Source organism: Trichomycterus rosablanca, chromosome 11 (assembly GCF_030014385.1).
Source record: "Trichomycterus rosablanca isolate fTriRos1 chromosome 11, fTriRos1.hap1, whole genome shotgun sequence".
Classification (NCBI taxonomy): domain Eukaryota; kingdom Metazoa; phylum Chordata; class Actinopteri; order Siluriformes; family Trichomycteridae; genus Trichomycterus; species Trichomycterus rosablanca.
The window spans coordinates 4,500,142-4,622,037 of NC_085998.1; the positions used below are offsets into that span (position 1 = coordinate 4,500,142).

The following is a 121,896-nucleotide window of genomic DNA, read 5'->3' on the forward strand; positions in this document are numbered from 1 at the left end:
GTAATTGGACACCTGGGCACTAGCTTGTTGGACATCCCATTTGGACATCCGTTTATTGTTAAATGACCACCTAATGACCAATCTGAGTTGCTGTGTGTACAGTTTGACTTGAGAGCTTATATTTTACTCAATAACAATACATACAACTGCAGCATCGACTCACGATTTTTACAGCTTGCCGCTGAACTCAAAGTTCAATCTAGCTGAAATCTGACCCGGTTTGGCTCTAATCTTATTAAAGCTCCACCAATGAGACGAATTGTTAATGTGGCATAAACTGATTAATTCAACCTTAAATCCAGCACGTCATTATAGGGAAAAATACAGCATGGCAATTAATGAGCTGTGAAATGGTGAGACCAGGTTTGCATTTTTGATAGTGATCTGACGTTTACTAATCCTGGAGGGCGGCACAGTGGCTCGGTGGGTAGCACTGTCGCCTCACAGCAAGAAGGTCTTGGGTTCGATGCCCAGGTGGGGCAGTCCGGGTCCTTTCTGCGTGGAGTTTGCATGTTCTCCACGTGTCTGCATGGGATTCCTTCCACAGTACAAAGACGTGCAGGTGAGTTTGCACCGTTTCTTAAAATGATGCACTTATTTAATCTGAGATGCTGAAGAGTACCCAAAAGGTTTAAACATTGAATTACGAGCTCTGAAGCTGTTTTGTGATGTTAAATAACTTCTGATTGTGTTTGATGCTATATGCTGCTCGTGTAACGTTTTCTTAACATTATTAGAGATTTTTCACGCCTGTGCTTCAGCACTGTAATCACACTGGTCAGTTAACATGGATGAAAATCCCTGACACATTGTTATTATGTTATTTATGTAATAAGCAAAGCAGTCGGGCTGTATTTAACTCTTGGCTCTTTTTATCACTGGGAAACTGGAAACGTTTGATGTGATGAGTGACTAGATCAGGATTTTATAACACATTTCTAAGCATAACGGCACACTTTTAAAGAGTTAAAGCCAATTAAATCTTAATTACACCGATCAGCCATAACATTAAAACCACCTCCTTGTTTCTACACTCACTGTCCATTTTATCAGCTCCACTTACCATATAGAAGCACTTTGTAGTTCTACAATTACTGACTGTAGTCCATCTGTTTCTCTGCATGCTTTGTTAGCCCCTTTCATGCTAATCTTCAACGGTCAGAACCCCCACAGGACCACCACAGAGCAGGTATTATTTAGGTGGTGGATCATTCTAAGCACTGCAGTGACACTGACATGGTGGTGGTGTGTTAATGTGTGTTGTGCTGGTATGAATGGATCAGACACAGCAGCGCTGCTGGAGGTTTTAAACACCTCACTGTCACTACTGGACTGAGAATAGTCCACCAACCAAAAATATAACAGCGCCCTGTGGGCAGCGTCCTGTGACCACTGATGAAGGTCTAGAAGATGACCAACTCAAACAGCAGCAATAGATGAGCGTCTCTGACTTTACATCTACAAGGTGGACCAACTAGGTAGGAGTGTCTAATAGAGTGGACAGTGAGTGGACATGGTATTTAAAAACGTCAGCAGCGCTGCTGTGTCTGATCCACTCATACCAGCACAACACACACTAACACACCACCACCATGTCAGTGTCACTGCAGTGCAGAGAATGATCCACCACCTAAATAATACCTGCTGTTTAGTGGTCCTGTGGGGGTCCTGACCATTGAAGAACAGGGTGAAAGGGGGCTAACAAAGTATGTAGAGAAATAGATTGTAGAACTACAAAGTGCTTCTATATGGTAAGTGGAGCTGATAAAATGGACAGTGAGTGTAGAAACAAGGAGGTGGTTTTAATGTTATGGCTTATAGCTTGTTTTTGGTTTCTGGTGGTTGCTAGGGTGTTGCTAGGTTGATATTATGGGTTCATTAGTTTTTTAAGTCTTCTATTTATTCTATTATCTTCTTTCTTTTTTCCTCTTTTTACCCAAACCAAGCTTTTCAATGGACGCCCTAAAGGCGCAAAGCAGATTTTAAGTTTTTTTTTTGTAATACGTTTGCAGACGCCTGACTGGACGATAGAACCGTATATATTCTTCACTCATCTACTTCACGACTCCAGTAATTATAAAGATCTTTATTAATGCTCTAAAAATTCACATTTTAAATATAACTATTACATATAGATCTGTGTGTGTGAGAGAGTGTGTGTGTGCAAGTGTGCAAGTTTGAGTGTGAGTGTGCAAGAGTGTTTGTGTGTGAGTGTGTTTGTGTGTGTTTATGTGAGTGTGTGTGTGTGAGTGTGTTTGTGTGTGAGTGTGTTTGTGTGCGAGTGTGTTTGTGTGTGTGTTTATGTGAGTGTGTGTGTGTGAGTGTGTTTGTGTGTGTGTTTGTGTGAGTGTGTGTGTTTGTGAGTGTGTGTGAGTGTGAGTGTGTGTAAGTGTGTTTGTGTGAGTGTGTGTGTTTGTGAGTGTGTGTGAGTGTGTGTGAGTGTGCACGAGTGTGTTTGTGTGTGTGTGAGTATGTGTGTGTGTGTGTTTGTGAGTGTGTGTGTTTGTGAGTGTGTGTGCGAGTGTGTTTGTGTGTGTGTGTGTGTGAGTGTGTTTGTGTGTGTGTCAGCGAATGTGTGTGTGTGTTAGTGTGAGTGTGTGTGTGTGAGTGTGTGTAAGTGTGTGTGTATGTATGTGTGTGTGTGTGTGTGTTTGTGTGTGTTTGTGTGTGAGTGTCAGTAAGTGTGTGTGTGTGAGTGTCAGTGAGTGTGTGTGTGTGTGTGTGTTTGTGTGTGTTTGATTGTGTGTGTGTGTGTGTCAGTGAGTGTGTGTGTGTGTGTGTGTGTTTGAGTGTGTTTGTTTGTGTGTCAGTGAGTGTGTGTGTATTAATGTGAGTGTGTGTGTGTGAGTGTGTGTGTATTAGTGTGAGTGTGTGTGTGTGAGTGTGTGTGTGTGTTTAAGTGTGTGTATGTGTGTGTGTGTGCGTGAGTGTGTGTTGCTATTTAAGGAGGCATCATTAGCTCACTGTGGCAGTATAACATTGAGTCAGAACTGGTGACGTCTTCACACCTGAGTCTCCAAAGCACCGGCGCATCATTACTGACTTAGTAGCAGCAGTGCAGGAATAGAAACGTCAGGCTCATGAGTTAGCAAGAGCGGTTTTATCTGACAGCTTCACTGCACTATCGTGTGTGTGTGTATATACAGTGTATCACAAAAGTGAGTACACCCCTCACATTTCTGCAGATATTTAAGTATATCTTTTCATGGGACAACACTGACAAAATGACACTTTGACACAATGAAAAGTAGTCTGTGTGCAGCTTATATAACAGTGTAAATTTATTCTTCCCTCAAAATAACTCAATATACAGCCATTAATGTCTAAACCACCGGCAACAAAAGTGAGTACACCCCTAAGAGACTACACCCCTAAATGTCCAAATTGAGCACTGCTTGTCATTTTCCCTCCAAAATGTCATGTGATTTGTTAGTGTTACTAGGTCTCAGGTGTGCATAGGGAGCAGGTGTGTTCAATTTAGTAGTACAGCTCTCACACTCTCTCATACTGGTCACTGAAACTTCCAACATGGCACCTCATGGCAAAAAACTCTCTGAGGATCTTAAAAGACGAATTGTTGCGCTACATGAAGATGGCCAAGGCTACAAGAAGATTGCCAACACCCTGAAACTGAGCTGCAGCACAGTGGCCAAGATCATCCAGCGTTTTAAAAGAGCAGGGTCCACTCAGAACAGACCTCGCGTTGGTCGTCCAAAGAAGCTGAGTGCACATGCTCAGCGTCACAACCAGCTGCTGTCTTTGAAAGATAGGCGCAGGAGTGCTGTCAGCATTGCTGCAGAGATTGAAAAGGTGGGGGGTCAGCCTGTCAGTGCTCAGACCATACGCCGCACACTACATCAAATTGGTCTGCATGGCTGTCACCCCAGAAGGAAGCCTCTTCTGAAGTCTCTACACAAGAAAGCCCGCAAACAGTTTGCTGAAGACATGTCAACAAAGGACATGGATTACTGGAACCATGTCCTATGGTCTGATGAGACCAAGATTAATTTGTTTGGTTCAGATGGTCTCAAGCATGTGTGGTGGCAATCAGGTGAGGAGTACAAAGATAAGTGTGTCATGCCTACAGTCAAGCATGGTGGTGGGAATGCCATGGTCTGGGGCTGCATGAGTGCAGCAGGTGTTGGGGAGTTACATTTCATTGAGGGACACATTAACTCCAATATGTACTGTGAAATACTGAAGCAGAGCATGATCCCCTCCCTCCGGAAACTGGGTTGCAGGGCAGTGTTTCAGCATGATAATGACCCCAAACACACCTCTAAGACGACCACTGCTTTATTGAAGAGGCTGAGGGTAAAGGTGATGGACTGGCCAAGCATGTCTCCAGACCTAAACCCAATAGAACATCTTTGGGGCATCCTCAAGCGGAAGGTGGAGGAGCGCAAAGTCTCGAATATCCGCCAGCTCCGTGATGTCATCATGGAGGAGTGGAAAAGCATTCCAGTGGCAACCTGTGAAGCTCTGGTAAACTCCATGCCCAGGAGAGTTAAGGCAGTTCTGGGAAATAATGGTGGCCACACAAAATATTGACACTTCAGGAACTTTCACTAAGGGGTGTACTCACTTTTGTTGCTGGTGGTTTAGACATTAATGGCTGTATATTGAGTTATTTTGAGGGAAGAATAAATTTACACTGTTATATAAGCTGCACACAGACTACTTTTCATTGTGTCAAAGTGTCATTTTGTCAGTGTTGTCCCATGAAAAGATATACTTAAATATCTGCAGAAATGTGAGGGGTGTACTCACTTTTGTGATACACTGTAGTCTGAGTATCCAGCTACATGACTTTACAGTGTATTTTCTACATTATTTATACTTGATACTGATGATACTGAAGCTCCATGTTCTCAACCTCACAGCTCTGCTATCATACCAGTAGATCTTTTTACAGATTCACTGAATATTTTTCATCTTCAGAGTTGGGCTAGTCCATAGGGAGCGTCCAACATATATCACCATACAATATCAACAACCATTTAACATCATTCTAGCATCCAGACGAAATAACATCTCTGCAACATCTTTGCAACATCCTAGCCACCACCTGGAGTATCATAGTAACCACTTGACCACACCCTAACAATGACCTGGGATTGTACAGTGGCCTTGTTACTACATAGGATACCATATAAAATACCCTTTAAATCATATTCACCATAGCATTTATGCAGAATGCCATAGCAAACAGCCAGCAACACCCTAGTGAACACCTGGCATACCAAAATAACTACCCAGCAACACCCTAGTGAACACCTGGAATACCAAAGCAACTACCCAGCTGTGTAATCATACTTCAGTTTCTTTGACACTGTTCTTGCTATTAATGCTCTTCTTGTTTTTCTCTCTTCTAGTCGTCTCACTAAGACGGACATGGAGTTGGAGGTTCTGCGCTACACTAACTAGCGCCCGTTTTCTTTGTGCTGTTTTGGACAATAAAGCCCCTCGCCCTGTAATAAAGGCAACAGGTCTTCATAAGTGCCACCCGGCCAGAGGCTGATTAAAATTAACGCCCCACCGCTGCAGCCTCTTGTTCTCATGAGTATCAGATATTAATTTTCAAAAGGTGCCCAGACTCTGGACATCACAGCTGAGCTGCAGGACTGGGATGGATGAGGTGCAGAATGGAAACAGAGGTGGAATATGAAATCGTTTTTGTTATTCAGGAGTGAAAATTTCATCCACCTTCTGAATTTATGCATAAGAACGCTGAATGAAGAATGTAATATTGCTTGTATAAAATTATGCTGGATATAATGTTTACAACTGAAAAATTATATGTTTTTTTTCTTCCCCTTTTTGTCCCACTTTAGCGCATTCACTTTCTGCCCGTCAATCATCCTCTCACTAATGCTGGTCCCTGCTCCTGATTGGGGATGACGAGGCTGCTCCACGCCCCCTCCGACACGTGCACAGCAATCGAACATCTTATCACCTACACTTGACGAGCGCAGTGCAGTACAGCGCTGTGTACGGAGAGCCACACCCTCTACCGCACTCCTTTCCCATCTCCGTGCAGGCGCCACCAACCAGCCAGCAGAGGTCGTAATCGCACTAGTCTGAGAGAGAGTTCCCATCCGGCTTAATCCCGCCCCTTATCTGAACAACAGGCCAATCGTTGTTCATGTGGCCGCTCAGCCTCAGCCGGCAGGCAGAACTGAGATTCGATACGATGTATTCGAGGTTCTAGTTCTAGCGTGTGTTTTTACCGCTGCGCCACCTGAGCGGCTTATATGTGGTTTAATTCAGTATTGTACAAGAGGATTCATTTTAATACTCCTTACCAGGGTATCTATTGGAAGACTGTTGGGTCAAATCCAGGCTCTGCTATGTAGCCACTGTTGGGTCCTTTAGCAAGGCCCTTAAACCTGTCTGCTCCAGGGGCGCCGTACAATGGCTGACCCTGCGCTCTGACCCCAGTTGAGTTCATACTGGTTTAAACTGCTGGATGGATTCACTTACTGTACTGAGATGAGCTTCAGATTCAGTACCAGCTGATACTCTGGGTCCTGATATCACGATCAGATCAATAATGAATGAACTGGAATCGGTGCTTCCCTAATTTAAAGTGATGATTCGGCCTCATTGTTGAATTTGCTCCGCTGTGACGGTACAATTTACACCAGCGCATCATTTCTAACTGGAGAAGGAAAACATGAATCTCAGCTTCAGTCTCTCAGTAACTACAGGCTTCCTGTCAGCTGCTGATTGCTGCTTTTAAAGCTCGTCCACGTTAACGCTGAGAGAAAACTACAATCATGCACTTACCCTCCTGCTCTCGCGCCTCCTCTCTCGCTCTACAGCGGTTTGTGTGATCAGATCTCCAGTAAAACTAGCTTATTTTCTCCTCACTTCACCAGCACGCCTCTCTCAGCCCACTGGTAAAATAGAGGCGATTTAAATCAATTATTCAGCAACTCACACCAGTTTTGTAGCCGCTGCTGTAAACTGTGCTGGTGACCAGGAGCCGAGTGGCATGAAGGTCATGAAGAGTGACATGGTGGTCGTGAAGAGCAACATGAAGGTCATGAAGAGTGACATGAAGGTCATGAAGAGTGAAATGAATGTCATGAAGAGCTCCATGAAGGTCATGAAGAGTGACATGAATGTCATGAAGAGTGACATGAATGTCATGAAGAGCTGCATGAAGGTCATGAAGAGCGACAAAGGTCATGAAGAGTGACAAAGGTCATGAAGAATTACATGATGGTCATGAAGAGTAACATGGTGGTCGTGAAGAGCGACATGAAGGTCATAAAAAGTGACATGAAGGTCATGAAGAGTGAAATGAATGTCATGAAGAGCTCCATGAAGGTCATGAAGAGTGACATGGAGGTCATGAAGAGCAACATGAAGGTCATAGAGACAGACATGGTGGTTATGAAAAGTGATATGGAGGTCATGAAGAGTGACATGGTGGTCGTGAAGAGCAACATGAAGGTCATGAAGAGTGACATGAAGGTCATGAAGAGTGAAATGAATGTCATGAAGAGCTCCATGAAGGTCATGAAGAGTGACATGAATGTCATGAAGAGCTGCATGGTCATGAAGAGCGACAAAGGTCATGAAGAATTACATGATGGTCATGAAGAGTAACATGGTGGTCGTGAAGAGCGACATGAAGGTCATGAAAAGTGACATGAAGGTCATCAAGAGTGAAATGAATGTCATGAAAAGCTCCAAGAATGTCTTGAAGAGCTGCATGAAGGTCATGAAGAGCGACAAAGGTCATGAAGAGTGACAAAGGTCATGAAGAGTGACATGGTGGTCATGAAGAGTTACATGATGGTCATGAAGAGTAACATGAAGGTCATGAAGAGTGACATGGTGGTCGTGAAGAGCAACATGAAGGTCATGAAGAGTGACATGAAGGTCATGAAGAGTGACATGAATGTCATGAAGAGCTGCATGAAGGTCATGAAGAATGACAAAGGTCATGAAGAGTGACATGATGGTCATCAAGAGCGACATGATGGTCATGAAGAGTGACATGAAGTTCATGAAGAGTGACATGATGGTCATCAAGAGCGACATGATGGTCATGAAGAGTGACATGAAGTTCATAAAGAGCAATGTGGTGGTCATGAAGAGTGACATGATGGTCATGAAGAGTAACATGAAGGTCATGAAGAGCTGCATGAAGGTCATGAAGAGCTACATGATGGTCATGAAGAGTAACATGAAGGTCATGAAGAGCGACAAAGGTCATGAAGAGTAACATGATGGTCATGAAGAGCTACATGATTGTCATAAAGAGAAACATGAAGGTCATGAAGAGTATTGAGCGCTTTTCACTTCAGCTGAGCTCTCGAGATCCTCCATCACATTCAGGATGACGTGTTTATCTGTTTATTCTGTTTATTTTAATAATGAGTCTCTCTCTCTCTCCCTCTCTCTCTCTCTCGCTCTCGCTCTCTGTCTCTCTCTCTCTGTATCTTCTTTCCACAGATAATGAAGCATGTGAGACCTGGTCATAAAGAATATGAAATGGAAAGGTAAGAGAGAGTCTGTAGTCGTCACTCTAACCTCTTTAAATCCACCTACACTGTATGGACAAAAGTATTGGGACACCAAACTGGCTTCTCCTGAATGTAGACCGGTCACCACTAGGAGACACTTTTGTCTGTGGCCCACAAAATGTGGACGTGGTTTAGAAGATGAATGTAAAAATGAGGAATGATGAATGTAATTCTCCTGTATATACAACCCCTGCCAAAATTATGGAATCACCACTCTTGGAAGATGTTCTTTCAATTGTTTAATTTTGTAGAAAAAAAATTAATCACAGACATGCCACAAAACTATCATTTCTCAAACTGTCAACCCTCTGGCATTAAGAAACAATAAAAAAAGAAACAAATATAATAGTTGTGGTCAGTCACAATTGCTTTTTTTTAGATCAAGTAGAGGAAAAAAATATGGAATCACTCAAATCTGAGGAAAAAATTATGGAATCATTAGAAAACACTGCACCATTATTACTTTGTTGCACCACCTCTGGCTTTTATAATGTTTTAAACTCTCTGAGGCATGGAGTTAACTAATGACAAACAGTATTCTTCATCAATCTGCCATCAACTGTCTCTTATTGCTGTTGCCAGATCAGCTTTGCAGGTTGGAACCTTGTCATTGACCATTTTCTTCAATTTCCACCAGAGATTTTCAAATGGATTGAGATCCGGACTATTTGCAGGCCATGCCATTGACATTATATGTTTTCTTGAAGGAAAGTTTTCACGTCCTTTGCCCTATGGCAAGATGCATTATCATCTTGAAAAATGAAGTCATCATCACCAAACATCCTTTCAACTGATGGAATAAGAAAAGCGTCCAAAATTTCAATGTGGACTTTGGCATTTATTGAAGACCATCTCCCCTGTGCCTTTACCCGACATGCAGGCCCATATCATCAACAACTGTGGAAATTAACATGCTTTCTTTAGGCAGTTATCTTCATAAATTTCATTGGACAGACACCAAACAAAAGTTCCAGCATCATCACCTTGCCCAATGCAGATTCGCGATTCATCACTGAAGATCACTTTTATCCAGTCACCCACAGTCCACGATTGCTTTTCTTTAGCCTACTTTAACCTTGTTCTTTTCTTTTTAGGTGTTAATGATGGCTTTTGTTTGGCTTTTCTGTATGTAAATCCCATTTCTTTTAGGTGATTTCTTACAGTTCAGTCACAGACATTGACTCCACTTTCCGGCCACTTGTTTCTCATTTGTTTTGTTGTGCATTTTCTGTTTTCAAGACATATTGCTTTAAGTTTTCTATCTTGATGCTTTGATGTCTTACTTGGTCTACCAGTGCTTCCCTTTTACAACCTTCCCATTTTGTTTGTACTTGGTCCAGATTTTAAACACAGCTTACTGGGAACAACCAACATCTTTTGCGACATTCCACAATGATTTATCTTCTTGAAGGAGTTTTATAATCCTCTCATTTGTTTCAACTGACATATCTTGTGTTGGAACCATGATTCATGACAATCTGCTTTGTGCAACAGCTCTCCGAGGTGTAAGCACTCTTTTTAAACTGAAGAATAATTAGCAAATCTAATCTGCTGCAGATGTTTTGTTTTTAAACTGCAAATTACAGAGTGATTCCATAATTTTTTCCTCAGATTTGAGTGATTCCATATTTTTTTCCTCTACTTGATCTAAAAAAAGCAATTGTGACTGACCACAACTATTATATTTGTTTCTTTTTTTTATTGTTTCTTAATGCCAGAAGGTTGACAATTTGAAAAATGATAGTTTTGTGGCATGTCTGTGATTTTTTTTTTTTCTACAAAATTAAACAATTGACAGAACATCTTCCAAGAGTGGTGATTCCATAATTTTTGCCAGGGGTTGTAATAGAAGATTTATTTACAAATACAACACTGGAGTCTCTCTCTCTGTCTCTCTCTCTGCGTCTCTCTGTCTGTCTCTCTCTCTGTCTCTGTCTCTCTCTCTCTCTCTGTGCCTCTAATGTAATCATGTTGTTCTGACTGAGCGCTGATGGAGAGACTCAGCAGTAATGTTAGAACTGTAATTATTTTATTGGGATGTGATGCATGGTACAGAACAGTGATGAAGCTTCCTGTCTCCTCATAATAATGTGCCTGCATGTGTAAACCAGACTGTGGTTTAAACTGGTGGAGGAATGAACTAAGTTTTTAATGCATTTTTACCCAGTTTTTCTCTTAATCTCAAAAATCTAGTCGTATCCAATCACCTGATCGTGTTTCACCTCCACTGCTACTGACTTCCACTCCTGATCGAGGAGAGCTGTGACTAACACACACACACACACGCACACACACACACACACACACACACACACACACACACACACACTGGTTCATGTCTTTTCACAGGATCTGTATTTCTGTATTACACCTCTCATCATCTCTGTGTATCTGTCATCGATCAGCCAGCAGAGGTCGTAATTGCAGCAGTTATGATGAACCCCTACATCCCTCCCCCCCTCCCCAGGTCCAGACAGGCCAGTTATTGTTGGTATAAGTGTCCAGCTCAGTACCGGTGTTTTACGTTTCAGGATCAGGTTTAGAGATGTGAGTTCTGTCGATGTTTGAAGTGATGCTCAGCAGTGTGAAGTGTTCATGATCGAGCAGTGGCGCCTCCGTGAGGGTCTTTATAGAGGGACGATGAATATAATGTGTGTGATAGAACAAGTGCAGCTGATAAATATAGCACCGTCAGTGAATGTGGCTGCTCTTACATAATGAAACTGGCATTAGAGTAACTCAGATTACAGCTGAAATTAAAGGTTTGGCTGCACATTTATATGTAAAATTAAATATAAAAACAGTACTAATGTACAGTATCTTACAGCCATAAAAATAAAAATGAAAATATATAGTGGACTAGAATATATATATATATATATAAAAAAAATTATCAGCTGAAACATAATTTCTAGCATGCCATAACTGGCACAAATAAGTGCTGAACATGGTGTTAAATCCAAATAAAATAAAGACATAAATATTGTATGTAAAACTTATGTCAGTCTTAGGATTTCATTTATTTCTAGTTTTTCTTTTTCTTGAAAATGTACAGGGTTAAAATACACCTACAAAAACTTATTATTAATTTTGTGATGTAGAAATTTGTATTATGTCCTTGAATTAATTCTCCATTAGTAATTACGGTTGACTGCAGCTGGTTACTTCTCTGCGCCCATATAAATAGGTTTAGTTTGCAAATAATGAGAGGGACATGAAACACTGGTGTCTTACTGAACTCTCAGATTTCAACTGGAAGGTTTTGTTAAAGTTTGTTCTTGTATTTATTTATTTATTTATTTATTTATTTATTTATTTATTTATTTATTTATTTATTTATTTATTTATTTATTTATTTATTTATTCTTCACATTGACTGGAAGCTTTAAAAATAATGATGGACTCTCTAATTTGACACGTGAAGATTATTTTTTTGAATTTTTATTTCTGCTTTTTCTCCCATTTTCTCCCAGTTTAGTGTAGTCAGTTTGTCTTCCGCTGCTGGTGGATCCCTGATTGCTGCTCACGGCTCCTTTGACCCGCGTGCCGCCCTTAGCGGAATCCATTTTCACCCATGCACTCTGCTTAGGTGCCTCTCTATCTGCTAATCAGGGTCCTTACACAGCGTTTGAAGACCCCACCCATATAGTCCGGTCACCCCGCCCTAGCAGAGATGTGTCATTGGCAGGCACTGCCATTTATGCCCGCTAGATGGTGCCCAGCCGACCGGTGGCAATGCCAAGTTTTGAACCGAGCGGAATATCCCGCTGTGGCACCTTGTGAAGATGATTTTTATCCGTATTCATCATGGTTGCTGCTGTTTGTTGCTCCAGGTGCTGAAGATCCCTGAAAGAAATCTTCTCACGTACAGAGATAAAAACACGGAGCGACGAGCTTTCTCTTCTATTAGTATAAAATCCAGCTGTTGTTATGGTTACTTGCTTTAAATATACAGCAGAGGTGATGGGGGGCTGAAAATAAGAAGCAGAAACGTTTCCCACAATTCATTGCGAACGCTCCACACACAGTCGTACCTGAATAAGTTTCTCACATCTGTGCAGGTTTCAAAACAATCGTTATGCTTTACCACCAAGTTATCCTGATCAGGGTCGTGGTGGGTCCGTTTTCCTCAGAATCACTGGGCGTGATGCACTAACACACCCCGGACAGGACGCCAGTTCATCGCTGTGCCTGGGCCACTCCCTCCAGACATAAGCAATCACGACCGAATGTATGAATGTATGTAGACGCTCGGCCGGCCGATAGTCCGCCTGGGATTCGAACCCTGGATCACAGTTCTAGTGAGCTAGCTTCATTTATCCACTGCACCACCCAAGCGCCCAAAACAATCTTACTGTCTCTATTAATTATGATTAATGATCATAATAATCATCCAGCTGCTGCTTCCTCTGTGTTAAATATCAACGTTTACTGAATAAACTTCCAGTGCAAAATAGACACTTTTAAAGGGGTAAAAAGTATTTAGACACCAGCAGTTTGTCTCTGGTGAGAAATGGTTCACCTAATACAGCTTTGTGTCTGAGATTTGAGAACTTGTATTTAGTTTTTAACTTGTATTAAGTTTTCAGGGTCCCTCTGAAGCTTTTATCATTTTAAAATCATAACAGGCTGATGATTCTCCTGCAGTACGTCCTGGTATAGTCGCTCTATTAATGGTCCCTTTCAAGGTGTGTGAACTTAACATGCACTTAACCATGTATAATGATGCTCCTTCCACGGTACTTCACTGTGGGTTTTGGGTTCTTGGGATTATCCATGCAGTTCTTTCTACAAACATACTAAATCATTACTATATATTTTATATTATTCTAGGTTTAATTCCTCCGACCAGAGTACTTTATTTATTCAAATGTGTGTGGTTAGTATGAGTAAAGATGATTGCAGACTGTTCAGTTTATTGCTTTTTGTGTTTAGCTGTTGTTCATGCTGCAGGTCATCTTGCAGTTCTCTTTGTAGAGACGTTTTTTGTAGAGATTCATTCCTACCTTGTTAGTCAAAGAGCACAAGAAGAAATGCTGTGAAATCTTTGTGCTGACATCTGTGGATCCAGGGTTCGAATCTTAGTGGTGCTATTGGCCGGTCAGGCATCTGCATAGACACGATTGACTGATCTCCGCGGGGAGGTGCACTTTTGTCACTTTTGTGCTTGTCCCAAGTTTGAATAGAAATAAGAGTGTTGCGTCAGGAGGGGCATCTTGTGTTAAAACTGTGCCAGGTCTGGAATGTGGACCAGATCCACTGTAGCGAGCCCTAAATACAGGAGCCGTCGGAACAAAAATGTTGAACCTTTTGTTCTGACGGGACTTTTTTTTTAGGCGTTTGCTGAGGCTTTGTAGCTTTTTTTTTTCTATTTAAATGTTTAATCCTTTTGTCTCTGAGAACTTGAGGATATGAGGAAGCTCCTTCACATTCATCAGAACATTTTTCTTGGTCTGCAGCATTAATATCTGGAACTAGATTTATATTTGTGTTTTTATATATTATGTTGGAAGGTGTTATGTTGATTAGTGAGTTCAGGGGGGTTTAAAAGCCCTAACAGAACAGTGGAGGCTTTTAAAGTTGCATATAGGGGCGGGGGGGACTCTGTATTAACAAGCTTATAGTCAGTAGTCCACATACTTTAGGTCTCACTATCAGGTGGTTCATAAAAATGAATGCATTAATAACACATTATATTAAGGGTTTTCTTGTTTTGTCCTGAAGGATCAGCACTTAGAGCTTCTATTTCATGCTCGTTGTTCAGTGATTCATGGTGAGTAGCAGCAACTGGAAGCAGCTCGAGGTTTTGATGAAGAGAAATTGCCGGTAGTTTCAACTTCAAAGCAGCTGATGAAGCTCCACGGTGCAGAACTGATTATGTTCTGTTTTCTTTTCTTATTCATGTGGGCTACTCAGGAAGGACCGTGATGTATGAGGGTCCACGTGGAGAAAAAAACAATCATCATCATCACAGCCACCAAAAAACAGGAGTCGGTTTATAATGTGGTAAAAAATTAGCCTGTATGAAACCCCACCACCATGCTTTAATTTTTATTTCTATTTTATTTGATATCCATATTTCAGTCACAGTATGTTATATCAGCTCGGCTCTCCGCTCACATCTGCAGAGACGAAGGTTTCCAGCAGCGTCTCATTTCAAACACCAGACACGAGTGTCGATCCTCTAATAATAAACACCAGTTTTACGGCGCCAGCGACTCTGAGTGCAATTACATCTTAATAACGGAGGTTTATGGAGGTAACGCTGAGTTCTCTATTACAGTATACACTCACCGAGCACTTTATTAGGTACGCTGATCCAGATACACCTACCATATAGATTAACTCTACGGGTATACAGTTACTGACTGTAGCTCATCTGATACACTGTGTCGCCCCACTGTGCGCTATTTATTCATTCAACGATTGAGGCTCACTGACCGGATAATGTTTAGTGTTGGGTGCTTCTCAGCATGATGATGACATAAGCTGTTCTGCTGTGAGTGTATCAGGTGCATCAGTGTTCAGCATTGTACACTATATGGCCAAAAGTATTTGGACGCCAGGCCATGAGCTTGTTGACCAGTGACCTCTATGTGATCTTTTCAACTAGAAAGCTTCTCACAAGATGTTGTAGTGTGTCTGTGGGAACTATCTTTGACCACCTAGTTCATTTAACAAAGGTCGATTGATGCTCTTTGCTACTAGTAGACTTAGCAGTTTTAGACACAATCACTGCTAACGTGTATATAATCACACATCTTCCTCTGATCCACATATTACTGCCATGAAATGACCATGGATAAATGTTGGCAGTAGTTTGAGTCGTCCTGAAGAGCTCAGTGGCTTTTAATTTTCTTTTTAATTTCCTTTAAGCTCCTTATTAGAGGCTGTGATGTACTAATGAGTCCATGGAATAAAAGAAAAGAAAAAAGAAACATTCAGCCAAAGCTGAGTTAAACCAGCAGGGTGTCGTTGTGATGGTGTAAAGGTGGTAAAGTGTGAAAATGAACCCATCAGAAATCGTCCACCTTTTTTCCTTTTTGCTGTGGTCTCTCAGTCAAAATCCATAAAGTCAGCAGGTTTCTCAGCTTGCAGCCTGACAGAGAAGAACATTTCCAGCAGCATCCCACTGTAAATTCCCAGTACAGCATCGTGTTTCAGTAACGCTATCAGCCTACATGCAGCTTCGTCCCCGAGAAAGGCTTGTAATTTACACAGAGACTCTTTCCTCTCGCGGTCGGGACGCTCTCATATCAGTCACATGAAACGTACCTGCTGGGAGCGGCTACATAATGAGCCATCTTCTGCTCTGAAGGATCCGGGTGTGCAAACGCTGACACGTCTGACAGCACAGAGATTCGATTCAGATCTGAATCTGCGTTTGTTGCTCCGCTCTGCATTTTTTATAAAGCCGCTGTAGCATTTTTCATTATTAGTTGCTCATGCTGTTCAAATATTATTTTATTTATAGACTCTAATCACATCGTCAAATTAATAGTCACATGTGTGATTATAACATCTGACGATGTGTAACACTATAGACCATCAGGGGCATGGATTGCAGTATTATGCCCACCTGCCATGCCGTAGAAGGATGTGTGTGTGAGAGTTTACTGTACAGTGTAAATCTATAGTCCTTCTAATGATGTATCACTGTAACGGCCCATGTGCTGTGCAGAGCCTCAGTATTATGCCCATCTGCCATGCCATTATGACTAGCAGGGGCCATTAAAGCACTCACAGCGTCGTCTTGTTAAGTGTTGATCCTTTAAACTGATCTTTTCATCATGTCTTTATAGAGCTTTGCTTTGTCTACATGTTTAAATGGACCTGGCTTAGAGCTCAGTAATTAACAGGAGTGTCCACATACTTTAGTGTACATGCCTGTAAGTATCACCCGACTGATTGTACTGTGGTTTGATCATTTACTCTGTCATTGAAGCTTCTTTCTTATTTGCTGTATTTTTCCTGTCTTGTAAAATTGCTCTATAAAGTTCATATCTGTGGCTGATTATAATGACGAGCGAGTCCTGGGAGACGGTGATGAACGACCCGGGTTCCCTCTCGGTCCTTCGTTAGGGTCGATCAGTCGTCCTGTTTACTTTTCTCTGAGGACGTGAGGACGGAGGATTGGAAGGATGTCAGAGAGAAAACAGCAGAATGGGAAGGGGGGGGGCAGAGAGAGCTGATTATCTGAGGAGAGGATTTAGTGGGATATATACAGTTATCCAGTAAAGCTTTGTCAATTTAAACTGTTGAATTAAGAGAAATAATTTATGATTAAATTGTAAATAACGTTAAATTTGCTGAACCACGGTGGAGCCACGATATATTTACACATTTTACACTCACAGCTCTCAGCTGAAGCTTTTATCTGAAGCGACATAGTATTGTGACCACATACAATCCAAGTAACTGAAGGTCAAGGACCCAACGGTGGCAGCCTGACAGTAGTGGGGCTTGATCCAGCAACCTTCTGATTACTGCTCCTGCTGCCCATAAGTATCCTGCACCTCCTGCACCCTGTCTAGACTGTGTGTAGTTTTAGCCTCGGCTCATCCCTCAATAAAACAGCACTAATGATGGATAAAACCAGACCGAAGGTGATGGACGGATCAACACTCAATCATCATTCTGACTCTGAAAGAAAATCTCAGCGCTAATAAACAGCGGCGGCGTGTTATTGAGAGATAACGTGGTTTTAACCTGCTGAGAAGTCGCACTGTGATTGGTCGTGTAATTCCACAGATTAGAGGCTCCGTCCTTCCCTTCCTTCACAACATCTGTCAGGTTTCTCATCCGAGTCCCGTTATTAAGCTCACGTCAGTCATGGAGCATAAAGAAGATCAACGTTCAGTGTTGGTGAGAAACAGGCAGGTAAAAAGGGCTTCATCTGTCTGTGGGAACCTGAGAGAGAGAAAGATGCTCGGTGGGTGGAGGTCAGGGGAGGTCAGTAACGGTCAGTGTGAGTCAGTCAGGAAGAAACTGGTGGGTTTAAAACCTCAATAAAGCTTCACAGTGCCGGTGTGAGTTTGGTAAAGGATGACCATTGTAGTACTATAGCGTAAGGCCGAAAGTATGTGGACACCCTGCTTAATTTAAATAACAGAGTTGAGGGTTAAGGGCCTTGCTCAAGGGTCCAAGATTCTGATTACTAGTCCAGAACCTTTACCTGTGATATAACACTGAAAACAATACCTGGTTTAGGCTCAGTCATGCTGGAACCCCACACAGGACCTTCCCTATACTGTTGTATATGTACTGGTGCTGGTCATAAAATTAGAATATCATGAAAAAGTTGATTTATTTCAGTAATTCCATTCAAAAAGTGAAACTTGTATATTATAGTCATTCATTACACACAGACTGATTGTTTCAAATGTTTATTTCTTTTAATGTTGATGATTATAACTGACAACTAATGAAAACCCCAAATTCAGTATCTCAGAAAATTAGAATATTGTGACAAGGTACAATATTGAAGACACCTGGTGCCACACTCTAATCAGCTAATTAACTCAAAACACCTGCAAAGGCCTTTAAATGGTCTCTCAGTCTAGTTCTGTAGGCTACACAATCATGGGGAAGACTGCTGACTTGACAGTTGTCCAAAAGATGACCATTGACACCTTGCACAAGGAGGGCAAGACACAAAAGGTCATTGATAAAGAGGCTGGCTGTTCACAGAGCTCTGTGTCCAAGCACATTAATAGAGAGGCGAAGGGAAGGAAAAGATGTGGTAGAAAAAAGTGTACAAGCAATAGGGATAACCGCACCCTGGAGAGGATTGTGAAACAAAACCCATTCAAAAATGTGGGGGAGATTCACAAAGAGTGGACTGCAGCTGGAGTCAGTGCTTCAAGAACCACCACGCACAGACGTATGCAAGACATGGGTTTCAGCTGTCGCATTCCTTGTGTCAAGCCACTCTTGAACAAGAGACAGCTTTAGAAGCGTCTTGCCTGGGCTAAAGACAAAAAGGACTGCTGAGTGGTCCAAAGTTATGTTCTCTGATGAAAGTAAATTTTGCAGTACCTTTGGAAATCAAGGTCCCAGAGTCTGGAGGAAGAGAGGAGAGGCACAGAATCCACGTTGCTTGAGGTCCAGTGTAAAGTTTCCACAGTCAGTGATGGTTTGGCGTGCCATGTCATCTGCTGGTGTTGGTCCACTGTGTTTTCTGAGGTCCAAGGTCAACGCAGCCGTCTACCAGGAAGTTTTAGAGCACTTCATGCTTCCTGCTGCTGACCAACTTTATGGAAGTGCAGATTTCATTTTCCAACAGGACTTGGCACCTGCACACAGTGCCAAAGCTACCAGTACCTGGTTTAAGGACCATGGTATCCCTGTTCTTAATTGGCCAGCAAACTCGCCTGACCTTAACCCCATAGAAAATCTATGGGGTATTGTGAAGAGGAAGATGCGATACGCCAGACCCAACAATTCAGAAGAGCTGAAGGCCACTATCAGAGCAACCTGGGCTCTCATAACACCTGAGCAGTGCCACAGACTGATGGACTCCATGCCACGCCGCATTGCTGCAGTAATCCAGGCAAACGGAGCCCCAACTAAGTATTGAGTGCTGTACATGCTCATACTTTTCATCTTCATACTTTTTAGTTGGCCAACATTTCTAAAAATCCTTTTTTTGTATTGGTCTTAAGTAATATTCTAATTTTCTGAGATACTGAATTTGGGGTTTTCATTAGTTGTCAGTTATAATCATCAACATTAAAAGAAATAAACATTTGAAATATATCAGTCTGTGTGTAATGAATGAATATAATATACAAGTTTCAGTTTTTGAATGGAATTACTGAAATAAATCAACTTTTTCATGATATTCTAATTTTATGACCAGCACCAGTATATAATTAACTTTAAACAGCTGCTCCCTAATAGAATATAATGACGTATTAACGTATGAAACACGTGAGCTCAGTATTCAGGTCCTACACTTCAGTATCAGTGCTGCTGAGAGACTCTGAAGTCGATGTGAAATCTTGTTCTTTATCAGCACAAACGTTCTCGCACCTCCTCTGTACCGCGGTGTTGATTTTTTTTTACACCTCTCGTACCCTGTAACCTCAGGTGTATACATGCGATTTGTGTTCTGCTGTGAATGCAGAACTGTGTTTCACTGCACGACGCTTGTGCTCTGCCCCATTGCCTGATAGGACGCTATTAATCAGGAAAGAACAAGGTAGTGGGTCGAGGGCGCGCCCACGTGAGACTCTGCGCAGGTTATTGATGCCGCTGTGCGTCCTCCACCTGTGTTCTACTTCCTCTCCCCCTCTTCCTTTTTGGCACGTGGGCGGCTTACAGAGACGTTAATAAGGAGGCTGGGGTTGTTGTTGGTTGTTGGATTGGCGTGTTACACTGATGCCGCTAATGCCAAGAGACCCCAGAAGTGCTGAGTGGGAGGATGAAAGATTTTAGAGGGAAAAGCTGTGTTTTTTTTATTTTATTTTCTATTTTCCCCAATTTTCTCCCCTTAATCTAGTCGTGTCCACTTACCCTAATTGCATCCTACACTGATTCAACCCTCCAGGAGAACAAGGAGCTTCTCAACTGACCAACACGTGCTCAGTACAGACGGCATTTTTCCCCTGCACGAGTCGAGTTCATATATACCGATCAGCACTGTGCACGGAGAGCCACACCCTGATCAGCATTACTCCTCAGCCCTGTGCAGGCGTCATCAATCAGCCAACAGGGGTCGTAATTGCACCAGTTATGAGGACCCATGATCCGACTTGCCCCTAACCGTATGAGCCAATCGTTGTCCGGATGGTAGAGCTGAGTTTTGATACGATGTATTCGAGATCCCAGCTCTGGTGTGCTAGCGTATTTTACCGCTGTGCCACCTGAGCGGCCTGCATCAACCTACATGGAGGAAACTCATCTCTGTGTGCTGGGAGATTCATGTCGGCTCCTCGTATCAGGGTTTCATTAGCTGCTGTTTAGAGGATCATTACTAATAAGAGATTCTCAGTCTGACTGATTAACTGTGCAGAATCTGTCTATCTGTCTCTTATCTATCTATCTATCTATCTATCTATCTATCTATCTATCTATCTATCTATCTATCTATCTATCTATCTATCTATCTATCTATCTATCTATCTGTCTGTCTCTTATCTATCTATCTATCTATCTATCTATCTATCTATCTATCTATCTATCTATCTATCTATCTATCTATCTATCTATCTATCTATCTATCTGTCTGTCTCTTATCTATCTATCTATCTATCTATCTATCTATCTATCTATCTATCTATCTATCTATCTATCTATCTATCTATCTATCTATCTATCTATCTATCTATCTATCTATCTGTCTGTCTCTTATCTATCTATCTATCTATCTATCTATCTATCTATCTATCTATCTATCTATCTATCTATCTATCTATCTATCTATCTATCTATCTATCTGTCTGTCTCTTATCTATCTATCTATCTATCTATCTATCTATCTATCTATCTATCTATCTATCTATCTATCTATCTATCTATCTATCTATCTATCTATCTGTCTTACTGTCTGTCTGTGTATCTATCCATCTGTCTGTCTTTCTATATGTCTGTCTGTCTCTGTTTATCTGTCTCTATTTATCTGTCTGTCTCTGCCTGTCTATCTAGCTGTCTGTCTGTCTGTTTTTGTCTGTCTGTCTATCATCTATCTATCTATTAATCTGTCTGTCTATCTATATGTCTGTATGTCTGTCTGTCTAAATAGTTTGTCTGTCTGTCTGTCCATCTATCCATCGTCTGTCTATCTATCTGTCTGTCTGTCTGTCTGTCTGTCTGTCTGTCATCTGTCTATCTATTTATCTATCTGTCTATCTATTTGTCTGTATGTCTGTCTGTCTATCTATAGTCTGTCTGTCTGTCTGTCTGTCTGTCTGTCTGTCTGTCTGTCTGTCTGTCTGTCTGTCCATCTATCCATCATCTGTCTCTCTATCTGTCTGTCTGTCTGTCTGTCTGTCTGTCTGTCTGTTTGTCTGTCTCTGTCTGTCTATCTCTTTGTCTAGCTGTCTGTCTGTCTGTCTGTCTGTCTGTCTGTCATCTATCTATCTATTTATCTGTCTATCTGTCTGTATGTCTGTCTGTCTGTCTATAGTTTTTCTGTCTGTGTCTGTCTGTCCATTTATCCATCCGTCTGTCTGTCTATCTATCTGTCTATTTCTTTGTCTATCTGTCTGTCTGTCTCTCTGTCTGTCTATGGAAGCAAAGTGAATATTAAACACTAGAGGATTTAAATGGCATTAATGAGAAAGTAATACAGTAAAATAATCAGGTTCAGCTGGCACATTATAGGTTGTGGGTTTGTTTCTGAGTGGTGCCACCCTACTGGATGGGTACTCCACAGATAACATTGGCGGTGCTTCCCTTATTCATGTGTTGGTGTGTGTATCAGTCAGTATCAGCAAATTACGACGTCACTTACACTAGCATTAACGTTCTTGTCCTGTACTGGACTTGTGTTGTGTTGTATTTAATGCAGTTAATAAACGATCGTTCTGAATCAGCCAGAATCAGCAGCTTAAGTTCTGGTACATAAGAAAAAGTCACAGTACAGCAGAGAGTAAAATGTACATGTACTAAATGTGTCTTTTACAGAAGTTTAGGGTTCATCATACCAGTGCCTGGTCCAGGTCTATATTAGTGTTTTTATTCCTTTAAAGGACAGCAGTCTGGATCATCATCCGAGTGTCTCTGTGCCCGCTCTATAATGAGACGAGTCGGTTATAAATCTCATAATATGCAGGAATCACAATCCCAGCATCTGTCAGTTAGGATCCGTCTGACCTTTTCACTTCTGCTTCTCCACACAGTGAACTTTTCTCTCCCAGTTTAAATGAGCTCTCTGCAGAACAGGCTAAAGGTCTCCCAAAATTAATTCACATTTAATCAATAATGGCCTCGTGTTCGGCCCACAAAAGCTCCATCAGAAGCTCAGAACTGACTGTGTTTTAGCAAATAAAAGTCAGAAATTAATGCAAAGAGCTGCAGAGAGTCTAAACGTTATTAATGTTCAGTTAGAACTGTGTTCTTAATCCTGATCAGGGTCACAGAGGTTTAGATTCAGGGTAAAACACTCTTGCACTGGTGTGCACTCACATCCAGGGCTAATTTAGAGCAGCCAATCCACATACTGACATGTTTTAACAGACTTATTACCATACAAGTGAGGATTTAAATCAGGTGGAGCGGCATCAGTACCACCATGATGATGATGATGATGATGATGATGATGATCACTATTAGCAGTAGAATAATAATAACAGCAGCAGGATATTTTATAATCAGTGATTAATCACGCTGATATATTTCTGTGATTTAGTATCAGTAGGTTTTTATTCTTTTGTTGCAAATGAAATAAGTGTGATGTGTTTTATACACTATATGGACAAAAGTATTGGGACACCCTTCCTTATAAGATATTCAGATATTTCCAACCAATTACATTAAATAAATGAAATACCACCAAATAGACAACAATAGGCAATAAAGGACAACTGTAGCACAGCGGGTAGGGTACTGGTCTAGTAATCAGAAGGTTGCTGGTTCTAACCACACCACTGCCAGGTTGCCTCTGCTGGGCTTAGATTTGTTTGTTTGTTTATTAGGATTTTAACGTCATGTTTTTACACTTTGGTTACATTCATGACAGGAACGGTAGTTATTCATTACACAAGATTCATCAGTTCACAAGTTTATATCCAGCACAGTCTTGGACAATTTAGTATCTTCAATTTACCTCACTTGCACGTCTTTGGACTGTGGGAGGAAACCGGAGCACCCGGAGTAAACCCACGCAGACACGGGGAGAACATGCAAACTCCACACATAAAGGACCCGGACCGCCCCACCTGGGGTTTGAACCCAGGACCTTCTTGCTGTGAGGCGACAGTGCTACCCACTTAGCCACCGTGCCGCCCACTGGGCTTAGACTATAATCTGTAAGTTGCTTTGGATAAAAGCATCAACTAAACATGTGGCAACAGTTTGGGAAAGGCCGTTTCCCTTTCCTCTGGTATGTCGGCTCCTCTGTGCACAAAAGTTTTGACACATTTGGTGAGAAGGAACTATATCGACACCCGACCTCAGCCCTGATAAAAACCACTGGGATGGTTTGGAATGTGGAGTGTGAGGTGAGCGAGGCCGTCTTGACCTCACCAGTGTTCCTTTGACTAATTAGGCATACATTCCCACAGGAACACTTCCAAAAGAGTCCAGCGAGTCGCTGCTGTAAAAAAGAGGATGGTGATGCTACCATATCACTGCACATAGTTTTGGAAAGGGGTCTAACAGTCAGAAAGAGTCAGAGTTGCGTTCTGATTGGAAATACTGATGATAATGTTGAGAAGCAACATCTGACAGTGATGTTTATACATTAATCATCGCTAAAAACAATTGAAAGCTTTATTGAGAGGATGAGCAAAAGGTCACTTGGAAGACGCCCCAGTCATTTGTGTGGCTAACAAGGCTAAGGATGGGTAACTCAATCTTCACTGTAAAAAACAATGATGGCAACATGTTATGAGAATGTTTTAGCAGCAGGGACTGACAGTCTGAACAGGTTTAATGAGTGGGGGGGTGCAGATTAAAGTAAATAACTAAGGTTCCTAAGTGTGACTATTTTCTATGTAAACTGATGTTGGGGGGGGGGGGAATACTTTTAGACACTGTGTAGTGTGTATACAGTAGAATGTTCTAACTGCTCTACTCTGTAAACATGGATGAGCTGGTGGTAGGTGAGGCTTTGAAATTGCTCTGAATCTGATCTCGTCTGATGTTCCTCAGCTCTCAGAGACGATACGCAGGCGTTTGATCAGCCTCGCCTGGTCCTGAACACGGGAAGAGAGAAAAAGCACTTTTAAAAGCCTGGAGCTTCCAGAGCGAGTCGGAAATCTTTGAACTGCTGGTAGATTTGATCCGTTTGCTTCTGATCTGTGACGGAGTTTATTTATTTATTTATTTCAACATTTTTCTCAGCGCTGAGCTGCACAAAGTTGAAGATTTAAATGCTTTAATATTAAAGCTCATGTGTTGAGTAAAGTCACTGTCATCAACTTTAATTAGAGAAATTTCAGCTCAGGATTAATTAGCTTACAGTTCATTATGATGAATGATTTATTTAGTTAATATATTAACAGCTCTGACCTGATGAGACCTGGACTCCACAAGACGTGTGAAGGAGTTCTGTGGTATCTGGCACCTCTGTACGTCGTCCTATAGTGCACACTGGTGCCATCTCCAACAGGATTTGTTGGACCAGTAAAGCGCCGCTGTCCAGTTCTGGTGCCTGTATGTCCACTGTAGGATCCTTCGACAGTGGACAGGAGGTATCATGGGCAGTTTGACACCAAAGGGGTTGAAGCACTGTGTGTTGTGACACATTCATCTCATCATCAGGATTAAAATGATCCCCAATTAGAGCCACAGTAGATCTTCTGTTGGTCTGCACCAGACACCATGGTGCTTCATGTCCATCTATGAGTCTTGGCAGCCCAATAATTTGTTGATGGTTCTCATCATTAATGTTTTGGAGAAACTTCAACCCAATCGTCCGGCCATAACGATTTGGCTCTTATTAAACTCAGGTTATAAAGCTGATCAGATCTGCTGCAACACATGAACTATGAGAAATAAATCCCGAACCATCACAGGCACAGTTGTTATGAAGTGCAGCGTAACTCAACGTCCCCTAAACTCAAAATCTTTGAAACTCGGCGCCCTTCGTCGAGAAATTTTTACCCTTAAACTCAACGTTTCCCTTAAACTCAACATGTGTGCGACTGCTGCTTTGCTCAGCACTCGGCTTAAGTGGTGCAGTAAAACATCATGAGAACATAAGACGAATCTGCATTCGTGTAGAATAACCATGAGATCCAGTGTTACAGCTCCACATGTATCTGTGTTTATCTGGATTTTCCTCACTGTTTCACTTTTAAACTTGTGTTACAGCTCGAGCTTCTGAGAAGTCGTGAGAATCAGAATCAGCTTCTCTTGGAGTCTAAAACGCTTATCGTTAAAAAAAATAATGTAACAATGTATTAAAAGAATGACACAAAAAAACCACTAAACTTCTCTTAATTATTACTGCTTATGTGTTTTCCCCAGTAATTAAGAAGCATAGGAAAACAATAAGGAAATAAATTGCAGGTTTTATTGTATTTTTGATTGATTTTGAAGTGTGTTTATATTATATTTGTGTTATTTTCAGTGTATTAGTGTCAAAAACAACCGCATTATTTTACATGAGCCTAAAATATATGCAGTTCCACAGGACCATGGATGCGTTAACAAGTTTCCCAAACATCCTTATGGAAAAAAATACCTAAAACTCAACGTCTTTTAAACTCAATGCCACTCCCAGAACCAATTGACGTTGAGTTTCAAGGTACACGAGTACAGTACAATGCAATTCCACCACATATTCCAGCTGGTTTGGAAGTTGGGGTCAGTCCTACATGGTAATGAATTGTTTTTAAACCACTGATCAGGTCCAGCAGTACAGAACAGAGAGGACTGGGTGTCGCGCCCTGAGCTTCACTGAATTGCAGTGAAACGTTCATCTGTTCAAGCCAGAGGAGGGCGCCAATTCATTACACTGCAATACACACACCCACGAAGGATGGAGGTCCCTGCTGAGTCTGGTTCCTCTCAGGGTGTCTTCATGTAATTTTAAGGGAGTTTTTCCTGCCACTGTCACCCTCGGTTTGCTCAACAGGAGGTTTTGGTCTGTCGGTCCTGGATTTTGTAATGTTGCTTTGAGACGATGTCTCCAATTCACACCCTGAAGCAGATCAATCCACCACCTGCATCTTTTCATGAGGTCAATGCATAACTCCTCATTCACTGACCAGAGCTGAGGATGGAACCCAGGTTCCCAGGACTGTCTCGCTGTGCCACCAAAGTACAAAGTTCAACCATGCAAAATCTCTTCTTATTTTGCTCCCCAAATAAATAAATCACACCCCTCGACCCCCCGGAGATTTAAATGATGAAAGGTTGTGATACAGAACGACGTGCTGCTTGATCTGTTCTGAGCTTAATCAGGGAGTGATGATGATAAAATGATATGAGGGAAGGTCCTGTCATGGTACGGTTGATTTGGTTAGTTTAGGGGAAGATTTAGCCATTTCTTCACTTTTAAACACTAGATGGTTCACACCAGTATGTGGACACCTGATGATGAGTTTGCTGGAGAACGTGCTCCAAAACTGTGGACATTAATAAAGATTTTCCCACATTTAACTATATAAATAACTGTTGGGGTGGGATGCAGTGGTGCACATCAACACAGATCCTTTGCTTTGGTCTCTGGGTTCCTTTGGGTGCTTTGTTTACCTCCCACCCCCCCAAAACACAAGTGTGAAAATATTCTGGTGTGTTTCTGCCTTATACAAACCCACTAGAACTGTGACTGAATATACACCGATCAGGTATAACATTAAAACTACCTCCTTGTTTCTACAGTCACTGTCCATTTTATCAGCTCCACTTACCATATAGAAGCACTTTGTAGTTCTACAATTACTGACTGAAGTCCATCTGTTTCTCTGCATGCTTTGTTACCCCCTTTCACCCTGTTCTTCAATGGTCAGGACCCCCACAGGACCACCACAGAGCAGGTATTATTTAGGTGGTGGATCATTCTCAGCACTGCAGTGACACTGACAAGGTGGTGGTGTGTTAGTGTATGTTGGATGGAGTTTTTAAACACCTCACTGTCACTGCTAGACTGAGAATAGTCCACCAACCAAAAATATCCTGCCAACAGTGCCCCGTGGGCAGTGCCCTGTGACCACTGATGAAGGTCTAGAAGATGACCATCTCAAACAGCAGCAATAGATGAGTGATCGTCTCTGACTTTACATCTACAAGGTGGACCAACTAGGTAGGATTATTTAAGAATTGTTATGCCTGATCAGTGTAGATGTGAAATACAATCTGGTACTTGAATATGACCAGATTGAGAGGAAAATTGGGGGAAATGCGTTTAAAAATACGACATGGAACTTTCTTCACCTCTAAATGAATCATCTGAGCTGCTGTGTGGATCTTTCTGACTCAGCAGAGGAAATCTTGAGATTTGATGATATAATGACTTAAAGACGCTCTCACACAGAAATCAGTGACATCTGTGTGAATTTTAAAGGGTTTTTATTGTAAAATTTTGATCTGAGCACCAGACAAAACTAATCGATAAAACACTGACGTTACTGAACACACTCGACACTTTTACTGCTCAGTCTGATTTGTTGAAACGCTGCAAGTCCTTCCACTGCAGTAAATGCAAAATAAAATAAAATAAAATAAAAGCATTAGTGCATTTCAGGACGAGATCAGGTCTCCATCTACATCTCATCCTCAGTGTATTTCAGTGAACAGAGAAAGTCTGATGCTCTGCACTAACAGGCTCGAACCCTCGACTGCACCTACTGCACCTACACCCCGTCTGATCCAGATCAGATCTGCACTGGGGGCTCGGCCGTGTGTTAAATACTTTTCACGTCTTCTATAAAGATCCTGACGTGTTAGAAGAAGATTTGTGACAGTGGGTTTGTGTTCGAGATGTTATGACTATAAATGATGTCATTTAGTCCAATTTGTATTTAAGTCCAGTGTATGAGGACCAGCGAGGCTTTAGCCATTAGCAGGACTGTCCATAATGTCACTCGTCTATAATTTCATTTTGAAAGCTCAGATTACATAAATGGACGAGATCAGTGATTTGTTTTTGCTGGCTAATAAATATATCTTATAAAACAGTGGATATCTGCTGAATATATCTGGCAACCAGTACAATTTTACATACAGGAATAAACACATTGTCTGGCACTCTGGTGGTCAAAAAGGGTGATTGAATATGATAAAAATTGGGGGTAAATGTATAAATACAATAGAATAAAAGATTAAAGACTCGATTTCAATCAAATAGAATTCTGTGCTGCTTGTTTTTCTTCGTTGTTTAATTTACAAAATAATTTCTGTGTCCGTGTTACATCACGGCTCGTTACATTATTACATAAAAAAGAAATAATGTGGTTGTATTATAATAAATAAACAATAAAATAGAAATATGCATTAGTAAAACACTTTAGCCCACGACTGCTGTGATCATGACCTTCCGAGTTTGAAACTCAGCTCTGTTATCAACCATCCAGGAACCTACACAGATATGATAGGCTACGTCTGAGGAATGGAAGGTTGAAGGGATTCCTTATTGGGCCTTTTTTGCTGTTGGGTTTTTCATAATTTTTTCTGCAACCCAGGCAACACAAACAACACAATTGCATCTTATTCTCTCTGTTTTGCTCTGTACAATCTGGTCCCACTGTGGTTTACAGGATGTAACATAAAGCCTCCACAAGAGGGCGATCACGTACAAGTTCATTTCGTGTTTCTGTGCTGTTAAAATTTGTTTAATTATTATTACTTATCTCTCCGACCCTAACACTGTTCTGTAGGAGACAGTGGGTAGCGCCACCGTGCCGCTTTATGTTGAACATGATCTTACTAATTATTTAATTGGTTTGATAATGAGTACATCACAGGACCCAGATACAGGATTTTATTTAGGATTTGGAGAGTAGTAACCACATGATCATATCTGTGCTGTTTGTGTGTTTGGCTGATTGTTGCTCTGCAGTCGTCCATCATTTACTATGGGCATGTACTGTAGGTGCGCCCACTGATAAAACCATCCAGAATGTATTTTTTGAATACATCATTGAGGCAAAGAAAGATCTAAAGTTGCCACCACTTAAGGCTGCATACCAACTGCCTACTACAGTCTACTAAACAAATCATTTATTTAGTGATGATGAAACAGGGGTTTCTGGGGCACCCAGGTGGCGCAGTGGTAAAGCACATTAGCTCTCAAGTTTGAATCTCAGCTTAGCCTTGATCGGTCAGCAGAGGTCAGAATTGCTCAGTGATGAGAAACCTTTGCCAGCGTCCCTCCCATACAGACACACAGCTCTAGATCTTAGCACTGATGGGCGAGCATGTTGTACCACATGTTTTTTGATACTTCTTCTGATTAAAAAGTAGAACCTGAAAGGCACGTCCAACAAGCTCATGCTCAGGTCACCACACACTGTAATCTTGTTTGTGCCCACACTGATGCTGGACGAGAACCCGGCTACTGAAGTTCTATTATTGAATCAAGTCTTAATGGGGCTCGCTGTGGATACAGGGTCACAGTCTGACCAGAACGAAGTATTCACAGTGCAGAGATCAGTGTTTACACGTTTACCTCACTGAAATATCAGATAAATGTACAATTAGTTTACTTTATCATCTATAGTGGACACATTAAAATGTGTTTCAGTGATTCATTCATTCATTTATAATTTGTACCACTGCTCTGGTCTGGTCTGGTCAGTTGAGATGGGTCAGTTTTTCCTGGACTCACTTGGTGGAATGCAATAGCACCCCGGACAAGACGCCAGTCCATTGTTGTGATGTTTAGTAAAATGGAATAAAAAGAAGAATATGTGATTTGTTAATTCTCTTAAATCTTTATTTAGCTGGCAGACATAGAAAGAAATGATTCACAATGTTTTTACTGATCACATAAATCACATTTAAATTTTGATGCCTGCAACAAACTCCAAAGTATTGTCTCCAAACAAATGATGCATCATGAGGAGAATCAGACGACGACGAGCTCGGACTGTTAAACAGCTGAAATCTGGTATCAGTCAAGAATGGAGAAAAATTCACCTGCAAAGCTGCAACAATTAGTGTCCACAGTTCTCAAGTCTCATTAATAAAAAGATGATGGAACACGGGGGGTAAACACGCCTCCGTCCCAACTATTTTTAGAGTGTGTTGTAGTAACAGTTTGTTTGTTGCTCTGCAGGAGTGAAATGGACCGACATGCACCGTCTGGCTGACCGGGTTCACCTGGAGGAGCTGGTTAAGATCGGGATCCTGCAGGGTAGCGTCGATGACATGTTGAAGGTGCATCTCGGTGCCGTATTCATGCCCCATGGACTGGGCCATCTGCTGGGCATCGACGTTCATGACGTTGGAGGTTATCCAGAGGTCAGCTCCTGTCAGAGAGAAAGAGAGGAAGTTTAAAAGTGCACTAGAGGTTAAATAAAAGACACAGTCACAAGTGCAAACAGGTGTATAATGCACTATAGAGCCAAAAGTGTGTGGACACGTGATCATGAGCCTGTTGAACCTTCAGTCCAAAACTGAGAATCGGTCAAAAGACCAAGAACTGATGTTGGATGAGGAGGTCTGACTCATAAATGATGTTCTCCCATCCCTTTTATTCCAGTGATGCTCATATCATTTTTACTTGATTATAAAAGAACAGCGTCAATATTAAAGCAGGTACTGGACTAGTAATCAGAAAGTTACTGGTTCAAGCCCCACCACTGCCAGGTTGCTGCTGTTGGGTCCTTGAGCAAGGCCCTTAACCCTCAATTGCTCAGATTGTAAGTCGCTCTGGATAAAGGCATCTCCTAAATATCAGAAATGTAAATGTAAAGCACAGTTCTGAAATTGGGAAGTTGGGTGAATGAACAAACTGGTGGCAGCAGAGAAACATAACTGGTGCCAGTGGTGTATAAAGTACCGGAAGGCCATACTTCAGTAAAAGTACAAGCATCTTACCAGAAATTTACTTTGATAGAAGTAAAAGTCACCTTTTAGAATATTACTTGAGTGAAAGTCTAAAAGTATCTGATGTTTAATGTACTTAAGTATCAAAAGTAATTTGATATTAAATGTACTTAAGTATTAAAAGTAGAAGTAAAAGTAAATGCTGTTAGTATAAACTGAAGCGGTCATTTTACATTTAAAGATTGTTCTTTTAAGCCTGCAAACCACCTTAACAATTAACCTGTTTTCTTCCTTTCATCTGAACATGATTTGTGTCAATTCATGATCATAATCAACTGTTGACATCACCTGTTTGAAATCATGACATTATTTAGTTGTTTTTTTTAACTTATTACTAGCCCTAAATGTTCCTGTTCCAACGTTTTTAGAATGTGAGTCGATGTAAATGTAAGAAACACTGCATCTATTTTATTTGCATTTTCTATACTGTCCCATTTTTTTATTTGGGTAGTATATTTCAATACCAAAAAAATTATTTTGGCATAATTAATTTAAAGCAAAACTCAAGAGAGTTTAACAAAACGTGTGGCACTTTTATCCCTTTAATGATCTGTTCAACCATTATTTTAAATCAAAATATTTGAGTAAAATAAGCTGTATTTAAATAATATTCTTTGGTGCCGTATCTACTCACTGAATGGCATGTGTTAACCTAAAAAAATATTGGTATTATTACTTATATTTAAGAAAACACCATTTCTAACTTGAAGCCAACAGCTGAAAAATCATGAATAATAAGTTGGATAAGTTGAGTTCTTGTTGAGATGATTAAAGGGTTAAAGACGTGCTGCATGTTCCTCAGCACCATGAATCTCTCCTCTGGTCTAATACAGAAGTTATCTGAGGAAATATTTGTCCGTAGGTGAGTTTTTAAAAATAATGGACGTGTCTTCATGAGTTTTGCAGTCAATGAATTCCAAACAAATTTAGTGAAACGTTTTATTTGTGGTTCGAATGTAATCGGTAAAAATGGGAGGTAGATATCTGAACAATGTTAATGCTAATAATATTAAAAAACGCTGATGCTGCAGCTTTACTTTGTTCATCATTGTTAACTTACATCAGTGTGTTGGAGCTTCTGAAATCTCCATATTTGCGTGTGTTTGGGTGAACGACGCACTTTTAGAAAACTCCGATAGCGTTTAGAGAACGTTTGCACATGCGCATTAATGTGTTTAACCACCGTCTAACTCACAAGCGCAGATTCACCAAACCAGCGTGCAGTCCGTCACACATCTCACATCATTTACCTTCATTCTGTAGCAACGAGTAACGAATAATTTACATACAGCGAATGTAACGGAGTAAAAGTACACCATTTCTTTAGAAAATGTAGTGGAGTAAAAGTGAAAGTTGCCGAAAATTTTTATACTCCAGTAAAGTACAAGTACTTCAAAAAACTACTTAAGTACTGTAACGAAGTATTATTACTTCGTTACTATACACCACTGACTGGTGCACATGCTGGGTTGTGGATTCTGCTGATGGAACATTGTTATATTATCAGAAGTGTTCTCTTCCAGGATGACAGCGCCCCCTTCTACAGGGCAGAAGTGATCAGTAAATGATTAGAAGAGAATGTGAATGATGTTAATTGTACCCTGTGGCTTTTGCAGACACTCAAAGTTGAAACCAGTCACCACTGGGGTCAACACAGCGGGTAATACTGGTTTGGATACCAGACTTGTTGAATTTTTATGCCAGATGCCCTGCATGAGGCAACCGTCCTTATTTATCCGGGCTTGGGACCAGCACTGAGAGCGCACTGACGAGTGCACCTTCAATGACTAGGCTGTTCATCCACATCAAACAAGTAGCCAATCATCAAATGAATACGGTTATTTGATTATGTAAGACGGAATAACTGTTCTCACTACAGTTTATCTCTTTTAATTAATAGAAAATGACATGAAAATGTTTGTTTCCTGTTTAGGGCGTGGAGCGTGTTAACGAGCCGGGTCTGAATAACCTTTGAGCCTGGCATCTATTTCATCGACCACCTGCTGGACCAAGCGCTGGCATCACCACAGCAATGCACTTTCATCAACAATGACGTCCTCGCTCACTTTCGCAACTTCGGAGGGGTGAGAACAGTAAACGAGACGGTTACCAATCACTGATCAGTCATGTAGTGTGCAAACCAAGACGACTTAAACCTTTAATGGTCTGCTTAAACATTTGGTTGAGCTTACTTTGAGGTTAAATACTTGGGTAAAAAGAATACTCCTTGTGATGACACTGTGGTTTTAGGAAAACAGCCTTTCTAACATATATAGCAGCTAAAATATCATCATTTTTGTAATCATTAATTCATTAATTCATGTAAATCATTATATTTTCTCATCTGGTTATAAATCAGAATATTAAAGATCATGTATTTGAGCAGTTTAAAGAACGTGTGAATGAGCATTTTGTAACGTCATCTACGTTTCTCTGCCCTCTGCAGATTAATGTGATAAACGCTGGTGCCAAGTCCTCTCACCTTCATGTGGTATTTCAGTAGCGCCAACCTGAATCTAAAAACCATGCATTAAATCCCATCTGAAAGCTTTTTATTCACCTTTAACTGGATAAAAGGTAGGAAACACCCTGGACAGGTCGCCAGTTCCTGATTTTTGGTAGCTCCTGTTGAACTGACTGCACGTGTTTGGACTTGTGGGAAGAAACCGGAGCACCCGGAGGAAACCCACACAGATTTTTGTCTAATCGTGTGACATTTCAAATGTTTGGAGCTACAGGAGTGGAGGCTGAAGCATCATCAGATTGACCTTTAATAAGAAGAAGCTTCATCAGCCACTGTAGAAATGGTTTATTAAGCTTGCTAAGGCTTTCTTGTGGTATCGAACCGTAGCAACACCTCCCTGCTCTTATTAGCTGCTTTTGCTTGTTCCCTCATCTCCAAATCTACATGCACACCATGCTGAGCTCTAGTCATAAAATAACTCTGATTGGATGAAGGGTGGGTGAGTAATTATTTTAGAGTTGGGTGGATAGGTGGTTTGTCAGTAGGTGGTTTGTTAAGTGGGTTGCTTTGTGGTTGGTAGGCGTGTGGGTTGTTGGGTAGGTCAGAAGTTGGATTGGTAGGTAGACCACATGGTGTAGTATTTAGAAAAGGTGAGTGTAGTTGTATGGTAGGGAGGAGGGTGGCTGGTTGGGTATGTGAGCTGATTAGTCCATGGGTGGATTGGTAGGTCAGTGGGTCAGTGGGTTGAAGGGAGATGAAATATGTATCTGATTGTTTTACTAACCAAACTGCTTATAGGTAGGTGGGTTGGTATGCGAGTTATGTATGTGGCTGGATAGTTGGGTTGGTGGGTAGGTAGTTAAGTCAGTAGTCTGGTTAATAGGTACTGTAGGTGGCTGGGTAGGTAGTAGGTGCAGTAGATTTTGGTGTTGGGTGTTTATGGGGTGACACGGGTGTAATTATTGTAACTCCTGACAGCTGATTCATTCACATCACACTGAGATACCCCCCCGATACTGACAAGAGCTCCAGAGATAAAACCACAGCTCTTCTCTTTTTACCCTAATAAAGTATAAACATCAGTGGAACGGAACATTAAACGTCATTTCATTAAGTCCGGGCTCAGCCTGAGCTTCCTGCGGTTAAAGAAATCTGTCAGGCCTAAACTTCCTGTTAATTACAGCCTATAGCAGAGAGACGAGCTCATTACTACTTCTGTTAGATTATCTCATTTATTTATCTTTCAATTTTATCTTATATGCTTATATTGATTATTTACTCATTTTAATCACATAGAGAGTTTAATTATAGGCTACAGCGAGTGAAAATGTTTTAATTAACATTAAGAGATAAATAAAGACAGATCACCTTTTCAGGCGTGACCAGAGTAACACGCGTGTGCTGGTAGCCTGTAGGTGAGACAGATTAGAACGTTTCTGCTGCTCAGTAAAACCATTTGCTGGCGTTATAAGTTTAAAGCTACTGAGGTTCAGTTCAGCACTAATGGTACTATAGAAGAACTCACTGGGATAAACTGGATCCTTAAACTTTAAGTGTAATAATGAGGTTCTCAGATACTTCAGATCTAACAGTCCACACCACAATTACTGGAACACTTAATAAAGAGGAGAAAAATGATAACAAGAAAATTCACTTATTGCTTAATGAGCTTCATCTCACACTGAAAATCCAACTTTTAATTGTAGTCAATTTAATCTGAGAAAAAAAAGTGCCACAATTATTGGCACCACCTGCATTTAAAACTTTACAGAACCCAGTAGTGAACCATGACGCTTAAACCTCGACCCTCTAAAGTCCCTCATTAAAGCAGTTTCTGAAGCTCCTCCACATCAAGCTCTTTAAACAAAGCAAGGTCATGCTGGAATCTGAAAGGTCCTTCCCCAAAGTGTTCATATTTCTTTACACCTGTTAGCAACAGATGTGACTAAATTTCCTAAAGTCAGTAATCCACTTACTCTACAAGGTCAGAATTATGTGGACACTTTATAAAACATCATCAGGCTGAATGAAAAACGTCATGGTGAGCCTGAGTGTCTGACTCCATGCTCAAATGCTCTTCTTACTAAATGGGCAGTAATTCCCACAGACACATTCCAAAATCTTTGTAATCTAGAGTTTCAGCAGTAGTGGAGTTACACTGGCCAGATTTACTATTTACAAAGAGTTTGTATGAAGATTTGGGTTTAAAAGTTCAGCTTTCAGCACCCGAATCTCTCATCAATTCTTACTTTTTTATATAAAACAAGCTTTTCTAAGTAAATCTAACACAATCCACAAGTCCCAGCAGACTGAAACGTTCACCCTTGGATTAAAAGGTCTCTGTGGTGCAGAATTGTTGTTTCTGTCTGACTGGCCTCGGAAAGACCCGAGAGGCTCTTTCTCTCTGTGCTGCAGTTTCGGACAATAAAGCCCCTCGCCTTGTAAATTGTAATACAGGACATAGGTCTTCATAAGTGCCACTTCAGCCAGAGGCTGATTAAGATTAACACCCCACCGCTGCAGCCCCTGGTTCTCAGTAGTGTTGGATATTCATTTTAAAAAGGTGCACAGACTCTGGACATCACAGCTGAGCTTAAACCGATGGAGTGTGAACGCAGGAATGAGGACAGATGAAGTGAAAAGAAACAGAAATTGACTTTTTAAAATATATTTTCTTTATGCATTTTCTCCCTTTTTTAATGCGTTTAAATTGCCTGATTGCGTCATGCCTTCTCTCCATTAATGCCGATCCCTGCTCTGATTGAGGAGAACAAAGCTAACCCACGCCCCCTCCGACACATGGGCAGCAGCCGTATGCATCTTATCACCTACACTTTGAGTGCAGTGCAGCTCAGCGTTGTGTACGGAGAGACACACCCTGAGAGCACTCTTTCCTCATCTCTGTGCAGGCGCCATCAATCAGCCAGCAGAGGTCGTAATTGCACCAGTCATGAGAGAGAGAGACCCTATCCGGCTTAGTCCCGCCCATATCTGAACAACAGGCCAATCGTTGTTCATGTGGCCGCTCAGCCTTAGCCGGCAGGCAGAGCCGAGATTCGATACGATGTATTCGAGATCCCAGCTCTGGTTCCAGCGTGTGTTTTTAGCGCTGCGCCACCTGAGCGGCACATACATGGATTTTTGATTTTTGAATTATGTTTGCGTACAAAAAGAATGATGAAAATTAATAAATAAGCACACTGTAAAATATCGCAACATGTTTTTGCTTGTCCCTAATTTAAAGTGATGATTCGGCCTCATTGTTGAATTTGCTCCGCTGTGACGGTACAATTTACACCAGCGCATCATTTCTAACTGGAGAAGGAAAACATGAATCTCAGCTTCAGGCTCTCAGTAACTACAGGCTTCCTGTCAGCTGCTGATTGCTGCTTTTAAAGCTCGTCCACGTTAACGCTGAGAGAAACCTACAATCATGCACTTACCCTCCTGCTCTTGCGCCTCCTCTCTCACTCTACAGCGGTTTGTGTGATCAGATCTCCTGTAAAACCAGCGTATTTTCTCCTCACTCCACCAGCACGCTTCTCTCAGGTGATTTAAATCAATTATTCAGCAACTCACACCAGTTTTGTAGCCGCTGCTGATTGTCTTCAGCGCTAAGGAAGCATCGGATGCTCCTTTGTTATTTAGTCAAACTATTACAGGAGCATTTTAAGGAATCTAAAAATGTAGACATGACTTCTTCTCGGGAGTGAACCACCAGGGATCAGGTGGTGTTTTAAATATTTGGGAGCCTTTATAGGGGATGAGCAGTCTGAACTGAGAAACCAGGAAGGGGTGCTTGACAAAATTAAAGGTCGCCTCAATTGCTACCCTACTTGTTCTACAGATGGGCAAACTTGAGTGAAATCTGTTTCTAATTACATTGAATGGAAAAGCAGATGCAGGGGCTTCCATTTAGCCTAGGACAATATAAAGCATGCTTGACTGTGGAAAGTTTCCACGCATTTTATAAAAGTTGCATTGAAATTAACAAATTATATTTCATATTATGGATGGCACGGTGGCTCGGTGGGTAGCACTGTCTCCTCACAACAAGAAGCTCCTGGGTTTGATCCCCAGGTGGGGCGGTCCGGGTCCTTTCTGTGTGGAGTTTGCATGTTCTCCCCCTGTCTGCGTGGGTTTCCTCCGGGAGCTCCAGTTAACTCCCACAGTCCAAAAACATGCAGTCAGGTTAATTGGAGGCACTGAATTGCCCTATAGGTGAATGTGTGTGTGTGTGTATGTGTGTGTACATACAGGGTGTTACTGTGTGCCTTGCACCCATTGAAAAGCTGGAATAGACTCCAGCACTTGGATAAGCTGTTAAAAAAGTGAGTGAGTGAGTGAATTTGCTGTTAAGTAACAATCAGTCTAACAGAGCTCACCCATGCAGCTGTGTGTTAATGCTATAACATCTGGCTCTCCCTCATGTGGTGTTTCATTATTGGATCATTCTCTGTCATTCTGTAGGATGAAGCATCAGATCTGCTCTCTGCTTTGAAGTCTATTGTGGTTCCTGAAGGCAGATGAAGCGTGAGGGGCAGTGAAGGGCACGTCTGAGGTAAAGTCTGCTTCATCAAGCATGAACAGGTGACCACTGAGTAAATCTACACGACTTTTTATCGATAATATTGAGTAAAATACACAAAATACCCTTCAAGTTTCTGAAAAAACAAAAACACCATGATTCAAATTGTTTGTTTACTCTTAAAAACCTACATGAATTAGTTAATAGATAGTTAATAGATGTGTAATGTACAGTGTATCACAAAAGTGAGTACACCCCTCACATTTCTGCAGATATTTAAGTATATCTTTTCATGGGACAACACTGACAAAATGACACTTTGACACAATGAAAAGTAGTCTGTGTGCAGCTTATATAACAGTGTAAATTTATTCTTCCCTCAAAATAACTCAATATACAGCCATTAATGTCTAAACCACTGGCAACAAAAGTGAGTACACCCCTAAGAGACTACACCCCTAAATGTCCAAATTGAGCACTGCTTGTCATTTTTCCTCCAAAATGTCATGTGATTTGTTAGTGTTACTAGGTCTCAGGTGTGCATAGGGAGCAGGTGTGTTCAATTTAATAGTACAGCTCTCACACTCTCTCATACTGGTCACTGAAAGTTCCAACATGGCACCTCATGGCAAAGAACTCTCTGAGGATCTTAAAAGACGAATTGTTGCGCTACATGAAGATGACCAAGGCTACAAGAAGATTGCCAACACCCTGAAACTGAGCTGCAGCACAGTGGCCAAGATGATGCAGCATTTTAAAAGAGCAGGGTCCACTCAGAACAGACCTCGCGTTGGTCGTCCAAAGAAGCTGAGTGCACGTGCTCAGCGTCACATCCAACTGCTGTCTTTGAAAGATAGGCGCAGGAGTGCTGTCAGCATTGCTGCAGAGATTGAAAAGGTGGGGGGTCAGCCTGTCAGTGCTCAGACCATACGCCGCACACTACATCAAATTGGTCTGCATGGCTGTCACCCCAGAAGGAAGCCTCCTCTGAAGTCTCTACACAAGAAAGCCCGCAAACAGTTTGCTGAAGACTTGTCAACAAAGGACATGGATTACTGGAACCATGTCCTATGGTCTGATGAGACCAAGATTAATTTGTTTGGTTCAGATGGTCTCAAGCATGTGTGGCGGCAATCAGGTGAGGAGTACAAAGATAAGTGTGTCATGCCTACAGTCAAGCATGGTGGTGGGAATGCCATGGTCTGGGGCTGCATGAGTGCAGCAGGTGTTGGGGAGTTACATTTCATTGAGGGACACATGAACTCCAATATGTACTGTGAAATACTGAAGCAGAGCATGATCCCCTCCCTCCGGAAACTGGGTCGCAGGGCAGTGTTCCAGCATGATAATGACCCCAAACACACCTCTAAGACAACCACTGCTTTATTGAAGAGGCTGAGGGTAAAGGTGATGGACTGGCCAAGCATGTCTCCAGACCTAAACCCAATAGAACATCTTTGGGGCATCCTCAAGTGGAAGGTGGAGGAGCGCAAAGTCTCGAATATCCGCCAGCTCCGTGATGTCGTCATGGAGGAGTGGAAAAGCATTCCAGTGGCAACCTGTGAAGCTCTGGTAAACTCCATGCCCAGGAGAGTTAAGGCAGTTCTGGGAAATAATGGTGGCCACACAAAATATTGACACTTCAGGAACTTTCACTAAGGGGTGTACTCACTTTTGTTGCCGGTGGTTTAGACATTAATGGCTGTATATTGAGTTATTTTGAGGGAAGAATAAATTTACACTGTTATATAAGCTGCACACAGACTACTTTTCATTGTGTCAAAGTGTCATTTTGTCAGTGTTGTCCCATGAAAAGATATACTTAAATATCTGCAGAAATGTGAGGGGTGTACTCACTTTTGTGATACACTGTATGTATAAGTACATTTTACATTAATTATTTTGCTTTTAGGCCTTTAAACTCGCCTATTGTTTTAGAACCCAGTCATGAATTCATAAAAACACTATACGACCAAAAGTATTTGAACACCCGACCATGAGCTTGTTGGACGTCCCATTTAAGAAATGTTAGTATGAACAATGGATCATAGGTAGGTAGGTAGGTAGGTAGGTAGGTAGGTAGGTAGGTAGGTAGGTAGGTAGGTAGGTAGGTAGGTAGGTAGGTAGGTAGGTAGGTAGGTAGGTAGGTAGGTAGGTAGGTAGGTAGGTAGGTAGGTAGGTAGGTAGGTAGGTAGGTAGGTAGGTAGGTAGGTAGGTAGGTAGGTAGGTAGGTAGGTAGATATATACTGTAGATAGATGGATAAATAAATAGACAGACAGATAAATAGATAGATAGACAGACAGATAGACAGACAGTTAGCTAGATAGATATATAAATAGACAGACTGACAGACAGATAGACAGAATATAATATAAAAGAATAAAATACACAGATAAACAGACAGACAGACAGTTAGTTAGATAAATAGATAGATAGATAGACAGACAGACAGACAGACTTGGAAGGGCTAAGTTAGGCTAAACTTAAGCTTTTGGACTGTCCATCCACAAAATCTTCTTTAACTTTAAAGATCTAACCAGACTCATGCCACAGCTTGGTTAAGGTGGCGGATCTAGAGTAAGAGAAACTTATAGACATATTAAGATATACACTTTTGGTGTGTATGTATATTTTCTGATCTAACTGATTGCCTTTATTATTATATTATTATATAAAAATGTATTTATTTATTCTTTACATTGACTGGGAGCTTTTAAATACTGATGGACTCTAATATGACACGTGAAGATGATTTTTATCCGTATTCATCATGGTTGCTGCTGTTTGTTGTGCACTAGATGCTGAAGATCCCTGAAAGAAATCTTCTCACCTACAGAAATAAAAACACGGAGCGACGAGCTTTCTCTTCTATTAGTATAAAATCCAGCTGTTGTTATGGTTACTCACTATAAATATACAGCAGAGGTGACGGGGGCTGAAAATAAAGCTGCTGCTTAACCCCACTGTGCTTAATATACGTATTTATTTAATTCAGCACGTCACATTTAATCATAATATATGTAATTATACGCAAATATAAAAATAGTTGATACCATTGAGAAATGGTTCACTTTGTACAACTTTGTGGCTGAAATTTGAAAACTTGTATTTAGTTTTTAACTTGTATTAAGTTTATAAGGGTCCCTCTGATGCTTTTACAATTTCAAAATCTAAATATAGGCTGATGAAATCTGATTCTCCTCCAGTATATCCTGGTACTGCACTTATTCATGATTAATGATGCTCCTTCCACCGTACCTCACTGTGGGTTTGGGGTTTTTGGGATAATCCATGCAGTTCTTTCTACAAACATAAGACACTTAGTTATCGCTATATATTATATATTGTTTTAGTTTTGTTTTCTCTGACCATAGTACTTTATATTTTGAAATGAATTTTGTGTGCAAATCATAAATCTTTGTGTTTGTGTGTGTGTGTATGTGTGTGTGTGGTTTGTATGAGTAAAGATGATTGCAGACTTCCATTTATTGCTTACTATTTAGCTGTTGTTCATGCTGCTTTCAGGTCATCTTGCAGTTCTCTTTGTAGAGACGTTTTTTGTAGAGATTCATTCTTACCCTGTTTGTCAGAGCGCATGAGATGAAATGCTGTGAAATCTTTGTGCTGACATTTGTGGATCCAGGGTTCGAATCTTAGTGGTGCTATTGGCTGATCAGGCGCCTGCATGGACACGATTGGCTAATTTCCTGGGCGAGGTGCAGTTGTGAGGCACTCTCAGTGCTTGTCCCAAGCTCGAATAAAAATAGGTAGGTTGTGTCAGGAAGGGCATCTTGTGTTAAAACTGTGCCAAATTTAGTATGTGGATCAGATCCAGTGTAGCGACCCCTAAATACAGGATCAGTCTGAAAAAAATTGCCAAGTCTGTTTAATGTGTTTGCTGAGGATTTGTAGCTTTTTTATATTCAAGTGTTGTTTAATCATTTTGTCTCTGAGAACTTGATGATATGAGGAAGCTCCTTCACATTCAAAATATTTTAGTCTGCAGCATTAATATCTGGAAGTAGATTAATTTGTGTTGTTTTTTATATGAGGGATCTTCAAAAAGTTTCTGCACTTTTATATTGTGGTTATAAGCGGTGAGGGTGGGAGTAGTAATCGGTCATGTCTGAGAGACTAAGAGACGCTTATAGTCCAGATTTATCTCCATTTGATTTCCCCCTTTTTGGACCCTCAAAGAGGCTTTAAGAGGAAGAAGATTTTCATGTGATGATGTTGTGAAAGCAGCGCTGCATCAGTGGCTACATGACGGCATTAAGAAGTCGGTACGACGCTGGAAAAATGCATCAGAATGTGACTGTGTAGAAAAGTGATGAAATTAGTTTTTTTTAATTCTTAATAAATAGAGTTTAAAAAGTGCGGAAACTTTTTGCAGAACCCTTGTGGATGATGTTGAAAGGTTTATGTTGATTATTGAGTTCAGGGGGGTTTCTGAAAGCCCTTACATTTCACAGTTCACAGGGGAGGCTTTATAGTTGCATATAGGGGCGGGAGGGACTGTATTAATGTCCAACAAGCTTATAGTCAGTAGTCCACGTACTTTAGGTCTCACTATCAGGTGGATAATAAAAATGAATGAATTAATAACACATTATATTGAGGGTTTTCTTGTTTTGTCCTGAAGGACCAGCACTTAGAGCTTCTATTTCATGCTCGTTGTTCAGTGATTCATGGTGAGTAGCAGCGACTGGAAGCAGCTCGAGGTTTTAATGAAGAGAAATTGCCGGTAGTTTCAACTTCAAAGCAGCTGATGAAGCTCCACGGTGCAGAACTGATCATGTTCTGTTTTCTTTTCTTATTTATTTGAGCTACTCAGGAAGGACCGTGATGTATGAGGGTCCACTCGAAGAGGAAAACTGCCACCACCAAGAACAAAAGAGTAGTTTTGTGATAGTGCTCACTGTAAACATTAAGCCCGTATGAAAGGTAAACTTGTTCATTTTATCTCACATCATCAGTCAATGTAATCTGTATCATAATATAAACATTATTAGCCTCTAGCAGCAGACATGATTCTGTTATTAGACAGTATGTTATATTGCTTAACCCTAGTAAATCTTTAGTGAAGAAAGTCTTTAGTGAAGAAATATATATATATATATATATGTTTACTTATTTATATATTTATTAGGATTATCATGTTTTACACACTTTAGTAACATTCGTGATTATCCTCAATGTAAAGAAAATGTGTTTAAAAATACACCGATCAGGCATAACATTATATAACATACTAATATTGTGTTGGTCCCCCTTTTGCTGCCAAAACAAACTGTCATGCTCTGTGTATTCTGACCACTTTCTATCAGTAGCTCATCTGTTGGATCGGACCACACGGACCAGCCTTCGCTCCCCACGTGCATCAGTGAGCCTTGGCCGCCCATGACCCTGTCGCTGGTTTACCACTGTTCCTTCCTTGGACCATTTTTGATAGATACTGACCACTGCAGACCGGGAACACCCCACAGGAGCTGCAGTTTTGGAGATGCTCTGACCCAGTCATCTAGCCATCACAATTTGGCTCTCAAACTCACTCGAATCCTCACGCTTGTCCATTTTTCCTGCTTCTAACATGAACTTTGAGGATAAAATGTTCACTTGCGGCCTAATATATCCCCCCCCACCAACAGGTGCCGTGATGAAGAGATAATCAGTGTTATTCACTTTATCTGACTATTGGTCATAATGGTCGGTATATACAGTATATACTGTATATATATATAAATATTCTCTGATTCTTAATTTTACAGTATATGATCACTTTTTTGTAGTAGCCTGGTCACATGATGCCAGACATAATCTCTGACCATTTAGGGAAGATCATTGCCAAAGCTGCCTCTGATAAGCACTAAAAAATGAGAACAGATTAAATTACAGACTATTTAAAACTCATCCTCTTTAGGGCTGGAGGAGTTTAATTCAAAGTATATGCAATCCAACAGTCTTCACAATGGTTTAGCTAAATTTAATTTGAATTTAAGATATCAAATCTGACTGGCCCCAGTAGTATCCAAACCAATCAGCAGCCTCATACATTATACATATACAATACCTGCCCAAATGTATATAGGAACCTTTTGAAAGCACTAGATTCAGCTATTTTAGCCACATTCATTGCTAATGTGCATTTAATCAATACCACCATGCCATCTCCACAGACAAAACCACGGTGGTAGAAAGAGTTCAGCAGCTTTTAATTTTCTTTTGAATGTAAGCTCCTCAGGGGAGGCTGTAAAAAATGAACATTGCCAAAGTCAAGTTACACCAGAGGAACGTCAGAAAAAGAGGGTGTCAGCTTTCAATGCACTATTGTGATGGTGCTAAGCGTGAAAAATGAGCCCATAAGGAATCGTCCGCTGTAATTTTCATCTTGCCAGGGTTCCTCAGTCAAAATCCATAAAGTCAGCAGGTTTCTCAGCTTGCAGCCTGACAGAGAAGAACATTTCCAGCAGCATTCCACTGTAAATTCCCAGTACAGCATCGTGTTTCAGTAACGCTATCAGCCTACACGCAGCTTCGTCCCCAAGAAAGGCTTGTAATTTACACAGAGACTCTTTCCTCTCGCAGTCGGGACGCTCTCATATCAGTCACATGAAACGTACCTGCTGGGAGCGGCTACATAATGAGCCGTCTTCTGCTCTGAAGGATCCGGGTGTGCAAACGCTGACACGTCTGACAGCACAGAGATTCGATTCAGCTGTAGTTTTATTTATGGACTCTCTTTACATCATCAGATTAATAGTCACAGTGCAGTGGTAGCCTAGTGGTTAAAGTACTGGCCTGGTAAGCATAAGGTTGCTGGTTCAAACCCCACCACTGCCAGGATGCCAATTAATTTTCTGTATTTCTGTTTGTGTTCTAATAAAGAGACTGAGAAATAGTTACATACACCGATCAGCCATAACATTAAAACCACCTCCTTGTTTCTACACTCACTATCCATGTTATCAGCTCCACTTACCATATAGAAGCACTTTGTAGTTCTACAATTACTGACTGTAGTCCATCTGTTTATCTGCATACTTTGTTACCCCCCTTTCACCCTGTTCTTCAATGGTCAGGACCCCCACAGAGCAGGTATTATTTAGGTGGTGGATCATTCTCAGCACTGCAGTGACACTGACATGGTGGTGGTGTGTTAGTGTGTGTTGTGCTGGTATGAGTGGATCAGACACAGCAGCGCTGCTGGAGGTTTTAAATACCGTGTCCACTCACTGTCCAATCTATTACACACTCCTACCTATTTGGTCCACCTTGTAGATGTAAAATCAGAGATGATCACTTATCTATTGATGCTGTTTGAGTCGGTCATCTTCTAGACCTTCATCAGTGGTCACAGAACACTGCCCACGGGGCGCTGTTGGCTGGATAGCCATCAGGGAATCCCGTTTCCATGAAAGGAAATGTACATGTACATGGTCTGCAACAATGCTTAGGTGGGTGGTACGTGTCATGGATGGCAGGACCCAAGCTTTCCCAGCAGAACATCGCCCAAAGCATCACACCACCTTCGCCTTTTCCTGCTTCTAACGTCAACTTTGAGGATAAAATGTTCACTTGCTGCCTAATATATCCCCCCCACTAATCCACCCACCTTGATGAAGAGATAATCAGTGTTATCCACTTCACCTGTCAGTGCTCATAATGTTATTTTATTTATTAATATATTATTTATATATTATATCTATTAATATATTATATAATATATTAATATAATATTTAAGATCAGTGTGGCAGGATGCCCAGCTGATGGCGTTTCTTGACTGAAGCTTGAAATCCAGTCATTTGTGTACGTTTGTTGATTGTGGATGGACGTAGTGCTTAGATGAACTCTCTCAGGCTGTATTATCACACGATGCTGTGGATTACCTGTGTTTGAGCATTCATCAAGATTGAAGTGACAGCAGGAGGAACAAAAACTGTAGAAGAAAAGCAAATTCAGCAACGTGAGAAACAGCATTAAAAGTCAGAGCTATGTGTAGTATTAATTGGATTAAAATAATGATCGATTAATTAGTTATATAATTAATTAATTATATAATTAATAGCCTTTATAACGGAGCACCACCAGCGATTTTGGATTTAAAGGTTGACCGCTGGGAACCTAAGTTTTAAAATATCATACATAAACAAGTCTCTTTCCTCTGATTGTAAGTTCTTTCAAATGGACTATTCCTCGCCTCAAAGCAATTAAAAACACTGTGCCAAGTTGCATAAAATGATAATGTTTATTAAAAGAACAATAAAACTAAGAATACAATGCTTACTACCTAAATACCTAAAGATTCATGCATACATTGTTAGATGGACTACTATATAAAATTAGTTTGAGATTTACGATGGGATGATGGAAGGAAACCCTTCTAAGATCTAATTAAAGAGTATACGAAAATAGTGTAACGAGCAAAACATTTGTAGTGAAACCCAACTTTTTTAACAAGAGCACATAAACCGTGTCACCTGGAGCCGTAAGCCATAGGAGGAAGAAACGGAATACCCCAGTTTAGATCACCTCGCCGCCGGTCGTCTTGGTTGATTCTATTTCGGCCTTGGATCCGTAGAACACTTGCGGTCCTAACGTCTCTCCACCGACGAATCTCGAACACACACACGCGTACAGAAGGTGTCCGTTGGGGCCAAATGATGCTCCTTGCTGAGTCTCTCCACAGGTACGGCTCTTCCGGTCACCACGAGTTGTGTTATTCGCTCAAAAAGGTTGGATTCCTACACGCGGTCAAATAAGGACTTTGTCCAAGCGCGAAACTTTGTTTAACCCAAACTTGCGAATGCTAATGATTAGCAGGCATGCTACCATGCAGTTTTCTCTGAGGCCTGGTTGACCTCTTTCTCCAATTACTCCATCTTCTCCTTGTTCTTGGAAAACTTCCTCTCTTCCTCTTCTTTCTTTTTCCTTTTTTTACAAAGGCCCGCCTTGGGTTTTTAAACCTCTCAAAGAAGGGCGGAGTTACCTAAGGCAGAGCCAATAAGTTTAAATTGCTCTTTGAGGTCATGTGGCGACAGGGCTCCTCCCACCATGTACTTTTAACTACTGACAACCAGCAGGTGGCGCTAAGATACAACAATACATGAGTTGATTAAGTTTACAAATTAAGTTTGTAAAAGTTAGATCTTTGTGGAAGTTTCCTAACTCAACTCTTAATAGTACCTAAAATTATACAAGAAAATCTTAAGTCATTCATGGATTATGCCAGTACCACATACAAAAAAATCACACACGTTGAATCAAAGCATACAGTATGGGTCTTCACATCTTTAACACTGGTATGAGATCCATGAAGAGTAAATAGAACAAACGAAGCCACACGTCACTTGTATCATAACACATACAAATTTGTCAAAGTAATTGTAAGAAGGTCCTTTGGTTAGAATGAACTTATTTTAGTTCATTTTCCATATTGTTCCAGTCTCTGAATTCCAGTGTGTGTGGGTGTGTGTGTGTGTGTGTGGACACACATTGTCTCGGGCCTCTGGACTCGTAAAAGTGGCTTTATGTCTTTAGCATCCTTTAAGTGTAAACAATCAGGGTTTAATGGTGGCATTTGGCCAGACTTGCCGGCACCCGAAAGCTGACCTTAATGCCCCGGTCTGCTTAAGGCCACAGATTACCTTGGCAATTATAGAGCTCTGATCAGTCATAAAAGATCCCTGGGGAGTAACGGTCCAGGTCACAAAGGCCTTTTATGGTTCCCTCTGGGGTTGTAAACTCGGAGACATTCCCAGGGGGAACGTCACAAACAGTCTCTGGAGATAAACCGTCACTGGAGATCTCAATATGCAGAGAAATTGAAGACAATGTCCAGTTTTAATCCAGTAATAAGTCTTTCAATCACGTTTCCGCTACATATGAATAACACCGAATGTCACCTCATTCTCACTTCTCTCACTTTGTGTCTCTCACAGAACTGAGAAGATGAAAGGAAGATGACACAATAAGCTGACATACCCAGGAGGTTCTGCTTTCATCTCTCTCATTAAAAAGATGTCAGGGAACAGTAGCTCCCAATATTCAGTTTAAAACAACCTGCCTAAGATTGTGTAGGTCCCCATTCGTAAAAGGAGTCCTTGTGTATCTGGCATCGAGACATTAGCAGCAGTTGCAAGAACTTAAGTTGGGGTCTCCATAAATTGGACGTGTTTGTATCCTGCACATCCCACAGATGCTCTATCAGACTGAGATCTTTGTCAGGTTCCTCAAACCACTCCTTAACATGTTTGCAGTATGACAGGTCCCATTATCTCATTATTATTCCAATAAATGAAACTCATGCAGCATGTGTATGTAATGCTCAGGCATGGCCTCCTGCACAAAGCTGGTGAAACAGTGGTGAAACACTAAATAAACACCAAATACTCGCCACTTTAGTCTGTAGAAGCTGTTTTTACTGTTATTTTACAGTTTTTTTAATACTGCATACAAATTTACTGAATTTCTGTTTGCGTCTTAATAAAGAGACAAAGAAATAATTATATATGACTATTAAACAACAAATGTAAATTCAGTCTAAGACAGTGGTGCAGCGGGATATTCCACTAGCACACCAGCGCCGAGATTCTGAACTCTTTGGTTAGAAACTCTGCGTTGCTACTGGTCGGCTGGGCTCCATCTGGCGGGCATAATTGGCAGTGCTTGCAGCAGATACTAATTGGCCACCGTATCTGCAGGGTGGGGACGGGATTATGTGTGGGTGGGTGGGATCTTTATACGCTGTGTAAAGACCCTGATTGGCGGAAGAGACGCCTGTGCAGAATGCTCCACTTACCATAGAAGCACTTTGTAGTTCTACAACTCAACTCAAACAGCAGCAATAGATGAGCAATAGATGATCGTCTCTGACTTTACATCTACAAGGTGGAGCAACTAGGTAGGAGTGTCTAATAGAGCGGACAGTGAGTGGACACTGTATTTAAAAATACAGCTGTGTCTGATCCACTCATACCAGCACAACAAGTCAAGTCAACTTTATTTATATAGCGCTTTTTACAATAGACATTGTCTCAAAGCAACTTTACAAAATCCAGGACCAACAGATACAAAAACCCCCTGTTGAGCAAGCCAAGGGCGACTGTGGCAAGGAAAAACTCCCTGAAAATTACAGGAAGAAACCTTGAGAGGAACCAGACTCAGCAGGGCCCATCCTTCTTGGGTGGCCTGGAGGATACTTTAAATAAATACACGATTTACACAAATCATACAAACACAGAATTAAATGATCTAAAAGTCATAACTGGTAATAAATAGATAAATAAACAATGAAATAATAATAGAGTTGTTATCCGCTCTAGTCTTCAATAAAGTCTGTAGTGATTTCTTGTCGTTGCAATTACTCCAGACTCGTCACATCTGACAGGAGCAGCATCGTTGTCCCGGCAGTCTCGACTTTAATCCTTAACCTCGGCGGGTAAACAGGTTTCCATCAGAATGCCCTCGGGGTAAAACAACAGAGAATGTAGTTAATAATGTACAATGCTAGTTGACAAACAGTTTTACAGAGAGTTTTAGACTCCGGCAGCCCTAATTATTACAGCATAACTAAAAGGGAGAGCGAGCAGGTAACAAGGTCATGAAGGCTTTCACAGGACATCAGCGCCCATCTCCCCACCATCACCAAACCTGAGTGATCGGACAAGAGAGGCAGAACGACAGCAACCCAACATCCCTGATCACCACAAGTTTCTATGACCAAGAACCCCCAAGCTCTGCGCCTTTGTCTATACTAATCAAAAGCCTGAGAAAATAAATATGTTTTCAGTCTAGACTTAAACATTGAGACTGTGTCCGAATCCCGAATAGAGGCAGGAAGATTATTCCAGAGTTGTGGAGCTTTGTAAGAAAACGCTCTTCCACCAGCCGTGATCTTTTTAATTTTAGGAACTATAAGTAACCCTGCATCTTGTAAACGAAGTGGACGTGCTGGGCTGTAGTGATTAATAAGTTCACTCAGATACTGTGGAGCCAGACCATGTAGCGCTTTATAGGTTAGTAAAAGTATTTTGTAATCAATGCGGAATTTAACTGGCAGCCAGTGATAGAACAGGAGTAATATGGTCAAATTTTTTAGTTCTAGTTAGCACTCGAGCTGCTGCATTTTGAACTAATTGGAGTTTGTTTAAGGATCTACCAGAGCATCCAGTTAGAAGAGCATTACAATAATCTAACCGAGAAGTTATAAACGCATGGATCAGTTTTTCGGCGTCATTAACAGATAGTATATTTCTTATTTTAGAAATGTTACGCAAATGATAGAAAGCAACTCTAGTAATATTATTAACGTGTGTATCAAATGAGAGATCTGAATCTATTGTGACACCTAAGTTTTTTACATCTGGGCTGGGAGTAACAGAGAACGTGTTTAAGTTTAGCACCAGGTTAGACAACTTGTCTCTTGCAGCTTTAGAGCCAACAAGTAAAACCTCAGTTTTATCTGAATTAAGTAAAAGAAAATTACATGACATCCAGTTTTTTATGTCGTTTACACAATCTTCTATCTTACTGATTGTGTCAGTATCATTTGGTTTGGCTGATATATACAGCTGTGTGTCATCTGCATAGCAGTGAAAGTTTATGCCATGTTTATGAATAATTTCACCTAGTGGAAGCATATAGAGTGTAAATAATAGCGGTCCCAGTACCGACCCCTGTGGAACACCATACTTTACTTTTGTAGTTTCCGAGCATTTATTATTTACATAAACGAATTGAGAGCGGTCAGTCAGATATGATTTAAACCAAGAGAGTGCGAGTCCTTTAACACCTACTGTATTTTCTAGCCTCTCCAGTAAAATGTTATGATCGACCGTATCAAACGCTGCGCTAAGATCTAATAGAACAAGAAAAGAGACACATCCATTATCAGAAGACATTAACAACTCGTTAACTACTCTAATTAATGCGGTTTCGGTACTATGGTTGGGTCTAAATCCTGATTGAAATTTTTCATGAATACAATTTTCATTCACATAAGAACATAATTGTTTGGAAACTACTTTTTCTAATATCTTAGAGACAAAAGGAAGGTTTGAAATTGGCCTATAATTAGCTAGTACATGTGGATCAAGATTAGGTTTTTTAATCAGGGGTTTAATAACAGCACTTTTAAACAATTTAGGTACATATCCAAGGCTAAGGGATGCATTGATTAATGTAAGCAGGGGCTCTACAATAGCTGGGAGTAAATCTTTAAGTAAACGAGTTGGAACAGGATCGAGACACTAACACACACTAACACACCACCACCATGTCAGTGTCACTGCAGTGCTGAGAATGATCCACCACCTAAATAATACCTGCTCTGTGGTGGTCCTGTGGGGGTCCTGACCATTGAAGAACAGCATGAAAGGAGCTAACAAAGCATGCAGAGAAACGGATGAACTACAGTCAGTAATTGTAGAACTACAAAGTGCTTCTATATGGTAAGTGGAGCTGATAAAATGGACAGTGAGTATAGAGAAAAGGAGGTGGTTTTAATGTTATGGCTGATCGGTGTAAGTATTAAAGGAACATTAATCTAACACTAAAATAATCATCCTTCAGTTACTTAGTCATCCAGTTGACCACATTTAAATAGTAATTTAATTTGAATTATTCAATAAAGCCTGGCTTGATCCTGTAGATATTGATCACATCATACCACCCAGATCTACTACTGTGTTACTCTTCTATTAAGATATTTTAGCCCTTTGATATTAAAAGGTTAAGCATTTAGAATCCTTTAACTTAGCTATTTTTAATATATTCACAGTGTGAGAGGTGTGTTTCATTCCTCCAGGAAAGGCTGAGCAGAACTGTAAAAACTGAACTGAGTTTGAGGTGTAATTACATAATTTATAGAGCTTTTTTATTTCCATACACTGAGACTCAGAACAAAGAGATAATTACTGCCTGTCTGTTATTTATTACCGCTGACATGCTGGAGGATTGATGCTGTAATTATCTGTTGCTTTTGTATGTTTAGGCGTCCTGTCGGGATTCTTGTTACGGAGGTTTAGCTATCAGAACTGAAGAGTGTTTCCTGATACCTGAAATGATTTAACTGCACATTAACAGGGTTGATTTAATGGGGCCACTCAGGTGGCACAGCGGTAAAAACACACGTTAGCACACCAGAGCTGGGATCTCGAATACATCGTATCGAATCTCAGCTCTGCCATAGGGGTGGGATTAAGCCGGATAGGGTCTCCTCGTAACTGATGCAACTATGACCTCTGCTGGCTGATTGATGGCGCTGCTGTTCATATAGGGGTGGGGTATTAAGCCGGATAGGGTCTCCTTGTAACTGATGCAACTTTGACCTCTGCTGGCTGATTGATGGCGCCGTTGTTCATATAGGGGTGGGGTATTAAGCCGGATAGGGTCTCCTCGTAACTGATGCAACTACGACCTCTGCTGGCTGATTGATGCGCCAGCACAGAGGTGGGGAAAGAGTGCATTGATCAGGGTGTGTCTCTCCAAACACAAGGCTGATTCGCATATATGCACTCGCCTAGTGTGGGTGACAAAATGCATACGGCTGCTGCCCACGTGTCGGAGGGGGCGTGGGTAAGCTCCGTTCTCCTCAGATCAGAGTTGGGGTCGGCATTAGTGGAGAGGTAGCATGATGTAATCGGCCAGTTGGATGCACTAAAAGGGAGAAAAAGGGGAGAAAATGCATAAACAAACACTAGGGCTGTCGTTAATTGAGATTAAAATGTTTAATCTAACTATTTATATTTGGCTGTTTGTGCCACATACATATGTGTCTCTGTGGTAATTAACTGTATTTCAAATGAATTAGGATGTAAAGCGCATTAACTGTACACGGAACTTTACAAACACTGCTGTTAAATGGATCATAATATACTATATAAAGCAGGCAGGTCCACGATCGGGTTTTATACGGCCCGCATCTTCTGTCTTAAATTGTTCAAACAGAAAAAGTCATCAGTTATTGTCGCTGTCCGATGAAAAACTACTTTTAGCGATTTTCACTTTTTTTACGTGTTGATGAAAAGATGAATGAAATCACGCGATCTCTGTAACGAGTATCTCCATTGGCTGCTAGAGCTGTCCATCAAAACCGCATATCTCCTCCTCCTCCCCCTCCGGTCTCTACAGTTTATTCAGGTTATTCAATCACATGGTTATATACAGTGTATCACAAAAGTGAGTACACCCCTCACATTTCTGCAGATATTTAAGTATATCTTTTCATGGGACAACACTGACAAAATGACACTTTGACACAATGAAAAGTAATCTGTGTGCAGCTTATATAACAGTGTACATTTATTCTTCCCTCAAAATAACTCAATATACAGCCATTAATGTCTAAACCACCGGCAACAAAAGTGAGTACACCCCTAAGAGACTACACCCCTAAATGTCCAAATTGAGCACTGCTTGTCATTTTCCCTCCAAAATGTCATGTGATTTGTTAGTGTTACTAGGTCTCAGGTGTGCATAGGGAGCAGGTGTGTTCAATTTAGTAGTACAGCTCTCACACTCTCTCATACTGGTCACTGAAAGTTCCAACATGGCACCTCATGGCAAAGAACTCTCTGAGGATCTTAAAAGACGAATTGTTGCGCTACATGAAGATGGCCAAGGCTACAAGAAGATTGCCAACACCCTGAAACTGAGCTGCAGCACAGTGGCCAAGATCATCCAGCGTTTTAAAAGAGCAGGGTCCACTCAGAACAGACCTCGTGTTGGTCGTCCAAAGAAGCTGAGTGCACGTGCTCAGCGTCACATCCAACTGCTGTCTTTGAAAGATAGGCGCAGGAGTGCTGTCAGCATTGCTGCAGAGATTGAAAAGGTGGGGGGTCAGCCTGTCAGTGCTCAGACCATACGCCGCACACTACATCAAATTGGTCTGCATGGCTGTCACCCCAGAAGGAAGCCTCTTCTGAAGTCTCTACACAAGAAAGCCCGCAAACAGTTTGCTGAAGACATGTCAACAAAGGACATGGATTACTGGAACCATGTCCTATGGTCTGATGAGACCAAGATTAATTTGTTTGGTTCAGATGGTCTCAAGCATGTGTGGCGGCAATCAGGTGAGGAGTACAAAGATAAGTGTGTCATGCCTACAGTCAAGCATGGTGGTGGGAATGCCATGGTCTGGGGCTGCATGAGTGCAGCAGGTGTTGGGGAGTTACATTTCATTGAGGGACACATGAACTCCAATATGTACTGGGAAATACTGAAGCAGAGCATGATCCCCTCCCTCCGGAAACTCGGTCGCAGGGCAGTGTTCCAGCATGATAATGACCCCAAACACACCTCTAAGACGACCACTGCTTTATTGAAGAGGCTGAGGGTAAAGGTGATGGACTGGCCAAGCATGTCTCCAGACCTAAACCCAGTAGAACATCTTTGGGGCATCCTCAAGCGGAAGGTGGAGGAGCGCAAAGTCTCGAATATCCGCCAGCTCCGTGATGTCGTCATGGAGGAGTGGAAAAGCATTCCAGTGGCAACCTGTGAAGCTCTGGTAAACTCCATGCCCAGGAGAGTTAAGGCAGTTCTTGGAAATAATGGTGGCCACACAAAATATTGACACTTCAGGAACTTTCACTAAGGGGTGTACTCACTTTTGTTGCCGGTGGTTTAGACATTAATGGCTGTATATTGAGTTATTTTGAGGGAAGAATAAATTTACACTGTTATATAAGCTGCACACAGACTACTTTTCATTGTGTCAAAGTGTCATTTTGTCAGTGTTGTCCCATGAAAAGATATACTTAAATATCTGCATAAATGTGAGGGGTGTACTCACTTTTGTGATACACTGTACATGATTTATATTTGTGATGTTTGTAGTTTTTTAAAAACACATTTGTATCTGATATTTATATGGACTAAGCGTTTACATGGACTGTATTAATTAACACTATTTTTTTATAGCTACAGTCAATAATTTATAAATATTGTCTGGTAACTTGATTGTTTCAGGTATTTATAGGTGTTTAAATGGTAATGTAGAACAGTATTTCCCAGTCTTGTTTCTGCACATTACAGTATTAAAAGGTTTTCTTAATAGATCTATGAAATATTCATATCTGTGTTTTGATGCTTTATTGATGCCTAATATTAGATCAAAATATTTTGAAAAGCATGATTTCTGAGTTAGCCAGAAAACTTAAGCAAAATGTATTGTTTATTATGAATTTCTTTTTTTTTTCTCTTTTGTCTTATGGTTCTGTATGCCAGGAATTACTCAAAAAGTAGCCATGCATATTTTATTGTTTAAAATAATGTCATCAGGGACTGCAGGCCCTCAGGCACTTTCACATTATCAAATCTGGCCCTCCTCGGAAAAAGTTTGGACACCACTGGTATAAACGCTTTAACACAGTTAACGATGTGGGCCTACATGACGTTATACGAGATGCACAGGGGCGTAACGGGAAGGGGGGGTGGGGTTGAGGGTATGGTCGGTGCACCTGTTTTCAGTGTCAGGGTTATGAACAGGTAAAGATCCTCACTTTTGTCAGATAATGTGCTTTCTAAAATGAATTTAGATTTAATAATTTTATCATATTTTATGAATGTTTGTATTGGTAAACACGTTCTTGCAATAAAAATGTGCATAACTGTTCAAATTTTGCTTAATTATTAGTTTGCGATTAATTGAGATTAATCGTGATTAATTTTGTTCTTTAATCGCGATTAATCTCGATTAAAATTTTTAATTGCGTGACAGCCCTAATATATATATTGTAGCGTCACCGCTAGGGGGCCGCCACGGGCTTTACCCAGAAGCCCTTGCGGCCATGCTGTCCGTACTTACCGTGGCCGTGTAGCCCAGTGTTGGGGCTGGGGTGGCTACGGTGAGGGCTGGATAGGCAGCCTTTATGTTTGTCTGTTGTATGAATGTCTGTGTGTATGAATGAGTGTCTGTCCTAATCCACTGAGTGAACTGCCAAGGGCAGCTCACTCGCAGCCCCAACGCTCGCCTTCCTACTCGCCGGCGCCACATTGGTGTCAGAAGTGGGATTGTGGCATTGGGGTGGCTCTGGTGGTACAGTGGGCCAATATGTCCGGTCTGTTTGAGTGCGCTAGCCCAGGTGGCTGTAGGGGCAGGGTGCCCGGTCCAGCAGTGGGTGGAAGAGCGGCTCGGCAGTGTAATGGGGTGAGGTCTGGCCGAGGAGCCACCCAGTGGACGCTGGCGAGTTGGTCACCGGGTCGGTTGACCATTAGGGAGGGGGCAATGTAGCGTCACCGCTAGGGGTCCGCCACGGGCTTTACCCAGAAGCCCTTGCGGCCATGCTGTCTGTACTTACCGTGGCCGTGTAGCCCAGTGTTGGGGCTGGGGTGGCTACGGTGAGGGCTGGATAGGCAGCCTTTATGTTTGTCTGTTGTATGACTGTCTGTGTGTATGAATGAGTGTCTGTCCTAATCCACTGAGTGAACTGCCAAAGGCAGCTCACTCGCAGCCCCGACGCTCGCCTTCCTACTCGCCGGCGCCACAATATATATACAGGTATATACGTGTATATATACAGTATATATATATAGAGTTAATTGAATATTCTTTTTTTACAGTACAATGTTCTGTCATACCTAATGACCTATTATTAAATACAGCAAATTAGCTTGAAAAGTTAGATAAAGCTAACTACTAGTGTTATCCAAAGTCTGATAAGAGGCTAACTGAAGAACCACAACCCCAGTCCTAGCCTGACAATGGTCACTTTACAAAGTTGTGACGGGCGTGTAAAGGGCAGCATTATTGATCGTTATCCTCGTGTCTCTGTGTAATGAGAAAAGTCCAATAAAAATCTGGTAATGTGCAGGAATCACAATCCCAGCATCTGTCAGTTAGGAATCGTCTGACCTTTTCACGTCTGCTTCTTCACACAGTGAACTTTTCACTCCAGGTCAGAATGAGCTCTCTGCAGAACAGGAGAAAGGTCTCCCAAAATAAATTCAGATTTAATCAGTAATGGTTTTGTGTTAACACTGATTTAACTTAAACAAAAGCACAGAACTGAGAATACTTCTTAAGATGAATCCTGCAAAGATAAATGATCAGTCAGGGTTTGCAGGATCATTTAGAAGTGTTGTATAAACCAAACATCATTCAGACTTAAAGCTTATAGAAAAATTACTCAAATATAAGTTCACCAAGTGAAAAACTTCCTCACATATTCCACACTCGCATATTACTATTATTATTATTAGTAGTAGTAGTAGTGGTTGATGTCTAGCTGGTATTAATATTATTATTATTATTATTATGCTTGAGGTGGCAATAAGGGTGATTTGTATTTTGCTGACTGATTTTACTGATGGCTAGTGGTACACATATAGGCAAAAGTATGTGGACATCCCTCTGAATTATTATGTATGGATTTTTTTGCCACGATCATCAGTAAAGTGTTTAGGGTTAGGATTGAGGTTAGGGTTAAGGTTAGGGTTCAGAATAAAATTAAGGATAGGGTTAGGGTTAAGAATAGGGTTAAGGATAGGGTTAGAATTAAGAATAGGGTTAGGGTTAAGATTAAGGTTAGGGTTAAGGATAGGGTTAGGGTTAAGGATAGGGTTAGGGTTAAGGATACGGTTAGGGTTAAGAATAGGGTTAGGCGTAAGAATAGGGTTAGGGTTAAGATTAGGGTTAAGAATAGGGTTAGGTTTAGGCTTAAGGATAAGATTAGGGTAAATGATATTGTTAAGGTTAGAGATAGGGTTAGGGTAAAGGTTGGGGTTAAGGATAGAGTTAGGGTTAAGGATAGGGTTAGGTTTAGGGTTAAGGATAAGATTAGGGTAAATTATATTGTTAGGGTTAGAGATAGGGTTGGGGTTAAAGTTAGGCTTAGGGTTAAGGATAAGATTAGGGTAAATTATATTGTTAGGGTTAGAGTTAGGGTTAGGGTTAGGGTTAGGGTTAGGGTTAAAGTTAGGTTTAGGGTTAAGGATAAGATTAGGGTAAATTATATTGTTAGGGTTAGAGATAGGGTTAGGGTTAAAGTTAGGTTTAGGGTTAAGGATAAGATTAGGGTAAATTATATTGTTAGGGTTAAGAATAGAACTAGGTTTAGGGTTAAGGATAGGGTTAGGGTTAGAGATAGGGTTGGAGGCAGTGGCACTGACAGAATAACAGGAGAGGGAGCTGGAGGTGACAGAGATGAAGATGCTGTGATTGTCTTTGGGAGATTAGGAACAGGTTTATTAGAGGAACAGTGCAGGTAGGATGTTTTGGAGATGGTTTGAGCATGTGCAGAGAAGGAATGAGGGTTCTAAGAGGAGAAAGGTGCTGAGGGTGACCAAAAATTTACCAGAAACACAATCTAGATCAGCAAAGTACCGACAACACTGAACACACTCGACACTTTTACTGCTCAGTCTGATTTGTTGATGTTCAGCCTCCAGCAAACGCTGCAAGTCCTTCCACTGCAAAAGTGCAAAATAAAATACAATAAAATAAAAGCATTAGTGCTTTCAGGAGGAGAGCAGGTCTCTATAGGATCTCCTCCATCTTCCTCTCTCTCTCAGGGTATTTCAGCAAACAGAGAAAGTCAGATGATCTGCACTAACAAGCTCAGGCTATTTTTAGGAGTTACTGGCCACTCTGTGTCAAACCCTGACTGCATCTACACCCTGTCTGATCCAGTGAGGGGCTCAGCAGTATGTTAAATACTTTCTAAATATATCAGAGTTCTTTTGGTCTAAATAAAAAAAAGGCAGAATGAGAAATACACTAAATGGGCAAAAGTATTGGGACACCTCTTCAAATTTTAATGTAAATTCAGGTCTTCAGTCACAACAATTGTGTAATAAATCAATCATTTAGAGGAAATCATATGCTTTCAACCTTGCAGCAACAGTTCAGGGAAGGCTCTTTCCTGTTCCAGGATGACTGTGCCCCTGTGCACAAAGCAAACTCTATAAAGACATGAAGAAAAGCTCAATTTGAACAAAGTCCTACACAGTGTCTTGCACAGAGCCCTGACCTCATGGCTCTGGAATGAACTGGAACATCAACTGAAGCTTTCTTGACCAACACCAGCACCCAGCCATATGAAGGCTCTTTTGACTGGGCAGAAATTCCAGACCTTCTTCAATGTTTTGTGAGAAGCTTTCTCAGAAGAGTGGCTGCTGTTCTAGCTGAAAGATCACATAGAGGTCACTGTATCTTAATACTATTTGTTTTTAAAATGGGACGTCCAACAAGCTCATGTTCAGGTGTCCGAATAGTGTATACAGTGGTACCTTGTGACGTGACGCCCCCTTAACTCGAAATATTTGAAACTCGATGCACTTTGTGGAGAAATCTGTACCTTTAAACTCGACATTTTCCTTAAACTCGACAGTTTCCTTAAATTTGAAATGTTATTTATTTAATTTCAAATGAACAATGAACAGTCGCTTTGCTCAGTGCTCGGCTTAAGCGGTGTGGTGTGGTGGGGGTTCTGAAAAATTGTGAGAATCACCTTTTCCAAGATTAAAACGCTTATCATAAAAAATAAATTAACTAAAAGAAAAGAATAAAAAACTAAAAGAACTACACAGGAACATTAAACTTAATTATTACTGCTCATAAGTGTCTCCACTAATGAAATTCCTAGCTCGTTGTTTTAGTACATTAATAAGTCTGTATAAACACACTGAAATACAATTGACAACAATATAAAAATACAATAAAAGCTGCACTTTACCTTTACTTCTTTATTGTTTCCTTACGCTTGCTTCTTAATGTGGAAATGCTCTTGGAATACTGTATTCCGTTTAGTAAAGGCGCATTCACAGGCGGTGCACAAACTGTTAAATAAGCGGAAACGCGCTAAAGCTATTTTGTCATTACTCATGTGAATGCGCCTTTACTGCATGGAATACGGTACGGTGTATGGAAACAAAGTAGTAAAACTAAAGTGCAGGTTTTGTTGTATTTTTATACTGATTTTTAACTGTTTTTAATTATTTTATTTGTGTTATTTTTAGTGTATAAGTGTCCAAAACAACCTCATTATTTTACATGAGCCTAAAATATAAGCAGCTCCACAGGACCATGAAACGCATTAACAGGTTTCCCAAACATCCTTATGGGAAAAAATACCTTGAAACACGTCTTTAAAACTCAACGCCACTCCCAGAACCAGTTAATGTCGAGTTTTAAGGTACCGCTGTATCTCAATCTATACAGAGATCTTATAGAAGATATGGGACAGTGGGTTTGTGTTTGATCCATTATTAGATGTAGTTTAATTCATTGCCATTTCAGCATGTGACATTTGAACTGATATTGAACCACATTCAGCATCAGTAAAACCATGGTGCCCATCTGGTCCTGTAACCTTTCAGAGAACAGGGCAGCCTAGTATTCCAAAAATACATTTTTATGCACAATAAGTATCCAGCACTACAGATGTGACACCACATGGACTGGTTATAAGTAAGATATTTTTTGCAAATGCTGAGAAAGGAGGACATTTTTGAAATGTATTCTACAGTGGTGCCAAAAGTCTATTTTTCTGAATTTGATATTTTTCTTAAATGTGTACGTTACACGTCACCTAAGGTGGATGGAGGTCCCTGCTGAGCCTGGTTCCTCTCAAGGTTTCTTCCTGTAATGTTAAGGGAGTTTGTCCTTGCCCTTGGTTTGCTCAACAGGGTTTTTTGGTCTGTTGGTCCAGGATTCTGTAAGGTTGCTTTAAGAAAATGTCTACTGTAAAAAGCGCTATACAAATACATTTGACTTGACACGTCATATTATCGGTATAATAATGAAAAGCTGAATCAAATAAGATGTGATATTTAAATGTTAAGATAAGATAAGATTTCTTTATTGATCCCCATGGGGGAAATTCGAGTGTTACAGCAGCCCCAGTACAGTGTAAGCACAGTAAATAAAGTAAATAAAATAGAGTAGAATAAAAATCATAATAAAAATATATATACAGTATATACTGTATATAAATTATTAACTATGAAATGCAATAACTATTGTATGACAATTACAAATATATGATAAAACACAATTTACAACAATATATTGTAAATGTAAATATATACATATGTGTGTTGTTAGAGATGTAGAGTCCAGTGCTGGGAAATGGGGTCTTTGAGTGGCTTGTTGAAGGTGCATCTTGGTCCTGTGTTCATGCCCCATGAAGTGGGCCAGCTGGGCATTGACGTTTATGATATCAGAGGGTATGCAGAGGTTAGCTATTATTATAGACAATAACAAGTGCACATAAAGTCAAATAACAGGTAAATCAAGAAGTAAAATAATACATTAATAAACATACTACCTGAATAATCCAGCTAGGAATAAAGGCTAAACAGAAACGTCAGTATTACAGCACATTACTGAAACTAAAAGAGATAAAAGAAAAGACAAAATAAAGACCTTAATAAATGAGTGGGAAAACATATCGAGTGCAGATCGTGCGTGCGGAGCTGTTAATCCTTTAGTTCCATGAATTCTTTATACTGGAGCTTAAAGCCTGACATAAAGCATTAGAGTTTATGTGATCTGTAACACACTGCTCTTATGGGGAATTTAATTATTAATAATCATGGAATCAAATTAATATTATACAACAAATCAGCCTGAGAGCAAAGCGAACAACATGAGTGTCATGCTTAATTTGCTCAAGTTAAACGGTGGTTATATTATATATTATTAACAAATCGTCAGTGAGAAAGAGTAGATGTTAAAGCTTTCTGTTCATAATGTCCCATGGATACAGATGCCCAAAACGGCTTCAAACAAAGCAGCACAACTCAGTTGCTCAGGTTGTATCAAGTAACATCTGTAAGTCTCTTTGGATAACAGCGTCTGCTAAATACCATAAATATTCACACCTATATATATACAGTATATATACAGTGTATCACAAAAGTGAGTACACCCCTCACATTTCTGCAAATATTTCATTATATCTTTTCATGGGACAACACTATAGAAATAAAACTTGGATATAATTTAGAGTAGTCAGTGTACAACTTGTATAGCAGTGTAGATTTACTGTCTTCTGAAAATAACTCAACACACAGCCATTAATGTCTAAATAGCTGGCAACATAAGTGAGTACACCCCACAGTGAACATGTCCAAATTGTGCCCAAAGTGTCAATATTCTGTGTGACCACCATTATTATCCAGCACTGCCTTAACCCTCCTGGGCATGGAATTCACCAGAGCTGCACAGGTTGCTACTGGAATCCTCTTCCACTTCTCCATGATGACATCACGGAGCTGGTGGATGTTAGACACCTTGAACTCCTCCACCTTCCCCTTGAGGAGGCGCCACAGGTGCTCAATTGGGTTTAGTCCATCACCTTTACCTTCAGCCTCCTCAGCAAGGCAGTTGTCATCTTGGAGGTTGTGTTTGGGGTCGTTATCCTGTTGGAAAACTGTTTTCGAAGGGAGGGGATCATGCTCTGTTTCAGAATGTCACAGTACATGTTGGAATTCATGTTTCCCTCAATGAACCGCAGCTCCCCAGTGCCAGCAACACTCATGCAGCCCAAGACCATGATGCTACCACCACCATGCTTGACTGTAGGCAAGATACAGTTGTCTTGGTACTTCTCACCAGGGCGCCGCCACACATGCTGGACACCATCTGAGCCAAACAAGTTTATCTTGGTCTCGTCAGACCACAGGGCATTCCAGTAATCCATGTTCTTGGACTGCTTGTCTTCAGCAAACTGTTTGCGGGCTTTCTTGTGCGTCAGCTTCCTTCTGGGATGACGACCATGCAGACCGAGTTGATGCAGTGTGCGGCGTATGGTCTGAGCACTGACAGGCTGACCTCCCACGTCTTCAACCTCTGCAGCAATGCTGGCAGCACTCATGTGTCTATTTTTTAAAGCCAACCTCTGGATATGACGCCGAACACGTGGACTCAACTTCTTTGGTCGACCCTGGCGAAGCCTGTTCCGAGTGGAACCTGTCCTGGAAAACCGCTGTATGACCTTGGCCACCATGCTGTAGCTCAGTTTCAGGGTGTTAGCAATCTTCTTATAGCCCAGGCCATCTTTGTGGAGAGCAACAATTCTATTTCTCACATCCTCAGAGAGTTCTTTGCCATGAGGTGCCATGTTGAATATCCAGTGGCCAGTATGAGAGAATTGTACCCAAAACACCAAATTTAACAGCCCTGCTCTCCATTTACACCTGGGACCTTGACACATGACACCAGGGAGGGACAACAACACATTTGGGCTCAATTTGGACATGTTCACTGTGGGGTGTACTCACTTATGTTGCCAGCTATTTAGACATTAATGGCTGTGTGTTGAGTTATTTTCAGAAGACAGTAAATCTACACTGCTATACAAGCTGTACACTGACTACTCTAAGTTATATCCAAGTTTCATGTCTATAGTGTTGTCCCATGAAAAGATATAATGAAATATTTGCAGAAATGTGAGGGGTGTACTCACTTTTGTGATACACTGTATATATATATATATATATATATATATATATATATATATATATAGCGATCAACCATAACATTAAAACCACCTCCTTGTTTGTACACTCACTGTCCATTTTATCAGCTCCACTTACCATATAGAAGCACTTTGTAGTTCTACAATTACTGACTGTAGTCCATCTGTTTCTCTATATGCTTTGTTAGCCCCCTTTCATGCTGTTCTTCAATGGTCAGGACCCCCACAGGACCACCACAGAGCAGCTATTATTTAGGTGGTGGATCATTCTCAGCACTGCAGTGACACTGACATGGTGGTGGTGTGTTAGTGTGTGTTGTGCTGGTATGAGTGGATCAGACACAGCAGCGCTGATGGAGTTTTTGTCTGTCACTGCTGGACTGAGAATAGTCCACCAACCAAAAATATCTAGCCAACAGCGCCCCGTGGGCAGCATCCTGTGATCACATCTCAATGTATATTAGACAATGTATATTTTTGGTCATATTGTCTATAAATATACCCATAACTGATAGTTTGTATATATTTATAACTATAACGATATCTTTATTTCTATATTTATACTTTTATATCTGTATATATTGTTTATAAGAATAGATACACTACTGCTACTACTATTATTAATGTACCAGATGCACAATTTGCGTTGTACGTACGCTACACCCTACTTACTTTATTTGTATTAGTTTCTCTTCTTTTGTTTGTTAAACTACTGGAGGCCAGTCATTTCCCTCAGGATAAATAAAGTGTCTATCTGTCTGTCTGTCTGTCTGTCTATATAATTGTAGACAATCATTGGCTAGTTCCAGAGACCTTCTCATTCATGATGTTGACCAATTAAACAGAATGAGGATGGATTTATGGGGATCCTAGAAAATCAACCCATCTAATTAGACTGATTTTGCTTAAGAATATGGATTGATTTGATTAAACAAACGTGGGTTGCAGTTCATCAGCTGTGATGCAAGACTGTTTGTTTTGTATCATGAAAACTGTAGCTCTAATGTAGCACTAAAGCATCATTAAGTTTCATCAACATCAATGTCTGAGCTTCGGCATCGCTGCCTTTCACTCAGACACGTGATTTTTTCTTTTGTATTTGATCAGACGGACTGAGTTTCAATCAGGGGTTTTGACGAAATAATGGGTTCAGATAATGAGACACTTAGAAATGGCATTGAGTTTCTCCCATGATGTCACTCACCTGTATTTTGGGTTTTCCTCTCTACATTTTTCCTCTTCATCTCCCAAACTGTGGCTTGAACACTGTCAGTGGCGGCATCCCTCATGAAGCATCTACTGTAGGAATCAGGTGGTGAGTTTAGGAGGGTGTTCTTGGTGTTCTTCTGAGGCGTTAAGAAAAGATCAAGTGATCAAAACCAACAGTTTGCTGGCAAGGAAATGCAAATAAAAACAAAACGCGGAAATTTGTACATTTGACACAGAAATGCTGATGGAGTTTTTAAACACCTCACTGTCAATGCTAGACTGACCAAGCAAAAATATCCAGCCAACAGCGCCCCATGGGCAGTGTCCTGTGACCACTGATGAAGGTCTAGAAGATGACCGACTCAAACAGCAGCAATAGATGAGCGATCGTCTCTTTACATCTACAAGGTGGACCAACTAGGTAGGAGTGTCTAGTAGAGTGGACAGTGAGTGGACACACTATTTAAAAACTCCAGCAGCACTGCTGTGTCTGATCCACTCATACCAGCACAACACACACTAACACACCACCACCATGTCAATGTCACTGCAGTGCTGAGAATGATCCACCACCTAAATAATACCTGCTCTGTGGTGGTCCTGTGGGGGTCCTGACCATTGAAGAACAGGGTGAAGGCAGGTTAAAAATGTATGTAGAGAAACAGATGGACTACAGTCAGTAATTGTAGAGCTACAAAGTGCTTCTATATGGTAAGTGGAGCTGATAAAATGGACAGTGAGTGTAGAAACAAGGAGGTGGTTTTAATGTTATGGCTGATCGGAGTATATATATACAATTTAATATAGAAATCACATAGATATGTAAATGATATAGATTATGTGCTCTGGATGCACTGAACTCTTTTACTGTACTGCAGATAATGCAGATAAACTGCTATATATTTACAATGCGTAAATGAATATTTATTTTGTAATGTTACTCTTCATTCTTCATGCACTGTGCCACACCGCTGCCAGGCTTGTGCAGGAAATGAGACACTTTGCAAGTCAATACGAGTTCAAATGTCACATCCGTGACGCTGGAATTGCATCTGAATCAAACTAAATGACATAATTTATACTCATAATGGCACAAACCAAAAACCCAGCGTCACAAATCTTCCTCTATAACGTCAGGACTGCTGGGTCTTTATAGAGGGAGAATCATTTCACATTCAGCCTCCTTTAAGCCATCAGACATTCTTTTGAGCAGAAGAAACGCCTCAGTGCTCACCTACAACGAGACCAACAACACAGCACCCAGCGGCAGGTCGGATCTTCATAAGACAGCAGTGTTTTCCATTAATGCAAGCATATTGCTTTTTATTCAATCCTCGCCTTATTTTAGTGATTTATAGGGGTACACAGTGGGGTCATACACTGCATGGTATGTGGACAACACTCCTAGTGTCCTTTCACACAATAAGGTCTATAAAAAATACTTTGCAAGCTGTAGAACTCCTATTATTTTTGTTTATTAATTCGTAGGTAAATGCATTAAACCATTCGTAGCGTTTTTCCACCAAAAGAACCCTAGTTCTTGAACCGGTTCTGTTCAGGTTTCTTCGAACCTTGGTGTTTTGTAGAGAACCGACCAGCGTTTCCACCAGTTCTTGTGAACCAAGCCTGCGTCATCAGCGGTGGGCGTTACACAACAAAAGTAAAGAGTGACATGATGGTGAAGCGTGTAGATTAACTGTGGGGATTTGTGCTGGTAATACAGATGTTTGTTTATAGATGAGTTTATAGATTGTTTATACAAAAAGCATCGATCAGCTGTTGGTGATAAGAAGATGTAGACGTGTTTGTCGCTGTTGTTGTTTTCTTTATCAATTTCATTGATGTGAGAAGCGTTTTGTGCTTCTCTCTCACCGTGACCCTCGACACAAATAACCGATTTGCTCAGTGCTCGACTTGAGCGATAAAACAACACAAAAGTTCCACAACACGAACAAACATCTGTGTGAAATAACCATCAAACTCAGTATAAAAGCTCCACATGTATCTGTGTTTAACTGGATTCTCTTCACGTGTGTTTAGTGGTTTAAATTCTATACATTCTATACATTCTTTACAGATTTGCTGTAGTTTGCTGTCTGGAACCTCTTTTTTCCAGTGGAAACACGCGGAACCAGTTCAAAATCAAATACGCTAACCAGAAGAGAGCCAGATCCATGTCGGTGGAAAAGGGGAAACTGTGACCTATGGAGAGGAACATTGTCATACTGAGAGATGAAATGTTTCATCATATTGATCAGGTGTGTCATCCTGTCCGTTTTGTTAAATGCCAGCGAAAGGTCATTGGGTCCTGCTTCAGATTTATTTCAGATCTTTCAGAAACACTGAACAGGCTGGAGATGCATTCAGAGTTTGCCACTGGTTGGCTGGTAACTCCCTAAAATAGCATCTGACTTTCTCTCTCGACTAAAAATACCCTGAGAGCGAGAGGAGGACGACAGAGATCCTAAAGAGACCTGATCTCTCCCTGAAAGGCACTAACGTTTTTATTTTATTTTTGCACTTATTGCAGTGGAAGCTATTGCAGCATTTTATGGACGCTGAACATCATAATTATCGCTACAAATGCTGAGTAAGTTTAGTAAGTTCACTACTTTGATGATTTGTTCAGTCTCACTGAAGTCACCAAATATGGGATCCAGACCCAGAAATAATAATGTCTGAATTCAGAAACATATCTTGGAGTCATACACTGATCAGCCATAACATTAAAACCACCTCCTTGTTTCTACACACTGTCCATTTTATCAGCTCCACTTACCATACAAAAGCACTTTTTACTTCTACAATTACTGACTGTAGTCCATATGTTTCTCTACATACCTTTTTAGCCCGCTTTTACTCTGTTCTTCAATGGTCAGGACCCCCACAGGACCACCACAGAGCAGGTATTATTTAGGTGGTGGATCATTCTCAGCACTGCAGTGACACTGACATGGTGGTGGTGTGTTAGTGTGTGTTGTGCTGGTATGAGTGGATCAGACACAGCAGCGCTGATGGAGTTTTTAAACACCTCACTGTCACTGCTGGACTGAGAATAGTCCACCAACCAAAAATATCCAGCCAACAGCGCCCCGTGGGCAGCGTCCTGTGACCACTGATGAAGGTCTAGAAGATGACCGACTCAAACAGCAGCAACAGATGAGCGATCGTCTCTGACTTTACATCTACAAGGTGGAGCAACTAGGTAGGAGTGTCTAATAGAGTGGACAGTGAGTGGACACGGTATATAAAAACTCCAGCAGCGCTGCTGTGTCTGATCCACTCATACCAGCACAACACACACTAACACACCACCACCATGTCAGTGTCATTGCAGTGCTGAGAATGATCCACCACCTAAATAATACCTGCTCTGTGGGGGACCTGACCATTGAAGAGCAGCATGAAAGGGGGTAACAAAGCATGCAGAGAGACAGATGGACTACAGTCAGTAATTGTAGAACTACAAAGTGCTTCTATATGGTAAGTGGAGCTGATAAAATGGACAGTAAGTGCAAAAACAAGGAGGTGGTTTTAATGTTATGGCTGATCGATGTAGATTCATTTTCATCATTCTTTTTGTATGCAAACATAATTCACAAATCAAAAGTCCATTTCTGTTTCTTTTCACTTCATCTGTCCTCATTCCTGCGTTCACACTCCATCGGTGTCTGTGCACCTTTTAAAAAGGAATATCCAACACTACTGAGAACCAGGGGCTGCAGCGGTGGGGCGTTAATCTTAATCAGCCTCTGGCTGAAGTGGCACTTATGAAGACCTATGTCCTGTATTACAATTTACAAGGCGAGGGGCTTTATTGTCCGAAACTGCAGCACAGAGAGAACGAGCCCCTCGGGTCTTTCAGAGGCCAGTCAGACAGAAACAACAATTCTGCACCACAGAGACCTTTTAATCCAAGGGTGAACGTTTCAGTCTGCTGGGACTTGTGGATTGTGTTACATTTACCTAGAAAAGCTTGTTTTATATAAAAAAGTAAGAATTGATGAGAGATTCGGGTGCTGAAAGTTTGATTTGTATTTATAGATTAAAGGAAATTGAACTAAACACTCACAGGTTCATACAAACTTCATACTTACTTAACTTGACCTTTAAACTTTACATTACAAAGATTTTGGAGTGTGTCTGTGGGAATTAGTGCCCATTTAGTAAGAAGAGCATTTGAGCATGGAGTCAGACACTCAGGCTCACCATGACGTTTTAATTCAGCCTGACGATGTTTTATAAAGTGTCCACATAATTCTGACCTTGTAGAGTAAGAGAATTACTGACTTCAGGAGTTTTAGCCACATCTGTTACTAACAGGTGTAAATAAATATGAACACTTTGGGGAAGGACCTTTCAGATTCCAGCATGACCTTGCTTTGTTTAAAGAGCTTGATGTGGAGGAGCTTCAGAAACTGCTTTAATGAGGGACTTTAGAGGGTCGAGGTTTAAGCGTCATGGTTCACTACTGGGTTCTGTAAAGTTTTAAATGCAGGTGGTGCCAATAATTGTGGCACTTTTTTTTCTCAGATTAAATTTACTACAATTAAAAGTTGGATTTTCAGTGTGAGATGAAGCTCATTAAGCAATAAGTGAATTTTCTTGTTATCATTTTTCTCCTCTTTATTAAGTGTTCCAGTAATTGTGGTGTGGACTGTTAGATCTGAAGTATCTGAGAACCTCATTATTACACTTAAAGTTTAAGGATCCAGTTTATCCCAGTGAGTTCCTCTATAGTACCATTAGTGCTGAAATGAACCTCAGTAGCTTTAAACTTATAATGGCAGCAAATGGTTTTACTGAGCAGCAGAAACGTTCTAATCTGTCTCACCTACAGGCTACCAGCACACGCGTGTTACTCTGGTCACGCCTGAAAAGGTGATCTGTCTTTATTTATCTCTTAATGTTAATTAAAACATTTTCACTCGCTGTAGCCTATAATTAAACTCTCTATGTGATTAAAATGAGTAAATAATCAATATAAGCATATAAGATAAAATTGAAAGATAAATAAATGAGATAATCTAACAGAAGTAGTAATGAGCTCGTCTCTCTGCTATAGGCTGTAATTAACAGGAAGTTTAGGCCTGACAGATTTCTTTAACCGCAGGAAGCTCAGGCTGAGCCCGGACTTAATGAAATGACGTTTAATGTTCCGTTCCACTGATGTTTATACTTTATTAGGGTAAAAAGAGAAGAGCTGTGGTTTTATCTCTGTGTGATGTGAATGAATCAGCTGTCAGGAGTTACAATAATTACACCCGTGTCACCCCCTAAACACCCAACACCAAAATCTACAACACCTACTACCTACCCAGCCACCTACAGTACCTATTAACCAGACTACTGACTTAACTACTTACCCACCAACCCAACTATCCAGCCACATACATAACTCGCATACCAACCCACCTACCTATAAGCAGTATGGGTAGTAAAACAATCAGATACATATTTCAACTCACTTTAACCAACTGACCCACCGTCCCACAAACCATCTATCCACCCATGGACTAATCAGCTTACATACCCAACCAGCCACCCTCCTCCCTACCATACAACTACACTCACCTTTTCTAACTACTACACCATGTGGTCTACCTACCAATCCAACTTCTGACCTACCCAACAACCTACACACCTACCAATCTAGCACCAGTTTACTTACTTTACTACACAACCAACCTACTTAACAATTCACCTACCCACAAACCACCAATCCACCCATGGATTAATCAGCTCACATACCCAACCAGCCACAGTTTACTTACTTTACTACACAACCACAGACCAACCCACTTAACACCTCTAAAATAATTACTCACCCACCCTTTATCCAACCACTTACCAATCCTCCCACCCATCAGAGTCATTTTCTGAATGGAGCTCAGCATGGTGCATGTACATTTGGAGATGGGGGAACAAGCAGAAGCAGAAATGCTAGTAGGAGCAGGGAGGTGCTGCTTGATGTTGATGATGTTGACCATGTAATTAGTAAGCTTTACTGTAGATGCTAAATCCTTAGCTAGCTTCAGGCTGAGCCCGGACTTAATGAAATGACATTAAATGTTCTGTTCCACTGATGTTTAGAGTTTATTAGGGTAAAGAGAAGAGCTGTGGTTTTATCTCTGGAGTCGCTCCTGTCAGTATCGGGGGAGATGGGGGGGGGGGGGGGGGGGGGGGGGTGTTTTACACTTTGGTTACATTCATATTCATCACACATGATTCATCAGTTCTCAAGGTTTTATTGAACACAGTCATGGACAATTTTGTGTCTTCAATTCACCTCACTTGCACCTCACTTGTGGGAGGACACTGGAGCTCCCAGACACAGAGAGAACATGCAAACTCTGCACAGAAAGGACCCGGACCGCCCCACCTGGGGATCGAACCCAGGACCTTCTTGCTGTGAGGCGACAGTGCTACCCACATTTATTAGGACTGAAATAGAAATGAATGTTGTAGGCACAGACGTGTTGGTTTGTAGGTCTGTTATTATTTGATCAGTGGTCAGTTATCTGGGATCAAGTCACTGCGATTCAACAATTATTTACAAATCAGTGTAAAATATAACAGCAGTAAAAAGCACTAAAAGGTTTCAGAGAGAATCACTTTACTGAACGGTTGATGAATAATTTTACTGACTCGTGATTTTACAAGCATCACTGCACTGAAACAGCACACAAAATAAGTCGGATTAGATCAATGTGCTGAAACTGGTGCTAAATATTTATAAACTGAATCATCAGAATAAAACAGAACTGAATTAATTCAGAATTAATTACTGTTCATTACTGATCACTAAATCATTTTAGATTCATCTTAAAGAATCAGTGCTGAATCGATTCAGATTATATAACAGCGCTCAAAAAGCATTAAATCCTGGGCTGCTCAGGTGGCACAGCGGTAAAAACACATGCTAGAACCAGAGCTGGGATCTCGACTACATCGTATCGAATCTCAGCTCTGCCTGCCGGCTAAGGCTGAGCGGCCACATGAACAATGATTGGCCTGTTGTTCAGATTTGGGCGGGACTAAGCTGGATGGGGTCTCTCTCTCATGACTGGTGCAATTACGACCTCTGCTGGCTGATTGATGGCGCCTGCACAGAGATGAGAAAAGAGTGCTCTCAGGGTGTGTCTCTCCGTACACAAAGTGTAGGTGATAAGATGCATACGGCATTAGTGGAGAGTAAGCGTGACACAATCTGGCAAAAACAAACAAAAAAAATAAATAAAAAGCATTAAATCATGAAGAATGAATCACGGCTTCTTCAAACGACTCTTTTACATTATACAGAAGCTTCTCCAGACCAAAATATCACCACTATCACTAGTTAGTTCAGCTGCTCAGTATAAATACAGCATGTTTTATTTTGCCGGAGCTCAGCTGGTCTCCCTTTATGGTTGCATCAGAGGAAAAACAATATTAGACTCGTTACTGCTGTCAGAGTTCTGAGAGAAGCCACCGACTTCCTGTATCACAAAACATCAAATCATTTCAGCAGCTCATTAACTACTCTGTTAAACACATCAGTTCACTAGATTGCAAACCCAGGGTGGCGTGTCGGGCCAAACTTCAATCATTTCCAACAGTTATTTTGTGTGTCTGTGGTAGCTCACCTCACTGTTTCCTCTTAGAGTATCCATGAGTTTACATGTCTTGTATGAGTTGTACACGTCCTCCGTCCTCGTATCTCAACAATCACAGACGTAGAGCAACACTTCACACTGCTAGTGCTAAATCAAATCTAAAAGCATGATCTAACCATCAGTGCTGAAATAAAACCATCTTATATATATATATATATTTTTGTTATGCATTTTCTCCCAACTTTAGAGCATCCAAATGCCCGATTGCGTCATGCTTCCTCTCCACTAATGCCGATCCCCGCTCTGATTGAGGAGAACGAAGCTAACCCACGCCCCCTCCGACACGTGGGCAGCAGCCGTATGCATCTCGTCACCTACACTTTGACGAGTGCAATGCGGATCAGCCCTGTATACGGAGAGACACACCCTGACAGCACACTTTCCTTGACCCTGTGCAGGCGCCATCAATCAGCCAGCAGAGGTCGTAGTTGCATCAGTTACGAGGAGTCCCTATCCGGCTTAATATCCCACCCCTATATGAACAACAGGCCAATCGTTGTTTGTGTGGCTGCTCAGCCCAGCCGGCAGGCAGAGCTGAGACTCGATACTATGTACAGTGCCTTGCAAAAGTATTCAGCCCCCTTGAACTTTTCAACCTTTTGCCACATTTCAGGCTTTAAACATAAAGATATGAAATTGTAATTTTTTGTGAAGAATCAACAACAAGTGCGACACAATTGTGAAGTGGAACGAAATTTATTGGATATTTTAAACTTTTTTTAGAAATAAAAACCTGAAAAGTCGGGCGTGCAATATTATTCAGCCCCTTTACTTTCAGTGCAGCAAACTCACTCCAGAAGTTCAGTGAAGATCTCTGAATGATCCAGTGTTGACCTAAATGACTGATGGTGATAAATAGAATCCACCTGTGTGTAATCAAGTCTCCGTATAAATGCACCTGCTCTGTGATAGTCTCAGAGTTCTGTTTAAAGCGCAGAGAGCATCATGAAGACCAAGAAACACACCAGGCAGGTCCGAGATACTGTTGTGGAGAAGTTTAAAGCCGGATTTGGATACAAAAAGATTTCCCAAGCTTTAAACATCTCAAGGAGTCAAGTCAAGTCAAGTCAACTTTATTTATATAGCGCTTTTTACAATATACATTGTCTCAAAGCAACTTTACAAAATCCAGGACCAACAGATACAAAAACCCCTGTGATCGCTTGCAAAGGAGCACTGTGCAAGCGATCATATTGAAATGAAGGGAGTATCAGACCACTGCAAATCTACCAAGACCCGGCCATCCCTCTAAACTTTCAGCTCAAACAAGGAGAAGACTGATCAGAGATGCAGCCAAGAGGCCCATGATCACTCTGAATGAACTGCAGAGATCTACAGCTGAGGTGGGAGAATCTGTCCATAGGACAACAATCAGTCGTACACTGCACAAATCTGGCCTTTATGGAAGAGTGGCAAGAAGAAAGCCATTTCTCAAAGATATCTATAAAAAGTCACCTGGGAGACACACCAAGCATGTGGAAGAAGGTGCTCTGGTCAGATGAAACCAAAATCGAACTTTTTGGCCACAACGCAAAACGTTATGTTTGGCATAAAAGCAACACAGCTCATCACCCTGAACACACCATCCCCACTGTCAAACATGGTGGTGGCAGCATCATGGTTTGGGCCTGCTTTTCTTCAGCAGGGACAGGGAAGATGGTTAAAATTGATGGGAAGATGGATGGAGCCAAATACAGGACCATTCTGGAAGAAAACCTGTTGCAGTCTGCAAAAGACCTGAGACTGGGACGGTGATTTATCTTCCAACAAGACAATGATCCAAAACATAAAGCAAAATCTACAATGGAATGGTTCACAAATAAACGTATCCAGGTGTTAAAATGGCCAAGTCAAAGTCCAGACCTGAATCCCATCGAGAATCTGTGGAAAGAGCTGAAAACTGCTGTTCACAAACGCTCTCCATCCAACCTCACTGAGCTCGAGCTGTTTTGCAAGGAAGAATGGGCAAAAATTTCAGTATCTCGATGTGCAAAACTAATAGAGACATACCCCAAGCGACTTGCAGCTGTAATCGTAGCAAAAGGTGGCGCTACAAAGTATTAACGCAAGGGGGCTGAATAATATTGCACGCCCCACTTTTCAGTTTTTTATTTCTAAAAAAAGTTTAAAATATCCAATAAATTTCGTTCCACTTCACGATTGTGTCCCACTTGTTGTTGATTCTTCACAAAAAATTACAATTTCATATCGTTATGTTTGAAGCCTGAAATGTGGCAAAAGGTTGAAAAGTTCAAGGGGGCTGAATACTTTTGCAAGGCACTGTATTCCAGATCCCACCTCTGGTGTTCCAGTGTGTGTTTTTACTGCTGCGCCACCTGACCGGCCGAATAAAACCATCTTTAATCCATTTAGTAGTACCGGCCTTATAGCTAAAGATTAAATTCATGTATATTTATTTTTCAGTTAGGCTGCATATATTTTAAGGGAACAAAAAGGCTATCCATGTTTACATTCCTGCTTGCTGTAAGGATACGAGATAACCTCCTGGCGTGGTGCTGTATCTGTCAGCCGTGTTGGTGGTTTGGTGAGCAGGAAACATAAAAAGTGACATGTTAAAAGTGACTTGTGTACAAATCAGTCACGGTTCACAGTCATTTTTATAATCCAGGTTCACTGTAGCTCAGTAAAGAAGCAAAGCTGTGAAAATAGAGAGAAAATAAGATTTGGACTTTATTGGTCCACAATTCTGTGGAACATAACAGAAATGAAGAAAAAGGAAGAAAGCAAACCCTGGAGAGCCATTACCCCCAACAGGTCATTACTAAACCTACTTTCTGCCCCGGTGAGGACATTAAGAGAGCCGTCCCAGTAACACAGATCAGATCGGGAGAAAATCTGTAGTTTTATTACTTGGATCAGTGTGGTGTGCAGCAGGTTCAGCTGCAGAGTAAACACTTGATGGTTCAACATATCAGAACCACTAAAGAAAGTAATGTGTGAAGTATTTATGAAATCTACCAGATAAAATTGCAAACTCTGTTAATACAGGGTGAAGAAAAACGTCTGATCGGTGTGTAACACTGTTTTGGTACCAGATATCAGAATATCATTACATTTATTAATAAAACTCTATTAAGTGTGAATATTGTAAGCATCGTTTACTGTAAAATACACTATATAGCCATGAATATTTGGACACCTGATAGTAAGCTTGTTGGATGTCCTATTTTAAAACATATGGTATAAAAAAGTGACCAATTCAAAAGGACTTGAAAGCTCGAGGAACCTGACCAAGAATAAGACTGGGACTAACACAGATGAGAGAGTGGGTTTGTTTTGTTTATTAGGATTTTAACGTCATGTTTTACACTTTGGTTACATTTATGACAGGAACGGTAGTTACTGGTTACACAAGATTCACCAGTTCACAAGTTTAATATCAAACACAAAGTGTCTCCAGTTCACTTGCATCTCTTTGGACTGTGGGTGGAAACCGGAACACCCAGAGGAAACCCACGTGGACATGGGGAGAACATGCAAACCACACAGAAAGGACCCGGACCGCCTCACCTGGGGATCGAACCCGGGACCTTCTTGCTGTGAGGCGACAGTGCTACCAACTTAGCCACCGTCCCGCCCCACGAGAGAGAGTGGGATCCACCACATGGGTCCATGGAATACATATAACCACTGGATGAAACAAAGGCTGATTGCACATACAAGCCAGCCATCGAATGGGGTCATGCTCTCATCCACTAAAATGGCATGACTTTGTATGACTGACTGAACTCATACAAGATGTTCCTAACCTTAAAATTGGGTCACCAGTGATCACATCGTCACCCATTACTTGATTTATCAACATTACATCTGAAACGCTTTCACTGTGTACATCACTATCACATGACTTCTTGAGTGGTCCAGGTCCACTGTGTCAGTGTGGCTTTCATGCAAAGGCTTCATGTAAGGTAGCTGAATTAGAGATACATCATTGTCCATGACTGTGTTTAACATGAAATAGACTTGAACTGATGAATCTTGGGTAACCTGTAACTACCTGTCCTGTCATGAATGAAACCAAAGTGGAAAACATGACCATAAACCTTATAATGAACAAACATCTTGGAACAGGGCTTGGGGTGGAACGGTGGGTAGCACTGTCGCCTCACAGCAGGAAGGTCCTGGGTACGATTCACAGGTGGAACGGTCCGGGTCCTTTCTGTGTGGTGTTTGCCAGTGGCGATTTCTCTAAGACTGCAAGGGAAGCTCAGCTTCCCCTAAAATGTCAAAAATTAAATGGTCAAATATGTACAGTTGTGTTAACATTTCATTGACTACAAATGCGTTAGAACACGTTCATCTCGAAGACGAGTTCGTTCAGAATCAGCTACTTATCACAAATCCACTGACTCGATTTTGTTAACTCCCGTAGCGTCAATGCATTTGCCCGTAGAAGCTGAGCATCTATTCAATTCAATGGGACTGCATGGAACGTTTTTTTTCATTGCTTCGAAACTCGCCAGTCATTGGATAAATGCCACCATTTCGTCCCGCCCCCGGACGCTGAGCGTCTCTGGGGGTGAATGGAGCTGTGGGCGGGTCTGGACGCGGAGCTTCTGCAAGATGACTGGAGGATCAGTCGAAAGGCTGAAACCCGTTTTGATTGACAGCTATTTTGAGATCTACACCATCACTTAATCACTGGGAGCTTCAGTCCCATCGCGGATTTTGCGAGTGAAGTCGAAAGACAAACTGCTGCAACCCATTTCTTGGTATTTGCTTGGTGAAATTACTCGACCATTTCCATTGTTCATTGTGTAAATAAAACACACTCATAGTATTTGTTTCAGGACACTGGTCAAGTCCCTGGAAAAGACGCCTACTTGGTACGATAGGATCACAGGCCATTTTCTTGAAAAGGAACGGAGGGCAGAATTTATGTATAAATAAATTGACAAATTTTATGATGTAAGCCGACAATGAGCTTCCCCTCTTTGAAAGACCAGCAGCCGCCACTGGTGTTTGCATGTTCTCCTCATGTCTGTGTGGGCTTCCTTCTAGAGCTCCGGTTTTCTCCCACAGTACAAAGACGTGCAAGTGAGGTGAATTAGAGATACAAAATTGTCCATGACTGTGTTTGAAATTTAATAAACTTGAACTGATGAATCATGGGTAACCTGTAACTACCCGTCCTGTCATGAATGGAACCAAAGTGGAAAACATGACCATAAACCCTTATAATGAACAAACATCAGGGCTGTACTCAGCGGCTCATCTATACTCGGACACAGTTGCTTGTCCTGGGGGTGCATCACAGTTGCCTCACAACAAGAAGGTCCTGGGTTCAATCCACAGGTGGGGCGGTCCGGGTCCTTTCTGTGTGGAGTTTGCATGTTCTCCCCATGTCTGGGAGCTCCGGTTTCCTCCCACAGTTCAAAGACGTGCAAGTGTGGTGAACTGGAGATACAAAATTGGCCATGTCGGTGTTGAACGTAAATTGATGAATCATGGGTAACCTGTAACTACCTGTCCTGTCATGAATGGAACCAAAGTGGAAAACATGACCATAAACCTTATAATGAACGAACATCTTGGAACAGGGCTGTACCCAGATGTGATAAGGATCCCATAGATTGTAAGTGACTCATCTATACTCAGATACAGTTGCTTGTCTATGGTCTGGGTGGAATAGTGGTTGGTCATTTCAATAGTGATCTTTCAGGATTGGTAGGAAAACGTCCATTGGTTGGGTGCAGCCGTGTTTTTGGGATGTATTCTGTTTTGAAATCACAGTGGTATCAGGCCTCTTCGATCATTTGAACACTTATTATTTATTTTTGACCGCCTGCAGCTCTGCCCTCGGCTCTTCTGACTGGACTCTCTGGTGTGTAGAGGCACTTGGCTCCTCAAGATTAACAGTGTTGTGGGGTGGTGGATGGGTTATTGGTGATTGTACATTGTTCCTGTAATGATCTGTTTGCTTAACAGCTCTGGTCATGTGAAAGCTTACACTTAACATTTACTTAAATCGTTTATTATTATTTTATTATTTGGCAAAAATGGCTTGATACATCATTCAGTAAAATGTTTAGAGCCTTTTAACTGAAATGGCCACTATTATGACCAATGGGATTAATGGCCAGGATAAATAAATATATATATATATTAATAAAGTATAAGCTGCACTGACTCAGTGTAGAGACATTTCAACTAAAGTATTCGACCGTCTCTGTGTCTGTGTGGGTTTCCTCTGGGTGCTCCGGTTTCCTCCCACAAGTCCAAAAGTCCAAAAAACATGGTCAGGTCAATTGGAGCTACTAAAAATTAGGAACTGGTGACCTGTCCAGGGTGTTTCCTACCTTTCATCCAGTGAATCAGACTCATCGCGACACAAATAAATCAATGAATGAATGAACACTATTAAAGTTAGAGGTGTATTAAAAGCTTTCAGATGGGATTTAATGCATGGTTTTTAGATTCAGGTTGGCGCTACTGAAATACCACATGAAGGTGAGAGGACTTGGCACCAGCGTTTATCACAATAATCTGTAGAGGGCTGAGAAACTTAGACGACATTACAAAATGCTCATTCACACGTTCTTTAAACTGCTTAGAAAATACGTGATCTTTAATGTTCTGATTTATAACCAGCTGAGAAAATATACGATCAGCTTATGATCATGAATTCAGGTGTTTAACACGAGGTCACGTGTCAGATTTGCTATATAAAGTTAATAATCAGAGACAGAGTCGAGTTCAGTTATTAAATGCTAACATGATTGAGTAAATCGTTTGTACTGAAAGTGTTTCTGCAGGAAGCAATAACGAGGGTTTAAAATTTCTGGCTGAAGGATTTGTCGCTTCTGTCGGCCATGAAGGCTTCGATCTCTTCCACGGTGCGCGGCACGCAGGTGAGCAGCTCCACGCCGTCCGCCGTCACCGCGATATCGTCCTCGATACGCACCTGAAATGACACGAGCAATTCATTCTCATAAATTATACAGGATGAGGTTATTCTAGAGCAGATCAACACGGGTCACTGGGGAGCTTCTGTACGTTTGGATTCAGCATTAAGTCACGGACACACTACAGGACTTTCAAAGTGTTCACATCACTAAACTGTAATCGAGAGTCTTTAACCCTTTAATGATCTGACCAAGAAAATAATGTTTAAAAAATTATTTCTTTGCATTTCTTAGTTTCTTGGGATGATACCAACAAGAAACAATTAATATTTATTACTAATGCTCACAGTATTTATTAATGAGCCTCTAATAAACAGTTGATGATCACAAATTGATGATATTTTAGCTGCTATATACATTAGAAAGGCTGTTTTCCTAAAACCACAGCGTCATCACAAGGACTATTATTTTTAACCTCAAAGTAAGCTCAACCAAATGTTTAAGCAGACCATTAAAGGTTTAAGTCGTCTTGTTTTGCACACTACATGACTGATCAGTGATTGGTAACCGTCCTGTTTACAGTTCTCACCCCTCCGAAGTTGCGGAAGCGAGCGAGGACGTCATTGTTGATGAAAGCGCACTGCTGTGGTGATGCCAGCGCCTGGTCCAGCAGGTGGTCGATGAAATAGATGCCAGGCTCGACGGTCAGCACCATGCGCTCCTGCACCACACGGCCCATACGCAGGCTCTTCAGACCCGGCTCGTCAACACGCTCTATGCCCTAACCAGGAAAACAAAGAAAATGTCATTTTTCACCTGCGCCTTTCATTTAATCAATTATAGTGCTAAGAAAATCTGACTGAGTATAAAACAATTTTTAAACGGCTGTTCTTATAATTAAAAAGAGATAAACTGTAGTGAAAACAGTAGCTGCCCTCTTACTTAATCAAATAACTTTATTAATTCGATGATTAATTCGATGAACAGCCTAGCCACTGTGAGTGCGCTCTCAGTGCTGGTCCAAAGCCTGGATAAATAAGGACAGTTGCCTCACGCAGGGCATCCAAGTCTGGTATCTAGACCAGTATTACCCACTCTGATGACCCCAGTGGTGACTGGTTTTAACATTGAGTGTCTGCAAAAGCCACATTGTAATAACGACATAATCCTGTTGTTATGTTTCTCTGCTGCCACCACTTTGTTTATTCACCAACTTCCCAGTTTCAGGACTGTGCTTTATATTTACATTTCTGACATTTAGGAGACGCCTTTATCCAAAGTGCCTTACAGTATTGTGACAGTATACAATCTGAGCAATTGAGGGTTAAGAGCCTTGCTCAAGGGCCCAACAGCAGCAACCTGGCAGTGGTGGGGCTTGAACCAGCAACATTCTGATTACTAGTCCAGTACCTGCTTTAATATTGACGCTGTTCTTTTATAATCAAGTAAAAATGATATGAGCATCACTGGAATAAAAGGGATGGGAGAACATCATTTATGAGTCAGACCTCCTCATCCAACATCAGTTCTTGGTCTTTTGACCGACTCTCAGTTTTGGACTGAAGGTTCAACAAGCTCATGATCACGTGTCCACACACTTTTGGCTCTATAGTGCATTATACACCTGTTTGCACTTGTGACTGTGTCTTGTATTTAACCTCTAGTGCACTTTTAAACTTCCTCTCTTTCTCTCTGACAGGAGCTGACCTCTGGATAACCTCCAACGTCATGAACGTCGATGCCCAGCAGATGGCCCAGTCCATGGGGCATGAATACGGCACCGAGATGCACCTTCAACATGTCATCGACGCTACCCTGCAGGATCCCGATCTTAACCAGCTCCTCCAGGTGAACCCGGTCAGCCAGACGGTGCATGTCGGTCCATTTCACACCTGCAGAGCAACAAACAAACTGTTACTACAACACACTCTAAAAATAGTTGGGACGGAGGCGTGTTTACCCCCCGTGTTCCATCATCTTTTTATTAATGAGACTTGAGAACTGTGGACACTAATTGTTGCAGCTTTGCAGGTGAATTTTTCTCTATTCTTGATTGATACCAGATTTCAGCTGTTTAACAGTCCGAGCTCGTCGTCGTCTGATTCTCCTCATGATGCATCATATACACCAATAAGGCATAACATTATGACAATACTTGTGAGCCCGTTGCAGGCATCAACTTTTAACTGTGATTATTTATGATTGACTGATTTATGACTGATTTATGTGATCAGTGCAAACATTGTCAATCTTTACTTTTTAGGTCTGTCAGCTAAATAAAGATTCAAGAGAATTAATAAATCACAGATTCTTCTTTTTATTCCATTTGACTAAACCTCACATTTCCAGTAAGTGTGTTTGTATTTATCGTTACACCTTTATGAATTGATCAGAGAAAAACTGAATATTAAGAACCAAGAAAGATCTAAAATAATGAAGTTCTGGTGTCCTCAAAATTAAGGACTGTGTTTGCTTTGTATCCCCGTGTATTCATGTACCTGGTTTGATAGCAGCCAGGACGGCGCGAGAGGACTTGAGCACGGCTTCATAAACGCCCCTCTGGTCTGGAGTGAATTTGCCGTTGGCTGGGAAGGAGCAGGTGATGTCGGAGGAGTAGCAGTAATATTCTCCACCCATATCAAACAAACTAAGAGAAAAACACAAGATCAGACAAGATCAGGTGTTAATAGACGTTCCTTCACATGTTTGAGAAACTGGTGTGTGTATTTAGGAAGAATATTTATTTATTTATTAGGATTTATTAGGATTTATGTCTGTTTATTTGATCTTGTCTATATATTTGTATTTTTATGGCTGTACGGGAGGTTAAGACGGTTCTTGTGTTGTCTTGTGTCTTGTGTTTTATTTTATGGTTCCAGGTGTTTGTACTTGTTGTCTTTCCTTGGTTTAGTATTTAGGAAGAAGGTCTCAGATTCCACCTGGTCATGTCTGCACCTCTATATAAGAAGAAAATAATTGTATCTGTAACATCACTGACTGGGACGCTCGGGTGGTGCAGCAGTAAATGACACTGACCAACACAAGCCAACTACCTCTGGGATCTAGGGTTCAAATCCTAATAGTGCTATTGTGTATTACTAATACACAGACATGATTGGCTATGTCTGAGAGGGGGGTGGCCGAATGATTCCACGGAACACGGACCCATCTCAACCCTGACCAGACCAGAGCAGGGGTACATTAAAATGTCCACTAATAATCATAGACGATAAGTTCTACATTTATCTGATATTTCAGTGAGGTGAACGTGTAAACACTGATCTCTGCACTGTGAATCCTTCACTGTGAAACAACTTCAGTCGCCTGCACATAGAACTGAACCCAACATACTGACGACATTTAAGATGAAACAAAACGCTGATTGGATGTCAGGTCTCTCGTCCAACATCAGTGTGGGAACAAACCAGATTACAGTGTGTGGTGACCCGTCCATAAGCTTGTTGGACGTGCCTTTCAGGTTCTACTTTTTAATCAATGGCAGTATCAAAAAACTAGAGCTGTGTGTCTGTATGGGAGGGACGCTGGAAAAGATTTCTCATCACTGGGCAATTCTGACCTCTGCTGACCGGTCGAGACAGAGCTGAGATTCGAACTCAAGAGCTAATGTGTTTTACCATTGCGCCACCTGAGCGCCCCAGAAACCCCTGTTATCATCACTAAATGAATGTCCTGTTTAGTAGTTTGTGTTTGGAATGCAGTATTAAGTGGTGGCAACTTTAGAAAAATGTAGCACTCACCACATGTCTCCATCCTGGATGGTTTTATCGTTGGGGGAACCGGCATGACCGTAGTGAAGAACGGACGAGTTGTTTCCACTGTGAAACATGCAAAGCAACAATCAGCCAAACACACAAACAGCACAGATATGATCATGTGGTTACTACTCTCCAAATCCTAAACACAATCCTGTATCTGGGTCCTGTGATGTACTCATTATCAAACTAATTCATTAATTAGTAAGATCATGTTCAACATAAAGCGGCACGGTGGCGCTACCCACTGTCTCCTACAGAACAGTGTTAGGGTCGGAGAGATAAGTAATAATAATTAAACGAATTTTAACAACACAAACACGAAATGAACTTGTACGTGATCGCCCCCTTGTGGAGGCTTTATGTTACATCCTGTAAACCACAGTGGGACCAGATTGTACAGAGCAAAACAGAGAAAGTAAGATGCCCTGACTTACAGCAAGAAAGGCCCAATGAGGAATCCCTTCGACCTTCCGTCTTTTAGACGTAGACAATCTTGTCTGTGTAGGCAACTGATAACAGAGCTGAGATTCAAACTCGGGAGGTCGAGATCACAGCAGTCGTGGACTAGTGTGTTTTACTAATGCATATTTCTATTTTATTTTATTATTTATTATATTACAACCACATTATTTCTTTATTCTGTAATGATGTAACGAGCCGTGATGTAACACGTACACAGAAATTATTTTGTGAATTAAACAACAAAGAAACAATAAAAAATACAAGCAGCACATAATTCTGTTTGATTGATAGAGTCTTTAATCTTTTATTCTATTGTATTTATACATTTTACCCCAATTTTCATCATATCCAATCACCCTTTTTGACCACCAGAGTGCCAGACAATGTGTTTATTCCTGTATGTAAAATTGTACTGGTTGCCAGATATATTCAGCAGATATCCACTGTTTTATAAGATATATTTATTAGCCAGCAAAGACAAATCGCTGATCTCGTCCATTTATGTAATCTGAGCTTTCAAAATGAAATTATGGACGAGTGACATCAGACAGTCCTGCTAATGGCTAAAGCCTCGCTGGTCCTCATACGCTGGACTTAAATACAAATTGGACTAAATGACATCATTTATAGTCATAACGTCTCGAACACAAACCCACTGTCACAAATCTTCTTCTAACACGTCAGGATCTTTATAGAGGACGTGAAAAGTATTTAACACACGGCCGAGCCCCCAGTGCAGATCTGATCTGGATCAGACGGGGTGTAGGTGCAGTCGAGGGTTCGAGCCTGTTAGTGCAGAGCATCAGACTTTCTCTGTTCACTGAAATACACTGAGGATGAGAGGAAGATGGAGACCTGATCTCGTCCTGAAATGCTCCACTAATGCTTTTATTTTATTTGCACTTACTGCAGTGGAAGGACTTCCAGCGTTTCAACAAATCAGACAGTAAAAGTGTAAAAGTGTCGAGTGTGTTCAGTTTGTTTGTTTTGTCTGGTGCTCAGTTCAAAATGATACAAAAGTCACACAGATGTCACTGATTTCTGTGTACGAGCGTCTTTAGTTCTTTATATCATCAAATCTCAAGATTTCCTCTGCTGAGTCAGAAAGATCCACACAGCAGCTCAGATGATTCATTTAGAGGTGAAGAAAGTTCCATGTGGTATTTTTTAAATGCCTTTCCCCCAATTTTCTTCTCAATCTAATCATATTCAAGTACCCGATTGTGTTTCTCATCTCATTTCCTAAAAAGTTGGGACATTTTGTGAATTATTTGGACCTTTTGTAACTGACACAAATGCAAAGAAATGATTTTTAATGTTTTGACGGACCAACTTTTTTTTCCCCCCCTGATCTAGTCATGTCCAATTACCCTGATTGCGTCCTCTATACTGATTCGACCCTTCACCGCTGACTGAGGACGCCTCTCAACTGACATGCGGCACGTACGGTCAGTACAGACTGCATTTTCACCTGCACGAGTCGAGTTCATACACCGACGGGCACTGTGTACGGAGGGCCACACCCCCATCAGCATTATTCCTCAGCCCTGTGCAGGCGCCATCAGTCAGCCAGCAGGGGCCGCAGTTGCACCAGTTATGAGGACTTTTTACCCCTATGAACAACAGCCAATCGTTGTTCATGCAGCCGCCCAACCCAGTCAGAAGGCAGAGCTGAGATTCGATACGATGTATTCGAAACCCTAACTCTGGTGAGCTAGCGTACTTTTTACCACTGCGCCACCTGAGCGGCTTGACAGACCAACTTGATTGTATTTTGTACATTTTAACACATTTTAAACTTGAGACCTGCAGAGCGTTCAAAAAAAGTTGGTACAGGAGCAAAATAAGAGTGAAACGTTCCACAATAAGCAGGTAAATTAGTAACCAGTGACAGAATCATGATTGGGTATAACAGTAGGAGCCACCAAAGGATCACCACTTTGTTCCAAACTTCATGAGAAATTTGTCTGAAAGTCTTTTATGCACAAGACAGCTGGTTTTCCAGCCACAATCTGAGATTTGTAATATTTCAATAATAAAATTTAAAAAAAACTTTATTATTCATCATGGTTCTATCAGAGATGGACCGGACATTGTGAAATAAGGTTACGATGGGATTATATGCACCCCACACCCAGGATTATTTGAGAATTAAAATCCCTTTCGCGATTGTCGCCTCAATAGAGACGAAACTGTAACAAAACCGCCCTGATCATTTAGTAGCAAGAGTCAGGGATCAGACTTCACCGGTGCAGGAACTGAAAAAACAGAGAGAATCTGAAGAACCTCAGAACTTCTCACCTTCCACAGATGCAGGTGTAGGAAGTGTGACGCATTCCTCCCCGTGAGTAGCAGTAGTGCTGAAACAGGCTGAAACAAACAAACACACACACACACATAGATATTCAGTCACAGTTGTAATGGGTTCGTATAAGGCAGAAACACACCACACACACCTACACATTCACCCACTCAGAATATTTTCACACTTGTGCTTTGGAGCACGTTCTCCAGCAAACTCATCATCAGGTGTCCACATACTGGTGTGAACCATCTAGTGTTTAAAAGTGAAGAAATGGCAAAAATCTTCCCCTAAACTACCGTACCATGACAGGACCTTCCCTCATATCATTTTATCATCATCACTCCCTGATTAAGCTCAGAACAGATCAAGCGGCACGTCGTTCTGCATCAAAACCTTTCATCATTTAAAACCCCGGGGGGTCTGGGGGTGTGATTTATTTATTTGGGCAGCAAATTAAGAATGATTTTGCATGGTTGAACTTTGTGCGTTGGTGGCACAGAGAGCTACAGTCAGTAATTGTATACCACCTCTATGATACGTGTAGCTTATAAAATAAATAATAAACCTTAATCATACACTAAATGACTAAAAGTATTGGGACATCCCTTCTAATGATCACATGTATGTGTTTCTGCCAAAACAATCGCTAACAGGTGTAATAAATCAATTATATAAAGAAAATGATATGCCTCCAACTTTGTAGGAACAGTTTAGGGAAGGCTCTTTCCTGTTCTAGCAAGACTGTGTCCCTCTATAAAGATATGAAGCTCGGTTTATTTTATTTATTTATTTTTTGGGATTTTAACGTCATGTTTTACACGTTGGTTACATTCATGACAGGAACGGTAGTTACTCATTACACAAGATTCATCAGTTCACAAGGTTATATTGAACACAGTCATGGACAATTTAGTGTCTCCAATTCACCTCACTTGCAAGTCTTTGGACTGTGGGAGGAAACCGGAGCTCCCGGAGGAAACCCACGCGACCACGGGCAGAACATGCAAACTCCACACAGAGAGGACCCGGACCGCCCCACCTGGGGATCGAACCCAGGACCTTCTTGCTGTGAGGCGACAGTGCTACCCACTTAACCACTGTGCCACCCGCCAATACAATTGATAACAGGTGTAATAAATCAATCACATAAAAGAAATTATATGCGTCCATCTTTGCAGCAACAGTTTAGGGAAGGCTCTTTCCCTCTTTCCATCTATAAAGTCATGAAGACGGTTTAAAGAAACTTCAGTGTCCTGTACCTAACAGTTCTGGAATCAACTCAAACACCAACTCAAGTTTTCTTGACTAACATCAGCGCCCAGCCATCCAAATCAGCTATTTTGACTGAATGGGTACAAATTCCCACAGACATACTTCAAATCCTTGTAAAAAGACTTCCTAGAAGAGTGGCTGTTGTTCTAGCTGATAAGGCAACACAAAGGTCAGTCTGTTTTAATAGCATTTGTTTTTAAAATGCGACAACAAACAAGCTCATGGTCGGACGTCCAAATACTTTTGACCAAACAGTATTCGACAGTGAACGTAGTTCATGCTGAAGAGACTAAATGTGAAATCTGCATTCATAAAAAATAATACAAGAACACAAATACGAGAAGTGTTTACAAGCAGACGTGGAATTCTTGTTTTGCTTTTCCCGTTTGAATTAAAGCGTCTACAAAAGTCGGATGAACTTCGTCGTCAGGCACAAGACAGAGAAACGGAAATCATCGAGTGTATACGAGATTCGTAGCCCTGAGCGAGACGAGAGGTGAAGAAGATAAACGAAGCAGCAACGAAACACACAACTGATCTTTCAAAAATAAAGAGACCCAAACATCCTGCACTGAAAAAATACAAATATATTTCTAATTCATGTGTTTTCCCTCCAGGATGACGTGGTAGAAACGTTTCGTAAAACTACACAGTTCTGTTCGTGAAGTTTCTTATAATGTTTATCATTGTGTAACCTCTTCTTTGCAGCGTTCACTATAGGATGCCGTACAGAGCTACCAGATACCACAGAACTCCTTCACATGTCTTGTGGAGTCCATGTCTCGTCAGGTCAGAGCTGTTGTGACAGCATGTTAGATGGGTACTTTTGTCCATATAGTGTATAAAACACATCACACTTATTTTATTAATCGTTTGCAAAAAAAGAATAAAAACCTACTGATTTTAAAACATAGTAAAATATCAGAGTAATTTATCACCGATTATAAAATATCCTGCTGCTGTTATTATTCTTCTACTGCTAATAGTGATCATCATCATCATAATCATCATCATGATGGTGGTACTGATGCTGCACCACCTGATTTAAATCCTCACTTGTATGGTTATAAGTCTGTTAAAACATGTCAGTATGTGGATTGGCTGCTCTAAATTAGCCCTGGATGTGAGTGCACACCAGTGGAAGAGAGTTTTACCCTGAATCTAAACCTCTGTGACCCTGATCCTAATGTTTTGGCTCATCTGTGTTTAATATATTAAATAAATAAATCATTCATCATAACGAGCTGTAAACTAATTAATCCTGAGCTGAAATTTCTTTGTCTTTAATTTCTGAAATTAAAGTTGATGACAGTGACTTTACTCACATGAGCTTTAATATTAAAGCATTTAAATCTTCAGCTTTGTGCAGCTCAGCGCTGAGAAAAATGTTCAAATAAATAAATAAATAAACTCCGTCACAGATCAGAAGCAAACGGATAAAATCTACCAGCAGTTCAAAGATTTCCGACTCGCTCTGGAAGCTCCAGGCTTTTAAAAGTGCTTTTTCTCTCTTCCCGTGTTCAGGACCAGGCGAGGCTGATCAAACGCCTGCGTATCGTCTCTGAGAGCTGAGGAACATCAGACGAGATCAGATTCAGAGCAATTTCAAAGCCTCACCTACCACCAGCTCATCCATGTTTACAGAGCAGAGCAGTTAGAACATTCTACTGTATACACAGTGTCTAAAAGTATTCACCCCCCCAACATCAGTATACAGTGTCTAAAAGTATTCACCCCCCCATCAGTATACACAGTGTCTAAAAGTATTCACCCCCCATCAGTATACACAGTCTCTAAACGTTATTTACTTTAATCTGCACTCCCCACCCGTCAAGCCTGTTCAGACTGTCAGTCCCTGCTGCTAAAAACCTGCTGCCATCATCATTTTTTACACTGAAGATTGAGTTACCTGCCTGATCAGCCTTATTAGCCAAACAAACGACTGGGGCGTCTTCCAAGTGACCTTTTGCACATCCTTTCAATAAAGCTTTTAATTGTTTTTAGTGTTGATTAATGTAAGAACATCACAGTCAGATGTTGCTTCTCAATATTATCATCAGTATTTCCAATCAGAACGCAACTCTGACTCTTTCTGACTGGTGGACTCAGTTTACCGCTGTAATGTAGCTTAGCTTAAGCCAGAGACCTTATTAATGTACAATAAACCTACGCTATGTGGCCAAAAGTATCCGGATACCCCATTCCAATACTATGTGCAGTAATATGGTGGCACCACCACCCTCTTTTTACAGCAACGACACGTTCCTGTGGGAATGTATACTTAATCAGTCAAAGGAACACTGGTGAGGTCAAGACGGCCTCGCTCACCTCACACTCCCAGTGGTTGTTATCAGGGCTGAGGTCGGGTGAGGTCGGGTGTCTGTACAGTTTCTCCTCACCAAACGTGTTGAACCTTTCGTGCACAGGGGAGCCGACATACCAGAGGAAAAGGAAACGGCCTTTCCCAAACTGTTGCCACATGTTTAGTTGATGCTTTTATCCAAAGTGACTTACAGATTATAGTCTAAGCCATTAAGGGCCTTGATCAAGGGACCAGCAAAGGCAACCTGGCAGTGGTGTGGTTAGAACCAGCAACCTTCTGATTACTAGACCAATACCCTACCCGCTATGCTACAACTGTCCTTTGTTGCCTATTGTTGCGTATTTGGGGGTATTACATTTATTTAATGTAATACGTTAGAAATATCTGAATATCTTATAAGGAAGGGCGTCCCAATACTTTTCTTCATATAGTGTATAAAACACATCACACTTATTTTATTAATAATTTGCAAAAAAGCATAAAAACCTACTGATACTAATTCACAGAAATATATCAGCGTGATTAATCACTGATTATAAAATATCCTGCTGCTGTTATTATTCTTCTACTGCTAATAGTGATCATTATCATCATCATCATCATCATCATGTTGGTACTGATGCTGCACCACCTGATTTAAATCCTCACTTGTATGATTATAAGTCTGTTAAAACATGTCAGTATGTGGATTGGCTGTTCTAAATTAGCCCTGGATGTGAGTGCACACCAGTGGAAGAGAGTTTTACCCTGAATCTAAACCTCTGTGACCCTGATCAGGATTAAGAACACAGTTCTAACTGAACATTAATAACGTTTAGACTCTCTGCAGCTCTTTGCATTAATTTCTGACTTTTATTTGCTAAAACACAGTCAGTTCTGAGCTTCTGATGGAGCTTTTGTGGGCCGAACACGAGGCCATTATTGATTAAATGTGAATTAATTTTGGGAGACCTTTAGCCTGTTCTGCAGAGAGCTCATTTAAACTGGGAGAGAAAAGTTCACTGTGTGGAGAAGCAGAAGTGAAAAGGTCAGACGGATCCTAACTGACAGATGCTGGGATTGTGATTCCTGCATATTATGAGATTTATAACCGACTCGTCTCATTATAGAGCGGGCACAGAGACACTCGGATGATGATCCAGACTGCTGCCCTTTAAAGGAATAAAAACACTAATATAGACCTGGACCAGGCACTGGTATGATGAACCCTAAACTTCTGTAAAAGACACATTTAGTACATGTACATTTTACTCTCTGCTGTACTGTGACTTTTTCTTATGTACCAGAACTTAAGCTGCTGATTCTGGCTGATTTAGAACGATCGTTTATTAACTGCATTAACCAACACAAGTCCAGTACAGGACAAGAACGTTAATGCTAGTGTAAGTGACGTCGTAATTTGCTGATACTGACTGATACACACACCAACACATGAATAAGGAAAGCACCGCCAATGTTATCTGTGGAGTACCCATCCAGTAGGGTGGCACCACTCAGAAACAAACCCACAACCTATAATGTGCCAGCTGAACCTGATTATTTTACTGTATTACTTTCTCATTAATGCCATTTAAATCCTCTAGTGTTTAATATTCACTTTGCTTCCATATAGATAGATGGATAGACAGAGAGACAGACAGACTGATGGACAGATAGATAGACAGACAAACGGATGGATAGATAGACAGATAGATAAATAGAAAGACAGACATAGACAATACAGAGAGACAGATAGATAGACAGAGACAGACAGACAGGCAGATAGACAGACAAACAGAGGGAGACAGACACAGACAGAGACACAGATAAAGACAGAGACAAAGACAAAAAGAGACAGATAGGCAGAGACACAGATAAACAGACAGAGACAAAGACAAAAAGAGACAGATAGGCAGACACAGATAAACAGACAGAGACAAAGACAATAAGAGACAGATAGGCAGACACAGATAAACAGACAGAGACACAGATAAACAGACAGACAGAGACAGAGACAAATAGGCAGAGACACAGACAAAGACAGGCAGGGAGAGACAGACAAACAGAGATAGACAGAGACACAGACACAAGGTTAGTGTATGTTGATGTAGGTTGGTGTAGGCTGATGCAAATTGGTGCAGGTTGGTGTTGGTTGGTATAGGTTGGTGTTGGTTGGTGTAGGTTGGTGTTGGTTGGTGTAGGTTGGTGTAGGTTGGTGTAGGTTACTGTAGGTTGGCGTTCTTTAGTGTAGGTTGGTGTTAACCACACAGCAGCAGCTTTTCCTTCTAAAATCTTTCATCCTCCCACTCAGCACTTCTGGGGTCTCTTGGCATTAGCACTGCTATCAGTGTAACACGCCAATCCAACAACCGACAACAACCCCAGCCTCCTTATTAACGTCTCTGTAAGCCGCCCATGTGCCAAACAGGAAGAGGGGGAGAGGAAGTAGAACACAGGTGGAGGAACCTGCGCAGAGTCTCACATGGGCGCGCCCTCGACCCGCTACCTTGTTCTTTCCTGATTAATAGCGTCCCATCAGGCACTGGGGCAGAGCACAAGCGTCGTGCAGTGAAACACAGTTCTGCATTCACAGCAGAACACAAATCGCATGTATACACCCGAGGTTACAGGGTACGAGAGGTGTAAAAAAAATCAACACCGCGGTACAGAGGAGGTGCGAGAACGTTTGTGCTGATAAAGAACAAGATTTCACATCGACTTCAGAGTCTCTCAGCAGCACTGATACTGAAGTGTAGGACCTGAATACTGAGCTCACGTGTTTCATACGTTAATACGTCATTATATTCTATTAGGGAGCAGCTGTTTAAAGTTAATTATATATTTTTATACATAATTATATATGCCATAACATTAAAACCTCCTCCTTCTTTCTACACTCACTGTCCATTTTATCAGCTCCACTTACCATATAGAAGCACACTGACATGGTGGTGGTGTGTTAGTGTGTGTTGTGCTGGTATGAGTGGATCAGACACAGCAGCGCTGCTGGAGTTTTTAAACACCTCACTGTCACTGCTGGACTGAGAATAGTCCACCAACCAAAAATATCCAGCCAACAGCGCCCTGTGGGCAGCGTCCTGTGACCACTGATGAATGTCTAGAAGATGACCGACTCAAAACAGCAGCAATAGATGAGCGATCATCTCTGACTTTACATCTACAAGGTGGACCAACTAGGTTGCCAGCTGTAGCCTAGTGGTTAAGGTACTGGACCAGTGATCAGAGGGTTGCTGGTTCAAGCCCCACCACTGCCAGGTTGCTGCTGTTGGGCCCTTGAGCAAGGCCCTTAACCCTCAATTGCTCAAACTGTACACTGTAACTGTAATGCAAGTCGCTTTGGATAAAGGCGTCTGCTAAATGCTGAAAATGTAAATGTAAAAACTAGGTAGGAGTGTCTAATAGAGTGGACATGATATTTAAAAACTCCAGCAGTGCTGCTGTGTCTGATCCACTCATACCAGCACAACACACACTAACACACCACCACCATGTCAGTGTCACTGCAGTGCTGAGAATGATCCACCACCCAAATAATACCTGCTCTGTGGTGGTCCTGTGGGGGTCCTGACCATTGAAGAACAGAGTGAAAGCAGACTAAAAAAGCATGTAGAGAGACAGATGGACTACAGTCAGTAATTGTAGAACTACAAAGTGCTTCTATATGGTAAGTGGAGCTGATAAAATGGAGTGAGGGTAGAAACAATAGTGTAGGGAAGGTCCTGTCTCGGATTCCAGCCTGATTGGGCCCAAGTTAGGTATCGTTTCCAGTGTTCGATCAGAGGTAAAGGTTCTGGTAATCTAGTAATGGGAAGGTAGCTGGTTAAAGCCCCACGACTCTTGAGCAAGGCCCTTAATGCCTGAAACACCTGAACTTTATTTAAATTAAGCAGGGTGTCCACATACTTTTGGCCTTACGCTAATGTACTACAATCGTCATCCTTGATCAAACCCACACCAGCACTGTGAAGCTTTACTGAAGTTTTATACCAATCACTGACTCACACTGACCGGTACTGACCTCCACCCACCGAGCATCTTTCTCTCTCTCAGGTTCCCACAGACAGATGAAGCCCTTTTTACCTGCCTGTTTCTCACCACCACTGAATGTTGATCTTCTTTATGCTCCATGACTGACGTGAGCTTAATAACGGGACTCGGATGAGAAACCTGACAGATGTTGTGAAGGAAGGGAAGGACGGAGCCTCTAATCTGTGGAATTACACAACCAATCACAGTGCGACTTCTCAGCAGGTTAAAACCACGTTATCTCTCAATAACACGCCGCCGCTGTTTATTAGCGCTGAGATTTTCTTTCAGAGTCAGAATGATGATTGAGTGTTGATCCGTCCATCACCTTCGGTCTGGTTTTATCCATCATTAGCGCTGTTTTATTGAGGGATGAGCCGAGGCTAAAACTACACACAGTCTAGACAGGGTGCAGGAGGTGCAGGATACTTATGGGCAGCAGGAGCAGTAATCAGAAGGTTGCTGGATCAAGCCCCACTACTGTCAGGCTGCCACCGTTGGGTCCTTGACCTTCAGTTACTTGGATTGTATGTGGTCACAATACTATGTCGCTTCAGATAAAAGCTTTAGCTGAGAGCTGCGAGTGTAAAATGTGTAAATATATCGTAGCTCCACCGTGGTTCAGCAAATTTAACGTTATTTACAATTTAATCATAAATTATTTCTCTTAATTCAACAGTTTAAATTGACAAAGCTTGACTGGATAACTGTATATATCCCACTAAATCCTCTCCTCAGATAATCAGCTCTCTCTGCCCCCCCCCCCCCCCCCCACATTTTATCAGCTCCACTTACCATATAGGAGCACGTTGTAGTTCTACAATTACTGACTGTAGTCCATCCGTTTCTCTGCATGCCTTTTTAGCCTGCTTTCACCCTGTTCTTCAATGGTCAGGACCCCCAAAGGACCACCACAGAGCAGGTATTATTTAGGTGGTGGATCATTCTCAGCACTGCAGTGACACTGACATGGTGGTGGTGTGTTAGTGTGTGTTGTGCTGGTATGAGTGGATCAGACACAGCAGCGCTGCTCGAGTTTTTAAATATCGTGTCCACTCACTGTCCACTCTATTAGACACTCCTACCTAGTTGGTCCACCTTGTAGATGTAAAGTCAGAAACGATCGCTCATCTATTGCTGCTGTTTGAGTCGGTCATCCTCTAGACCTTCATCAGTGGTCACAGGACGCTGCCCACGGGGCGCTGTTGGCTGGATATTTTTGGTTGGTGGACTATGCTCAGTCCAGCAGTGACAGTGAGGTGTTTAAAAACTCCAGCAGCGCTGCTGTGTCTGATCCACTCATACAGGCACAACACACACTAACACACCACCACCATGTCAGTGTCACTGCAGTGCTGAGAATGATCCACCACCTAAATAATACTTGCTCTGTGGGGGTAACCAGAGAAGTTGTGAAATGAACTGGATCGTCAAAGATAGTTCCCACAGACACACTACACTACAACATCTTGTGAGAAGCTTTCTAGCTGAAAAGATCACATAGAGGTCACTGGTCAACAAGCTCATGGCCTGGCGTCCAAATACTTTTGGCCATATAGTGTACAATGCTGAACACTGATGCACCTGATACACTCACAGCAGAACAGCTTATGTCATCATCATGCTGAGAAGCACCCAACACTAAACATTATCCGGTCAGTGAGCCTCAATCGTTGAATGAATAAATAGCGCACAGTGGGGCGACACAGTGTATCAGATGAGCTACAGTCAGTAACTGTATACCCGTAGAGTTCATCTATATGGTAGGTGTATCTGGATCAGCGTACCTAATAAAGTGCTCGGTGAGTGTATACTGTAATAGAGAACTCAGCGTTACCTCCATAAACCTCCGTTATTAAGATGTAATTGCACTCAGAGTCTCTGGCGCCGTAAAACTGGTGTTTATTATTAGAGGATCGACACTCGTGTCTGGTGTTTGAAATGAGACGCTGCTGGAAACCTTCGTCTCTGCAGATGTGAGCGGAGAGCCGAGCTGATATAACATACTGTGACTGAAATATGGATATCAAATAAAATAGAAATAAAAATTAAAGCATGGTGGTGGGGTTTCATACAGGCTAATTTTTTACCACATTAAAAACCGACTCCAGTTATTTGGTGGCTGTGATGATGATGATTGTTTTTTTCTCCACGTGGACCCTCATACATCACGGTCCTTCCTGAGTAGCTCAAATAAATAAGAAAAGAAAACAGAACATGATCAGTTCTGCACCGTGGAGCTTCATCAGCTGCTTTGAAGTTGAAACTACCGGCAATTTCTCTTCATTAAAACCTCGAGCTGCTTCCAGTCGCTGCTACTCACCATGAATCACTGAACAACGAGCATGAAATAGAAGCTCTAAGTGCTGGTCCTTCAGGACAAAACAAGAAAACCCTCAATATAATGTGTTATTAATTCATTCATTGTTATGAACCACCTGATAGTGAGACCTAAAGTACGTGGACTACTGACTATAAGCTTGTTAATACAGAGTCCCCCCCGCCCCTATATGCAACTAAAAAGCCTCCACTTTTCTGTTAGGGCTTTTAAACCCCCCTGAACTCAATAATCAACATAACACCTTCCAACATAATATATAAAAAACAACACAAATATAAATCTAGTTCCAGATATTAATGCTGCAGACCAAGAAAAATGTTCTGGTGCAAACTGATGATAAAAGTCGATGTCTTCGGTTTGAAAGATTTCACACAACAAGCAGCAATTCTGATGAATGTGAAGGAGCTTCCTCTTATCTTCCTTATGCCTAGTTCTCACTACACGATTTTTGCTCGCCGTTGCCCGACTGGCAATGAGTGCCATGTCAAACAGCCAATGAGAACGCAAGATACGGTGTGAAGAGAAACACGGGAGAAGTTGTAACAGGTGGGACATGGGCGTAATATAGTTTATATCAGAATACATCAGATTAGGGTTGGGCGGTATGACGATATTACCGTATACCGCGGTATTTAAAAATGGTGACGGTATTTGTGAAACGTGTAAATGTAAATGTGAAGCGCCAAATTTCTGCTTCAGGTTTACCTTGAAAACTGAGACTTTAGGACATGCGCGCATCCACAGTAAGGGAGGGGTGGGAGGGGTAGGCGGTTGGAGCTCGCTGATTGGCTGTGGGGTGCTCACACAGAGAGACGAGTGAAGAGCCACACTGGCTAGCGTTAGCTGTGAGCTAACAAGCAGAAACTGAATAACGGCTCGTCTTTTAATTTTTCAAAATCAACATTTTTTATCAGTTCAACCGGAAATGAACACAAGCGCGTGCATGCGCGGACATGTACTTATTTACTAAATATATCTTCAGTGTAAATCGAGCACAAGTGTTGAGAAAAAGGAGCAAACAGTAATAATAACGTTACTCCTAATCCGCTGTTCTGACTCTTGTCTGCCATAGATTTTCCTGCCTATGTAAGAACTATTTTTTCCTAAATAAAAGCGCTATATTAAGAAAAATGTCTCACCTGTCGTGTAATTTGAATTATAATTGTCTGGCCCTTTAAGAATGTTAAGTGCACTATAGGGCGTAGGGAGCGAGTGTGTAGGGAATAGATCGGATTTGTACCGTTTCTGTGCTCGTGTTTTGCACTGAGCTTGTGTGACATGTAAAGTAGCGTTCTCGTTAACCACTCAAATGTTTGGACTTTTAATTATTTTAACATTATTTTACATCACCGTCATTGCAACATTTACATTCATATTTTTTGTTACAATATAGAATTTAATTCTGGATTACAGGCATAACTAATCGTACACGTTCATACACTTAAGAAATATCTGTAACTATAAACTAAGCAGTTAACTTTTGAAATATATTGAAGTGTTTAGCCTGCTATTATTCTGTTTTGTGTGGGCAGAGAGAGATTACAATGCCAAAATGTTATGTGTTAATGTTTGTGTTAAAGTGTAATTGATACACATGCATTTATACTTATGCGTATTTATTATAGATCAGACAAGATAAGCAATGTTTGACGTTCAGATTGTTAAATCTTTTTATAATAAAACATTGAAATATTGTAATTACACTCAAGTGTGTACACTGTAAAGTTTGTCCGCGACACCTAACCCCCCCCCCCCACGGTAATACCGTATACCGCGGTATTTCCTGAAGACGGTATGACGGTATGAAAATCGGCAATATCGCCCAACCCTACATCAGATTCACTCTTATTTCTATTCAAACTTGGAACAAGCACTGAGAGCGCCTCACAACTGCACTTCGGCCTGGAGATTAGCCAATCGTGTCCTTGCCGACGCCTGATCAGCCAATAGCACCACTAAGATTCAAACCCTGGATCCACAGATGTCAGCATAAAGATTTCACAGCATTTCTTCTTGTGTCCGGGGTGTGTTAGTGCATCACGTCCAGTGATTCTGAGGAAAACGGACCCACCACGACCCTGATCAGGATAACTTGGTGGTAAAGCATGACGATTGTTTTGAAACCTGCACAGATGTGAGAAACTTATTCAGGTACGACTGTGTACGGAGCGTTCGCACTGAATTGTGGGAAACGTTTCTGCTTCTTATTTTCAGCCCCCCATCACCTCTGCTGTATATTTATAGCGAGTAACCATAACAACAGCTGGATTTTATACTAATAGAAGAGAAAGCTCGTCGCTCCGTGTTTTTATTTCTGTACGTGAGAAGATTTCTTTCAGGGATCTTCAGCACCTGGAGCAACAAACAGCAGCAACCATGATGAATACGGATAAAAATCATCTTCACGTGTCATATTAGAGCAGCTGAAAGTTCAGCAAGACACCAGTGTTTCATGTCCTTCAAGGTAAAACTATGTACACTGATCAGGCATAACATTATGACCCCCTTCCTAATATTGTGATGGTCCCACTTTTTCCCGACCCGTCGAGGCATGGACTCCACTAGACCCCTGAAAATGTGCTGTAGTATCTGGCACCAAGATGTCAGCAGCAGATCCTTTAACTCCTGTAAGCTGTGAGGTGGGGCCTCCATGGATCGGACTTGTTTGTCCAGCGCATCCCACAGATGCTCGACTGGATTGAGATCTGGGGAACCTGGAAGCCAAGTCAACACCTCAAACTGGTTGTTGTGCTCTTCAAACCGTTCCTGAAGCATTTTAGCTTTGTGACATGGAGCATCATCCTGCTGAAAGAGGCCACAGCCATCAGGGAACCGTCTCCATGAACATGGGTGAACATGGTATGTAACGATGCTTAGGTAGGTGCTACGTGTCAAAGTAACATCCACATGGATGGCAGGACCCGAGGTTTCCCAGCAGAACATCGCCCAAGGCATCACACTGCCTCCGCTGAAGAATCCCTTAGTGCATCCTGGTGCCATGTGTTCCCCAAGTAAGCAACGCACACACATGATCAGTGTTATTCACTTCACCTGTCTGTGGTCATAACGGTATGTCTGGTCGGTGTATATGGACGCAGAGAGGTAACCAGCTGCAGTCAATCGTAATTACTAATGGACAATTAATTCAAGAACATGGTACAAATTTCTATTTTAAATTAATAATAAGTTTTTAATGAGTGTATTTTTAACCCTGTAAAATTATAAGTAAAAAGAAACACTTTAGAAATAACTGAAATCCCAAGACTGACATAAGTTTTATATATAATATTTATGTCTTTATTTTATTTGGATTTAACACCATGTTCAGCACTTATTTGTGCCAGTTATGCCATGTTAAGTATTATGTTTCAGTCTGTTTTTAGTCCACGATAAATATTTCATATTTTCATTTTTATAGCTGTAAGATACTGTACGTTTGTTTTGTTCTTATATTTAGTTTCACATATAAAAGTGCAGACAAGCTTATCTGAGTTACTCTAACGCCAGTTTCATTATTTAAGAGCAGCCACGTTCACTGACGGCGCTATATTTATCAGCTTAAAGACCCTCACGGAGCCGCCACTGCTCGATCATGAACACTTCACACTGCTGAGCATCACTTCATACATCGACAGAACTCACATCTCTAAACCTGATCCTGAAACGTAAAACACCGGTACTGAGCTGGACACTTATACCAACAATAACTGGCCTGTCTGGACCAGGGGAGGGAGGGAGGGATGTAGGGGTTCATCATAACTGCTGCAATTACGACCTCTGCTGGCTGATCGATGACAGACACACAGAGATGATGAGAGGTGTAATACAGAAATACAGATCCTCACATGAACCAGTGTGTGTGTGTGTGTGTGTGTGTGTGTGTGTGTGTGTGTTAGTCACAGCTCTCCTCGATCAGGAGTGGAAGTCAGTAGCAGTAGAGGTGAAACACGATCAGGTGATTGGATACGACTAGAATTCAGATTAAGAGAAAAACTGGGTAAAAATGCATTAAAAACTTAGTTCATTCCTCCACCAGTTTAAACCACAGTCTGGTTTACACATGCAGGCACATTAATATGAGGAGACAGGAAGCTTCATCACTGTTCTGTACCATGCATCACATCCCAATAAAATAATTACAGTTCTAACATTACTGCTGAGTCTCTCCATCAGCGCTCAGTCAGAACAACATGATTACATTAGAGGCACAGAGAGAGAGAGAGAGACAGAGGCAGAGAGAGACGGAGGCAGAGAGAGACAGAGACAGAGAGAGACAGCGAGAGAGAGAGAGAGAGAGAGACAGAGAGAGACAGAGACAGAGAGAGAGAGAGAGAGAGAGAGAGAGAGAGACAGAGGCAGAGAGACAGAGAGAGACAGCGAGAGAGAGAGAGACAGAGAGAGACAGAGAGAGAGAGAGACAGTTTTACATTCGTCTTCTAAACCACGTCCACATTTTGTGGGCCACAGACAAAAGCGCCTCCTAGTGGTGACCGGTCTACATTCAGGAGAGTCAGTGGGCCTCACTGAGGCCGTGATTACACCTGGTGTCATATACAAGCATATTATAGTCATTTGCAGTGGTGGCTCAGTTAAGGTCCTGGACTAGTAATCAGAAGGTTGCCAGTTCAAGCCCCACCACTTTGCCAACTTGCCACTGTTGGGCCCCTAAGCAAGGCCCTTAACGCTCAATTGCTCAAATCGTGTTCAGTCATAACTGTAAGTCGCTTTGGATTAAAGCATCTGCTAAATGCCAAAAATGTAAATGTAAATGTAAGGTCTAGAATATCTAAAAATATTACATATAATGATAATAATAGGGGAAAAAAGCTTTAAGAGATAAACTATATGACCAAAAGTATTTGGACACCTGACCATGAGCTTGATGGACCTTATCTGTGGGTCTCATAAATCACAGGATCCCGATTCTGAAATACTACAGAATCAGATCCTCCATCATACCATTCTAATCCGGCCATTAGCAAACCGCTATCTCTACTGTATATTCTCTAACGGCTTCCTGGGACGGCGCCGCTGCATCAGGATGTGCAGCAGGAAGCAGAAAGCATTAGATCATGATAAAACGTCTCAGTGACCCTACACGCTACGGTCGTCCACCGAGGAAATGAGAGAATAAAGATGGAATTAAAAATCACTCTGACAGAAAGATCTGAGCAACAGAGAGACGTGGGGACAACATCCCAGCATGCCTCTGCGCAGACCGATGCTGGTTGGTAATGGGGTCAGGGGTCGGAACCCGTGGCGAATTTAATCGGCGCCCCCCGATGAGCAAAGACGGAAGAAGAAAATGCATCAGCAGACGGAGCACAAGGTGAACGTCATGATTCACAGACATGAGGGGGTTGGTGTTCTTTGTTTTCATTTGAAATGCTATACTGTCAGCCTCGTAGCACCAACACTTCTGATCACACACTGATGAGAGCTTAAACCTAGTCAGCTGACCAAAAGCACTTCTCAAGGTTTTCCATTTTTCCGGTGTAGAACACCAAAACTCGACTATATCTGACCAATCCACATTCTGCACTGTATGACCCTCAATGACCTGCAATTTCAGTACCCTCGGTCCCTGGTTAAGAGGGGTTACCAAATTTACCACACAGATACTTAAACACAGTACGGGACACTTAGCATCAAAAACAACAATAGACAGACTTTTGGAATCAATCATTTCCTTTATATCATTGATTTATTACACCTGTTAGTGATTGTAACGTCTGAAACACATGGATTCAAACATTTGAAGGGCTGTCCCAATACTTTTGGATTTAAAGAGGTTAGAGTGATGACTACAGATGCTCTCTTACCTTTCCATTTCATATTCTTTATGACCAGGTCTCACATGCTTCATTATCTGTAGAAGGAAAAGAGAGAGAGAGAGAGAGAGAGAGAGAGACAGAGAGAAAGAGAGAGAGAAAGAGAGAGAGAGAGAGAGAGAGAGAGAGGGGGAGAGAGAGACTCGTTATTAAAATAAACAGATAAACACGTCATCCTGAATGTGACGGAGGATCTTGAGCGCTCAGCTGAAGGGAAAAGCGCTCAATACTCTTAATGACCTGCAGATCAATTTACATTGGTGGTCATGAGTGACATGGTGGTTATAAAGAGTGACGAGGTGGTTATGAAAAGTGACATGGTGGTTATAAAGAGTGACATAGTGGTTATAAAGAGTGACATGGAGGTCATTAAGAGTGACATGGTGGTTATAAACAGTGACATTGTGGTCATGGAGAGTGAAATGATGGTCGTGAAGCATGAAATGGTGGTCGTGAAGAGTGACATGGTGGTTATAAAGTGACATTGTGGTTATGAATTGTGCTTCATGTCACTCTTCATGACCTTCATGTTGCTCTTTGTGACCACCATGTCACTTTTCATGACCTTCATGTCGCTCTTCATGACCTCTATGTCACTCTTCATGACCTCCATGTCACTCTTCATGACCTTCATGTCACTCTTCATGACCTCCATGTCGCTCTTCATGACCTTCATGTCGCTCTTCATTACCTTCATGTCACTCTTCATGACCTCCATGTCGCTCTGCATGACCTCTACGTCACTCTGCATGACCTCTACGTCACTCTTCATGACCTCCATTTCGGTCTTCATGACCGTTATGCTATCTTCATGACCTTCATGTTGCTCTTCATGACCATCATGTTATTCTTCATGACCTTCATGTGGCTCTTCATGACCTCCATGTTACTCTTCATGAGGCTCTTCATGACCTCCATGTTACTCTTCATGACCTCATGTCACTCTTCATGACCTCCATGTCACTCTTCATGACCTCCATGTTACTCTTCATGACCCTCATGTCACTCTTCATGACCTCCATGTCACTCTTAATGACCCTCATGTCACTCTTCATGACCTCTACGTCACTCTTCATGACCTCTACGTCACTCTTCATGACCTCTACGTCACTCTTCATGACCTCTACGTCACTCTTCATGACCTCCATGTCACTCTTAATGACCCTCATGTCACTCTTCATGACCTCTACGTCACTCTTCATGACCTCTACGTCACTCTTCATGACCTCCATTTCGGTCTTCATGACCTTTTTTGCTATCTTCATGACCTTCATGTTGCTCTTCATGACCATCATGTTACTCTTCATGACCTTCATGTGGCTCTTTATGACCTCCATGTTACTCTTCATGACCTCCATGTCACTCTTCATGACCCTCATGTCACTCTTCATGACCTCTACGTCACTCTTCATGACCTCCATTTCGGTCTTCATGACCTTTATGCTATCTTCATGACCTTCATGTGGCTCTTCATGACCTCCATGTTACTCTTCATGACCTTCATGTCTCTCTTCATGACCCTCATGTCACTGTTCATGACCTTCATGTTGCTCTTCATGACCATGTCACTCTTCATGACCTTCATGCCACTCGGCTCCTGGTCACCAGCACAGTTTACAGCAGCGGCTACAAAACTGGTGTGAGTTGCTGAATAATTGATTTAAATCGCCTCTATTTTACCAGTGGGCTGAGAGAGGCGTGCTGGTGAAGTGAGGAGAAAATACGCTGGTTTTACAGGAGATCTGATCACACAAACCGCTGTAGAGTGAGAGAGGAGGCGCGAGAGCAGGAGGGTAACTGCATGATTGTAGTTTTCTCTCAGCGTTAACGTGGACGAGCTTTAAAAGCAGCAATCAGCAGCTGACAGGAAGCCTGTAGTTACTGAGAGACTGAAGCTGAGATTCATGTTTTCCTTCTCCAGTTAGAAATGATGCGCTGGTGTAAATTGTACCGTCACAGCGGAGCAAATTCAACAATGAGGCCGAATCATCACTTTAAATTAGGGAAGCACCGATTCCAGTTCATTCATTATTGATCTGATCGTGATATCAGGACCCAGAGTATCAGCTGGTACTGAATCTGAAGCTCATCTCAGTACAGTAAGTGAATCCATCCAGCAGTTTAAACCAGTATGAACTCAATATAATACTGGCTTATTGTTTACACATTTTAAATCCTACTTGTCTGATTACACTTTATGGCCAAAAGTATGTGGACACCTGTTCTAATTATCTAGATCAGATACTTCCGCCACACCCAGTGCAAACAGGTGTAAATAATAAACGTTATGTTGAATGGCAACAGTGTTTAAACCAACACATTCACCCTACACTATATGCTCAAAAGTATTTGGACACCTGACCATGAGCTTGTTGGACGTCCCGTTTCAAAAACAAATGATAGTGAAACGGAGTGACCTCTGTGTGATCGTTTCAACTATAACAACAGCCGTTCTTCTGAGGAGGCTTCTCACAAGGATTTGAAGCATGTTAATGGGAATTTGTGCCCATTCAGTCAAAAGAGCATTTGTATAAATGGGCAATGATGTTGGTTGAGGTTCCAGTTTATTACAGGTCAGGAGGAGTTTCTTTAAACTGTCTTTATAGAGAAAGAAGGTTCTGGGTTCGATCCCCAGGTGGGGCGGTCCGGGTCTGTTCTGTGTGGAGTTTGCATGTTCTCCCCGTGTCCGCGTGGGTTTCCTCCCACAGTCCAAAAACATGCAGTCAGGTTAACTGGCTGCACTGAATTGCCCTATAGGTGAATGTGTGTGTGCGTGTGTCTGCCCTGCGATGGACTGGCGCCCCGTCCAGGGTGTTACTGTGTGCCTTGCGCCCATTGAAAAGCTGGGATAGGCTCCAGCTCCCCCTTATGACCCTGATTTGGATAAGCGGTTAAGAAAGTGAGTGAGTGTTTCTAAATGCAAAAGATGTGTGCAAATGTGTGTATAATTAAGGTCTCTTCTCTTTGTCTACTGCACATAATATTGTGGAAAGATTCTTTGGAAGAAGAACGTCTTTAATTATCATATACACAATTAAATTAATTTGGAAGCTGGGGTCAGATTTCAGGGTCAGACATTGTACGGCACATCTGGAGCAGATAGGTTTAAGGATCTTGCTAAAGGACCCAACAGTGGCTGCATAGCAGAGCCTGGATTTGACCCGACAGTCCTCCAATTGATACCCCGGTAAAAAGTATTAAAATAAATCCTCTTGTACGATACTGAATTACATTATTCATTCTTCATTCAGCGTTCTTATGCATAAATTCAGAAGGTGGATGAAATTTTCACTCCTGAATAACAAAAACGATTTCATATTCCACCTCTGTTTCCATTCTGCACCTCATCCATCCCAGTCCTGCAGCTCAGCTGTGATGTCCAGAGTCTGGGCACCTTTAGAAAATTAATATCCGATACTCATGAGAACAAGAGGCTGCAGCGGTGGGGCGTTAATTTTAATCAGCCTCTGGCCGGGGTGGCACTTATGAAGACCTGTTGCCTTTATTACAGGGCGAGGGGCTTTATTGTCCAAAACAGCACAAAGAAAACGAGCGCTTCAGGTCTTTCCAAGGTCAAACAAAAACAACAATCGTCCTGCACCACATAAACCTCTTAATACAAGGCCACACGCTTTTAAATTGTACCTTACTGAAGGATTTGTTCTAGCTCTGCAGCAGGATGAACTGAATGTGCATCAGTTTTTTATATTATTACGTTTATTAGCCATGAGGATGCTCTAAAGTTCCCAAATAAAACTGAATTGAACATTTTCTGCTTCCTAATGTAACAATACAAGCCAAAATAAATAATTTGTGCAGTAACACACTTTACCTCTTTGTGAGCGTCACTGGAAATGCGGTTAGTGTAGCGCAGAACCTCCAACTCCATGTCCGTCTTAGTGAGACGACTAGAAGAGAGAAAAACAAGAAGAGCATTAATAGCAAGAACAGTGTCAAAGAAACTGAAGTATGATTACACAGCTGGGTAGTTATTTTGGTATGCCAGGTGTTCACTAGGGTGTTGCTGGGTAGCTGTTTTGGTATGCCAGGTGTTCACTAGGGTGTTGCTGGGTAGTTGTGTTGGTATGCCAGGTGGTTACTAGGGTGTTGCTGGGTTGTTGCTATGGCATATTGCATAAATGCTACAGTGAATGGGATTGAGAAAATATTTTATATGGTATCCTATGTAGTAACAAGGCCACTGTACAATCCCAGGTCATTGTTAGGGTGTAGTCAAGAGGTTACTATAATACTCCAGGGGTGGTTGCTAGGATGTTGCAAAGCAGTAGTGATGTTATTTTGTAAATGGTTGGTCTTATATTCCATATGTTCAGTAAATGGTTGCTAGACTGTTTCTGATGGTTGCTAAGATGTTGCTAGGTTGATATTATAGTGTTTCAGGTGGTTGTTAGGTTGTTACTAGTGATACTATATGGTGATATATGTTGGACACCACTTTATGGACTAGCCAAACTCTGAAGATGAAACATTTTCAGTGAATCTTCAGTGTTGAGTAGGTGTGTTAATGTAATCACTGAGTTTCAATACTGTAAAAAGGATCTACTGGTATGATAGCAGAGCTGTGAGGTTGAGAACATGGAACATGGAACACACACACGCAGTGAACCTGTCAGATAAAACCGCACTTGCTAACTCATGAGCCTGACGTTTCTATTCCTGCACTGCTGCTACTAAGTCAGTAATGATGCGCCGGTGCTTTGGAGACTCAGGTGTGAAGACGTCACCAGTTCTGACTCAAAGTTATACTGCCAGTGAGCAGATGATGCCTCCTTAAATAGCAACACACACTCACGCACACACACACACATACACACACTCGCACACACACACACTTACACAAACACACTCATTCACACATTCACTGACACTCTCCCAAACACACTCTCACTCTCTCACACACACACACAAACACACACACACACACTCACAAACACATACTCACACACACAAAAACACTCCCAAACACTCTCAAACACACTCTCACTCTCTCTCACACACACACACACACTCACACTCACAAACACATACTCACACACACAAAAACACTCCCAAACACTCTCAAACACACTCACAAACACACACACACTCACAAACACATACTCACACACTCCCAAACACACTCACAAACACACTCACAAACACACTCACACACAAACACACTCACAAACACACTCCCAAACACACTCCCAAACACACTCACAAACACACTCCCAAACACACTCACTTACAAACTCACACACAAACACTCACAAACACTCCAAAACACACTCCCAAACACACACTCTCAAACACACTCACACACAAACACACTCCCAAACACTCCCAAACACACTCCCAAACACACTCCCAAACACACTCACTTACAAACTCACTTACAAACTCACACACAAACACACTCCCAAACACACTCCCAAACACACTCCCAAACACACTCCCAAACACTCACAAACACTCCAAAACACACTCCCAAACACACACTCTCAAACACACTCACACACAAACACACTCCCAAACACTCCCAAACACACTCCCAAACACTCCCAAACACACTCCCAAACACACTCACTTACAAACTCACTTACAAACTCACACACAAACACACTCCCAAACACTCCCAAACACACTCCCAAACACACTCACAAACACTCCAAAACACACTCACAAACACTCCCAAACACACTCACACACACTCTCAAACACACTCACACACAAACACACTCCCAAACACTCTCCCAAACACACTCACTTACAAACTCACACACAAACACACTCCCAAACACACTCCCAAACACACTCACACACACTCCCAAACACACTCCCAAACACACTCACACACACTCTCAAACACACTCCCAAACACACTCACTTACAAACTCACACAAACACACTCCCAAACACACTCCCAAACACACTCACACACACTCTCAAACACACTCACAAACACACTCCCAAACACACTCACAAACACACTCCCAAACACTCTCAAACACACTCACACACAAACACACTCCCAAACACACTCCCAAACACACTTACAAACTCACACACAAACACACTCCCAAACACACTCACACTCACAAACACACTCACAAACACTCACAAACACACTCACAAACACTCCCAAACACACTCCAAAACACACTCCCAAACACACTCACAAACACTCCCAAACACACTCCCAAAAACTCCCAAACACACTCACAAAAACTCACAAAAACTCACAAACACTCCCAAACACACTCCCAAACACACTCCTAAACACACTCACTTACAAACTCACACACACACACTCCCAAACACACTCCCAAACACTCCCAAACACACTCCCAAACACACTCCCAAACACTCTCAAACACACTCACACACACTCACACACAAACACACTCCCAAACACACTCCCAAACACTCCCAAACACACTCACACTCACAAACACACTCAAACACTCCCAAACACATTCACAAACACACTCCCAAACACATTCACAAACACACTCACAAACACACTCACAAACACACTCCCAAACACTCCCAAACACTCCCAAACACACCCAAACACACTCACAAACACTCCCAAACACACCCAAACACACTCACAAACACTCACAAACACAATCCCAAACACACTCACAAAAACTCCCAAACACAATCCCAAACACTCACAAAAACTCACAAACACTCCCAAACACACTCAAACACACTCACAAACACACTCACACACAAACACACTCCCAAACACACTCCCAAACACACTCCCAAACACTCCCAAACACACTCCCAAACACACTCCCAAACACTCCCAAACACACTCACAAACACACTCCCAAACACACTCACAAACACATACTCAAACACTCACACACACAAACACACACACAAAAACACACTCACAATCACAAACACACTCACAAAAACACTCACACACACTCTCACACACACACAAACACATACTCACACGCTTACAAACACACACACACACACACAAAAACACTCAAAAACACAAACACAATCACAAACACACTCACAAAAACACTCACACACACTCACACACACACAAACTCACACACAAACACAAAAAACACACACAGATCTATACATAACAGTTATATTTAAATATTAAGAGCATTAATAAAGATCTTTATAATTACTAGAGTCGTGAAGTAGATGAGTGAAGAATATATACGGTGCTATCGTCCAGTCAGGTGTCTGCACGGACGTGATTGGCCAATGTCCGAGAAAGGGGTGTGGGGGTGGGGAGCAGCCGGAATGGGTAAATGTTTACACTCCTACTTAAAAATTCAGAAAAGTAATGGATAATATAAGTATGAACATTCTCACAGATTCCTCATATCTATAGGAGAGCTGATTAGCTTTCTCATCAGGTGTGTTCAGCTGCTCTACAACACTGTATAAGCTTTAGTTCAAAAGCAGGTGGAGCTTTCATGTACCTCAGAGGAAACGTGTTAGTCCTGATCCTCTGAGGTTGATGGGGGGTCGTTGGGTGTTTTGTTGCTCTATGTGCCACCATTTTAATAATCATGTTCAAACTAAGAATATAAATCAGTAATAAACAGTTTTATTAAACAGCTAACAGTAGAAAAGGTTTGTGATGTGTGTGAGAGGTCGGATAGTCGTGCAGCATCAGTCTCAGAGGCGACGTGATGAAGGAAAGGAGGAAAAGTCGAGGCCGAATGAAGCTGTAATGAAGCTGCTCGCACCGTCCACTGAGTGAGAGCTACAGTAATGCAGAGAGCAGCCAGTCAGTCACGTAAACCATTCCACCTTAACATCTCACCCCCCGAATACAGAGAGAGAGAGAGAGAGAGAGAGAGAGAGAGAGGGAGAGAGAGAGAGAGAATAATAAGCCCTGTCTCTCTGAAAGATGGCTTTAAATTAGGCAGCAGAAATCTGAGAGAGCTTGTATGGTTGTTAAAATCTTCTGCCTCGCTCTCGATGGGGGGTGAAGGGCGGCTGGATCAGGCGGCTCAGCTTTAAATGAGCACTGATGGAAACGTAAGAGTGTTTACAGACACTAGGTGGCAGTAAATCTCTCAGTGAATTTAATTTAGGTAATTGAGGGTTAAAGGCTGTGCTCAGGGGTACAATAGTGCAGTTTTAGCCTAGTGGTTAAGGTACTGGACTAGTAATCAGGAGGTCACTGGTTCAAGCCCCACCACTGCCAGGTTGCTGCTGTTGGGCCCTTGAGCAAGGCCCTTCACCCTCAATTGCTTAGACTGTATACTGTCACAGCTTTGTAAGTCACTTTGGATAAAAGCGTCTATAAATGCCAAAAATGTAAACAGTGGTAAACTGGTGACAGGGTCATGGGCGACCAAGGCTCATTGATGCACGTGGGGAGTGAATCCAACAGATGAGCTGCTGTAGCTCAAACTGCTGAAGAAGTTCATGCTGGTTCTGATAGAAAGGTGTCAGAATAAGGGGGGCCAACACAATATTAGGAAGGTGGTCATGAATGTTATGCCTAATCAGTATATAAATATAAAATAAAAACATGACTATGATTAATAAACTGAAAAATTAAAACTTCAATTAAAATGTAATTAAGGAAAGTGCCATAACAGAATAAAAAGTGAGATGTTTTAAACTGAGCTGAGCTCAAACAGGTTTTTGTTTTTTTAAGTAATTAAAAGTATCTAAAGTCGAGCTTCTTCTAACGTTCTCCATCAGATAATTCCATTTAAAAGCAGCACAGGAGCTAAACGCTGCTTCTCCGTGTTTAATTTTCACCTGAGGCAGGACTAACGGACTAGTTTCTAGCATAGCTGATAAATCTGCTGGTCCTACATCAGTGAGAGATTTACAGACCAGTACCAGTATCTTAAAGTCTAGTCTGTACCATACTGGTATCCGGTGTAAGGATTTAGGAATGGTGTGATGTGTTCTCTTCTTTTGCTCATTACGAATCAGCTGAAGATGTTTAATGGTCCAGTTAGGAGACCAGTACAGTGATCAGTCCTGTTAGAAATAAAGGTGTGGGCGAGTTTCCCCAGGTCTGGTTTAGTCACAAAATCTCTGATCTTATTAATGCTGAATGTTGGGATGAATGGGAACACTGATTGTGAACCAGGTCTTCTCGTCTAACATGTGTGAGTGTGTGTGTGATTTAAAACTGAGTGAGAGTGGGTGTGTGGTACACAGATCTCACCATTCCACCATCACAGGATGCAGGAGGAGGTTGTCCACTTGGAAACTGAAACACAAAAAAGGACACAGTGAGATTTAATGCAAAGCAGAAGTATGACACGGAAAATACTAGAGTACAAACAGCACACAGCGCCCCCTTGTGGAAGAACTTCTGTCTACTTTTCTCCTCCAACATGCTTCTAGTCAGTGTAGCCAAAAAACCCTTTGTTTCATCAGACCACAAAACTCTCTTTTAAAAGGCAAAAATCATAAATACTAAAACTTTATTTTGAAGGTAGCCTATCTATCACATGACTGTTAAACAAGTTTGTTTTTTTGTTTTTTTTTCATACTAAATAAAAATTTTTTCGACATATCATGCGAGCGAAGTCTAAAGGCCTCAGTGTACTTCATATACCATCATATACCAATGTGACATAATTGCGGAGAAAGTAAACAACCACGCACGTAGTACGTAATACGTAGTATTCATTAAACACTATGTGAAAAGTACGCAGATGATCTACTGTTTGGGCAGCATCTTTTGAGTACGCAAACCCAGCACACTTGCGTACTGAAAGAGCTTCTGTACCGGCCGAGCAGTGCGCACCGCCTCTAAGTATGCGATTTCGGACGCAGCCATCATTTTTCTGTAGTCATGGAACTTAACATCATAAATGTTACAGCGTCACCTGCAGCTGTGGAACAGATGCGACAGGCAAAACCAAACCGCTGGAAGTAAGGCGCGTTCGGCTTTGTGCAGCACTCGCGGACTTAGTTTGGCAGGAAGTATGCGGAGGCCTTGAGTGTGTATTGTTTTTTTTTTAAATGTATTTTTCTCCCCATTTTTCCTCCCGATTTACCGCATCCAATTTGTCTTCTGCTGCTGACAGACACCAGATTTGCATCCAAGGAGAGCACGCCGCTGCCCACGCCTTTTTCACACGTGTACAGCCCTCATCACATGTACAGCAGGAAGCACGGACGTCTCTTCTGCCAATCAGGGTCCTTGATGAAGACCCACCCACCCACATACAGTCCGGTCCCCACCCTGCAGATACGGTGGCCAATTAGTATCTGCTGCAGGCACTGCTAATTATGCCAATTATTAACTCGGGAGTTCAGAAACTCAGTGCTGGTGTGTCAGCGGAATATCCCGCTGCGCCACCTGGGTGCCAATGTGTATTGTAATTGAGTAAAATATAAGCTCTCAAGTCAAACTGTACACACAGCAACTCAGATTGGTCGTCAGGTCATTTAGCATTTTAAGGATGTCCAACAAGCTCGTGCTCAGGTGTCCAATTACTTTTGACCATAAAGTGTAATTAAATCCCAGGACCGTCATAAAAGTCGACAGTCAGCCCTCCTTAAGCCTAAGAAAATGTAAGAAACTCAGATCTCACCTGCTGATTCCTTCAAAAGAAGCTTCACGAGTGATGCTGCCGCTGTCCGTGTTCAGGCCTCTCTGAGAACGACAGGGGTGTTGGGGGGTATGTGTGGGGTAGGTCGTTAAAACAGAGGAAAACGAGAAACAGTGTGACAGCATGAGAGACTCTCGAGTGTCTTATAATCGAAACCCATCATTTGTGGTGCAGCTCAGACACAGAGGATGATAAAACTGAACAATGTTATATGCCGTCGTACTCTGGTTTTAAATGTTCTGTAGAAATAAAATGCTTCTCTTTACTAAACAATAAAGTAAGAACCAGATTTACCAGTGTGAGAAGGACCGAGGGTTTCATGTTGGTCAGAACATCAGCAATCTGTGTAGAAACAGAAGATTCACCAGTTACCTTCAATTTAAACTCTGAAGTTTTGTGCATCATTTCTGCAGCCACTGATGGATCTGATTCCATAATAAAGGTTAATCTGATGACATGGATTAACATCTGATCCTACAGCTGCAAACATCTGAAATGTCACACAGCTGAGCAAGAATCCTATCAAGCAATGAGCCGACAATACAAAGCAAAGCATTCTGGGAGTAAAACCCACAGATGTGAAGATCTGGACTAAATGAATGGGTGAATCTAACAGGTATAAGATAAAATAACACACTTTATTATTACTGCAGATCAAACTCAAACTTCTCTGTTCTCATTAATGCAGATCAGCAGAACTACAAAACAAATGAAGCCTCCAGTGATTCTAACACTGACGCTCATAAATTCACACAGAGCTGCAGATTAATGCAACATGCAGCTCTCATGATGCGTCCAGAAACACAGGGAGCGACTCTACATAACAAAATACATGTGTATACAGGTGTGTACATTTCATTATCGTCAACTGGTTCCACTGGGAAACACTGGATACAAGACAGGAACACCCTGGACAGGGAGCCAATGCATCACTGTGCCTATCATGTCTGTGTAGACGCCCGGCCAGCTAATAGCATAGCTGAGATTCTAACCCGTATCTCAGAAGTGGTGGGATAGCGTAATAGACCGCTGCACCACCCGAGAGCCCTGTAGGTTTATAAAATGTAATACTGCAAACACTCCAGCAGTTCTCTGTGAGAAACACTTGTAAAGCAGTAAATTATCAACCACATCCTAACAGTCTCTTTAAAAAACAGTGAACAGCATTAATGAAGTGGAATGAAATTTTAATGATTTATGTAAATATGCAGGGAAAATATAATCTTTATAAAAGCAGAGCCATTAAACTGCTCAAAAGAAATGTTAATAAAAACTTTAACACGAGAACCAACCAATAATTTAGAGGAAATGAAGATTTAACTAAAACTGACACAACAACATTTTAAATTCTTCATTTATTCCAACATTCAAATTATGAGAAATAAAGACAAATTACTTATAAATCATTTATTACTCAGTAAAACATGTTGAGAAAGCACAGACAGACAGATATACAGATAGAAAGACAGACAGATAGATTGATTTATAGACAGACAGACAGACAGATACACAGACACAGAGATACACAGACAGACAGATAGATAGATACACATATGGATATATAGACAGACAGATAAATATATAGATAGATAGACATATACACAGATAGACGGATATATAGATAGACAGATAAACAAATAGACAGACAGACAGATACACAGATAGACAGATAGACAGATAGATAGATAGATAGATAGATAGATAGATAGACAGATACAAAGATAGACAGACAGACAGATACACAGACAGACAGATACACAAATAGATAGATAGATAGATAGATAGATAGATAGATAGATAGACAGACAGAAAGACAGAGATATATAGACAGACAGATACACAGACAGACAGATACACAGACAGACAGATAGATACACAGATAGATAGATACACAGACAGACAGATACACAGACAGACAGATAGATAGACAGACAGACGGAAAGACAGACAGATAGATAGATATATAGACAGACAGACAGACAGACGAATAAGGAAAACGGGAGAGTAAATTAAATCTCTGGGGTTTTAACTTCTGAATCAGACGTAGATCATCGGTTCTAGTGGAAAATAACCGTCATTAGGAGAATCAGAACATAATCGTTTACATGCTGAGAGAGTAAAAACAACCATAATTATTAAATTGAGCCTGAGAGCCACTCGAGACTGAATTAAACGAGCATCAAGCGTTTCAGACTGAGGTTGAACATTCCAGCCCATCATTTCTGCACTGTGTGATATTTACACTTTATTTTCATTTACCTCAAATCAGAAGGTTCAGATACAGACACACGTTTCCTTTTACTAATAAATTCTACAGAACTAAAAATGTTTAGATTGAAGAATAAAACTAGGTGCATTAAAGAGGTTTCTATAGCATGATTTACACTGGGCTGTAATGTGCATGTGTGTACAGAGGCTGGATTTTAAATACTGACGGGGTAACAGGGCACCTGCGCTGTTATAAGCTAATACAAACACACTGAATAACGTGGTGATGATGAATAAATCCTGATTCCACTTACATCACAGGCGTAGTGCACTTCATCCACGCCGTACTTCTCCTTAAAGTGTTCCGGTGGGTGGATCCTGTCAAAACACACCAACACGTTTCCTTACAGACCACAGACTCCACAGAGTGAGCACGAGAACCAGCACAATGCTGTGAACCAATCAGGGAGCAAGTTTTACTCTCCAAACATCTTCAGAAACCTTTAGGGTTGGATTCTCAGAGACAGAAGCAGCTTCACCAGGTTCAGAAGGAGGAAAAATCCAGCAGCTCCTCAGTTACCATCAGGAGAAAGTGTGTGAGTCTGATAACAGAGTCTGATTCATTCAGAGATGCTGCAGCTTAAATTCCCAGGTATTTAGTGACTAATATTTTAATCTGTCCAAACTTTTAGGGTCTTTAACTTTAAAAATGTTTGGCTCACCTAAAACACACAGGATGTTCATCTAAAGCTCAGACCTCCACACACTGTTTGCCATACGTGTAGCTAAACAGTTAAAGTCATATATTGTCTCATCTAAACCAAAACTACAATAAAGTGACTGGGCTATGTTTAAATGAGGTCTCGATCTAGTAAAGTCAGGGTGTCTGTAAATACAATCGTACATCTTCGGCCTGTCAGGAACTCTTTTACTGGGAGATTGATCTTTAGAAGTTGGTTTAAATTGCGTGCTGGTTCGGGACTTACTTTCCCATCCAGGTGGCATAGCTCTCGGGCAGCTTGGGCACAAACAGGACAGATCTGCCAGAGTCCACGTCGATGGCGCCATAGCAGTCGGCCTCCGTCACTCCGAACGCCCAGTGGAAATACGATTCCTGTAGATCAGAACAAAACCGATCACACACACACACAGAGATCACAGTACAGGATTGGGCGTGGTGCTCTGGACCGTCCGACAGTCTCATACAGCAACAGGACCGTTCATGGACTGGGGTCCAAGGGTCTGTAATTGGGGTCTGAAACAATTTAGTTTAAATCTAAATAAAAAGCATTGCGGATTCATTTTATATGGGTTCATTTCACTATTACTGGATGCTGACACAATGATCGGCTGGTCCGAGGGTGGAAGGGATGCAGGAATTCCTCCTAAATGCTGCAATTATGCCCTCTAATGGCTGATCGATAACTCCTGCACAGAGATGGGGGAGAATGGAGACTGGTGCGTGACTCTGTGCGCTATACAGATCCCCACATGAACCCGCCTCATGCAGGTGAAAAGAAGTGGCGTTAGAGAATGGAGGTACTGCAGCAGTAGAGTCAGGCGATTGGATACGACTATTACTTAAAACTTTAAAATATGTTACCAAACCAAACTGGGACGCAGTTAAAACCAGCATGTGGTTCCTGCAGCGTGCCACCTGACACACTCAGAATTATACTGAGAATTACAGTGTAATGACCAAAAGTATGTGAACACAGGTCAGCAGCTCTGTTATATAAGGAACACACGCTGTCCCAGCTTTATCTGCCACTGTTAATGTTTCATGAGCAACAGAACACAGACGGTGGAGAAAACACCCAGAATGCAATCAGTCGTCCAGCCTGGAGTCTGTAAGCTGTAATTCCTCTGTGAACTGCAGCATCACCATCCGATCGGCTGGTCCAAAGGTGGAAGGGATGTAGGATAAACAGAACTTGTCTGATCCAGGGTTCGAACCTCAGCGAGGCTATCAGCCGGTTGGGTGTCTGCACGGACATGATTGGCTAATGTCTGAGGGGGGTGGTGGCTATGCTAAACGTGCAGTATCTCTGTAGTACCTGTCTGAAAAGAACATCTGTATCAGTGCAGTATCTCTGGTGAGGGTGGATGTTGTGTTACCTGTCTGAAGAGAACATCTGTATCAGTGCAGTATCTCTGTTTCTGCTCTCCACCCTGCAGCAGCACCACAGATTTGGGCTGCAGGGAGTTTTTGGCCCTAAGAGCCTCGCAAAGACGACGCCGGTTTTCGGTAAACAAGGCCGCCGAAACTCTCAAAGTGTCCTTTCCCAACCAGAACACTGCTTTTCTACAACACACACAAACACACACACACACACTTAATTACTTTTATGCAATAATAAGGAGAATCTGAGATTTGTTCATTCTCTTAAATCTTTATTTAACTGATAAAAGTAAAAAGATTTCCAGTGTTTTCACTGATCTACTTCATTGTATTTTATACACATCCACACATTTAGAATTTGAAGCTTGCAACACACTTTAAGTTAGGACTGAGGCAAATTTTATAGAATATTCAAGTAACAGTGTTCCACAATAAGCAGGTAAGTTGGTAACAGGTGAGGGAATAATGATCAGGTATAAAATAAGGATCCACCACAGGATCAATTTTAACAAGCAATGATGGATCATGGTTCACCACTTTATACCAAACCTCATGAGAGAAATTCCAATCACTGTAAAAAGAACATTATTTAACATAAGCATCTACTGTACACAATATTGTGAAAAGATTTAGGCAATCTGGAGAGATTTCGCTCTATATGGGGTCCAGCCACACCCAATCTCATCTCTGATGGTTCAAAAGACAGTGGAAACACAAGATGTGTTCAGATGAGTCCACAGTCCAGCTTTTAAAAAAATTTTTTGTATTAAAATTAAGATTAAGATTTCAATGCCAAAAGGCCATTTTCCTGGCAGGAACAGTTTTGATGGAAATCGTAAGAGGGAGATAAGAGTAATGTTTCAGCTTTGGTTTGAGTAAAAATGTCCTTTAAAGTTGGAGCGATATGAGTCGACACCCACAGTGATAAAGTGTTTGGCTGTAAGAAAAGTGAGATACCTTATTAAGTACATCAGCATTGTATGTCCAATGAGGAATCTGATGAAAACGCCGTGTCAACACATTGGTTACATTCATGGCAGGATCGTTCAGTCTTAACGATGAGACTTGGCTGGGGAGGACGCTGGCGTGGTCCGTTCGCCGCTTCTCCATCCGAGTTTGCCTGTTTTTATCTTTTTTTTATGTGAATGTTTTAAATTCCTACCGACTCTCGGATTTCTACCTATCACCTTCTCCCCCCAAAGAATCAAGCTCAGCACCATGGGTGATTGGACCTTCCGTTATGCTGCCTCTCGAGTTTGGAATGCCCTCCCTGACCATGTGAGGGCACCACAGACGGTTGGGACTTTTAAAAAGAGACTTTTAAAAACCTTTCTTTTTAGCAGAACTTATGAGTAATTTTTAATTAATGTAGTGATTGCTGCTATCTTTTAAATTGCTTATTTATTATTTTTTTGTAGTGATGTATTTTATCTTGTAGCACTTTGAGATTTGTTTTAAATGTAAAGTGTGTTACAAATAAAATGTATTATTATTATTTTTATTATTATTATTATTATATACAAAATATATTTTAATAACCTGCAGGGTTTGTGTTCACTGTAAAAATCAACCAAATACATCATTCAGCTTATTTCTTTCTTGCTGGTTCCTGTTTGGTCCAGTTTTAGATTTTCAGCAAGTGAAAAAAAAAAATCATGTTATCATCACATGTTTAATCAGCTGAGGAAGAGACTGACCTATTACTGACCTAACAAAGCAGGCATTTTGCAAACTTGCGGGTTCTATTTTTGCCAGACAGCAGTTTTGTTGTGAGTGAAAATGAGGAAAATATGGAAGAGAAACTCGCAAGAACATAAACAATGAACATGGATGTGCTCCTGACCACGTACAGCAGGAAACAAACACAACAGACTTAACTACACATATTAACCTGCTAAAAGGCAGGTTGTTGGTTTGAGACCCACCACCGCTAGGCTGGTACTCATTTCAAGAATATTTTTCCATGACTTTAAACTTAGACACACTTAGAAGATCAAACTCAATCCTACAGTGTTAGATAGTGTTGAACCTAAGATATAAATCGTATAAATCAGTGTTGCATAAAATATGTTTCATTAAAGTGAACATAAACCAGCTCACAAGCAACGTTAGCAAGTGTTGTTTTCTTGTGTTGAAGCTACTTAGTGCACTGCAGGATTAGGGTTGGTCGGTATGACCAAAAATTTGTATCACAGTATTTTTTTAAGATTCTGAAGGTATACTACAGTATGTTTTTTTTGGTATGACTGGGACTTTTCACATCTGTGGCCGATTCTACTGTCACGTATTAATTTCAGCATGTATATAATGAAGGTTTTGAGCACTATTAGGTTTGCTTGGCCCCTGAAAATGACACAATATATGATGGAATCAAGATGCGTGAAACTTGCAATAGATACAATGTTTATTTAATATTTAAGTTTTGTACAATTACATTTAGCTCTCCCTTTAACAAATAAAACAATGTTTGCAAACTCCACTGCACAACCTGACCTCAGTATAGAAAAGTGGACAACTTTATAATCTCCGCTTCCACTTCACATATAACATAAGACAGACCTGGAATCCAGAGTTTTAATTATCGCTCTGAAAGCTTCTTTCTCGACTGTATGTAGAGGAATCGTGTCCTTGCGTATGTGGATCGTTACTGTGTTCGTAATGTCGTTGTTTGCAACAGCTGTGGCTCGACAGACCGTGCAGTATCTAGTGTTTTAGTCTGTTCTAAACTGCCCACACACCTCATTTCTTTGGCAGGTTCTTCCGGTGCATATTTGGTCTTGCTCTCTTCATCCTCCTTCTGTTTTTGTTAATTTTTTTCCGCCACATTGAGGACGCCTCACTCATCTGTTAACATTGTTATGCTAACACTACCTGACTAACTCGTGAGCTGTATCTAATCTGCACGGTGCTCCATAGCGGCGAACAATATTATATGATTTGCTGTCTGCTGAAGCTTACAGCTGTTGTATTAACTATGCTATAGTTTGACAGTATATGAAAAATCCATACGGTATGAGGAATCAAATACGGTATACCGAATGTACCGTCATACCGCCCAGCACTATGTAGGAGGTGAATGGGTCGAGTCTCCAATAACAATAGCACTATATATTTTTTTTATTTTTTAATTTTTTATTTTTACCCCTTTTTCTCCCCTTTTTAGCGCATCCAATTGTTCAATTAGCATCGTGCTTCCTCTCTGTCTATGCCGAACCCTGCCCTGACGGAGGTGATTGAAGCTAACCCATATCCCCTCCGAAACACGAGCAGCAGCCAGATGCATCTTTGCCACCCACACATTGACGAGTTTTGGCGCCACCCAGCGTTGCATGCGGAGAGACACACCCCAAGGGCACCCTCTCCCATCTCTGTGTAAGCGCCTCCAATCAGCCGGCAGAGAACGCAATCGCATTCTGACAGAGAGAGACCCACATCCGGTTCTTTGTCCCACCCCCCACATGAGCAACCGGCCAATCGTTGCTCATATAGCCACTCAGCTTCGAACCGGTAAAGCAAGGCTGGATTCGATACCACGTTCTCAGAATCCAGCCCTGGTTGCAGCGCGTCTTTTTTTTTACCGCTGCGCCACCTGAGCGGCTCTTAACATTAGCACTAGATTTAAAAACATCACCACTACTATTGGTAAAATACAAAACTGGCATTAACTGTGTTTTCGAATGCATTTTCATTCTGTAGATGATCAGTAAATGTCTGCGCATAAACTTCACCATTACTGAAGGTAAACATGATTTACATTTACATTTTAGACACTTAGCAGATGCATTTATCCAAAGTGACTTACATTAAAGTTACAGTATACAGTCTGAGCAATTAAGGGTTAAGGGCCTTGCTCAAGGGCCCAACAGCAGCAACCAGGCAGTAGTGGGGCTTGAACCAGCGACCTTTTGATTACTAGTCCAGTACCTTAACCACTAGGCTATGGCTTGCAATTTACAAGTATATCTACCCTGTAAACCAGGGAACAAAGTTCCAGACATTTAATTGCTGATTAAATGCACTTTTATAGCATTATAGTGTCTGATATTGCTTTACTGTATAACAATCAATTCACAGTAGAGATACAGAGCCACACAGACTAGGGTTAATAGAGGTCAAGTCTCATAAATGGTTCATATCAGGATCAGATATGGGTAAAGATTAAATCAGTACATGATGAGATTATCTCAAAGTCCTGGAGAAATGAACTTTGATCCAAGTGCAAAGTAATTTTAAAGGAAAAATAACTGCATCAGCAATTCTGCTTAAACACAAGTTGCACAAATACAAAAGTAATACATGTGAAGTCAAAAGTTTACATGTACATGGTAGTGTTGAGATTACAAGGATTCCTGCAACTGTTATTTCTTCTGTAACTTAATTATTAAAGCACAAACTGATTTTACTAAGAAAACTCCTAAATGTAGTTATTTTATAAATATATAGAGTTTATTTTAATGTAAGATTTAATATACTGGCTGAAAACATACATGCAGGACTTTTAATATTTGTTTACATGTTCCTAAGCTAAATCACATTAAAGTGCAACCCTGCCAGGCTCTGTCACTCAACAAATAATCAATTAAGATCTAATATTAATGAAATAACATTAATTAATATCAGATATTAATATAATATTACACAGTTCATAAAAACAATCCAGATCAACTTCACATTGCAAAAACTTTCATCCCGAAAGATTAACACAATCGTTACACTTAAAAATAACATAATACATAAATAAAATGTTATAAATGAAGCATAATTGTAATTTATAAGCAGATAATAATAAGTACAGTGTAGTAAATCACTCTCACCCCTCTGCTCCAGCCATGTTGCTCAAAGGCTCTGAGTGAATCACGTGACTGAATCAGCTGATGCACAAGCTGCACTGATCTCGTACACTCGGATTCCGGATCATTTTAGTGAGTCGATTCAACTGACTCGGCTCAGCAAAAAGAATAACACTCATTAATTCTTCGGTAGCTTTGTCAGTGTTGTTAAGACAAGCAAAGTTTGCGATATTATTTAATGTCTGTTTGATTTGACGCCACCTTAGTCATCAAAAATCGTTTGTCGATTCGTTTGAACCGGTAAATCAAAGGAAGTTACTGTGTTGAGTCTGTGATTCACACGTGACATGATTCAGAACGCTCGATGAGGACAACCATAGTGTTGGCGCATGCGCAGCACTCGTTCAAAGTCAGCACATAAGCTGAGTGCCACTGTCCTGAAAGTGCTGCCAATAACAATAATAATAATAATCATATTAAAAATAATAATTATAAGAATAATGATAATATTAA

The 121,896-nt window shown here is 41.3% G+C and overlaps 1 protein-coding gene across 1 annotated transcript; it reads right to left on the reverse strand.

The window, feature by feature from the left end:
- Positions 1-78,503: 78,503 nt before the first annotated feature.
- On the reverse strand, positions 78,504-121,443 carry pepd (peptidase D). Its single transcript, XM_063004921.1, has 15 exons — positions 121,408-121,443; positions 116,590-116,776; positions 115,458-115,585; positions 114,786-114,849; positions 112,558-112,605; positions 112,246-112,307; positions 110,865-110,909; positions 105,513-105,588; positions 101,672-101,718; positions 85,884-85,952; positions 83,103-83,180; positions 81,843-81,991; positions 81,052-81,236; positions 79,934-80,125; positions 78,504-79,403 (listed from the first exon to the last, which is right to left on the reverse strand). Exons 1-15 carry the CDS (start codon positions 121,422-121,424, stop codon positions 79,272-79,274), a joined length of 1,479 nt encoding a protein of 492 aa, XP_062860991.1. The 5' UTR covers positions 121,425-121,443; the 3' UTR covers positions 78,504-79,271.
- Between the last annotated feature and the right edge of the window lie 453 nt (positions 121,444-121,896).

What these genes read in the sequence shown, in the direction of transcription:
- pepd (XM_063004921.1), bottom strand. An exon ending in AAGTGCACTACGCCTGTGAT is followed by an intron (nt 112,606 to 114,785) that starts GTAAGTGGAATC and finishes GTTTCTACACAG; the next exon opens with ATTGCTGATGTTCTGACCAA. An exon ending in CATCCTGTGATGGTGGAATG is followed by an intron (nt 105,589 to 110,864) that starts GTGAGATCTGTG and finishes TCTCTCTTCTAG; the next exon opens with TCGTCTCACTAAGACGGACA.